At 41.6% G+C, this 139,690-nt stretch overlaps 4 protein-coding genes across 6 annotated transcripts; 1 reads left to right on the forward strand and 3 right to left on the reverse strand.

The window, feature by feature from the left end:
- Positions 1-8,853: 8,853 nt before the first annotated feature.
- Positions 8,854-36,604, reverse strand: CPA4 (carboxypeptidase A4). The gene is given in 12 exon segments (XM_027101929.1): positions 8,854-9,091; positions 13,272-13,356; positions 14,464-14,663; positions 16,071-16,162; positions 17,314-17,423; positions 18,189-18,293; positions 19,586-19,687; positions 24,329-24,427; positions 25,677-25,777; positions 25,780-25,810; positions 26,242-26,323; positions 36,486-36,604. Coding segments are annotated over 12 exon segments (1,263 nt in total). The 5' UTR covers positions 36,554-36,604; the 3' UTR covers positions 8,854-8,903.
- Positions 36,605-39,671: 3,067 nt separating this feature from the next.
- CPA2 (carboxypeptidase A2) lies at positions 39,672-61,072 on the reverse strand. The gene is given in 17 exon segments (XM_027101932.1): positions 39,672-39,859; positions 46,161-46,238; positions 47,734-47,740; positions 48,269-48,467; positions 50,038-50,133; positions 51,276-51,302; positions 51,304-51,330; positions 51,332-51,369; positions 53,070-53,168; positions 55,042-55,143; positions 56,864-56,878; positions 56,880-56,951; positions 57,556-57,608; positions 57,611-57,689; positions 58,391-58,478; positions 60,381-60,415; positions 60,417-61,072. Coding segments are annotated over 17 exon segments (1,233 nt in total). The 5' UTR covers positions 60,447-61,072.
- A 1,210-nt stretch (positions 61,073-62,282) lies between these two features.
- SSMEM1 (serine rich single-pass membrane protein 1) lies at positions 62,283-88,257 on the reverse strand. Of its 2 annotated transcripts, none has more exons than XR_003431888.1 (3): positions 88,213-88,256; positions 80,776-80,830; positions 62,283-64,119 (listed from the first exon to the last, which is right to left on the reverse strand). XR_003431888.1 is itself a non-coding variant. In XM_027101930.1 (3 exons), exons 2-3 carry the CDS (start codon positions 80,828-80,830, stop codon positions 78,679-78,681), a joined length of 510 nt encoding a protein of 169 aa, XP_026957731.1. In that variant the 5' UTR covers positions 88,213-88,257; the 3' UTR covers positions 78,414-78,678. The 2 variants fall into 2 exon arrangements, 1 of the variants encoding a protein (XP_026957731.1); XM_027101930.1 differs by lacking the exon at positions 62,283-64,119 and adding an exon at positions 78,414-79,133 and having other exon boundaries at positions 88,213-88,257.
- An 86-nt stretch (positions 88,258-88,343) lies between these two features.
- On the forward strand, positions 88,344-117,220 carry TMEM209 (transmembrane protein 209). 2 transcript variants are annotated; one of them, XM_027101926.1, is made up of 15 exons: positions 88,344-88,420; positions 89,368-89,504; positions 89,648-89,706; positions 90,524-90,655; positions 91,117-91,358; positions 97,200-97,401; positions 101,428-101,603; positions 102,207-102,278; positions 104,652-104,748; positions 107,586-107,711; positions 109,142-109,239; positions 110,494-110,608; positions 110,709-110,806; positions 112,498-112,571; positions 115,457-117,220. In XM_027101926.1, exons 1-15 carry the CDS (start codon positions 88,355-88,357, stop codon positions 115,509-115,511), a joined length of 1,749 nt encoding a protein of 582 aa, XP_026957727.1. In that variant the 5' UTR covers positions 88,344-88,354; the 3' UTR covers positions 115,512-117,220. The 2 variants fall into 2 exon arrangements, with proteins under 2 accessions (XP_026957727.1, XP_026957728.1); XM_027101927.1 differs by lacking the exon at positions 88,344-88,420 and adding an exon at positions 88,448-88,618.
- The last annotated feature ends 22,470 nt before the right edge of the window (positions 117,221-139,690 follow it).

Raw genomic sequence — 139,690 nt, forward strand, 5'->3', positions numbered from 1 at the left:
ATGGTTTTGCAATAGAGTGAGGCCTTACGGTTCCCAGGACCACAGAAATACCTTGGGTGTTGAGATCTTGAGAAATTTGACAGACACTTCAGGGTGTTAAAAAAACAGATTTAGAACACAGGGCCATTAAATCCTAAGCAACGACTTTACTCTGAACCTTACATTGCTCAAATATTGATGATGGTAATAGTTGAGGATGGGTCCACAAATTTGGATCCAAATGTCAGAGAAATAAAAAGTAAAATCCTGATATTAATAGAGCAAACATTCCATCAAGTTTGGGCAACTCAGGGAAAAAAATGATCAATGTGTTATTATTTCTCCTTCTATTGGGAGTAAGGGAAATCATCTCTGGACTGCCTCCTCTCAATCTTTTGGTTTAATTTCTAAAGGTTACGATACTATTGGCCTCTGAGGCCACAGAGCTGTCACCTATATCCCTCCACCACTCTGCAACCCTGGCAAAGAGTAGGAGAGAAACACCCTCTTCCAGGGCCAGTGCTATTCATCATCAGGCCTTCTCCAGCCTAGCAATTTGTCCACTTTCCAGCTTGAACAAATATCTTTCTGGCTACATGAGTCCCTCATTTGTTTTCCTGAGTAAACGGAAGGCTCCTAGACCTGCTGCCAGGCACTACAGAGCCTGGAGGACATAAACATGCCTGTAAGATATTTATCCTATTGATGGCCCTGGGGCAGGAGGGAGAGAGGGAGATCTGGGGACTTCTTCTTTGACATGCCTCCTTAACAAGTTAATACCTGTTCAACCACCAGCTGCCTCTAGAAGTATTTAGAAATACCACTTCACAATGATGATACCACTGGGCCTAACATCTCTGAGTTTTCTAATACAGATTTGCTGAAATGAGAGCAGTTCTTTGCTTTCCCTGACCTCTGTGCTTCTTACATCCATCAGAAAAGAACAATACTATAGCAAGGTACTCAGAGCTGAGGAAGGGAGACTGCCTCAGCCAGTTAGCTAAGTAGATCAGCTGACTCTGCTGCAGGTGTCACCAATTTGTGCTTAGGTATTGTGGACCCAAAATAAATAAAACCTTGGCTCTGCCCTTGAGGGAATTATAAGCCCAAAATCTGGGTTAATGACTTTCTAAGGTTAGGCCAAGTTGTTTAAATACTCAAACAGAATATGTCTACCTCCTTGTTGACAGCAGTGGGCATTTTGTCATCAAGGTTTCAAGAGGCTAAAGTTAAAGATGGGAGTAGGTGGTTCTATAGGTTATCTAATCTCTAAGGGCATGAAGTCCCTAATGGATGGGTATAGTGTCTTTGGTCCATTTCAGATGTTTCTTAATAACTAAAATATTGTCTCTTGATGACAATGTTGGGTGCAGGCACAGGGGGCAGACCCATGGGAACCACACAATGTCCCTCAATTGTGGTCATCATCAGCCAGCAATGGCAGCCAGAGAGGGAGGCCTGGCTCCTGTTTCTTCCCTAAATTCCCTCTCATCACTGCAAACCTAGAAACTCAAAGGTTTCAGGGGTCAGGCAGATAATACAGGGCTGTGAGACCAAAGGAACTGGAGGAACTCTGTGTATTTTAAAAGCATTCAAATTGCTTTCTCAGCAACAATCTCTAGAGCTGGCCTTGAGAATCTGCTTCGCCATTTCCATCTGTCTATGTTTGGACATGTTACTTCACCTCTTTAATTCTTTGACTCCTCATCAGTAAATAGAGATAATAATACCCATCCTGCACATATCCCCAGGTGGTTGTGATAATTTAATTATCCAATATCTATAAAAGCATTTTAAAACTATAAATCATTACAAAAATGCAAGCAACTTAAACAATATCAAGTCTTCCTTATCTCTGAAGGTTTAATTTATGCTCTGTTTCTCTTAGAACTTAGGGACATACATTCCTATCTATTTTACAGAATTCCACTGATAATACTTGTTGGAAAAGGTACTCTTTTTCTGCTGCCCTAACTTGTTGAGAGTATGGTTTATGCGATTGTTAACTTGCTGCCCTACAGCAAATCAATCGACAAATATTTACTAGCTGCTGAGCTCAGCTTTGTAGGAAATACAAAAACTATGAGATTCTCTTTCTGCATTAAAGGAGCAAATTGCCCAGCTGCACCGTGGTACCCATATATTCTAAGGAGGAAAAAACTGCCTATGCTCTCTGGATGCCCCCAGTACACCTGGAGCTTTACTTCAAATACAAGAAACAGCTGGTGTTCATGATTTAAGGCTCAATACAAATAGTAGGGGGAATTTATTTTACAAGCTGTCTAGTTTGGCAAAATTCCAGAACTCATCAAATAGAAAGATAAAGATGATGGTAATAATGATAAAAATTATTCTTCAAATGGCCGTCGTCAAAAAATCTACAAAAAATAAATGCTGGAGGGGGTGTGGAGAAAAGGGAACTCTCTTGCACAGTTGGTGGGAATGTAAATTGATACAGCCACTAGGGAGAACAGTATGGAGGTTCCTTAAAAAACTAAAAATAGAACTACCATATGACCCAGCAATTCCACTACTGGGCATATACCCTGAGAAAACCATAATTCAAAAAGATACACGTACCACAGTGTTCATTGTGGCACTACTTACAATAGCCAGGACATGGAAGCAACCTAAATGTCCATCAACAGATGAATGGATAAAGAAGATGTGGCACATATATATAATGGAATATTACTCAGCCATAAAAAGGAATGAAATTGAGTTATTTGTGATGAGGTAGATGGACTTAGAGTCTGTCATACAGAGTGAAATAAGTCAGAAGGAGAAAAACAAATACCATATGCTAACACACATATATGGAATCTAAAAAATGGTACCGATGAACCTAGTGGCAGGGCAGGAATAAAGACGCAGACATACAAAACGGACTTGAGGACTTGGGGTGGGGGGAAGGGGAAGCTGGGACAAAGGGAGAGAGTAGTAGCATTGACATATATACACTACCAAATGTAAAATAGTTAGCTAGTGGGAAGCTGCTGCATAGCACAAGGAGATCAGCTTGATGCTTTGTGACAACCTAGAGGGGCGGGATAGGGAGGGTGGGAGGAGGCTCAAGAGGCAGGAGATATGGCGATATATATATATACTTATAGCTGATTCACTTTGTTGTACTGCATAAACTACCACAACATTGTAAAGCGATTACACTCCAATAAAGATATAAAAAAAATTTTTTTAAAGATTCTTCACAGCTGTTCTTAAGATAGTGACATAAAAGAAGTGCAATCTACATAGGACCTTCCAAAACTGGAACATACCCTCAACTTCACCCAAAATAGACTTATAGCAGTCAGGGCCTTCCCAGCACCTGTAGAAATCAATGGTGACCCTATACACTTGACATAGTTGTGCTTGGAAGCTGGACCTTTGAAGGTTTCAGGCCAGGTTCCTTTGATTAATCCAGTAAAAGGGCATCAATATTTGTTTAACATAGGAAAGCTCCCAAAGAACCCCAATATTTCAAAACCCAAATGATACTCAAAATGACAACATCCAACTAGTGCTTTTCTGTGAACTGTTGAGATCTTTAAGTCTCAAGATAAGTCTAAAGAAAATAAGGCTTCTATGGGACTTCCTTGGCGGTCCAGTGGCTAAGACTCTGTGCTTGTAATGCAGGGCGCGTGGGTTTGATCCCTGGTTAGGGAACTAAGATCCCACATGCTACGCAGCACGGCCAAAATAAGATAAGGCTTCTAATAAGGGAAAATGCCAATGTCCTCATTCATAAATGAATTTTCACCACTTGGTGAGAATAATAATTCAAGCTAACACATACTGAGTACTTCTGCTTCCAGGTAAGGTGCTGAGGACTTTAATACATTAGCTTACTGAATTCTCTTGATAAGCTATTGTAAATATAGTCACTATTCTCATCTTAAAGATAAGGAAACTAGGGCTCCCAGAGGTTACATCATGGCCCAAGGTCACATGGCTGAGTTGGGCTATTCGGCTGCCCCTCACCACGTGTAATCCAGACAGAAGTGGATGTGGTCTGCCTTTCAGTCCCCAGGTGGCTGCAGTTCAATGAGTGGCTCTGGTTTCAAGTAGGCAGCACATGGATGACAGCTAATCCCATCCACAGCCATGGACAGTATCCCTCACCCTACCAGTTACTTCACAGAAGGTCTTCTTTTTGTCCCCAACAGGACTGGGTGTAAGACCTGGAAATGGCTCAGCAAGCCCACTCCCCAGTACTTCGAAAAAGAGAATCTAAAATACATTTTTCCATCATCAATGGATTATCCCTTTCCATACTATTTAGTGTCCTTAATAGTAGAAAATTCCATGGAGACTGGTTTGATGTGGTATAAGAGCCTTTCGAACTGAAATGTGTTTCAGAAATTTAAGTTGTGTCCATGAATGTTTATGACTTAGATCTTCTCTTTTTCAGTGGGGTCTTCACTTAGAGGACAGGAGATATTATTTGTCTTGGGCAAGAAACCTATTGCTCTTGAGATTTTCCACCTGTAAAATGTGGATAATAACATTTAGCCCACATTTTCCACGTGGTTTTGGGGAGTATAAAAAGAAAGCAAAAAAGAGAGGTAAGAAGACTTTTACAATACAAGCCAGATGCCATCTTCTCTAACATTTCCAATCTAGAGGCCCCACCACCACCCATCACTCTCCTGACAGCAGCCAGTTTCTTTTATTTATAGCAGCTCTCATTACCCAAATTAAAATTTTTAATTTGTTTACTTGAGAACTTCCTGTGTCTCCAACTACAATGAAATTCCATGCAAGAAAGGATTTTGTCTCCTTGTTTGTCATTGCATTGCCAGCACCTAAAACTGCCCCTGGCAGACATTAGACTCTCAATAAATGCATGTTGAATGGTAAAACCTTTTTGTAAAAAAATCTATATCTTTGATAACATTTTTAAAAATGGGATTTCAGGTCCATAGAAATAGATTAAGTATAATCCTTGGTTAATGGCACGACTTCTTTGGTTATTTACTTAGCTGTTGAATTAGGTTTTTTCCCTAAAAAAAAAAAGAAACATAACCTAAAACAAAAGCTAAGGTCCTTCATTTCACCATAGGGCCTTGACCCTTATCTCATCTCCGAGCCTCTCTCCATCTAAGGTAATCATCATTCAGAATCCCAGGTTCTTCATTTCCCTAGAAGTAGAGCCTGAGATGGGATTCTTGCTTAGGTGATTTACTGAGGGAATTCTCAGGAGAAGGGGAGTTTAGGAAGCAGGGAGGGACAGGGGGGAAAAAGCTAAGCAAGGATGCGGAATCTGCTGGAGGCTGGATTCCGAGCTCTCAAGCATACACTGAACCACAGCATTGAATCCACCTTGAAGTAAAAGACTAGCTGTTTGTACCCCGAGTCAGGCAGTCATTGGCTGACATGTGGGAAGGTGATAAAGAGAAAGCAGGTGCATAGCTTCCTAGGTAAGGCAGGCCTCATTTGGCTAAGGACAATTCTCCAGAGAAGGATGGGGCCTTGAGCTGTTGATAGCCAACATTCCTAGCAGCTGGGGATGAGTGCACTTGACTGGGAAAAGGGGTCTGAGCATGCCTACTATACCTTGCTTCCCTTCACCCAACCCTTTTTACTGAGTTATAGCTGATTAACAATATTATATGTTTTAGGTGTACAACAAAGTGATTCATAATTTTTAAAGATTATACTCCATTTATATTATAAAATATTGGCTATATTCCCTGTGCTGCACAATACATTCTCATAGCTCATTTATTTTATACATAGTAGATTGTACCTCTTAATCCCCTACCCCTATCTTGTCCCTTCCTTCTTCCCTCTCCCCACTGTTAACCACTGGTTTGTTCTCTATATCTGAGTCTGTTCTTTTTTGTTATATTCACTAGTTTGTTTTATTTTTCAGATTCCACATATAAGTGATAACATACAGTATTTGTCTTTCTCTGACTTATTTCACTATTGCTTCCCTTTTTTACACAGTTTTATCAAATTTTATGCCTTCCTTATAAGTGTATGTGTATATATAAATTATATATATATTTTTTTCCCAGTTATTTGGAACTTTCTAGAAAGGAAATCACCCTAAATTTTGTTTTGACTGTAGTATAATATTTCTGTATGTGAAAATACCATACTTACTCACCCATTCTCCCACTGGTGGACTTTTAAGTTGTTTTTAGGTTTTTGCTATTACGAACAGTGTTGCTGTGAACATTCTCATTTATGTCTCCTGTTGTATACTACAAGAAGTTCTTGGCTTTATGCCTGGGGTGGAATAGGTGGATCATAAAGTATGAACTTTAGAAGATAATGCCCAACTATTTTCCAAAGTGATTTTACTAATTCACACACCAACCAATAATGTATAAAAGATCCTATTATCTACCTCCTCCCCAACTATTTTTAAATAGATCTTTATTGGAGTATAATTACTTCACAATACTGTGTTAGTTTCTGTTGCACAACAAAGCGAATCAGCCATATACATACACATGTCCCCATATCCCCTCCCTCTTGAGGCTCCCTCCCATCCTCCCTATCCCACCCCTCTAGGTCATTGCAAAGCACCTAGCTGATCTCCCCATGCTTTGCTGCTGCTTCCCACCAGCCAACTACTTTACGTTCGGTAGTGTATGTACGTCGATGCTACTCTCACTTCACCCCAGCTTCACCCTCTCCAACTTTTTGACTTATGTAAATTGAATAAGTATAAAATGGCATTTCATTTTGGTCTTGATTTGTACGTCTTCCATCAGTAATCATCTCTTCCTGTTTTTATCAAAATACTTGTTACCTCTTAAGTGAAATGCTTGCTCATATCTTTTGTCCATTTTTCTATCGGATTATTTGTTCTTTTCTTACTGATCTGTAGGAGTTCTTTGCATCTCCTTCATCTGTTGAGTGTATTATGAATGTTGTGACTATCTTCTCCTAGTTTGCAACTTTTCTCTCTTCATGGTGTCTTTTAATTAATAGCTCTTAATTTTATTATAGTCACAGGTATTCTTTCATGGCTTTTTAATGCCTTGCTAATAAATCTTTCTCTTAAGGAATCTAAAGGACAATCTCAATCTTGGGGGTGAGCAGAGGGGTTCCACAAATAGAGCCAGGTTACAGGCAAGTCACAGAGGCAAGCATTGTCAGGTCTACTGAGGCATTGTCTGGTCTGAGGCAGCCCTGACTAGCCAGCACAAGCGACCAGCTGGCTGGCAGGTGTGTTCTGGTTATAGAATTGGATGTATCATGCTATTAGAGCTGGATACCATTAAAAATTCTAATCATAGACTGTAATTAACTTTCCTTGCTCTGACGCCCCGCTCACTAAACAACCTTCTGATTATAATTTGGCTTCCCATGTATCTTTGCCTACAGGGAGAGAATGTACTGTTCAGGCCGACGTGAGGATCCAATCCACTGAACAGTTACATGCCATGATGTAAATTAATAAATTCGTATTCTGATTTTATCATCTGCCTCATCTGAGCTCTCTAGGCATGAGTCAGCATCCCCAAGTCTAATCAATATGGATACAGAGAATATCAAGCCTCTGAGCTGAAAAACTAAGAACTAGACCTAGGACCAGAGCGAAATCACCAAGGTAACATTACCCTGGAGGCCCCTCGGCCTGATGGAGAAGGCTTTCCTACATGTGATGTGATATGGACAGGGATTAAAACTGACTTTTGACGTTATAAAGAGCTGCATATTCAAAACCACGGCTTGGTTCCATTCAGGTGAAGGCGAAGAATAGAGGATGATCAGGAGACTCATATTGAATATTTATTGGCTTATGAGCACACACCAGATGCTGCACAAATCCTAGGCAGAAGGATAAGATTTACAGTCATGTTCGAAAAAGGCAAATTAAAAAAAAAAAGAATAAAGAAAAAAGGCAGATGGTACATGCTAAGGAGGAATGTAGCAAGAGGAGCCTGACTGATGAATCCTTGCTCCACCTTGGTACTCATGGTCCAGGATGCAAAATAGAAAAAGGCAACTTTAAAGACCACAAACAAAAACCAGGAGAAGGAAACACAAGGTACACCAGAGAACAAATTGTAATGTGCCGGGCAGGGAGATTACCCAGGCCGGCGGAGTGATTTAGGACCAATAGGGTAAGAGAAAGATCTCTGAAGTAAGTTCAAAAGGCAAAGTAGAGGGAAGCCCATTAGGACAGATAGGGATAATTTAGCAATCCTGCTATTAGATCACCACTTCATCCAGGGTTTCTGAGTGAGCAGTACCTATAAAGACACAGACCCCCTTCTGGGATCCCCAGTTACACTGAATGATAAAGAGAAGAATGTGATCAGAACTGTAGTATCTGGGAATTTTTGGCCCAGTGATGAGACGTGATCCTCTACTTTGTATTCAGACTAAGAATAAATAAACAAAAACAGAAAAGGGGGATGACCTATACTGATGACCCTTCGGGATTTATTTTTCAAAGAAAAGTATGTTCAAGAAAGGTGAGATATATTGAAGGAAGTTATGCGTCATCTTCCGAGACCAATCTAAAAGACAAACATTATCTCCCACAGCACTTCCCTTGGGGCCTCCACCAGAGCAAGATCATGGGCGTGGCTAGATTGGATGAGGCTACAGAACCATTTCACATGTCCTTTTATTCTAAAAATGAGGTAGAGACAGGCCACCCAGGAAGGGTTGATCCCAAGTGTGGCCTGCCCACCCAGCTATGTGGAAGGAAAGGCATACAAAGGGCTCAGTGAAACAGCGGGACCAAAATACAGCAGGGTGGCAGAAGTGCTTCTCTAAGCACACCACCAGAATGCACAAACTTCAAGGAAGGGGGCTGGAGAGGGGCTGACCTGTGTTCTCTACAAAGCCAGAGGGCTCTGACTCACATGTGAAGGAATAAGCTCCCTTTAATAGTGGCCTCAGTGTGTGTGTGTACATGTGGATAAATAAATGTAGACAGAGCAGGCTCTCTTCTAGGAGAGGTTGTCCCACACATGCTCCATGATGGTCTTCAGCCCCAGCCAGGTCTCCTCTGCAGTGGGGATGATCTGGCTGGCTGGCAGGAAGAAGCCATAGTGCCCAATATCTCTCAACTCAAAAGTGAATACATACTTGATGCCATTATCATATGCCCAGTCAACACTGCTGCCACTAGCTGGATCTGTTAAGTCAAAAGAGAAAACACCTTTGAAGCCTAGTTCCTTTCAGGGTTAGATGGAAAGGGGCCTGGAGCTCTGCCCACCTGTGGTTCCTTAGGGATCTACAGTTATTTCTGAAAGTCATCAGGCCTACAACATAAACACTGGCCTGATCCCTATGTCTCAGACTGTCCTGCACCATGAGGGTCTTCACTAGTCTCAATCCAAGAGATTTTAAATCCTCATTTCCATCTTGTCACCAACTCACTGTGTAGACTCCTTCAGGTCACTGGAAGCAAATCTTTACAGAGTGTGGTAGGCAGCCTCCAGGATAGCCACAATGATCCTTGTCTCCTGGTATTCACATCCTTGTGTTGTGCCCTCCTACACTGGACAGGGCCAACTTGACCTGTTTTTCAGGAGACTGCAGAAATGAAAGTGTGTGCCCTTCAAAGCTAGGTGATAAATATCATGGCTTCCGCCTTGCTCTCTCTTGGATCACTGGCTCTGGGGAGCCAGCTGTCATGTTGTAAGGACACTCAAGAAGCCCTATAAAGAGGTCTATGTGCTGAAGAACTCAGTGCCAGTAATTATCCCTCACTTGCCAGGCATCTGAGTGAGCCATCTGAGAAGAAGATCCTCCAGCCCCATCAAGCCTCTAGATGACTATAGCCCTGGAAGACACCTTAACTGCAATGTCCTGAGAGTCCCTGAGCCAGAGCCACCCAGATAAGAAGCTCCTGAGTTCCTGACCCACAGAAACTGTGTAAGAAAATTAATGTTTATTGTTTTAAGCTGTTAAATTTTAGGATAGTTTTTTACATCTCAAGAGATAACTGATACACAGAGAGAAAGAAGCACAGCCCTTGGGACTTCTCTTTGCCGAAAGGCAAGAGGCCTGTTTTCCTGCTTCTTCCAGTCAAAACTCTACTAGAGAAGAAACTGGCTAAAAATGCAAAGTGTAGATGATACTGAATACTAAAATAACAATGTAATAGCAGCTATCATTTGTTGAACATCTACCATGAGCCAGTCATCATACTGTAAAGTTTACACTTATGATCTCATTTCATCTTTAAGAGGCCAATGAGGTAGGTATTACTGTCCTTGTTTTTCAGATGAGAAAATCCAGGTTCAGAATGAATAATTTATCTAAGAAAATATAGATGGAAAATGGCAAGGCTGGAATTTAAACCCAATCCATCTGATGACAAAGCCCATGCTTTCTTCAACCGACTTGGGGTCCATTTATTATATAATATATATGTCTACTAAATGAAAATATGGGTCCCTTTGTTTTTCCATTGTTCCTAAAGGTTGTTTCTCATGATACCATTTGTGATTTTCTAGAGATGCTGCTTCTGCTACAATTACATGCTCCCAGAGGTTATGGAACAGGCTCTCCTATACTCTCTGAAATTCTTATGTAATTCCCACAGCCTTTCTCTACACTAAGAAAAATGATGAATTAAAAAAACAGGCAATGGCACCAGAAGTTTCTAGAAGTTATTTACATGGCAAGCTCAAGTATTTCAGAACAGATTTTAAATTCAGGAAGGGGCCAAGAAGACCTCTGCTGAGCAAAGTGATCAGGTTCATGAACTTCACTTTACTTGGGTCCCTGCTAAGTCTACCTACTCTTTTTAAAAAAAAAAAACATATATGGGGGACTTCCCTGGTGGCACAGTGGTTAAGAATCCACCTGCCAATGCAGGGGACATGGGTTTGAGCCCTGGTCCGGGAAGATCCTACATGCCATGGAGCAACTAAGCCCCTGCGCCACAACTACTGAGCCCACATGCATACAGCCCATGCTCCACAACAAGAGAAGTCACCGCAATGAGAAGCCCACGCACTGCAAAAAAGAGTAGCCCCCTCTCGCCGCAACTAGAGAAAGCCCAGGCACAGCAACAAAGACCCAAACACAGCCATAAATAAATAAGTTAATAAATAAATTTACAAAAAAAAAAAGAAAAAACACATATGGGAACATACTAATAACACTGTTGTATATACTGTATTTTTCAATTAACATTTGAAGATTATTCCCTATTAGCACATACAGATCCACCTCACTCATTTAAGGGCTGCATAGTGTTTCACTGTAGTAATGCACCAAACGTGTTTTTATCCAGCACTCTACTGATGAACATTTAGTTGCTTACCAGTCTTTTGTGACTATAAACAATGCTGTCATGAACATCCTTAATACTCACAATCTATCCATGAGCTAAACGACCCCAATGAACTTGTTTCCAGAGGAGGGGAAAGGGTTGCTAGAGGAAGGTGGCCTGAGGAAGGAGACATGAAAACTCTAAAAAGCAGACACAAGAGTTAAAGAAGCAAAACAGGCTGCGCTGTTCAGCAAAAGGATTGAGCAGTCCAGTACAGCACAGAAGGCCTTCAAGATACAACAACTGACATTCAGAAGGCCACTCAGTCATGAAGAACAGAGCTTAAATCTCTTCTACATACTCTGTTTAAGAAGGCAGGAAAGTGTGAAAACCCATTTTAGAATTATTTTCATCTAAAATGATTAATCTAAGGAAAAGTTCAGCACTTGAAGGGACAAATGTCAACTACTTATATAACACATACAATAACCCAGGGAGTTAGAGTGCTTTTATACAAAAATTGATTTCATTTTGGGGAAGAAAGGAGGGCAGACAAAGCCTATAAAAAATACAGAAGATGGGCTCTTGAAAGAGGTAGGAAATATTATGTATCCTGGACAATGCTCAGGAGAGCCTTTCTCCTCTTCTGCTGGAGGAATCTGATGAGTATCTCTTAATTTTGGCACAGCTTATGCTGGGGAGAAGAATGTTTTTGACATGAGAGGAAAAGGCCATTCTTTAAACTGGCATCTGACCCAAAAGCCAGGACCCTGGTGACCCGCAAAGATCTTTTGAGAGGACCTCCTCAGAAGGCTCCTGCCAAGTTCCTTTAGCTCTCTTTGGTGTAGGACTCAGTTCTGACTAATTAGAGGGTGGAGAACCTCTCCTGATGTGTTTGTTCTCTGAGGAGCTCCCATTCAACAACACTAGTAATAATAAACCATGAGTAATTACTGGATTGTTGCTGCAATTAGCAACACAACCACCAGCATCATGCTGAGTGCTTTATGCAGCTTGGTGGCATGTGAAACACAGACAAGAGTGCTGAGATCAGAGTACAGAGGAGGACCCAAGAGGTAGGTTGGAGAATCTTCGCAGAAGCAGAAGACTGAGGGGAACAGCTAGTTGAGGGCGAGGTAGGTAGGACGGGACAGCAAGTTACAGTATGGAAAAGGAAAGAATTATCAACAAGTTTGCAGGGGCTTTGAGGGTGGACCAACTGTTGGAAGACTATTTACAGAAGAGGCACAGGAGGGGAAAAGAAGGGCACTTGCTTGAAAGGAGCTTTGCTCCCCACATTTTTTGTTTCTGTTTCCCATTTATAGCTAGGGCCTTGAAGAATAATCATATCCTTCAATTTGATCTAAAAATTTAAAGATCACGGCTTCCCTGGTGGCGCAGTGGTTGAAAGTCCGCCTGCCGATGCAGGGGACACGGGTTCGTGCCCCGGTCCGGGAAGATCCCACATGCCGCGGATCGGCTGGGTCGGTAAGCCATGGCCGCTGAGCCTGCGCGTCCGGAGACCGTGCTCCGCAACGGCAGAGGCCACAACAGTGAGAGGCCCGCGTACCGCAAAAACAAAACAAACAAATAAAAAAAAATTTAAAGATCAGACTCACAGAATAAGGGAACTGGAAGGATCTCAGCAGGAATAGAGTGAAATGCTCAGATGAAACACTTCAGTGAGAAACTAAAACAAGGGTATTTCCTCCAATTGGGGTTAAGTTGTAGATGATGGGCCTCAAGACCATCTTCAGGTCTGAAGTCTTGGTAGAGTTTTTGTTTTTTCAGCTCAATGCTAATGATTGTCGGGGGAACCCCTCACCTAAGCCTGTTATGCTCAACACGTGTTCATTTTGGACAGGAAGGTGAGGGGTTCCCCTCTACCCACCGTACCACCACCTCAGTTTGATGAAGATGGCCGCACGCGACAGCTACCATCACACAGACTTGACATAAATTCAGCCTATCACTAACAACAAAAAAAGACTACAACATAGGAAGGCTGACTTGCAGCTCTTCTCCCGCTCCATTTCAAGTATCCTCTCAGAGCATTTCCTTATAACCAATAAACTCAGTGAGTACTTACAGACAGTGGTGCAGGTAGGACACACTTGGTACTCAGGGTCCGACAGGGAAGCCAGAGCTTTGGCTACACACCTTGCCACCTCATCCTAGGAGTGGGGAAATCATCAGAGTGAGAAAGAATGGATCCCGAAGCCAGACATTCCTCGGCTGTGCTGTACTGCAGTGGTTTGAAAAATTCCCGACCCCACCCTCAATGTTCCCTCCTGGTCTCCTTCTTTCCCAACCAACCAGAGCAAAGGCCTGACTATGAAGTGAGGGAAATGGTATGGTTCCTCCAACTCCTTCTCTTATCCTCAGTTCTTTACTTCCAGTCTGGGGCAGGGGGTAAGGAGAGAGGTGGAAGAAGACCAGATAAGCATTCTGAAGCATGTATATTATAAACACAAATTGGAGGAACTGTATTCAAGCTCTTCATAGATCTGGAAGGCTGCTCACCAGCCCATTAGAAATCTAATAAAGGCACAACCATCTTCACCTATCCTGAGGGAAGGGAATGTCATGTTCATGAACGTGAGGGAAGGGCAAGTATGTTCAAGAGAAAACCTTCTAAGAGTTAGGTGCTCCCAGAGAGGAGGTGGAGACAGGGATGCCATATATGGATGTGCCCTACACAGAGCACCTCGAGAGCAGAATCTAGTCCACACCTGGCCAGCCCTGGGTGGGGCTGCATCTGCTGGGAGGCGTGTGAGCTAGCTGTGGCCCCGGGCAGAGGGGCACACTCAAGCAGACCAGCGCGGAGAGAGAGGCCTGCAGTCACTCTGTGGATGCCAGCCCTACTCCAGTCAGTTCACCCTAAGTGCCTGCTCACATCCTGGGGTGAGTCATTGCATGTGACCCAGAGCACCCCTAGGCTGTGGCCTAGACCCTACTTAAACTCTACCTTACACCAAGTGAGGAGCACCTCCCCCTTGCCCACCACAATGCTACCCACAGTTCTTGGCAAGCAGTGGGTCTGCAATATGTTTTGGTCGGAAAAACAAGTGAGAAGGAAAGACAGGGTTGGGTTTGGTTCTTGGAACTCACAGCAAACTCAGAAATAAGAGGCATCATCTTCTTCCTATTCCCAGTAGGCCTGATGGCACACTGCAAAGAACAGAGAGAGAATACTGGGGCTTCTTGAAATAAGCCCTGCTCCTGGACTTTGCAGCACCCAGGGGAAAAGCATGCCCAGGGCTGGATGCAGCCCCGCTTACCAGCTCATCAGCATCCGGGGCCTTTTTGACCATGTACCCACATGGATACGTCAGCAGCTGTGCGTAGCTGTGCAGGTCAATGAAGCATGTGAAATTCCCACGTTCCTGGATGAAATCTACCACCAGTTTCACCTCCACTTCTGAACTGGCGTGGGCTCCATGGTATACTTCGGAACAAGGGTTGTCACTGGCTCCCTCTCCTGTGCGGGGTGGCCAAAGCAGAAACCTTAACCCATAGGCTAAGGAAACAAAAATGCAGGGTACTCTACCCAGAGGAGGGGGAGAAGGCATAGGCAGGCCATTACTAGCTTCTCCCTGAGAATCTGGTCCATAGTGTATGTAAATTGCAGGGAGGGTGTGGCAGTGGGGTGCTGGATCTGCCACACATGGGCAGGAAAACTGGTAGAACTCCTCTAAATGGAGAGAGCTGACCTTGTATTGTATCACCAACAGTTGTCATAAATAATTAATATCATACTTGACAGTGAGTTGTCAATTAATAAGTATTCTAGATAATTAATATGAATACCAATTAATAATGAAAATGACTCCATTTATTCTGGTGTCAACTCATTCTCTTGGTTCAGATCTTAATGGCCAAGTGCTGCCAAAGATAATCTATTGTTGTGGCTAAAATCTCTTGATTATTTGACAGGTATTTAGAATTACTGCCTTCTGTATTACCTCACAATATAGGCCCCTAAGGTATCTGGTGTATGTGTGAAACCACCCCTGTTGTAACTTAACTTTGACACCCTCAATTCCCACATTTGTATCAGCTCCTTTCCCACAGTCACATTATTTTTCCCCCAGTGGTTTTTGTGGTATTTCTATGCAAGTAAGAGAATTAAAACCATTACATTAAAACATTACACTAAAAACAAAACATCAGTACAGCTGAATAGTGAAAGAGAACTCTCGGGCTTTGAAATTGAAAAGTGAGTTTAGGTCCTAATTCTTATCAACCATATGCTCTTGAGATTGTCTCTGAGCTTCAATTGTTTCATTTCAGACAAGAAAACTCAGTCTCCAAGTCAGAAGAATAAATAAGATTATACATGGGAAGGTACCTGGCACATAGTTGGCACTATTGTGGGGATGATTTTTAAATAACTGGAACTCAGAACCCAGGACTCCTAATTCTCATTCTCTTTCCATGACATCAAAGGGCTGAGGTTCATATTTACACATCTAAGGGTAAACTGCTGTAGTTTAATCCTCACAATGTGATCTTGCCTGTTGGGGTAACAGTGCTAATTGCTCTCTTCTGAGTTGCCACCAACAGCCCTTCCACCCATCCGGTATTGCCCAGAAGCTGGGATGGCCAGGGTACAAAGCAGGCCCATGAATTTATATATATAAGATAGAATAGTTTTTAAAATAGTAGCATTCTCTCAGGAGGACAGGAATTGTTCCTCCATTCCCTTTCAAAATTACAAATAATAATAGTAAAATGATACATAGAGAGAATAAGGGACTTACCCAAGTTTCTCAATGAACCAGCAATGGAACTAGCCTGGAAACCAGCTCCCTCACTGCCAGCTCAGAGGCCTGTGGACCAGACTACCCAGGGGTAGCAGGATTTAAAAACTGTCTCCCCAACCTACCTGCAAAACTAACACTCCAATTTCTATTTGGATCAGTACCAACGCAGGAGCTTCCAGGATTTAGAGACCGTGTCTTCCTCCATAATCGGTTCGGAAAAATTCACGAAGGAAGGAACAACATTCAGAGATGCGTCAGGGCACAGGAGAGGTGAAGGTTTTCTTTGGGGGACTATGATGGAGATGGCACCATGGATGGGACAAGCTGCCTGCAGCTCTGGAGGCAACTCCAGAGATCTGGAGGATCATCGGGGCTTCAGCCCTCACTAACTGCGGAGTCTCTCATGCCCCAGAGAGAGGAGGTTTAGCCCTTCTGGCCCGGAGAAAAGGACCTCGCCAAAATGCCCTGATGGGACCCAGGCTGACACCATCTGAGTCCACTGAATAACTTTGGGCTTCAGTAAAAGTGGGACAAATGGACATTATGGGCCTCAGTGATCACTGATGTGACAGGAAGTGCACGGCAACTATTTTATCCTTGCCTAAAAAATTAACCTGACTCCAACCAAGCATCTAGATCTGACCACAAGTGAATAGGAAATACAGGAGATGAGGGAATAAATTAAATGGCATAGAACAAAGAAGCCATCAGGCAAATTCAGAATGTGACACATTCTACAGGACAATTTACTTGGTTTCTCCAACAAATGAATGACATTTTAAAAGATATGTTGGGGGGGGCGGGGGTGGTACCACTGTAGAATAAAAAAGCCTGCAGAGCCGTAACAACCAAATGCAGGTACAGACCTTATTTGGATCCTGATTTCAACAAACTTGTCTCAAAAGACAGTTTAAAGATAATTAGGGATATCAGATGATATTAAAGAACTTCCATTAATTTTTTACAGTTGATAGTGGTATATTGTTCGTTGTTTTAATTATCATCAGCTAGAGATGACTACTAAAGAAGTTTGAATGAAGTAACCTTATGTCTGGGATTTGCTTTAAAATACATCAGGAAAAATGTGTGGGAGGGAAAGAAATGAAAAGAAGATTGGTAAAGTGTTGATAATTGTTCAAGATCCATAATAGGGAGTTCATTAGACTATTCTCTCTATGAAAAAAATATTCCCTGGTGACTCTTAGCTCAGAGAATGACTGGAAAATGAGACCCCAAGGAAGCTCCTAACGTGCACATTTTGTGGAAGTTTTCTCTAAGGTCATACAACTATTTAGTTGCAAAGCAAGGAATTCAACAAAAAAGTCTTAACTCCAAACCCAGCCTATTCTGTCAGTATTACTCACTTGAGTTTGTGTGTATACATATCCATCAGGATTGGCCACAGTCAACAAGAAAATATCCATTTTCTCCAAGATGGAGGTGATGGCTGGATCCTTCCCATAATCAGATACAGTCTAAGCAGAGACAACGAGCTTGTCAGCTGTGCCCTGCAGGCTGGGTTGCTAGGTCTAAGTCCATTTATCTTCCCAAGATGCCCAACTCCTAGAACAGCATCCACCCTCTGCAGCCTCCCTGCCACCCTCATAGGTGCAGGGCTCTGCAAAGCCCATGGAGCACTTCAAAACCTGGGGAAACATGGTTGCCTGATGACATCAACCTCAGTGAGTCCTGGGCTGCCTTGTTTATTCATTCCTTCCAGGGGGCGGGAACAGGGGAGGGGAGAGCCGCACATCATAATAGTTATTAGGAATCTGAGCACGCCCCCTCCCCGTGCTAGGGGTAGGGAAGATGGATCCTCCACTTGCACCACCCCTCCACTGGTGCTGGCTTAAAATAGACTTTCCAGAGGGACATGGAGATAGCATGAGGTCCCTGAGGGTCTGGGTGGCCTGAAAGGGACTAAAGGTAAAGCTTACCTGAGCTTTGCTACTGAGAAGACCCTGCTCCCTTCCTGCGGGACTGACTGTGGGTCAGGGTTTTAGGGCCACCTCTGCAGCTCATTAGCTTGCTTGCTGCTATGAATGCACTTTGTCATTTAGCCACAGTGGCCTGACTACGGGGCTCTGATCTTTTGCTTCTCCAATCAGAAAAGGCACCCCCCCAGCCTATCATGTCTGTGCATAGTGCCTTCCTATCTCATCGCCAGGGTCTAGCTGTGTGGGACGCTGCAGGGCAATCCGGGCCCAACAGAATTCTGGGGTAATACAAGGCAACATGACCTTCCTTGCGGTCCAGATCACCGTGGCCTGTGAGATCCACTCCTGGGAATGGATACCTGAATTCAGCCAAATGGTCAGCTGCTGCCTGCCTTCTCCAGTGCTGAACTGTGGAAGGAAAAAGAGGCCAGAAAATGACCCTCCTGCCCGCCTGCATCTCCGCTCACCTCTCCTCTCCTCTTCCCAGCTCGCCCCTATTCATTTAATCAATTTAAGATCATTCAGAGACCAAATGTCTGAGGGCACCATCCCTTTATCGGGCTTCTTCGTGACCAGGGAGCTTAATTTGTTGGCTGGCAGGGCCCAGTTGCAGCACCGCAGCTCCGGGCAGCTTGAGCCACTCCAAGGTTGGAAGCAAATAGGAAGGGGAAACAATTGCTACTGTGAATTATAATGCCCGTGTGATTAGAGATACTATTATGCCTCTTGAAAGACCTCAAATGGTAGCCCAACAGAGAGACACAAAAGTGCATGAACCAGCCTGTTCTACTTGAGGCAATAAATGAAATCAGTTTTAAAATGAGGAAAGGGAGGGTTCACTACAGCTCTTTGTAAACAGCATGAAATGAATTCTGGCTGCTGCTTTTTAGTGTGGGGCCCCCTTGGGTCAGAGCTTGGTGCTAATGAAGCAAGGGTCTCCAGCAGTTGGCAAATAATCTAAATTCATGTAGATAATTTTACAGCAACCAGCTCAATGGCAGGTCTTCTCCCACCGGTAATTTCACCATTGCTATAAACCTGGGCTCCTCAGGGCCTGTATGGATTCAAGGGTTTGACAAATTCTAGGCACCATCACTTGTTCCATGGTTTGTAACTCCAAATTCCTTTTTATTCATTTGGCTGGATTATTTATGTAATTTATGTCACTGCCATAAATTCTCTATTTCTTTTGCCAATATAGACCTGAAATCTGTTAGAAATATCTGGAAATTAGGCTTTATGCAGCCAAGGATCATAGACTGGGCTTAAAACTACATCAACCCTAAAATCAGCTTCCTAGATTGCTTTTCCAATAAGGAAAATAAGCAGAATAGAATTTTTAGGCCCATCCCAATTTGTCTTAATATTTACAGAAGATGGGAATGGAGGGAAAAGACTGTGGCCAATCTGAGAGCTTTCTAGAACACTAACCGCCTCCCATCTCTTCCTGATTCTGCTTTTCAGCCAAAACTTGGAATGCGATGTGCTCCTTCTTACTCCTCCCACATTAGGCAGAAGCAGGGGACCCTCTGTCAGACCAAATTCGAATCCGGGTAGATGTCTCCTCACCTCACCCTCCTCCCTAAAGTCAAGGAGGTCCTATAAAGCTACCTCTTTCAGAGGTGTGAGGGCTGAATCTTGGACACAAGGAACCAGGAACCTGAGTCTAGTCGGGCCCTTCAAAGTGCATGGGGCCTCACCTTCAGTACATATACTGACCGGTTTTCAAATAAATGCCCAATCTTCACCCTGCTTGCCAAGTCAGGAAAATCTCTGGCAATGCTGTCTATCTCATGGTAAATCTGAACTGTGAAAAGGTAAACACAGGAGCATTTAAAAATTTTGTTCAGCTCTGGGTGGGTATATGTGAACTTAATCTTGTTGATCTTAATGATTTTTTACAGTCCCCTAACCTGGGGGTTGTCAATATTATCGGCATGGAATGCTTATTCTTAAGCAACTGCCTAAGAATCCGTTTCTACAGTTTTCTAGAGAAAAACACATTTTATTTGTCCACAAAATTATAGCCCATTAAACTAGAGTAGAGAGACTTGTGCAGATACTGCTCCAACAGTGTGGCCCTTTGCAGTATACTAGGCTCAATAATCAGCAAGGGTCCCATTTAGCCAAGGTTCTTAAAAAGCATTGCTCTCCAAACTTTTTTATCACTTTCTCCATCAGTTAAAAAAAAAATTCAGTTGGGCTTCCCTGGTGGCGCAGTGGTTGAGAATCTGCCTGCTAATGCAGGGGACACGGGTTCGAGCCCTAGTCTGGGAGGATCCCACATGCCGCGGAGCAACTAGGCCCGTGAGCCACAACTACTGATCCTGCGCGTCTGGAGCCTGTGCTGCGCAACAAGAGAGGCCACAATAGTGAGAGAGGCCTGCGCACTGCGATGAAGAGTGGCCCCCGCTTGCCACAACTAGAGAAAGCCCTCACACAGAAACGAAGACCCAACACAGCAAAAATAAATAAAATAAATTAATAAACTCCTACCCCCAACATCTTCTTAAAAAAAAAATTCAGTATGCACCATGAATATATATAATACCACACAAGTATATTATGTACATTATAAAACAAAAAATAGAAACAAAAATTGTTGCATTGCTCAATATCAGAAAAACAAACCCAATGCAAAAATGGGCAGAAGACCTAAATAGACATTTCTCCAAAGAAAATATACAGACTGCCAACAAACACATGAAAGAATGCTCAACATCATTAATTAGAGAAATGCAAATCAAAACTACAATGAGATATCATCTCACACCAGTCAGAATCGCCATTATCTAAAAATCTACAAACAGGGCTTCCCTGGTGGTGCAGTAGTTGGGAGTCCACCTGCCGATGTGGGGGATGCGGGTTCGTGCCCCAGTTCGGGAGGATCCCACATGCCGCGGAGCAGCTGGGCCTGTGAGCCATGGCCGCTGGGCCTGCGCGTCCGGAGCCTGTGCTCCACAACGCAAAAAAAAAAAAAAAAAAAAAAAAATCTACAAACAATAAATGCTGGAGAGGGTGTGGAGAAAAGGGAACCCTCTTGCACTGTTGGTGGGAATGTAAATTGATACAGTCACTATGGAGAACAGTATGGAGGTTCCTTAAAAAACTAAAAATAGAACTACCATACAACCCAGCAAACCCACTACTGGGCATATATCCTGCAAAAACCATAATTCAAAAAGAGTCATGTACCACAATATTCATTGCAGCTCTATTTACAATAGCCAGGACATGGAAGCAACCTAAGTGTCCATCAACAGACGAATGGATAGAGAAGATGTGGCACATGTCTACAATGGAATATTACTCAGCCATAAACAGAAATGAAATTGAGTTATTTGTAGTGAGGTGGATGGGCCTAAAGTCTGTCATACAGAGTGAAGTAAGTCTGAAAGAGAAAAACAAATACCATATGCTAACACATATATATGGAATCTAAAATAACAAAAACAGAAAAGGTCATGAAGAACCTAGGGGCAAGACAGGAATAAAGACACAGACCTACTAGAGAATGGACTTGAGGATACGGGGAGGGGGAAGGGTAAGCTGGGACAAAGTGAGAGAGTGGCATGGACATATATACACTACCAAATGTAAAATAGATAGCTAGTGGGAAGCAGCCACATAGCACAGGGAGATCAGCTCGGTGCTTTGTGACCACCTAGAGGTGGGGGATAGGGAGGGTGGGAGGGAGGGAGACGCAAAAGGGAAGAGATATGGGGATATATGTATATGTATAATTGATTCACTTTGTTATAAAGCAGAAACTAATACACAACTGTAAAGCAATTATACTCCAATAAAAATGTTAAAAAAAAATTGTTGCATTAACAATAAATACAGGACTTCTATGGTGGCGCAGTGGTTAAGAATCTGCCTGCCAATGCAGGGGACACGGGTTCGAGCCCTGGTCTGGGAAGATCCCACATGCCACGGAGCAACTAAGCCCGCGTGCCACAACTACTGAGCCTGCGCTCTAGAGCCCGCAAGCCACAACTGCTGAACCCATGTGCTGCAACTACTGAAGCCCATGCGCCTAGAGCCCGTGCTCCACAGCAAAAGAAGCCACCGCAATGAGAAGCCCGTGCACCACAACAAAGAGTAGCCCCCTCTCGCCGCAACTAGAGAAAGCCCACGTTCAGCAACAAAGACCCAATGCAGCCAAAAATAAATAAATAAATTTATTTTAAAGATAATAATAAATACAAATATATGTAGAAATATAAATAGAAGTTGCAATAGTTTATTTCTCCATCCCAGTGGACCATCTTGCTTATACCCTGCCATACAAGCACCCCACTTTGGAAATGATTCTTCAAAGGCTTTGAGAGGGCACGTGAAGAGCTATATAAATCACGGCTACAAATGCTTCCATTTGCTTTCAGTAAAAAAAAAAAGTTTGATTTAAATGGAGTTCATCCATCTTAGTTGTTCAAACCTTTTGAGGATTGAAATAAGGAAATAAACAAATTTCTGTTTAGACCTTAAAATTGAAAGAAGGAGCTTTACCAAGAACGAAAATGTGTAATCAATATAGAATAAAATCAAGCTTAAAGGATTTATCAGACTTGCAGCCATTATGGCAGATTGAGCAGAAGCAAGAAACTACCTACCAAATATATAGACAAGCCAGATAAAATACAATGAAAATGAGTCCCAGCCAAATTTAAAAGCCAAAAAAAAGGAAAAATTTTGGGTGCCAGAAATTTAGAGGGAACAAGGTAACACAGTAAAGGGCAGAAGATGAAGCCCCAGAACCAGATATCCACTTTAGGCACCGAGAGTTTATAGCAACCAGGAATAGGAGTAGAGGGCAATGGACCCTGCATGGGGCAAGGAGCTGGAACTTGAGAGCTGGGAATTGGTAATTCTGGCCATGAAAAGGGCCTGGAAACTCTACCCACTGACCCTAGAACGTCAGATGCCTGCCCTGAGTCGTGAGAGGAAAGAGAGTCACCCAGGAAAAGTTAAAACACTAAGCTGTGTCCAGATGAGGGGTGCAAATTCACACTGCCAACATCAGGGGAAAACTTACCCACAAAACTAACAACAATAACAGCAACCACAACAATACATACAAACGATCTGAAACTAGAAACCCCGGCAGAGACAAACATGAAATTCCCTTTAGAGACCTAAGAAGGCCCAAGTGATTGTGGAATATGAGCTCTTAAAAGCTGTTTTTAAAAAGAACTGACTATGAACAAGTCAGAAGGGAGATGGTATACCAACCCACAGCAAAAGGCCTTGCAGGGAATGATAGATGGCTGTAAGCCAGATGACAATGATACCTAAAGCCAGAGAACAAAAGTGAGTGGATGGGAAAGTGAGGCTCCTGCAGCAGGCAGGTGAGGGGATGGAGTTTCCAGAATCTGGGGTGACATTTGCTACTGGTTAGCTCAGCTAGGGAGTGCCCCATGTTAATGAGGCTAACATCATGGGTTTGATCCCTGTGTGGGCCCTTAGCTCTGCTTTCGTCCATGGCCCTGGACTGAACTCCTAACTTTATCCAGGTGTTTTGCAGCTGTATGTCATTGGTCACAAGAGGGATCAAGGGGCAGTGCGGCTGGAAGTGTACACATTAAACAAAGCTACTGACAATCCTGGGAAAGAAGGGGAAATATTTGGTCAAGCTTTGAAAAAAACCTCATCTAGAAGAAAAATAATTCAAAGGATATGCCTCATGAAAAGCATGCCAAGGACTCTATCTTTGGATATAAAGAACAACATATATTCAGCTATAGGAAGAATACCAATTTAGATTTGGGGTGTCTTCCTGAGTTAATAGAGAGTTTCCAGACTAAGGAAGAAGACATTGAGGGACCTAAGAAAACTGTATGCTATGTGATTCAGTTCCATTCCAGTCCTTCTTGGTTCCTCAAATTCCAATATCATATTAAATTATTCTGCTCTAAATTTCTCATTTGAAGGGTTGGCTTACCTTGAAAGTCAGTCATCTATATAAGTGATTTCTAACTAAACACAGCACCAAAGCGCATTATGGAATAAATATACGTTATAAGTAGTCATGATAAATGAGTGGAAATATTTGGTTAACCTTGGAAATAATCACTTGTCTATTTGCCTGGGATAAGAAACACTTTAATCTGAGTGAATAAAATACAGGGATTCTGGTGGGGTATAAGAAGGTTGAATTACAAGGACTGGAAATGATTGCAATTATTTCATGGTTTTCTTTGAGGGGTTGCTTAAGAAAAGAACGAAGCACGTGGGAGAAAATGTTCAGTTTGTGTTTCACTATGCTCTTAGGTGTTGGTGGGAGATAAACAAACAAAGAATTAGAAAAGAATTGAAAAATGGATAACTAGTAAGAACCTGCTGTATAAAAAGATTTTAAAAATTCTAAAATTAAAAAAAAAAAAGAAAAGAATTGAAGAGTAGCCAATGACCTTGATCTTAACCTGCTCTGAAATACTTACAGCTTCCAGGGAATGATAGGCTCCATAGTTGAAGTTATTACTGCTCCGTTCTTGACCTTCATTGTACTGCATTTCCTCATCTTCATTATCTAAAAGGGCCTAAAACAGACAGGGCAACATTACAAAGTGATCCTTTGGGGATGGAGCTTCATGCTGTTTCCACCATATCTTGGGACATGTGGTAGCCAAGATGGCAGCACCCTTGGCACACATATCAAGAAGCACAAATGTCAAGGTGTAAAAGGAGGTCTGATTTCTTCCACATATCTATATAATCTTACTTCTTGGAGCCCAATGTACATCACCTCATTCAAAACCTACTTACTTCCTGGAAGCAACATATGTGCTATTTGGTTATTCTATACCACAAATTCTCTAGCCATCAGTCTGCATCTGGTATCCAGTGCCTCTGAAATACCCAGCTTGGGAAACCATTCAGAAACAAAGAAATTCTTACAACCACTCATACTTTGAAGGTTCCTGGCAGATGTCTGTGACATGTGAGGATGATTAATAAGCTCACAGCTGCTCACACCATCAGGAAACTCCTGGGCCAAATCACCAATTAGGCCACAACCCACCTCAGTGAAGGAGAGAACATGAGCCAGACACTGCCCTGCTGTTCAAATACAGCTCATGAGGCTGGTGTCTGGCTTAGGCAGTGATGTTCCCTCTGCTGGGGGCTGCTGGTGACATTCTCCCTTTCTCAAAGGATGCTTTTTTTTGGCCGCACCGCACAGCACACGGGATCTTAGTTCCCCGACCAGGGATCGAACCCATGTCCCCTGCAGTGGAAGTATGGGGTCCTAACCACTGGACCACCAGGGAATTCCCAAAGGATGCTTTTTATGACTGGTCTTCAGCACCTCCCCACCAGGGCCCCACCTTCTACCCACCATACACTCTGTTCTTCCCTCCTGACTTCAAATAAGAAAAGGGAGAGGGACTTAATACTTGTGGGGCATCTATGACATACCTGGCACTGTTAGACATTTTATGTACATTGAGCCACTTAAACTTCTCAATAAATTGTATGAAGTAGGTATAACTATTACCGTTTTACTGATGAAGAAACAGAGTCTCAAGAGGTTAACAGCTTGTCCAAAGTCACACAGCTAGCAGTTAGCAAAATCAGGATTTGGATCCAGATCTGGCTGGTTTCCTAACCCATGTATGCCCTTTCTAGTACAACATGTTCCTCTAACAAGTCACTGCACTTTACTTCCATATACTTCAATGTCTTCATCTTTTAAATGGAGAAGAATAAGACCAGAACTTGAAAATGTCTCAAGTCCACTCTGGCTGCTTGGTCCTATGTGAGACCAGTGAGGGACCTTGGCCTATCCACCTGCAGGTCTTCAACAGTCACCAAGTACTCTAAGCCCTGGGACTTCAGGAAGGATTTGACTGGCTGCAGACTGACAGAAGGGAACACGACATCCACAGGCAATCAAAGGTAGAGGGAGATTTCCAGAAGTTGAGCTGAAGAGAACAGAAGTAAAACCAGGTTAAAGGATAGTTCAGGTAAAAGGCACAATGAGCTCATTCTTCTAGAACAGCTGCCAAAAGCTTTGGTGATCCCTGAGGGGTTGGATTCTGCACAAGGGAAAACTTCGCCATTTCATAATTTTATCTGGTCAGGCCTCCCCAGCAGGCAATACCTGGCAAAGCCCAAGAAGTAATAAGTCAATGCAGACAGAAAGATGGAGCCCATTGCTGAGGCCTCTCATCTCCCTGGACAGCACTGCTGCGATCTACAGCACTTCTCCCCCACCAACCCTCTCAATTGTATAAAGGCATGTTGACTAATACAGGATTATACACAGAAACTCTTCAGGAATAACAATGCCAGTGCTGCAAGAGTCTTCTCCCACTAAAGTTAATTGATACCCAAGAGAAGGAGAACTAGGTACCTTAAAGTTGTCTGAATTCACTAGCTGACTTAGTTTGCTGATCTCATCTCCATTTCTGACATTAATCCTGAAAACTTGGTCCCTGGAGAAAGGAAAAAAAAGTAAAAGATAATGGTGAGCTTTCAGCTGGCAAATAAACCTCAGGCCTACTATCCCAGACATAACTGGGCCGAATGAGAGGAAATGGTCTAGTCTTTGGTTATAATGTATAGCCATTAAAAATAAGACTACGTGGCAAATATGAAAAAGTGCTTATGGTATAACTTTAAGGGAAATATTAAGTGAAAGAGCAGGACACAAAATTGTATGTATGCCATGATTGCAAGTATGGAAAAAGCAGATGCATTGGAAGAAAAACAGACAACGGAAATATAGCAAATGCTGACAGTGCTTATGTTCGGGTCATGGGATTATGGATGACTTACTTTTTTCCCCTCGTATCTGTTTTCTGTAATGTGGTCATATTACTTTATAATGAAAAACATATATATTTTGCAGAAAGGAATGTTCCTGAGTTACACGCAAAGCTAACTCAAGACATAAAGAAGCACTTCTTCACTGTCAGGGTCTAGGACTGAAACTCTGGCTGAATGTCCATGCTGGAAAGAGCTAGAAAAGAGAATAGACCTTCCATCCTTGGAGGGTTAGTTATTTTTCTTCTTAGCAAAGAGGGGAGAGGCTGGGTGCTCTCCCAGGCCCTTCCAGCTCCAGAACCCTATACAAATGCATGGTACTGGGGCTGAACTCGGGATTCATCCTCCCTATGGGGCCCTGATAGGGGCCAGTCCCGAATCCCCCTTTGTTATTTGTCCCGCACTTGTTTCCTATACACCATTTAGCTCCCGCAGCAGCAGCAGGGGTAGAGGCCCCTGAAGTCCTGTGTGTGGGTGGGAGAAGGCCGAGCCTGAAAAGCTGCCTTTGTGCTCTGGGCCGGCTCAGAAAGCCAGGGGAGCCATTAGGCCGTTGCTAGGTGACGGCCCGAATGAATCCACACTCGACGCTGTCACATGCGTCATCCCTTTAACACAAATGAATGCAGGAAAAGCTGCTGGAGAGGGCTGTGGGCTGAAGGACCTGTTGACAGAGAAAATGGTTCTGTCACAGGGAGCTAAACGTGCAGCCACATGTGGCAGATCAGCATCTCCTCATCAGAAAACTGGCTCAATCCGGATGGACTCTCAGAGTTTAACTTTGTTCTGGGAGCTTCTGGGGGATCTCCGTGGGGTCTAGGCTAGCATCAAGGAGGCAAGGTCCACTGCAGAGTTGCTTCTGTTGCAGATGGCAAGTCTGGAGGAAACGCCATTGATGAAGCTTCACTTTCTCCCAGCTCATCCGGTCTCCACAGGGTTCTCGGAGGTGGGCAGCCAACTGCATCCCATGGGAGCTGCTGAGGCCATGGTGGAGAAGCCACTGGCTGGCGGGTCTCAGCTTGAACCCAACAGGCTTGCTAGGTGTTGGACTGCAGCCCTGCAAAGATGGGGAATCAAACCACCATTTCCCTGACACAGGAAAGCAGCCTTGCAAAAGAAACAGGTTGAAAACAGAAGAGAAATCCTTCCTCCTGGCTGAGTACAAGGACCCATCTGCAGAACTCATGCTCTGTCACAACTCACCCTAATACCCCAGAAAAAGAGGCGTCTTAAAAATGGGTGTTCTGGAAAGTGCCTGTGCATTGACATCTCTGTTAGCAAAATGAGGCATCGGTAAAATACAGCACTGACTTGAGTAATCACAAAGAGAAAGAGGAGAGAGAAGGAACAGGAAGAGGAAAAACAAGAGAAACATAAGAATAAGGAGCTCTTAAGAGTATGAAAATCATGTTACACATTCATCCACAGCATGTGTTTTAATTCTCCCAAAGTGATAACTTCACAACAGAACTTTCATACTCCTGGGCACTGTTCATGATAAGGGAACACAGTGAATCTAACTGGCCCAGATGATGATTAAAACCACAGTGCATTTCATCATGTCCTAATTAACCCAGCTCCAAAGGATAAAGACACATCTGCAGCATGCAGAGAGACAGGGCGGAAAGGCTGGTGCAGAATGGAGCCTTTCCCCATCTGTCTCTCCTCCACCTCTCCCTTCTACACATTCTTGGCTCCAGCCTCACTGAAATTCCGAATTCACCATATACTTTGCCCTTCTATGCCTTTGCACATGCTGTTCCCTCTGCCTGGATGTCCAGCCCTTTTCTTTACCTTCCTAGCCAATCTGCCACCCAGGCCTTAGGACCAGTTCCCATCACCCACGAGGTTTTCCCCAACCAGAGCAGACAACCTTGGTGACAGACTTCAGATGGTGCTAAAAGCTGGCAGGGCGTGGGGAGAATCTTATGTTATTCTCATGAACATAAGTCCATCAATATCTAGAAACAGAGAGAACATAAGTGGGTGCCAGGTGAAGGGCAGCCTCTCTCTTGCCCTCACTGTCCTTGTCTCTATTTGGAAAATACCTTCCTGAAAGTGTGGGTGGCAGAACACAACCTATCTCCACCACCTGGAAATCTTTTCACAGACCTTAAGCTCTTTCTGAAGATGGAAGATTGGCCTGGGAAGGGGGACATGTTGGGGTTTGCAGGTTGCCATGTTCACCCCCCCTCCTACTCCACACAGGTACGTGCTCCTAGAGCTCTTCTTAACTCTGGTACTTTCCAATACCCAGGGCTGGCCAGCTGCCACCACGCAATGGCTAGTGATCCACTCTCAGTCACCCTCACATGTGTCCCATGTTCTGGAGAGTCAATAGTCACCTTGGTGCTGAGCGTCTACGTCTCCCCCTTCTACCATGTGGGCAGCCAAGTGGCCTGTTCTTTGTGCCTTTCTCACCTGCATCCCCAGCCAGGCTTAGAAGCCACCACAAGAGATGATTTCACAGAACTCTTAAATGCCAACCAGTTACTGCTGATGTTACAAGTTCTGCAACTTCTTCCTGTTCTATGCTTGCTGTGCACCTTTAGGCATCCTGGTCACCATCCTATCCTTAAGATGAGTGAATCCCAGGACAGAAGACACCAGCAGAGTGAGAGAGACTGGGGAGGTAGGTGAGTTAGATGGAATGAACAGAGACCTGGGGGTGTGGTGGGGGGAGAAACCATCATCTTCATCTCCATCAGCACTGTTCCCCCTCCAACCCAACCTGCATCCTGGCTTCCCAACCACTTGAATGCTCAGAGGCCAGCTTCCCCTTGCTCTAAATGTTCACCAAGCTGGCTGCCTAGGCCGTGCATCCCATGGGAGCTGCTGAGGCCATGGTGGCCTCCACCTTTGCTGGGTTCCCTACTATGAGGCAAGAACAGACTTGGGGGTAAGGATGACACTATTGGTTAAAACCATCTGCAATTTGCTCAGGCACACAGCCCTTTCTGTGCAAGCGCCTATGGTGAGCACTCCAGAGCTCAGCCAAGAAACCTCAACCCAGGCGTCCGCTGCATTATAAGAGAAGTCTGTATCCTGAGAAAGAAAGATTTTTCAGCCATGTGAATAGGAGCAGCGAGAGCCTGAGAGCTCTACGCATCAGCCCACATGGCAGCAAGCGTAGTTATTACACACTTACTGCTGAGCTGCCTGTGGAAAAATCTCCTTCCCTGACCACCTGCTATGCCTAAACCCTCTGAGCTATTTGGCAGTAGAGACCAGGTGTGAACGGAAGTCATCGTTATAAACATTACTCAATCAGGGCTTCCCTGGTGGTGCAGTGGTTGAGAGTCCGCCTGCTGATGCAGGGGATGTGGGTTCATGCCCCAGTCTGAGAAGATCCCACTATGCCGCGGAGCGGCTGGGCCCGTGAGCCATGGCTGCTGGACCTGTGCGTCCGGAGCCTGTGCTCCGCAACAGGTGAGGCCACAACAGTGAGAGGCCCGCGTACCGCAAAAAAAAAAAAAATTACTCAATCACATATAAGTAATTATCTCAATAAACAATTCCAAAGTCCCTTTAGCCAGATAGTATAATGGAGAGTAAACTAACAGATATAGACAGATCAGTGAGATACAGGATTCTATCTGGAGATTAACTTGTGTTATAACAAAAGCATATGGGTTTTGCTCCAACTCCCCTGCTTACCAGCTAAGTGGCCTTGGCCAGGATTCTTAACCTTTTTTTTTTTTTAAATAGATCTTTATTGGAGTATAATTGCTCCACAATTCTGTGTTAGTTTCTGCTGTACAACAGAGTGAATCAGCCATATGCATACACATATCCCCATATCCCCTCCCTCTTGCGTCTCCCTCCCACCCTCCCTATCCCACCCCTCTAGGTGGTCAAAAAGCACCGAGCTGATCTCCCTGTGCTATGCAGCAGCTTCCCACTAGCTAGCTATTTTACATTTGGTAGTGTATATATGTCGCTGCTACTCTCACTTTGCCCCAGCTTCACCCTCCCGCTCTGTGTCCTCAAGTCAATTCTCTATGTCTACATCTTTACTCCTGCCCTGCCCATAGGTTCATCAGTACCATTTTTTTTTTTTTAGATTCCATATATATATATATATGTGTGTTAGCATACGGTATTTGTTTTTCTCTTTCTGACTTACTTCACTCTGTGTGACGGACTCCAGGTCCATCCACCTCACTACAAATAAGTCAATTTCGTTTCTGTTTATGGCTGAGTAATATTCCATTGTATATATGTGCCACATCTTCTTTATCCATTCATCTGTTGATGGGCATTTAGGTTGCTTCCATGTCCTGGCTATTGTAAATAGTGCTGCAATGAACATTGTGGTACATGTCTCTTTTTGAATTATGGTTTTCTCAGGGTAGATGCCCAGTAGTGGGATTGCTGGATCATATGATAGTTTTATTTTTAGTTTTTTAAGGAACCTCCATACTGTTCTCCATAGTGGTTGCATCAATTTACATTCCCACCAACAGTGCAGGAGGGTTCCTTTTTCACCACACCCAATCCAGCATTTATTGTTTCTAGATTTTTTGATAATGGCCATTCTGACCAGTGTGAGGTCATATCTCATTGTAGTTTTGATTTGTATTTCTCTAATAATTAGTGATGTTGAGCATCTTTTCATGTGCCTCTTGCCCATCTGTATGTCTTCTTCGATGAAATGTCTACTTAGTTCTTCTGCCCATTTTTTTACTGGATTATTTTTTTTTTGTATTGAGCACCATGAGCTGTTTGTATATTTTGGAGATTAATCCTTTGTCCGTTGTTTCACTTGCAGGTATCTTCTCCCATTCTGAGGGATGTCTTTTCATCTTGTTTATGCTTTCCTTTGTTGTGAAAAAGCTTTTAAGTTTCATTAGGTCCCATTTGTTTATTTTTGTTTTTATTTTCATTACTCTAGGAGGAGGGTCAAAAAAGATCTTGCCGTGATTTATGTCAAAGAGTATTTTTCCTATGTTTTGCTCTAAGTGTTTTATAGTGTCTGGTCTTATATTTAGGTCTTTATTCCATTTGGAGTTTATTTTTGTGTATGGTGTTAGGTAGTATTCTGATTTCATTCTTCTACATTTAGCTGTCCAGTTTTCCCAGCACCATTTATTGAAGAGGCTGTCTTTTCTCCATTGTGTGTTCTTGCCTCCTTTGTTGTAAATTAGGTGACCATATGTGCATGGGTCTACCTCTGGGCTTTCTATCCTGTTCCATTGATCTATATTTCTGTTTTTGTGCCAGTACCATACTGTCTCGATTACTGTAGCTTTGTAGTAAAGTTTGAAGTTGGGGGGCCTGATTCCTCCAGCTCCATTTTTCTTTCTCAAGATTGCTTTGGCTATTTGGGGTCTTTTGTGTTTCTACATGAGTTGTAAAATTTTTTGTTCTAATTCTGTGAAGAATGTCATTGGTAGCTCGATAGGGATTGCGTTTGAATCTGTAGATTGCTTTGGGTAGTATAATCATTTTCACAATATTGATTCTTCCAATCCAAGAACATGGTATATTTCTCCATCTGTTTATGTCATCTTTGATTTCTTTCATCAGTGTTTTATAGTTTTCTGAGTACAAGTCTTTCACCTCCTTAGGTAGGTTTATTCCTAGGCATTTTATTCTTTTTGTTGTGATGGTAAATGGGATTGTTTCCTCAATTTCTCATTCTGATTTTTTGTTGTAAGTGTATAGGAATGCCAGAGATTTCTGTGTATTAATTTTATATCCTGCAAGCTTACCAAATTCATTGATTAGTTCTAGTAGTTTTCTGGTGGCATCTTTAGGATTCTCTATGTATAGTATCATGTCATCTGAAAACAGTGACAGTTTTACTTCTTCTTTTCCAATTTGTATTCCTTTTCTTTTTCTTCTCTGATTGCCATGGCTAGGACCTCCAAAACTATGTTGAATAATAGTGGCGAGAGTGTACATCCTTGTCTTGTTCCTGATCTTGTGGAAATGCTTTCAGTTTTTCACCATTGAGTATGATGTTTGCTGTGGGTTTGTCGTATATGGCCTTTATCATGTTGAGGTAGGTTCCCTCTATGCCCATTTTCTGGAGAGTTTTTATCATAAATGGGTGTTGAATTTTGTCGAAAGCTTTTTCTGCATCTGTTGAGATGATCATATGGTTTTTATTCCTTAATTTGTTAATATGGTGTATCACATTGATTGATTTGCATATACTGAAGAATCCTTGAATCCCTGGGATAAATCCCACTTGATCATGGTGTATGATCCTTTTAATATGTTGTTGGATTCTGTTTGCTAGTAGTTTTTTCAGGATTTTTGCATCTATGTTCATCAGTGATATCGGTCTATAATTTTCTTTTTTTGTGATATCTTTTTCTGGCTTTGGTATCAGGGTGATGGTGACTTCATAGAATGAATTTGGGAGTGCTCCTTCCTCTGCAATTTTTTGGAAGAGTTTGAGAAGGATCAGTGTTAGCTCTTCTCTAAATGTTTGGTAGAATTCGCCTGTGAAGCCATCTGGTCCTGGACTTTTATTTGTTGGAAGATTTTTAATTACAGTTTCCATTTCATTACTTGTGATAGGTCTGTTTATATTTCCTAATTCTTCCTGGTTCAGTCTTGGAAAATTGTACCTTTCCAAGAATTTGTCCATTTCTTCGTGGTTGTCCATTTTACTGGCATATAGTTGTTTGTAGTAGTCTCTTATAATCCTTTGTGTTTCTGTGGTGTCAGTTGTGATTTCTCCTTTTTCATTTCTAATTTTATTGATTTGCATCCTCTCCCTTTTTTTCCTGACGAGTCTGGCTAAGGGTTTATCAATTTTGTTTATCTTCTCAAAGAACGAGCTTTTAGTTTTATTCATCTTTGTTATTGTTTTCTTCATTTCTTTTTCATTTATTTCTGCTCTGATCTTTATGTCTTTCCTTCTACTGACTTAGGGTTTTCTTTGTTCTTCTTTCTCTACTTGCTTTAGGTGTAGGGTTGGATTGTTTATTTGAGATTTTTCTTGTTTCCTGAGGTGAGATTGAATTGCTATAAACTTCCCTCTTAGAACTGCTTTTGCTGCGTCCCATAGGTTTTGGGTCATTGTGCTTTCATTGTCATTTGTTTCTACGTATTTTTTAATTTCTTCTTTGATTTCTTCAGTGATCTCTTGGTTATTTAGTAGTGCACTGTTTAGCCTCCATGTATTTGTGTTCTTTTCAGTTTTCTTCCTGTAATTGATTTCCAGTCTCATAGCATTGTTGTCAGAAAAGATGCTTGATACGATTTCAATTTTCTTAAATTTTCCGAGGCTTGATTTGTGACCCAAGATGTGATCTATCCTGGAGAATGTTCCATGTGCGCTTGAGAAGAAAGTGTATTCTGCCACTTTCAGGTGAAATATTCTATAAATATCAATTAAATCTATCTGGTCTATTGTGTCATTTAAAGCTTGTGTTTCCTTATTTATTTTCTGTTTGGATGATCTGTCCATTGGTGTAAGTGAGGTGTTAAAGTCCCCTACTATTATTGGGTTACTGTCGATTTCCCCTTTCATGGTTGTTAGCATTTGCCTTATGTATTGAGGTACTCCTATGTTGGGTGCATAAACATTTACAATTGTTACATCTTCTTCTTGGATTGATCCCTTGAACATTTTATAGTGTCCTTCCTTACCTCTTGTAAGGTCTTTATTTTAAGGTCTATTTTATCTGATACAAGTATTGTTACTCCAGCTTTCTTTTGATTTCCATTTGCATGGAGTATCTTTTTCCATCCCTTCACTTTCAGTCTGTATGTATCCCTAGGTCTGAAGTGGGTCTCTTGTAGACAGCATATATATGGGTCTTGTTTTTGTATCCATTCAGCCAGTCTGTGTCCTTTGGTTGTGGCATTTAATCCATTTACATTCAAGGTTATTATTGATATGTATGTTCCTATTACCATTTTCTTAATTGTTTTGGGATTGTTTTTGTGGGTCTTTTTCTTCTCTTGTGTTTCCTGCCTAGAGAAGTTTCTTTAGCTTTTGTTGTAAAGCTGGTTTGGTAGTGCTGAATTCTCTTAGGTTTTGCTTGTCTCAAAAGCTTTTGATTTCTCCATCGAATCTGAATGAGGTCCTTGCTGGGTAGAGTAATCTTGGTTGTAGGTTTTTCTCTTTCATCACTTTAAGTATATCTTGTCAATCCATTCTGGCCTGCAGAGTTTCTGCTGAAATATCAGCTGATAACCTTATGGGGATTCCTTTGTATGTTATTTTTTGCTTTTCCCTTGCTGCTTTTAATATTTTTTCTTTGAATTTAATTTTTGTTAGTTTGATTAATATGTGTCTTGGTGTGTTTCTCCTAGAGTTTATCCTGTATGGGACTCTCTTTACTTCCTGGACTTGGGTGACTATTTCCTTTCCCATTTTAGGGAAGTTTTTCACTTTAATCTCTTCAAATATTTTCTCAGACCCTTTTTTCTTCTTCTTCTGGGACCCCTATAATTTGAATGCTGGTGTGTTTAGTGTTGTCCCAGAGGTCTCTGAGATTGTCTTCAATTCTTTTCATTCTTTTTTCTTTATTCTGCTCCTCAGCAGTTATTTCCACCATTTTGTCTTCCAGCTCACTTATTTGTTCTTCTGCCTCAGTTATTCTGTTATTGATTCCTTCTAGTGTATTTTTCATTTCAGTTACTGTGTTGTTCATCTCTGTTTGTTTGTTCTTAGTTCTTCTAGGTCTTTGTTAAACATTTCTTGTATTTTCTCAATCCGTGCCTCCATTCTATTTCTGAGATTCTGGATCATCCTTACTATCATTACTATGAATTGTTTTTCAGGTAGAGCGCCAATTTCCTCTTCATTTATTTGGTCTTGTAGGATTTTACCTTGCTCCTTCACCTGTGACTTATTCTTTTGCTGTCTCTTTTGTTGTTGTTGTTGAGTGGGATTGTGTTCCTGTCTTACTGGCTGTTTGGCCTCAGGTTTCCAACACTGGAGTTTGTAGGCTGTTGGGTAGAGCTGGGTCTTGATGCCAACATGAGGACCTCTGGGAGACCTCATTCCAATGAATATTCCCTGGGATCTGAGGTTCTCTGTTAGTCCAGTGGTTCAGACTTGGAGCTCCCACTGCAGGAGCTTCGGCCCAACCCCCAGCCATTCGCTTGGGGGTTCCTCCTGTCTTCTTGGGTGTCAAGGTCCCCCACCAGTGTCTGGCAGGTGCCCTAGTTGTGGGGAGAAATGTATTCCGTGTCTTCCCACACTGCCATCTTGACTCCATCCCCCCCAATCTTCTAGTAGGGTACCATACCATCCTTTCACCTTTCCTACCTCCCAAACGTCCTCTCCCTTGCAAACCTCAAGGAATTCTGTGTGGAGCACGTGTGCATGTGTGTGCATACACATGCACACACACACACAGAATGTACAGGTGTATCCTTGCATGTCACTTTTCATAGTTACGGCTAGGCAAGACCTATCAAATCTCCATATGCCAAATGCTGACGAGAAAGCTCCACCAAACCTTAACCATTAACAGAGAAGCTAAGCCAAAAAGCCTATGACCCAGGTTTTCCCTTAAGCATGGCAGAAATTGAAACAATTTCTGGTAATTCTTAGTAATTCATAATATAGGAGTAAGAAAGTAGAAATGCCTGAAACTGACCTTACAAATAAGAACTAGGAAGGAAAAGTATTGGCAGGAATTAGGGAGCTGGGGAGGGACTGTGGAGACCACCTAGTCCTGATATCACAGATAAAGCTGAGCCTGAGAGAGAAGTAATTGACCCAGGATGACACAGGGGCAAAGCTGGGACAGGAGTCCAGCACCGTACCACTTGAGGTATAATCAGCCATTCATTTCCAAATCCATTTGGTTCCCATATCTCTGAACTAACCAAGTAATAGTAAGTCCAAAAGGAACTTACCCAAAAAACTTTTCTTGGCCACAGATGCTGGACCCAATAAGGTCCCCAAAGAACAGTATCCACTTCATGTCCCAAGGGTGTCAGTCATAGAGTGGCTGAGTCAAGCTGTATTTATAAGGAGTCTGAGGCAGTCTCATGTCCTCAAAAATGCTAATATGACTCCCAAGCACCCTTGAAACTCTGACAGTACATCAGATGCCTCTTTCATTCCTTTTGAGTGATAAAAGCCAAGCCTCTTGATTTACAAGGTCAGGAACTTGCTCCTCAGGCTGGAAAAGTCTGTGCTAAGGGTGCTATAATGCTCATCACTTGATATTTAAATAGTGTCTTTTGAGTAAATACGCAAGTCCCATAGTGCTGGATAGAATTTATACTGATAGAGGAGGCCAGATTATAAACCTGAGATGAAGTTACCTCTAGAGTAAAAATAAATAAATAAAGACTATCAAAGAAACCCCAAGCCAACTCCAAGACCACACACTTAACACACTTGACAAGCCCTTCTCTGGTGACAGCAGGTCATGATGAAAGTTTGTGGCTTCTGTTATGAATCTGACACCTAATTCTTATGACTCCACTAAAAAGGCAGAAATATATGAGGTAAGTGGTATAGGAGGAATGTGTTTGTCTGAATAAATTATCAGTTTTCCTTGAAATCTGAGCTAAAGGTAAGGTTTAATGGTATTATTAATAATAAGACTTTCTTGCATTTACTAGATTCTGAGTCTGGTGTCCTTTCCACCAAGTCACAGCAGAACAAATGGAAGACACTCATGATCTCCATGACTTCTTCAAGGATTCTTGAAGGGCCTTTCAGGGCCTTTCAGTCTGTCCTAGGTGCCCCAAATCCCACAAGCCTCTCCCACCCTACTGTCCCCCACCATCTACATACTTTCTGCGCTTTCTCAAGGGGAGTAGATTCAACCAAGGGTCATGGTTGAGAGTGTTAAAGAGATGTTATTCTGACACTTGTTACAACTGTAAGGAAGACTTTATTCAAGATACAATAGGAGAGAGTAATTGTGTTCAACTTCAAATACGTAAAGATACGCAGAGCAAGGGGATCAGTGGATGGCAAACTGTTAAGAGGAGACATCAGGGTAGGGGGGATTCTTGCTTAACTGACCTAACAGATTATTGCTAAAGGCAGGCCAAGGACTTAGACATCAATGGTGGTGGTTGAGGAACTCAATCAGACGTCAAGGATTGGGGGATTACTTAGCAGGATTCTTTGCTAAGACTGACTTAGGGCCCAAGGACAAGGCTAGTAGAAAAGAGAGTTCAGGGAAGCCTGTCCAAGGTTTGGTCAAGAAGAGTTTTTGTCAGGAGTTGTGGAGCTGGGGGCCTCTATTGGGGCTCTTTTGTCCTTCCAACACTGGAAGTGAACTCCTAGGCCCACCTTGGTCTATCACAAAGGCTGGGCTGTACTTCACTATGATAGATTTCAGCTTTGAAATTAGTAAAAAGAGAAGCTGAGACCTGAATCTGCAAGAAATGTGAACTAAAGAATCAAGTACCCAGAATTCTAGACAAGCTGAAATTCACTTCCCACCCTTTTCTCCCAGGGAAAGCCATCAACATGAAGAAAATATAAATCTCTAATGGAAGCCAATGTCTAAAGAGAAATTGTATGGAATCTGAGACCCAGACTTGATGGGGCAGCCTGGAGGAAGGAGCGTCATTGGTTTGCGTCTCCACTAGTTTTTCTGATGCAGCATACCAGAAACAGAAAAGCAGAAGGCAACATGGAACCAGAGGATACAGCACCTAGCATGATACTTAGCACAATGCAGTTGCTTAATTAGTATTTACTGAATAAATAAACACGAAAGTCCCCTTCTAGCTCTAAGATGCTACTCTATTAAGATGAACGAACTGACACATGCCACAACATGGGTGAATCTCGAAAACATTTGCTAAGTGAAATAAGCCAGTCACAAAAGGACAAATACTATATGATTCCATTTATATATGGTACCTAGAACAGGCAAATTCATAGAGACAGAAAGAGCACAGAATTACCATGGGCTAGAAAGAGGGAGAACAGGGACTTATTGCTTAAGGGGTGCAGAGTTTCAGTTTGGGACGGTGGAAAATTTCTGGAGATGGATGGTGATGACTGCACAACATTGTGAATGTACTTAGTGCCACTGAACTGTACACTCAAAATGGTTAAAATCGTTTTATGGTATGTATATTTCACGACAATTTTGTTTTTAATTTTTAAAGGATGTTGGTAGCATTTTGCTTAAAATGGGATTAAAAAGATAAAGGGGTACAGCTCAGTGTTGCTGTGTTTAAGGGCAACATAAATCAAAGATATAATGCTCCTATATCAGGATTAGAAAAAGGAATAATCAGGGGCTTCCCTGGTGGCTCAGTGGTTAAGAAGCCACCTGCCAATGCAGGGGACACGGGTTCGAGCCCTGGTCTGGGAAGATCTCACATGCCGCAGAGCAACTAAGTCTGTGCATCACAACTACTGATGCTGCGCTCTAGAGTCCGTGAGCCACAACTACTGAAGCCTGCACACCTAGAGCCCGTGCTCCACGACAAGAGAAGCCACCTCAATGAGAAGCCCGTGCACCGCAATGAAGAGTAGCCCCTGCTCGCTGCAACTCGAGAAAGCCCACGCGCAGCAACAAAAACCCAATGCAGCCAAAAATAAATAAATAAAATAAATAAGTTTAAGGAAAAAAAATTACAAATCTTTAAAAAAAAAAAGAAAAGAAAAGAAAAAGGAATAATCACAATGCAGGGGCTTCCCTGGTGGTGCAGTGGTTAAGAATCCGCCTGCCAATGCAGGGGACACAGGTTTGAGCCCTGGTCTGGGAAGATCCCACATGCTGCAGAGCAACTAAGCCCATGCAACACAACTACTGAGCCTGTGCTCTAGAGCCTGTGAGCCACAACTACTGAGCCTGCGTGCCACAACTACTGAAGTCCGTGAGCCTAGAGCCCGTGCTCCGTAACAAGAGAAGCCACTGCAATGAGAAGCCCGCGCACCACAACAAAGAGCAGCCCCCACTCACTGCAGCTAGAGAAAGCCCACGCACAGCACCGAAGACCCAATGCAGACAAAATAAACAAATAAATAAATAATAAATTTATTTTTAAAAATAAATAATCACAGCCCAACTTTGCTTCAAACCAAAGAGCTTTTAATGGTGTTTATTCCCAAGAGCCTTAATAGGGGTGGTCTCACACATGCTCCATGACTGTCTTCAAGCCAAACCAGGTCTCTTTCACTGTGGGTAAGATCTGATTGGCCAGCAGAAGGAACTCATATCGATCTGTGTCTCCCAGTTCAAATTCAAATGATTATTTGATTCCAGAGTCATAGGACCAGTCAATGCTTCCTCCACTGGCTTGGTCTGAAGGGCAAATGAGAATAAAGTCTGGTTATACTATTCCCACTGGCCTCTCACAGCTATGTAACCTCTATATTAAGTTCCACCACTATCAAAAATAAGTCAGGCCCCTATCTGCATGGACCTTGAGAACAGGGATAGCTTAGTAGAGGGCCATGCTTATGAAAAAATACAAGATTAATTTGAAAAGCAAAAGGTGTTACTCAAATGGACACTATACTTAGCCTTCCTTTGGTGTTCTTAGGAGCCTCTGGCTTCACCCACCCATTTGGAATCCTGCCTGCTCTCCTACTGGCATCTTCTACAGCTTAGGGAGGCTACACCACTTCCTTCTTCAGTTGGGTGCTAGGTTTAAACATTGTTTCCTCTGGTGGGAGAGAAGGGATTACAAATAGAGGAAGAGATTTGGTCCCTGCTCTCAGGGGACTTTCAGTATAAGGATGGAACAGGCTTTGCTCTGATAACAAATAACATGCCCAGCACCTATATGTGTGAGTAAAACCAACAATGTGCACCTGTGTAATATGTGGCCACTTACATGACAAATGATAAAGGAAGGTAGCATTAGCCTACAAAGACTTCTGACAATCATGACTCAGAAGAGCTAAGCAATAGGTCGGCTCTGAGGCCCATCCGAGGGAGGGCAGGTAGAGGTCAAATGGAGTCACCTAATCCCTAAGAATGGGGCTGAGCAAAGGGGAAGACCAGGGAGGTTATACCAGGGAAAAGTAGGACTAGTGGTTAATATTGGGAATTAACACTATGAACTCGTGTGTCTTGTGTCTTTGCCTTCACCCACAGCAGCAGTAGTAGCACCTGGTAAATAACAAACACCAAATGGCTGCTGATTTGAACTGAATTTTCCTGGGTACCAAAATTACTAACTTATACCTTTGGTGTGGTCACATGACACAGATGATCCCACTAAGAGGTCCACAGTGGACTGGCTTCAGATTGAATCCTGACTCTGCAAATCATTATTTGGGTGACCTAAGACAGTCACTTATCTGAATCCCAAACGTTTCTTCTGTCAAATAAGGATAATACTACTACTTACTTCATAGGGCAGTGAGAATTAAATAGGATAATATAATGCTCATGATTCGATCAATTGTTGAGTGCTTATTAAATGTGTTAGACGTTATGCTAAATTGGTTTATTTAATCCTCACCTGTGTCACAAGTAGATATTAGTATTAGTCCCATTTTACAGATGAGGAAATCTCAGAGAGATTAAGTGAAGGAGATGGGATAATATATGTAGAATAGGCATTCAGTAAATGTCAGTTGTGATTATAATCATCATTATCAATAAATGACTAAGATCCCATCAGAAAAGTTGGACCACATTAAGGATCAGAGGTATCTGGAGGAGAGTAGTTCACCAGGAAACTAACAAGCAACATTTATATAGTGCCTTCGAGTTAGTGAACTCTTTTATTCTACATTCTATCTTTAGAGCTTCTCAACAACCCATTTCATAGATGAAAAAACCAAGGGAACCTGGTTTGAGTGACCGGGCTTGAGTGACCTGCCCAAGGTTACTTGGTTCCAAAGTGATGGAACTATAACTCAAACCCAGACCTCTCTCCCCAAGGTCTGTGTTTTATTTCCCCCTGAGAAAGGCTCAAGTAACAACTTCTGGACCAAACACCTGTTGTGATGCAGCTCCTTATAGACCTTTCCAGATGAGAAACTGCCCAGAAAATGTCTCACCCACCACAGACGTCCAGCCATGTCTTGGGTGGAGCGAAGCAGGTATTCAGCCCAGAGCTGCATACCAATCAGGGGCAAGAGGCAAAAAGTACTTAACTGGGACTCGTTCTTAGAGGCAGTGCTTGTCCAAGCTGGAATGAGGCCAGAATCAAGGATAACAGAGTCAGCTCTGGACAGAGATGCAGCAAGAACTTGATTAACCATTAACGGTCACATTACAAAAGATCAGACAGTAAACCCTATACTTGTCTGACATTTGCTTAATGGAAGTATCTTCAACATCTGTGACTTTACCAAAAAAAACATACTAAATGTAGGCCTTTCAAGGTCTACAGTACTTGTAAATACCTCAGAAAAGGAAGGTGGAAAACTAGATTCCTTGTAATAAAATGGCTGAGACCCCATGTATGTGTCTCAGGGGCAAATGATGCCATTCTGCTGACATTCTGAACTCGAGCCTCCACTCAGAGGTGGCCAACAGGAGAAAACATGTATTCCTCAGCCTCAAGTGGCCATAATGGCCTTCTACCCCACTGTCACCACAGCCCTCCTCCCTGGAGGTTCTCCCACCAAAGGGGAGGACATGGAACACAGTTAAAAAGGTCTGGGCAACTGTAAGATCAGTCTTCCCAGAGAATAGCCTAAAAAATATGTAGATAGAGCTCCAAAGCTGTTCATTACATTTGACTTGAGAATCGCCTAAAAGAAAAAGAAGCTTGTGCCAATATGTTCATAGTAGCACTATTTAGCAAAAAGCTGAAACAATCCAAAGGCCCAATAACTGGGATATAGCAGTATAATTGAATAACAAATACCTAGAGCGGAAATAACATAAAACTATGTAGGAAATGTACAATGGAATACTACTCAGCCATAAAAAAAATGAAATAATGTAATTTGCAGCAACATGGATGGACCTAGAGATTATATACCAAATGAAGTCAGAAAGATATACCATATGATAGCACTTATATGTGGAATCTAAAATATGACACAAATGAATTTATCTATGAAACAGAAACACACTCACAGACATAGAGAACAGACTTGCGGTTGCCAAGGGGGATGGGAGAGGGATGGATTGGGAGTTTGGGATCAGCAGATGCAAACTATTATATAGAGAATGGATAAACAACAGGTACTACTGTATAGCACAGGGAACTATATTCAGTATCCTGTGATAAACCATAATGGAAAAGAATATGAAAAAGAATATGTATATGTATAACTGAATCACTTTGTTATACAGTATAAGTTAATACAACATTGTAAATCGATTATACTTCAATAAAATAAATTTTGGGGCTTCCCTGGTGGTGCAGTGGTTGAAAGTCTGCCTGCCGATGCAGGTGACACGGGTTCGTGCCCCGGTCCAGGAAGATCCCACATGCCGCGGAGCGGTTGGGCCCGTGAGCCATGGCCGCTGAGCCTGCGCGTCCGGAGGCTGTGCTCCGCAACGGGAGAGGCCACAACAGTGAGAGGCCCACGTACCACAAAAAAAAATAAATAAATAAAATAAATTTTTTAAAGAACTATATGGGAAATGATGTTACCTGAAAAAAAGCTAAACGCAGACATTGATTACAACTAGATAAATATATTTGTGTTCAATGACAAAACATTAATGAAATTGAAACTGATAATAAAGTATAATCATTATTAGACTCTTTTTTCTATGAAGTTTTAAAAATACATCATAATAGCAAAAAAGAAAGAGAGAAAGAGAGAAAACCATAATCTGGAAAAAAAGAGAAACTTTCATGCTCTGAAATATTACCAAATCCGTAGTTTTGGGATTTCCATTAAGTGTTCCAGATACGGTGAGTAAACTATTACTCCTCTGCTCTCCAAGACTCCCATTAAGAAAACCATGACTGGGACCTCCCTGGTGACACAGTGGTTAGGAATCCACCTGCCAATGCAGGGGACCCAGTTTTTATCCCTGGTCCAGGAAGACCCCACATGCCGTGGAGCAACTAAGCCCATGCACCACAACTACTGAGCCCACGTGCCACAACTACTGAAGGCTGTGCGTCCTAGAGCCTGTGTTCCACAACAAGAGAAGCCTCCGCAATGAGAAGCCCATGCACTGCAAGGAAGAGTAGCGCCTGCTCACCACAACTAGAGAAAGCCCACATGCAGCAACAAAGACCCAACGCAACCAAAAATAAAATAAATTTTTTTAAAAAATCAAGTATGCTTTAAAAAAAAAAAGAAAAGAAAAGAAAACCATTACTAACAAGTGTGCTCTCCCTCAGATTCCCACCATCACCCTCTTACAGATAGAGCTACGTCAGTGTCCCCAGCATGTCAGCACACTCTCCTCTTGTTCAAGCCTGATCTGCCCACCTCTGCTTATCCCTTTCTTGCCCCTATTCTCCCCCTCTTTGGAACAGCACTGCCTTGGTCATTTCTTCTCTCTCCTATATCTTCCACCTCTCCCTCTCTATTGTTCCTTTTCCCACAGTCAATAAACAAATCTCTTATCTCAAAAACAAAACCCTCCATTCCTCTCTCTCCTTCCCTTCTCATCCATGCTCCTCTGAAGAGTAGTCTACTCACTGGGCCTCCCCTTCTCCCATTCCATGTACTCCTCCAGTAACCCTCACTCTTCTGAAACTGCTCTGGTTACAGTCACCATAAGCTAGTAATGAAAACCCAATGGTAAATGTTCTGTCCTTTTCACATTTGACCTTTTTGTGACCTTTTTGTCATTGTTAACCACTGCCTCCTTCCCAACAATTGCTCCTTCCCTGATTTCTGAAACGCAAGGTTTTTGGCCTCTCTGCCCAGCCCTGCTGCCATGCCCTCCATCATTGCTAACCACTTCTGCTGCTTAACATCTTACTCCCCTCCTCTGTCCAGGGCTTTTCCCACTTCAGATGACCTCCTTGCTCTCCTGTTCCAACCACCTTCCCTGTGTCAACTACCCTTAAATCTCTCTCTCTGCAGAATCCCAGGGGTATACAGCCCAAAGCCTACAGGACATCTCCACTTGAAAACACCACACTTATCTCAACCTCAGTATGTCTAGAGCTGAACTCATCTTTCCAACCCCACCCCTCCTTCACCTTCCTGGATGTCTCCCTCAGTTAATGGCACCATTCAATGACCATCAGTGAGAAACTCTCCACTTCTGATAAACGACAAAAAACTTTTGATTTTACCTTGTAAATGTCTCCCTTCATTCCTCACTGGCACTGCTGTAGTGTGAGCCATCATCTCTCCTCTGAACTCTTCCTGCTCTTCTTGTGGGATGTTCCTACTTCTAGTCCATCATCACCACATCCTCCATGTTGCTGCTAATGTGTTTTATCTAAAACACAATGCCTCAGTGCGCTTGCTGCCCTGCTGAAAATGCTCCAATGGCTTCCAGAATCCTTTGGGTTAAAACCTAAATTCTTTAATATGGCACACAAAAACTTGAACTCCCCCAACTCTTGTTACCACCTTCATTCCTTCTTGTAGTTCACAGAGCCCATCATGCAGTTTCACACATCTGTGCCTTTGCATGTGCTGTTAATGAGCCAGAATGTCCCATTCTTCTTCCCCTTCTCTAGCCTTCAAAATCCTGCCCTCTTCCTAGATGAAATCAAATCCCCCCAACTTTCTAATACTTTTGTACCATGTATAGCCTACTATTGCACATATCATACTAAAGCTTTTCTTCCCATTCATCTCCCATATTAAACAGTGAGTTCTCTGTGGGTTCATTATGTCTCCAGTACTTGGAGACAGGTATATAATCATATACAATGATTAGCACATAATATATGCTCAATAAAAGCGTGTGTTTTAGGCACAGTGGGTGCCTACAAAAGTCATTTGTTTCCAAAGGATCCATGGGCATGGGAGCACTAGGGAACTCCTGGGCATTCAATTGTGGGGTCCTGAGTTTCTGGCTTTGTCCATAACAAAGTGAGGGGATTCCTTTGGAGGACTAAGAATCTGCATGTGGGTGCATTAGGATTTCCAACAGCGCTGCAGTCATTTCTTGTTCTTATCTCGATTTACTATGGGAGAGAGGAGCATCGGGAAGTCTGACAGCAGGCTCCCAAGCTTTATACCTGCCATTGCCATTACTCCTGACATGTCCTCCTCTTTGTTTCCCCAAGCTCTGCATGGACAAATGGCTGCAACAGGGTCTATCCACTGAAACCTCTGGGTCCTCTTAAGAGTTGCACCCATTCTGTCCCCACATACAGTCCATGGGTTTACTTATGGTGTGAGCCTCTCTTAGTCAAGAAATGGGTAATTAATAAAAGTGGTAACTTAGGTCAGAGTCTTGATAAATGCCCATTTTCAGGCAAAGAAATTCCACATAATGAGAGTGAGCCATTAAGGATCAGGACAAGCAGAGCAGAGAACACACAACTCAAATATTTAGGAAGTTCTTTGCTCTAAATACCACATAGTAAGTATATCATGGAGGAGATCTAGCCTTGCCGAAGAAAACTGTGTTAAGTTTGGGTTCCCTGCATTTTTAAGGCCTACCCGTTTCATGTCAGAGCATTTAAAGGCTTTGACCCCAAATCACATGGTGCCTGCTATCTTAGTGGGTCATTTGTAAAAACACGTTAGATACTTACAGATGACTGAGCAGACAGGTCCCATTTTGTACTTGGTGCTGTGCAGGCTTGTCAGAGACTGGGCAGCCTTTTGGGCCACTTCATTTTAGAGTGAGAGAACCAAGGAAAGGTGGATAGATAGTGCTTGTCTCTTGGAAGAACAGATGCCCAGTTGCAGAATGTAGAATGGGACAGTCTGATGAACTGGACTCTGGTTAATTAAGCACAACACCCTTTTTGTTTCAACCATTTTCACTGGGAAGTAAGCACAAGTTCACTTCTGTTGGCTCTGAAAATACAACAGACCCTCGTTGTTTATTTGATCTTTCAGGTTCTTGCAATAAATACACCGGGGTCATTATTTTGCCACCAGCTCTCCTTGTTCAGGAGTGTGGATGGAAATAGGGTGGGAGTAAGGGGCTAAAGAGAATGTGTACTGACTCAAGGATGTATCCAGGAAGTTGGTTTTCTTTTTTAAACTAGATCCCTACATTGGCTTATTTCCCTATGATTGTCTCTTTTTCCAAGAAGTAGAGCTCAGGAAAGTATTTTCCATTATTTGAGGGTTCCAATTTTGACTGATCGAGGCTTTTCTGTCCTTGCTAGGGATAAATGTAAGGTCTTGAACTTGGGTCCAGGAAAACGACTGTACAATTACCAGATGGGGGAAACCTGGCTCAGCAGAATACTCAGAGAGCCTGGGGGTTTCGGCTGTCAATGAGCCCAACATGAGTCAACGGCACGACGCCACTGCCAAAAAACTAATGTGACCCTCAACTGCATAAGCTGGATGAGGGCAGTTACGGTCATGCTCTGCGCTATGCTTGTTAACCCCACAACGCGAGTTTTACATTCACTTCTGGGAGCTGCCCTTGAAGAACACAGACAAATCAAAGCATATTCGTAAAATAGCAACCAGAAGGGTGAGGGAAGTTGGGGACATATTCTGAGGGCTTGAAGGGACGGGGGTACTTAGCAAGGATAAGGAAAAACCTAGGAGAAGCAGGTTACTACCTTCAAGTAATTAATGAATTTGTCTCTCAAAGGGAAATAAACTTACTCTCTGGAGCAAGACGATAAACCAGGGCTGGTATGTGAAAACCATAAGCAGAAGGCTTGAGCTCAAACAATCAAATCTGCCCCAACATGGAAAAGGCTCCCTTGGAGGCAGGGAGCTATCCAATCATAGGCTGGATGACTATATGGTAGAGATTTAAGCACCAGGTTTAGGTAACGTAAGGTTATCTAGAGCTACTAAAAGTACCTTTGATATTCAACTCTGACATTCTCTCTCCCTTGATTCAACCTTCAGTGATAATATTCACCACCAAAACCCTGAAAACTGCCTTACAGGGGCTAAAATGCAACTGATAAGATGAAAGATACACCTGAATTTGAATAATCTATTCCATTTCTGCTAGCTGCTGACAACAATCTAGTTGAAAGTAAACTGACCAAAAGGTCCCATCTCAGGGCTTATCTCTAATATATGGGTTTCAAAAACCAAGCCTAAAAGCCAAATTGGAAATATCTGCACATTCTCTTCAGCTGGGGTAGCACTTGCTCAATTATAAGCAGCCCCCTGAGATGTCACCATCTGACTTAAGGCTGCCACCAGTTTGCTCATTCCTGAAACAGGAAAGACGATGGAGGGTATCAAGTGATACCTTAGGGAAGTGTTTTATGCCCAGCATACACCAGTGCAGCATGATGACGGATCACAGAGCCAAAGACACCAGGAAGGTATAAGGCAAAGAGCTGAGAGGCAGCATTGCTTAGCATAGAGCAACTGACTACAGATCCAAGAGCTTCAGGTCCAAATCCAAGTGATTATTTCCTAAGCAACAGAAAACACATCCTGGGAATTTATAGTCGAATCAGGCTCCTGCTCATCTAGATAAAGGCAACAATAATTTCATGAATTCTATTTCCCAAGGAAATTTAATTTAGGCAAGTCTTTCAAACCTTTGCCTGTGTCACAATCTTCTCAGTGGTTGGACATATTATGTCTCATTCATGTTTGTAACCTGTCACAAGTATCCCCCCATCTCAATACCTATCTTTATGACTGAAACTTATTTGTCCACACCATGGATGTTTGTATCTGAAATGAAGTTTCAGAAACTTACCAGCTCATCAAATTTATGTGACTCGGCACATGTATACCCATAGGGGAACATCAGCAGCTGGGAATAGCTGTGGAAGGTAATGAAGGCCGTGACTTTTCCAGGACTCTTGGTAAAGTCCACTATGGATTTCACTTCAACTTCAGAGTTGGCACTGGGTCTATGGTATGAGTCAGAGCAAGGATTGTTGCTGGCTCCAGGTTGTGATGGGATGCAGAAGATGCCAAGTGAGAACAGTGAGCTTTAAGGAGACAGTGTATGGAGGCAGTTACCATGCATCACTTCAGTTCCTCCTCTGGAAATCAGAGCAAGATTGTCATTGTGTTAGATTGAATTACTACCTAAAGACACAGTCAGGAGACCTAACTCAAGAGATTCTGGACACATCTCTCTTCTTTAAAAACATGGCTCCTCTATATGGCAGAAAGAACTATCAAATTAAATCATCTCCTCTCTGTGGGAGTTGTTGGAAGAAAAGCTAGATTTAATATTATAGATGGAATTCCTGCATTGGGTGGGAGTTCAGCAAGCTCATTTTCTGGGACTTCTTCCAATTCTTAGAGCCCAAGAGTAGACGATTCTATGCATCTGTACTTCTAAGTCACAAAGCCACAAATGCAAGGAACCTCTGATACCCTTTCTGTGGTGAGGAAGTCACAATTACTTTTGACAAAAAGGCTACCTTTGGCCTCATTTTCTCAGCTACTGGAGTTACCCATGACCACTGAAGTGGGCCCACTGTGGCCTGGCCAGGGCTCTGAATGCTAGAGAAACTCTGAAGGGACAGGTAGAGGCTGGGACTCTACAGAGTCTCTAAATGATATGGACAAAATATATATACAACCTATCACCTCATTTGGAGATTATTTAATAAGAACAACAAGCCAGGAAAAATTTTAACTTTGAATTGCTGGACATTGTTCAGTATTTTGGATCTGATGCTTTGATTTTTTTCTTTCCTACACTAAAAAAAAAAAAAAAGAATTTGTAAAAGCGATGAATGAAGTTGCCACTCATCCATATCCTGTCAGTGTATCCTTTCTTGGTTCAATGATTCTCATTAATTCATCTGTCTTTCAAGTCTTTAGTGATTGCCTTCTATGTGCCAGACACTATGCTAGGTGTTAGGAACACTACAGTGGAAAAGACAGTTTCTAATGTTACTGCTATCATACCTAATGAGGAAAAACCAAATACATTTTAACTCTGTGATTAGAGAAACATAAGGGGTTTTAACTGGTGCCTGAAAGCAAAAAGGAGCCCCCCAACCAGCCTGGCACTGGACCCCGAAAAATTAGAGCTGTAAGTCAACAAAGGCAGAGCAGGAAGCAAGTATTTTCTCTTTGAATCTATTTTGAAAATCAATTTCTTAATCTTATTCGTACTTCATTTTAGTTTTCTTTCTCGAAGCATCCATAGATGATGTAATGCTTCTCCTGTGACTAGATCCCAACCCCCTCTAGTGGTTGGTTCAGGGCTTCCTGGCGCTTCCCACCACCACACAAAGTCTTGCTCTGGAAGCTCAGAAGCTGAGCCGGGATACAGCTTATGGGAAAACCAAGATGTGAGACAAAATATATTAAATGCTCCTCAGAGCTCAGTGACAGCACTGTGTGCCTGTGAAGGGAATTTAGTGAAGTGTTTTTCAAATAGGTTTTTAAATAGCTTCAATCCTGAATGGGCTTAGCAGGCTGACAGCACTGCAGAGCCATGCAAATAGCTATCTGGCCAGACAACATCTGACTATCCCTGGGGGAAAGTCCCCATGCTCACCTCCAAAACCCACATCCCAGTTCCGGTTAGGATCAACACCAACACTGAGGCTTCCAGATACCTTGAACTGGGTCTTCTGCCACATACGATTCTTTAAAATCCCAACAGAAAGAAAATACAGAAAAAAAAAAAGACGGTCATTCAGTCCAATGAGAAGTTTCCTTTAGAATTTTGTTAATTTCTCCCAATCCCTCACGGGAAGGCCCTTTTGGAATTGCACTCATTTCCCTTGCCCACAGACTTGACCAGTAGTCCTCACACAGGGTTCTGCTTGGAGCTTCTCAGCCGTCTCACCGAGGCGAGAAGTAAATAAGCCCCCATCTCCTCCAATGAATACCTGCTAAACCATGTTCCGTAGAACCACAGTCCTCTCAAAAGTTAACAATACAATAACAACAAAAAACAAAAATTAAAAAACAAAAAAATAGTGGGGAGAGCCCGAGGGTTCTGTGATAGAATATTTTGGGAAAATAACAGGGTTAAATTGGCTAATTTACTTCAGAATTTCTAAAGGTTTTTTTTAATGCTTTAATGTTTTTTATCAAGCTCCAAGAGAGGGATACAGTGGGCGGTATTTCCCAAACTTGACTGTGGAACCCTTTATTCATAGGGTATCTCATGAGATGAGTACTACTATTTCTACAAGTTCCTTCTGAACACGCGTTGAAAAATGCTATCGTAGTCTGCTGTCTTCAAAAATAAACTTGAAGCTCTGATTCATTCTGAATATACATGGGGTCACAGTTGCCATAATGGTGTTGTGTAATGAGATTTTTAAAGAAAAAAAAACTGCATAACTTGTTTTTGTGATATAACAGAGGATTTCTTCTACAGATTGTAAGTAAAATGCCAGATGCATTGTACTGCCTACCTAAATCCTACAGCAATCTAATTGTCAGCAGGTAACATCAGCCTCCTCTTTTCTATCAATCCTACCATCAAAACACAGGGATAATTGGAACAAATCTACTAGGTGACTCACAGTGAACACTGAACTCTAATAGCCCAGCCTAACAGCTGAAATGGGCTCTGACCAAGGCAATATGGAAAGATATCATGTGTTGGAAAATGAAATGATTGTAAACATCACTATATGCCTCAATTCAGGGCCACTACTGAGAGATGAGGCATTCCATTTAGGGTAAATCAAGAACAGAAAATCACTTTTGTTTTGTTTTGAAGTTCCTACACATCTCCTTAAATTCTTGTTGAAGAGAAAAAGTCCAGGCTTCCTTTGGTTTGAGAGAACACTTAGCCATCAGAGAAGCAGGAAGATGTCCATCATATCCAATCAAAGTGATGGATGGGTCATTTCCATAATCAGAGGCAATCTGAGCAGAGACAACATATATATCAATCTCACACTCCCCTTTCACCAGGGAACAGAGGAGAGAATATTAAGGCAATGTGTTTTTTCCAAACATAAACTAACACTGCTGGTCAGTGAGAGTCTTCCAGGACTACAGTCCAATCTCCTATTAACGTGTTTAATATGCCAGTGTCGATACTTTTATTTCCAATCAGAATAATTTACTTATATTAAATAAAAATCAGGTATCACTTATCCATTATCTCTCAAAAGCAGGATTCTTCCAATTAATTTTAGTGAGGCATTTTGCAATGGTGGGCAACTGTGTTTGTGGCTCAGAGGGATCTATGAACCAAAGAAATCTTTTCAGTTTCCTTAATCACCACACAGGCTATACCTTCTCAAAAGTACTCACGACCAACATCAGATTACTTAATTATGCAGAGACTTCTCTAAAGACCCAGAGAACCAGTTAAATTCCATTTGGGGAATTACATTTCTACTTGTGATCAATTGCAGTAGAGTTGAGGTTTCTGCTGGATTAAAATTTATTCATTTCCTGTGCTCAGCCATCCTAAGGCATTATTATTCAACTGTTAAATATCCATTTCATAATACCCTAAAGGTAACTGCATTTTAATTGAAGGGAAAAATGTATCAGCCGGTAAGCACGTGGTTGCACATGCTTGAATGATCTGATGTGGATTGATTTCCTTTGCTCATGAATTAACATTCTGATTTATAGCACGTCATTTTTGAATTACTTAAGAAATACCAGACTAGGTCACACCCAGAACGGTGTCCTGACTCTAATTCCAATGAACATGTGGAAGAGACATATCGCTACACCCTAACTTTAAGTGAGATTTGGAAATTTTTCAGAACCCAAAAACCCTCAACGAGTTCATTCCACTTTGTATCTGTAGGTCAAAGTAAACTCTTCTAGCCCATTTATATTCTCTATCTAAGCTCCTTTTGTGATTTTATAGATCTCTAGTACATCGTGCCACAGCCCTAGGAGCTCCAGGCAGCAAAGCAATGTTCTCTAATCTGTTCTTATGCTGAAATCTGACTCTTGGTGTCCTTACTTGTCACCCTCTTAATCTCTTTTAGCTCACTATCTTTTCTTTTTAAATTTATTTCATTTATTATTTTTGCCTGCATTGAGTCTTCATTGCTGTGCATGGGCTTTCTCTAGTTGCGGCGAGCAGGGGCTACTCTTCGTTGTAGTGCACGGGCTTCTTATTGCAGTGGCTTCTCTTGTTGCAGAGCATGGGCTCCAGACACGCGGGCTTTAGTAGTTGTGGTACGCAGGCTCAGTAGTTGTGCCTTGCGGGCTCTAGAGCACACGCTCAGTAGTTGTGGTGCGCGGGCTTAGTTGCTCCATGGCATGTGGGATCTTCCCAGGCCAGGGATTGAACCTGTGTCCCTGAACTAGCAGGTGGATTCTTAACGACTGCGCCACCAAGGAAGCCCATAGCTCTCACTATCTTTTAACAGAGCATGCAGTGGCCAGCAGGTTGCGGGAGTACGGAGGTACATGCCAGGGTGCTGGGTGGAGCAATACCAAATTAGGTTTGAATGGGTCTGTTTCCTGACTGTGTGACAAGAGAAGGACTTGGGATGAGAGCGTCAGCCATAGGACCACAGGGATTGCTGTGAGGTTAGGTGGGGCCTGACCCCAGAAAGACAAAATAAATGGGGAATTTGGAGTAAAATGACCTTATTTGCAGTTCACAGTGCAGTAGCTTGTGTAACCTACTCACCGGCATGGATCCCAGCCTCTAGCCAGATAGCCAGCTTGTCTCCTCCCGTGCTGAACTGCAAAACAAGCGTGGAAATGTGAATGGCTCCACCACCACACACCCCTTGTCTGTTCCTCTTTCTGTACTTGATGTGATTGAGAAGGAGGAGGTGTAGACAGTGATGCTGTCAATTAGCTTTTCATTTAACGTAGGGTTTTTTGGTCCCTTTCCTTTAATATAAACTTAAATACAGGCTAACAAGAAGGGCATCATTTGATGTTTGTAAAAAATCATTGCAGATAACGTGATGACATGAAAATATGTTCATCATATGCCATAAATTTTTAAAAATAGATTACCAAATAGTATGATACCATTTTTATTTCTTAAAAGGCTAACTCATGTGTATGTATATATATGTACACACACAGACATAGGAGAAAAAGGGAGGGGGAAAAGAAAAGAGAGGAAAAAATAGACAGATATACAACGAAATGTTAATAGCTATCAATCCCATAGTTGTGAAATTAGTAAAATAGGGATGTTTTTCATTTTTTGTTTCTCTGTTCTCCATTTTTTGCAATGATTGTGTTATTTTTGTAATAAAAATGCTTGTGGTAATCTTCTGAGTCCTTCATAAAAACAGGATGGTAGGGTCTGGAAGTCCTTTCCAGAGTTTAAATTTTATGATCTAAGGGACTCAGTTTTATTTGGAACAGTGGCTTTGCCAATTGAATCAGTAAATGGGGAGGAAAAGATTATTTTTGCACCATCAACTTCTATCTTCCTGCAGCATTCTAAACATCACAGATAAGGTAAATGAGAAATGTAAATCCCTGCTAAAAATTACTTTTCAAGCGTTTTGAGAGTTTTAAAGTGTTTCATGCTTTTTCCTCCAAAGAGCTCACATAGGGAACTTTGGAAAACAAATAACATTCTCAACCACGAACCACCGAAACACCCGGGAGAAGGAAAGTCCAGGAAAATCCAAGGGGGAGGAGAGCCTGGGGTTTCCTGACCCAACTGTAGGAGAAACAGGGAAAAGGAAATCAAAAGAAAAGAAGGTAGTAAATATGAGCAAATGTGCCGCGGTGTCATAAAGTAGGCAAACCACTCCTCCCAGGCCTCCTTCGGGAGAACCGCTCTGGAGAAATCCATCTGTCCCAGTGAGTCCGTTGGTCCTCAGCCATAATGTTTCCAAATTTAGCAGGGAGTTGTGACATTATCTTCCCCCCCCCACCCTTAACAAACTCTTTCTAGGAAATTTGGGGAAATACTTTTCACTCTTTTGCAAGGCAAGGTGAAAAAGCTTGAAATTATCAGCACTAACTGTTGTCAGCGTGTACAGGTTGAAGTAAAACCATAACCTTTTTCCGGCTAGCAAGTAAAAAATGCCTGCGTTTCAGGGCATTTGCCTTTGCCATTTGGTTGCCCATCATTCTGCACACCACAAGAACTGTTTTGGTTTTAAATGAGGCTCCAGCAAGTACGGAACTTTTATCTCTTTTTCTTTTTTTTTTAAACTCTCGGTTTAAAAAAAAAAAGAAAGAAAGAAACGAGTAAAAGAAAAACAAGGCACAGCACGGCTACCTTGATTAATTACAGAATACCTCCCCCTTCCCAGCTCACCCAGGGGCCCGAACCACCTCCCCCTTCCTCTGTTCCTATTGGTGCATACGCCTGTTTCCCTGAGAGCAAATCTATCAAGAGGAGAACATTAATTCACTCCTGCAGACCTGCGTCAGCTCGCGCAATAAAAAGAAGAAGAAAGGGAGGTGGGGGAAGCAGGGAGGTGGATAGTCAAAACCAGCAAGGACTGGTTAGGAGAGGGAAAAAAAAAAAAAAAAAAAGGAACAGCTCTGCAGGCAGAGACTGTACTGACGGCCCGCCTGGGAAGACGGGGATTCTAGAAGCATCGAGAGGAAAAAATCATCACTGCACCTGTGTACCTTGAGCTCGTTCATGGGCCGGTTTTTGAAAGAATAGACAATGTTCATTTTGCTCACTAGACCAGGGTGCTCAGCAACGAGGTTATCCATTTCTCAGGAAATCTGAAATGTTTAAGATGAAGAAATACACATTTGCAAATGAATAATCTGGTGCATCCATTAGTGACTTTTCTCTCTCCTCCATTTCCATTCCCTCAGGGAATGGAGAGGGCCACTCGGCAGATGCTGTGGGACTGGGGACGCTGGAATCAAAGCTAAGAGATGATGAGTCACTGGGCATCCGTAGGGGCTGGGAAAAGGGAAGCCATTTTGTGGCAGCGGAGCCGGCTCTTTCCAGTTTTGTGCTTCAAACAAAATAGCACTGCTTTGGTTGCCCTGTGGCTTGCCTCAAGCCAGCTCTGAGGTGGAACTTCCCCAGCCAGAAAGCATCTTCCCCTCACTAGCAGAGGAACACAAATGGTAGTGCCACCGAAAAAAAAAAAAGGTGATTTAGAAGCAGACGCTGCAAAACGCAGCCGGGTTGGTTCAGGCCGGGGCATCGGGGTGCCTGCCTCAGAGGCACTTCTGCCACAAGCCACTTCGGCTCCTATTTGCAGGGCTGATTGCAATCCTGTACAGCTGGGGCACCCAAACTGTGTCCATTACTGGGATTGAGACATGTCTGGGCATGTCTGGAGAGTGCTCGGCATGAAAACGGCTCCTCCAGCTGTTGCCAGCATTTGGTCTCCGTAGGACGTGTACAGCAATTTGTGAGGCCAGGCAAAGGAGGGAGCGCATCCTGTTTCGGCCACTCCCTTTTCTCCCTCACTCTCTGTACTGGTCCACAGTCCCTACTCTGAAACCCTTTAGGGACCATACATATTTCAAATTAAGATTTGTGTGTGTGTGTGTGTGTGTGTGTGTGTGCAATTTTAAAAAGAAAAATACATTTTACACATGTGGCAGTGCTCCATACTCAAGCACATTAATATTTCTGGCAGTAAAATAAGTGAGTAGCAAGTCAGTTCAGGTCAGATTTTGCCCCTAAATGAGTTTAGTTCGGGTCAGGGTTTGCCACCAAATAAATGCAGGGGGAAAATTGTTTTCTAAGTTCTCTGCATTTTAGAATTGCTGATTTAGGGAATCAGCACCTACCAGACAATCTCCTCTCTGGCTCTTTCCTGCTCCTCCACCTCTCTCCTTAACCCCCAACCCCCATCTCCTCATCCCCTCCCCCACCCTCCCAAATCAGTTAGTGCAAGCAGACACCTGTATCCCCCAAGAAAAGCTATGTGTCACAAAGAGGCAGATGTAGCACTGTCCAGGTGATCCAGGGGAAGGAAGGGGCATTCTTCACACCAACAAAACTCAGGAAAGATAGCAGAGAAATTGCACAAGACTTTGCTGTCATGAGGTCTAGGAGAATTTGGCAGGTTGGGAGACTCCACCGTTGGCTGGAAGTCAGTGGTATCAAGTGTCCCCTGATTCCATCATCAGTGGTAGCCATGAAGCACAGCTCTCAGATGGCTTGTGGGTGGCACAGGTCAGAAATCAGCCAGGGGACCTCGAGGGGAGAGTGTGAGCATTAGAGGCTGTCTTGTGCTCACTTAAGCCACTCCTGAACACTTCTAAATAATGCAGTGGCTGCTGGGATGGGCAGATGGGCTTCAGGTCCTAACTTAAGGCAGTGACACTGATACTGGCTGTGAAATCCTAGGGAAATTTGGAGAAGTTAGGAGATAATATGAGAATAATTTCCATTAAATCACCAAGTGGAAGTATAGGCCTTGTTATCAGGGGAAAGCATGGCCCATTTCTCTGATGTTCATTTTGAAACACCTACCTCTTCCAAGGTATAGATAAGCCTCAAAGTTGAAGTTAACATTCTGTTCTCTGAGTAATATTTCTTCATTCTCCTTGTCCAAGAGAACCTAAGATAAATCAGTCACACCTATGATTAGTTTATAGCAATGCATTTGAATCTACAGTTGTGAGGGAAGTGGATTCAGGCCCCAATCCCAAGCATTCTTCTTTCTGTCCTATAGGCTTTGGGGTCATGCCTTTCCCTTATTCTGGCAGCACCCTGAAAGGGGATGGGGCATTAATGAGACTTCGGGCCAGACAGATGCTGCAAATATAGGATGACAGTCAGTCCTGTGGCTGTGTTATGGCTCATTCTCCCTTTCTGGGAACCCAGGGTCAGAGGTAACCTCCAATTAAAAACTAAATGAGTAACAACTTATATTTGCCTACTTTGACTCACACTCTTCAGTTTGCCCTTTGTATTTCATGCCAGAGACTCTTTTTTGCCCTTTCCATTACATTTTTTTATTACCATATCCACTTGTACCAAATGCAAAAAAGAGAGGGATAGAACCTTCCTACCCACTGCAGGGGTAGTCCAGACTTCAGGAAGGCCCTAGTGGTACCCACAGGTCCCTTCCCTGGCAGAGGGTACCCAAAGATAAAAGAGGATGGACCTTCAGTTCATATGGACCAGCAAGCCTCTGGAAGACTGGGCTGTGGGATAATTACTTGAACATCTTCAATCACAATGGAATAAGCAATTCCCTCGGATTTAAGGAAACTTTGACTGCCTGGATGCTGACAAAGGGAACTCAGACATGGATTGTGTCTCCTGGGATGGTGGGTGATTTCCAGAAATCAAGCTGAAAGGGATAAAAGGCCAAGGCAATGACTGGGTCATTCCAGGGAAATGGACAGCTCAGCGTGGATAGATTTCAAGAAATCAATTCGTTATCTATTTTACCTCAAGCCTCCAAGACTAGAATCGTTGTGGAATCGCTGTGATGTTGCAAGAAGTGTTGTTATATGTCCAAGCATCAGCATATGTGTTATATGGTTTTCCCCCCATATGGTTAAATATTAAAACTGGAAGAAGGTAAAGATTATTTAAAACTATGGCAGTTTTTTTAACAGTTGACATTCAGGTGATCCAAATCATTTCATAACAGAATATTAATACTATAAATTATTTAGGAGGGAAATAATGCATTAAAGTTATTCAATAATTTTTCAAAATAACTTTCACATTTGATTTCTCTTTTCGTTCTTACAAAACATCTGTGAGATAGAAGAATGGTATATTTATCCTCATTATACTGAATGGGAGAGAAGTCAGTATGACATTGGGCAAGTCACCTACCTTCTCTGAGATGCAGAAGGTAGATGACTTGCCCAATGTCATACAGTTGGGACTACAGCCCAGGAGTTCTGGATCCCAGCTCCATGAGTGAGCATTCCATACTTCTCATCAGAGAAGACAAGATACAATCCAAAGTAAGAGATCTTAGTCATCGTGTCTAACTGTGGAGTATTCACTTTGGGAAACAGAAGCCCCCTCCAGGACAGATATCTGAAGATGTTCTTCAGCCTCCAATTCCACCAGAGTTTTTATTTGTTCTTCATTCCTTGGTGTGATCTCAAGAACTTGGTCTCTAAAAAATATTACCCACAGACATGACCTTAAAAACAAAACCTAGACACTGTTTCCTGTTGCTTTCTGCTCCTGTTAGTCTCCGCACATAAGAGGTTAATGCAGCAGTCAGTAATCTCTTTGACAATCAAGAAATTAATAAATAGTATACTGACCCACATCCCCAGAATGAGGAGTTGATAGAATGGCTTCACTTCCCCCAAGGAAATGTTATCTAAATAATAATTAAGAGCTGTACCTAATCCTAGCAGGAACTTTGCCAGTAAAGTTACCTTTCCTTTAGCTAATGATTATCAAGTAACACCTGCTGCTCATAAAGCATCGGCTTTTAAAACTTGTCTGTTCCTGTTTTTCAGAAATAAGTTTTTAAAAGGTAGAATTAATTTGGTGCTTATAAGTGCTCAAAAGAGGAATCAAATTTACATCTGGGTAGACCTAGGGTGTTTTTGTTGTTAACTGAAATGTATCAGAGTTCCATCTCCAAACCCCATTCATGTGGCCCAGACTTGGGGTATTGCTAGGGACAATTGAAACCCAGACAAATCATGGTGTGTGTGTGTATGTGTCTCTCTCTCTACACACACACACGCACACACACAATGAGTAATAAAGGATATCAAGGACTCCTTGGCAGCAAAGAGAAGTTGCAAAACAAGAAACAAATATCCTTTAAAAAAAGTCCAGTAGTAGAGCTGGATTTCTTATAGCCCTTCCTTGGTGACAGAGGTTTTTCCTCTCTCCCTTTCTCTGAGTAGGCTGACTTCCTGAATCACCACCCTGCCCATTTATGCAGTGGGGAAGGGATTGGTACAAAGAGCCATAATAAGGGACCAGAACCCAGACCCTCTGAAATCAAATATCATCCAATTTCCAGTGAACTCCAGTGGAATACATAAGTGATAGAATGTGAGCTCTTCAAGTCTCTTCTGCCTCCCAGTATCCATTGGCCATAGATGGTCTGAAAAATCTTCCATTTGAGTCTCATTCCTTTTGGTTAATGTATAGACTCCCAGGAGTCCTCCTTTAAAATGGGAAGGCACTGGGAAAAGTAATACATTGGGCTAATATTTCCTGGTGTGTGTTCTAAGGAATAACAGCCCTTTGAGTTGTTCAGCATAAATAAATAAATAAATAAATAAATGTGGGGAGGAGTTTGAGGATCAAAAAAAGGATAGTTGCAGCAACCTAGATCCCCTCTTATAGGTTTACAATATACACTAATTTAGTAAAAGTTCCTAGAAATTCTATAGTTTGTTTAACCCTCTGATTCCCAAATTTATTTGATCATCCACTTTTTTGGGCCAAATTTATTTGGCTACTTCATTAGTTCCCTGGAATACTCTTCAAGAAATGCTGTCTAAAGCTCTTCATAGAATCTTGAAACCAAAGTACTTTGGAGCAAAGATGGATCCTACAAAGCCATGAGAGTTGGATTTGGGCTGAAGTCTGCAGCTCTGGTCCTCCCACTTCATGAGGTCCCACTGCCTAGACACTAGATCTGAAGATGGAAGGACTTAAGGTGACATGGAGGATGAAGTCCGGAAAGGTAGGGAGGCGGATGGGAGAGTAACCCAGCACTTACTAAGATGACACAGAGACAATGACCAAACAGCTTTATTTTCACTGATGTCTGTCATCCCCACATTCTGATCATCAGAAGGGAAAAAGATTAAGGACAGAGAGAAATAGGGTGCATGTGCTCCGTTTTCACTTTTTTTTTCCTTTAAATTCATTCATCTCTTTTTTTATCACTCATTCCTATTATTTCCACTACCTCCTCTCCAAATCTAAAAGAACTCTGAAAATGCTGAACGCTTACACTCATTAGTCTGCAACAATGCAGTGAGATATTCTGTGAATCAGGTAAGCAAAATTCAAATAGGCATCAGAAAGCATAACTTACCCCACAGATGTTTCTCCACAGTAGATATGCCCCCAAAAGGACACCAAAAAACAGGATCAATCGCATAGTCAAGGATCTTCCAAGAGTCCAGAATTCAGTGTCACTCCTGAACTTTATTTATAGGGACCACGGCTGAGGCTGACCTGTTGGCAGTCTAAGAACTCAAGTAAATTCCCACATGGTAAAATTCCCACCTGCATGTCAAATTCTCAAGACTGTAGACACCCACCTGTGTGATATCACCAATCCATACATTTTACATTCTTTCAATGAGATAACAAACTTTGATGGAAAGAGAACAAAATTGCTAGAGCATACCAAGGGCAAATCATGCATTTATGATTTAGAACATAAAGTGCCACTAACTCTGACCAGTGACAGAAGCCAGATTAATAGACCTAGAGGTTAAAGTCTTTCCTGGGTCTCTGACAGAAAAGGGGCACAGCATTTATAGTAATTACTCAGGCATCCTGTCTATCACATTCCATTAGTTGCCTCATTTGTTTATTTTTATAATGTTTACCCTGAAACACTGCAATCACTTAGTCCATATCTGCTGTATCTCCCCGTAGATATGACCTGTTCCAGTCCTCACACTATATTAAAACAAAACAGAAGGCCTTTTTTTTTTTTTTTTTGCGATACCCGGGCCTCTCACTGTTGTGGCCTCTCCCGTTGCGGAGCACAGGCTCTGGACGCGCAGGCTCAGCGGCCATGGCTCACGGGCCCAGCCGCTCCGCGGCACGTGGGATCTTCCCGGACCAGGGCACGAACCCGTGTCCCCTGCATCGGCAGGCGGACTCTCAACCACTGCACCACCAGGGAAGCCCACAGAAGGCCTTTTAATATTCAATTTTGAACTGTTTCTAAAGTGATCCATCTGCATTTGTACCAAATTGATGTCCCTGTTTCTGTGCTTTTTCCCAAAATGAAAATGTCTTTCTAATTATGACAATGAAATTGCTTGTTACAGAAAGTTTGGATTAAAAGGAAGTGTTTTATTTAATCACCAATAATTCCTCCACCCAAAGAAAACCATTTGGAGTATATCTTTCCAAACTTCTTTCAATGTTTTAGAGCTTTTTCTTAACAAAGATTAGACCATAACATATATTCTGATTTTTAAACAAAGGTTTTTTTAAACAAAGGCAACCTTTCCTTGTCTATAAACATACATCTACATTGATCTGACTTTGCTCTTCATTGCAAAAGGAGAAGATACACCATTCTATTTTTAGGATTCATATTTTATTATATTTTAGTCTTCACACACACTATATTCAGCCTAGCAAGTATCAACCAACAGACACAAGGAAATTTTCATCTGTCCTCTTGTAACCGAAAGTGGGGTCCAGCTGCTTGCTGCTCAAAAGCCAATAAAGAGGCCAGGTTTATGGAAAGGAAAGTTTGCTGTATTTTGGATGCCTACAACTGTTGGGGGAGTGAGGGAAGGGCAGACATCTGTCCAAAGGCCTACTCCGACAATCAGGGGCAAGAGATTTTATAAGCAGAGAGAGGGGGCTGCATGCAGAAACAGCACAGTCAGCTCTGACCGTCATCTTGAAATTGGTCATGAGGTGGTCTGACCAGCATCATCTTGATTGTTTCAAGTATAGTTGGTCTTCAGTTCCAGAGTCTGTTTGTTCCCATTTCCTTGAGGCCAATTCTTGGAATCGTGGCAGCTTATGTCATGGCTACAGCCTGGTCATCACGTAGTTTAACTTCTTCCACCTGGCGGGGGTTTCAGTATCTATAAGACAGCTCACAGGATAGGGCTCAGGATATTATCTATAGCCCTTGAGAAAGAACTAAAGGTCCTTGACTATGCTTAATGACTAAACTACTATTATTTGGTCTCCTTTGACTATTTTCCTTTGTTTCTGCATGTTCTCACTTCTCTGATTAAACTTATTTTTTGGCTAAAGTTTTTCCACAGACAAAAGGCAGGCAGAGGACCTGGGGGACAAAGACCAAAGGGTCCTGCTCCATTTCACTCAGTGTCAAATTCTTTATCTGCACAGGCTCTAAATCCCTGGGTTAGAATTTTCAAGTACCTACTTTACGGGTGTTTCTGGTTTTTTCATTCTCTTGGGTGTTGGGGAGAAGAAAGAAACCAAGAGGCAGAGACCATAATTCATCCTCATGTCCCCAGCACCTATCAAGTAGACAGTAGTCATATGAATTGAAATTAACATACTTCTGGAGAGGGCCTGTGCACAAAGACCCAACACAGCCAAAAATAAATAAATAAAATAATTTTTTAGAAAAAAGAAAGAAAGAAATTAAGGTACTTGCAGAATCAGTAAAAGCTTCTTGGAAAAGACGGGCAGATAGGATTTGCTGAGGAGAGTATGGATTTCTGGTGGTTTGGAAACATGAGAAAGGTAGAGAACTGGGGGAAAATGGTACACGATAGAGTTGGGAGGGAATTTGCCCCACTTGGGCAGACCTGACCCTGGGCATGGTGGAGAAGGTAGAATATGAAAAGAAGATACGAGAAGGTGATAGAGGGCCTCACAGTTCAAGCAGAAGACTTTACACCTGATGAAAGGAGCAAATGTAGAGCCTCAGAAGGTTTCTGAGCTGGTAAGTGACTGCAGTCTTGAGAATGATGAATCATGCACAACCGATGCTTTAAGCAGGAAGCCAAGCAAGGAGCTTCCTGGAGAAATCCAGATTTTTAAACGACGCATCTGGGCTGGGTGGTGGCTGGGAATGCATGAGAAGGGCTCCAAGAGGCATTTCAGTGGAAGAATCAGAGTCCCTGGTGAGTGACTGGTGCCTGACTGGGCATAGGAGAAGTCAGGAAAAGGGTATATACCAGTAGGTTGGAAAGGAGGGGCAGATAGCCACCTCCACAGCAGCCTCTGAGCATTTCCTCACCCAATTGTCACAGTGTGTGAAGTTCCACTGTAGGAATTTGTTTTATCTCCCTTACAATATGCTTTCAAAGAGGAATTTTTGCTGAGAGTTACTACCCAACGAGTTGAGTTCACTGTAAGTGTTAGGGACATGACAGCTCTCTTCTCTTCCTGAAAAAGATAGTGGGGATGAGCCTAGAGCCACATTGGGGATCCAACTGAAGCTCAGACCCCTTGCTCCTGAACCTCGGGCATTCCAAAAAGGAGTGAGGACTCAAGGATGATGCCTGAGATGAACAAAATGAACATTTCCTGGAATGGATGAAATCAGTAATTTTTTTTAATGAATAGAAGAAGTTGGAGGAGGAGAAAGCACAAGCCTTAGTAGGAAGCTGTAGGGAAAACTCCAGAAATCACTGTTGTTTCTCTCTGCTACTGACAATATAAACAGATGCTTATCAGAAGAGAGTATCATCCTTTCTACCGCCTCATCATTCTGAAAGCTGGATAAAATAAGTTTTTTTAGATAGCTATATCGAGATATATATGACATACAATAAACTGCATATACTTAAAATATGCCATTTGAAAAGCTTTGACATATGTATATACCCATGAAACCATCACCACAATCCACATCATGGACCTATCCATCAACCGCAATAAAATCTGTTTTTGAGACTCACTGAGAAATCTCCAGATGGAAAGAAACCACTGAAGACCCCTTGCTTTGCAGATGAGGAAATGAGGCCCCAAAAGGGGAAGTGACTTACACAAATCCCCAGGAGTGATCAGGGGTAGAGCAGGCATCCTCAGACCCTGGGTCACTGCTCCAACACTCTTGGCTGTCCAGTCATCCAAGGTATTTCCACTCAGTTCTAGGAAAAGACCATTTTAGACCAAACACCTCTTTATCAACCTATCCCTGGGGAATCTGTAATTCAGAAAGAGAAAGATGATAGCTGTCTTTAGAAAAGTGTTCTTGGGACTTCCCTGGTGGCGCAGTGGTTAAGAATCCGTCTGCCAATGCAGGGGACACAGGTTCAAGCCCTGGTCTGGGAAGATCCTACATGCTGAGGAGCAACTAAGCCCATGCATCACAGCTACTGAGCCTGTGCTCTAGAGCCCACGAGCCACAACTACTGAGGCCGTGTGCCACAACTACTAAGCCCATGTGCCACAACTACTGAAGCCCACGCACCTAGAGCCCATGGTCCATGACAAGAGAAGCCACTGCAATGAGAAGGCCACGCACGGCAACAAAGAGTAGCCCCTGCTTGCTGCAACTAAAGAAAGCCCACCCACAGCAATGTAGACCCAACACAGCCATAAATAAATAAATAATTTTTTTAATGATGTATAAGAATACTAAGAATATGTAAAGACATGGAAAGATGTTTACAGAATATTAAGGTGGTTTTTTTTAGAATCCACTTACAAAACAAAACATGCATTCAAAATAATGACTATATAGGAAGGAAATACACCAAAAATTTAAACAAGTGATTTGGCTATACACTTCTGTGTGGTTAACACTAACTTTAATTTTCTTCAATTTGCTTATAATTTACATAAAAATAAAGAAAGAAAAGACCAAACCTCCCTCTAAGGTGGGATGGGAAACCACAGGTCCTGGCATCTTTTCTTATACCTTGGTCCCAACTGGGTTTGGCATCCTTCCTGATGCTGTGCTTTGTAGCCTTGGCTTTCCTTTTGGTCTGTGAGTTCCTGATTTGGGTTCACCTTAATACTTCATTTTCCCACCTACCCATACCTTGGGGCTCCTCAAAGCTCACGACCCTGGTGGTTCTCTGCTGCCCTCACCTGCCACCAGCAATCACCATGTTAATCCAGTGGGACCCAGTTTACACTGGGCCCTGGCCTTCTTCCAAAGACAGCCTCTGTGCTTACTTAGGTCTAAAAGTCCATTACACAAATTCTTGTTTCTATCAAGTCAGTTGGGAAGAACAAATAGAATTCATAGATCATTTGCTGTTTGCAACACCAAGCTCAAAAAACCTCCAGTACAATAACTATTTGTCCTTCCTCAGCTGGAAGATAACCACCCAACACCATATTGTGAAGATCTGTCTTCTCATCCTTCTCTGTCTGCATCAGGTTCCCATTTATGATCACCCCAGCTCAGGTTCCATGAATGGATCCCTCATTTATGGAATACCTACTATGTGACAGGCACTGTTAAGTTGTAGGACTCCAAAGATGAATAAGATTTTATCAGTCAAGAGCTCAATGTCTAGACTAGCACTGTCCAACAGAACTTTCTGCAGTGATGGAAATGTTCTATATCTGCACTGTTTCAAGAATGTAGCCACCAGCCACATGCGGCTATTGACCACTTGAAATATGACTAGTGTGACTGGGGAATTGAATTTTTTTAATTAATTTTAACTCAAATTTAAAAACTGAAGCAGTGTAAAATATTCTTCCTTTAAAAACAATGTAATATTTTGGTAGGACATTTTAACTGTTGAAATTTAGCATCCAAATTGAGATATACTGCAAGTATAAAAATACACACCAGATTTCAAAGACTTAGTATGAAAATTAGAATGTAAAACATGTCATTAATAATTTTTATATTCATTACACGTCAGAATGATAGTATTTTAGATATATTGGGTTAATAAATTATATTATTAAAATTAATTGCACCTGTTTCCTTTTACTTTTTTAAATGTAGTTATTAGATAATTTAAAATGACACATGTGGCTTGCATTAAATTTCTATTGGATAGCACTGATCTAGAGATAAAAAAAGTGATATCTAAATAAATAGTCTTCAACTAAAATACATTATACATTCCTGGAAATGTATACAAAAGTCTAATGCATAAAAGTTAAACAATAGATTTACCTGATATAACAGGGTAGGGTAGTTAATTCTTAAGAGCTAAAATATATTATAAAATTCCTAATTTCAATATGCATTAAATAATAGTCCTTTATTCCAATTGCAAAAATAATTCATGTTGCTCATTAAGAACTGACATATTACAGAAATAACTCAGAAAGTTAAGGTATCCCTAGAGATAATTAACAGTTTGAGCTATATAAAAACATACTGTTATTACTGGTTACTTTTGTAAGTGTGAGATGATACTATATTTGGGCAAGAGCTAAATTATATTCCATGATATGGATATATTATAATTTATTTAACCAATCCCTTGTATATGACATCCAATTTTTCACTATTTCAAAGCATATTATAAGGAACACTCTTATACTGCCTTTGTATACTTTTTACATATTTTTCTGCTTCTAAAATAATATTCTCATAGTAAAAACATTCAAATATTGCTGAAAATTATAGCAAAAATATGACTACCTCTCATGTTGCCCCCTGCCCTGTCCCAATCTGTATCTCTGATGATTATTACCAGTTGGGTATATACATCTTATCAGAAATTTTTTTTCTGTGTATATATTAATCAGCTTATTTTTTTCTTTTCCAAAATTTTAGACAGACTATACATACTGTCGAACTTACTTTTTAACTTAAACATATATTTAGTAAGCAACAAGGATATACTGTATAGCACAGGCAATTATACCCATTATGTTGTAATAACTTATAATGGAGTATAATCTGCAAAAATACTGAATCACTATGCTGTACATATGAAACAAACACAATATTGTAAATCAACTATACTTCAATTAAAAAATGAGAAAAAAACACATAAATTTGCACACACACAAAGGTGAAATCATTATTTTTCTCAACTCATAAGGAATATCAAGGGTTGAAACCTCAGAGCGCAGGCTTGGCCTTTATAAGTCCCTGGGCTTAGTGTCCAATCTAGCCTCAGACACAGGTTCTAAAGGTTTCACTAAAACAAATACTTGCTACATTTACTTTTCCACACTTATTTCTATCATATGTGGAGAAGACCAGGCTCAGGGGAGATGCCATATATGCTCAAACAAAAGATGCAGTGTTGTGGGCTATTTCCCCTGAGAAAATCCAAATCCAAAAAGATGTGTTTTTAATTTTTTGGCTAAGCTCTCATCTATATTCTCTTGATGAAATTGTCAAACGATGGTAACAGGTATGTAATTTTTAAAGCTGTAGAATTTAGTGGTTGCTTCATTTGTATATAAAGTTTACAGAATCAAAAATTTTAAAAAGATGACACTGACATTACTTGCAATTAGAAATTTCCTTTCAAGATCTTCATCAAGATTTTTTTTTAAATGTCAAGAAACTTTTTTTCGAAGAATAAAAAACCTCCTGATTTCCTAAAAAAAATTATTACTTGGGCAAAGGGGGCCAAAAGGTAAAAAGAAAAAAACTATAGTTGATGTAAAAGAGACAGAAATTTTGAATCATATTCAAAATTTAAATTTAATGAATTAAGTAAGTAAAAGAGTGGATTGCTGGGGCAGAGGGTAACTCTTATGTTTAACTTTTTTAGCATCTGCTAAATTGTTTTCCCAAGTGAGTGCCAAACGTTTTTATAGGCGTTTTGGAAAACAAAGAAGTGAAGATAACCCCTCATTCCAAAGAGCTTACAATTTACAGTAGATGGAGAGATGCAATTAACATGTATACATTAAAAGTATAATTATAATATAGCTTATAATTCAGAGCCAAACCATGCAACTCTAAATTAAAAGTGCATCTACACACAGTCATACATTTTTAGAGCTGGAAAGGAAAGGAAATATATATACATTCTATATATATATATAATTTGGACACCTTTCCGTGTCAGTACATATACTTAGGTTACCAATAAATGCTCATTGATAAGAAACTCATTCAACAAATTATGATAGAGCTATACAATGGAATACTATGCAACCATTAAAAAGATATGATATAGGTCTTTATGAACTTACATTGAATGATGTCAAAGTATATTTATAAGCAAAAAAGGCAAGTTGTTGAATAGTGTATATTAATTTTTTTTTTTGGCCGCACCGCATGGCATGTGGGATCTTAGTTCCCTGACCAGGGATCAAACCCTCGCCCCCTGCATTGGAAACCTAGAGTCTTAACCAATGGACCAGCAGGGAAGTCCCAATGTTCCCCTTATCTTTGGTTGGTGTGGATTTGTTCTGTTTAACCAGTTGACAATTAGAAGACGCTAGGATTTTTCTAATTTTTCATCATTTGAAACAATATAAATACTAGGTAAATCTTTGTGTATATCCATGATGATCTCCTTAGAATAAATTCCTAGAAGTAGAATAGTAGGTGAGAGGTTCATATCTGTAAGTTTTTAGATTTGAATTGCTAAATCCTTCTCTTGAAGGCTCTAACAGTGTACACTCTTCCACTAGTGCCCAGGCTTCTGGATTTTATTTGTACTGTGCTTGGAAAAGTCTTCCCTACTTGAGATTAGGATACTTTCTACTAGTGCACTTTTCTAGTACTTTTATGGTTTCCTTGTTTTATCTTTCAATTTTGTTCCATCTGGAATTAATTTTTATATAAGGAATTAGTTCACATCACCTTTCAGATATATTCTTCAGGAATATATTTTCCAGCATTTTATATGTGTTCTTTAATTTTGATCTTTTTTTTTCTACAAATGAGCAGAGTCAACAGGCTTAAGTCCAAATATGTAATTGATGCTAAAATGCACCCCTTCCAGCATGTCTAATGATTTCCAGCTTTGTCTCAAGTGAACTAAATCTATAAAATCTATTCTTCTTATCACTAACATCGACACATTCATTTTTCCATGTATAAATGTCAAGGACTAACTATTCAAATAGATGTACAAACACCAGTGAACAAAGATATTGATGCCATTGAAACTAAACAATACAGTCATCTGAAATGCTCATTCATGAGCTCAAGTACAAAAATCCAAGTTCTGGGGTTTAGGAGTGTCAATGCATAATGTCCAAAAATCCAGTTTTTGAACATCAAACCTAAGAGAGGAAAGATTGGGGGTTCATGATAGCAAGATATGATGGGCTACAACAGGGGTCTCAACTGTGGGAACCAACTTTCCTGGGAGATCCACAGAAAATGTTAGAGGGGTGATCTTTGAGATTGGTCAAATTTTAAATTTTAAATTGAGGAGTAGTTCAACATTTGAAGAGTCCAACATTTGAAGATTTGGTGACTGGTGTTTCAGGCAGAGGAATCAAGTGTGGGAAGGTGGCAAGGCTTGGAAGGGGCTTCTTAAAGTCCTGATACCATCTTTCTCCACCCCTCCCAACTTCCCCTCTTCAAAAGGAGGGAAGGATATGATGCCAGACCTACTGATTGATTATTTGACCTCATTCGCAATAAATGTATTACTCCAACCCTGCATATACATTTTATACCTTCTTATCTTATCTTTAACTGTGTAATAAAAGGCTTTTCCCTCTTTAAAGGAACTTCAGACAAAAGCAAAGCAGGTCAGGAGATTTTACAGATGACAGCCAAATGACCTAATTTAGTCCTTTGTTGGTGTGGTGGCCTGGGGTACCAGGTAGCCTTGGCTTCTCACCCCTAGAATGCCTGTCTTCACCTGCAGAAGGTGATATTCTCCTTTTTGTCAAGGCCTGGACCCTGCCCTCACACAGGCCACCTTCTTCCCCATCTTTCCAGCTACACTCCCAGCCTCTTTCCCTTCCTCAGTCCAAGCTCCCTACCTCCCACCTCCCACCTAGTCCCAATACACCCAAATCACTATAATAAAGTTTTTTTTTCAATATTTAAGAACTTAATCCTACTTCCTCTATTCCCTGAGTCCCAAGACTCAGCACATTTAAAATTAATTAAAAGATTTTAATACCCAGCTTAGCAGCCATCAGTGTATATATCCTTGAACCTCCCACTTAACACAGATGATTTTCTGAAAAGCATGCTGTGTGTTGTATTCTTTTTTTTTTTTTTTTTTTTTGTGGTACGCGGGCCTCTCACTGTTGTGGCCTCTCCCGTTGCGGAGCACAGGCTTGGGACACGCAGGCTCAGCGGCCATGGCTCACGGGCCCAGCCGCTTCGCGGCATGTGGGATCTTCCCGGACTGGGGCACGAACCCATGTCGCCTGCATCGGCAGGCGGACTCTCAACCACTGCGCCACCAGGGAAGCCCTGTGTGTTGTATTCTTTAGGCAGTGCTGGAGCTGTCACAGACCAGCTCACCAGAGCCACTATGCTCATTTCTTCCCAACTCAACGTTCAGTGGTGTCACTTTGTTAATGTGAAATAAGCAACAGTGGGAGTATTTATATCACAGAAATCAGCAAGTGCTACTAAATCAGGGCTTTTAACAATCAGAGCCAATTGTTAAACATTTACCAGCACACCACTGTTTTAAGGATTCTTTTGGTTTCCAGTAATAGAAATTCACTTGAGTTAGCATAAGCAAAAAGGGGAACTTACTATAAGAGCCAACGAGTGAAGTGTCATGATGCCTATGAGAGGGTAAACAGATTGGCCTTAGGAATTAACTGGAACCAGGGACTTGAAAACCATCAGAACTTTCCATTGCATCTCTCTGCCCTTCTTTGCTTCATTCTTTTGTTCTTGTTACAACTTGCTTTCCCTGGTTTCCAAATCTATATGAAGGGAAACGTGAAAACCTACTCTGCTCTAAGTCCAGTCACCTCAGGAGACTGATCTCTTTCCTGGTCCCAATTCCAAATTCTCATGAAGGAACTTTGATTGGAAGAAAGTCCTACTGAAATCAATGACTGGACAGGGTGAAGGGATGGAAACAGGCAGGATCACACTGTAACAACATGCATGAGAATCAGGGAAAAAAAGAGGCTCCTAGAAAAGAAAAGAGATGAGGCAGTCAACCTAAAAAGTCCACAACATTTATAAAGACCTTTTCTCAGCTATTAACAGCTCTCAGCATCACCACCACAGGCTCCATCAAAGGAATACATGTACTTACTTAGTATTTATTTAACGTCTGAGCACCTTATAATAGGCAAAAGGAGCTGCTCTAGAAATTATAGAGGATAAAAGATGATTAAGACTCCATAACGGCTGCAAGTAAAAGAAAAGCCAACTTAAAATGATTAATAAGGGAAATTTTCTTGCCTAACAAAAAGTCCAAAAGTAGGATGATTCCAGAATTTCTTAATTTAGCAGCTCAGGACCGAGACTTTTCCATATTTTCACTTTGATATGTTTAGACTAATGTTCTATGGACACAGGTACCTGTCACAGTTGAAGTCATCAACATCACCCGCCAAATGAAAAGGGACAGTGCAGGTCTTTTTTAAGACTGAAGAGACTTTTCTCAGAATGACCCCATCAGCAAACTTCCCTTTCCAGAATTAGATCACATGCCCATGCACGAACCACTCACTGACAAGGGGAATGGCACCACCCTGGTTGCCTTAGACCGACTGGGACCTAATTCCTATAAGGGAAGGAGAACAGTGGAACAAAATGGGGAGCTGGAACAGAAGGAAAACAATTGATGGAGGCTACCACAGACGCTTGCTGCATCTGAAGGGGTGCAATCAAAGAAAAGAGACAAAAAGACTCTGGCCCTAAGTTGCATTTCTCCAAGCGCTTTTGTCTCATTCAACTCTCTGACCTGCCACGTCACTTTTACTAACCCTGGCTGCAGACCCTTCCACTGGGACCTGGTTTTTATCTCCCTGCTTCCCTCTTTTGGTTTACACTAATTAGTAGCAGAGTTGGCTCCCTGCCTGATGTTCTCACTGCTAAAGCAAGATTTTGAACACATGAAACTTCATAGTGACAGAGAGCCCTAATAAACAAAGACAATTATAGACTACAGGCCCCTGTAATCAGGCAGCTTGAGGGCCTGCCTGTGAAAGAGGCCAAGCTCAGAAGATAAAAGATAAGAACTAGAAAACAGTACTGTCTGGGATTATAACATTTTTGTTTTTGTTTTTAAGTATTTCATGCACTTCCTTTTGTTCACTGAGTGGAGATCTGCAGTGAGAAATGTTATGCAAAAAAGGACAAGTATAATTTTTTTTTTGGAATACGTCTTTTTTTTGCCAGCTTCTCTGGGCCTCTCTAATAACTTCCAGTCTCATACAAAAAAGTTCGGTTTTCTATTTCCATCTGTAGCTTTGTGAAATTTAAAGTGCAACTCTTCTTTACAGTAAAAAGTGCCTATAAATGTACACTTCAGTTGGTATTAGATACTAAAAAAAAGAGGAGGGACATTTTCTCCCTTTTGTCTCCTTCACTACCCCTGCATGTTTGTGCCTGATTTGTATTTCCTCTTACCCTCCAATGCACCTCTGTGGCCATATGTTCCTGACAGATAGAGAATATCCAGGTGGCCTGGTACTTGGAAACTTGTCAGATGTTATTCAAAGCAATAAAGAACACATCATACAAGTCTTTGGTATATTGTTACAGGGAAACCCTGTTTAGAATTCACTAATTGGGAATTTGTGATAATTTGAGGAAGGGCTGGCTGAAGTTAACCTTTGTACTATCTATGGAAAAAAAAAAAGAATTCACTGCAGTTCTGAATAGTGTAAACAAGATTGGAAAGGGAATAATTATCTACTTAAAAGAACCAGTTGTTTTGAAAAGCTTTAGAAGTATCCTTTTACATACAAACAGGGTAATTATGATTTAAACAAAGGCTGGCCTGTTTCTAAGGCTTCTTTGAAATGTCAATTACAAATTATTCTTGTTTTTTCACCAAGGCAAAACCCACCCCTGTGTACCAGGCAACAGTTGGTTAGCTTGCTTTCACTTACTCTATTTGAAAATAATAAATCTAAAGTTCTTTTAAAGTTGTATAATTTAATTCAAGCTTTTCACAAATCTAGACAGTTGGTCCATCCTTTAGTCTCTGAGTGACGATTTACTAATTACTAGCATACAACAATCACGAATGCATAGAGTGACACCTGCCTTCACTAACGTGGTGGAATAGCTGGCGAATACAGAAAATTGACAAAGAAAACTCCTCCAGAGCGGTGGCTCCTATTTTCTATCCTACCTAGTAAGAAACACATTTTGCATTGATTGCAACTCAGTACACACACACTAAAACAAAAACAATACTTACCTTTATTATGTGCGACACTGTTATTTTCTATTCATTTGTTACTAAATGCTTGTCACTACCCACTAAATTGATTGCACAGTCTATTAATGGGTCACTGTTTTGAAAACACTACCCTGGAATCTGTTGGGAGATAGTATTCTTTTGTGAGAGAAAGGGATGGTGGTGGTGTCACCAGCAAAGCCCATTAAAAATTCCCAGGAAATAAAAATAGAATCTGGGTAATAAAGTCTAACCTTTTTTTTTCTTTTCCTTTGTGCTTCGCCTAGTTTCAGTTGCTCATGGCGTACTGCGCGCAGAGGCCTCGCACGCGGCACTGCAGCCCAGAGCTGCTAGTGCAAAATGGCCGCTTGGACACCTCAGCTCGGTGGGCCGTGGGCAGAAGCTCTGTGCACGACACTGCAATTCAAGATGGCGGCAGCAGCAGGCTGTGTGCAGAGGCACTGCGCCCAGCACTGCAATCTGGAGCCTTGAGCACAGCAGCTGTGCCCGCCCCGCAAGATCTCTGCCTCCCTCCCTGCTGACAAGATCCCTACACAGCAGCCCTGCCCAGAGCCTGTTGGGAAGAGTGTGGACTCTAGAGCGAGAGGTCACACCTCCCCATTCTTTGATCAAAGAATAAAACTTTCCTTTCCTTTTGAACCAAACTCAGTCTCATTCTGTTGGCTCCAATGACACCAGGCAGGAGGACCCTTTTGGGGGCCCTAGGCAGGAGGGTCAGTAACAGTGGAAGGAGCTGTAGCTATGTGGTTTTCTTGATGGTGTCCTCCCCCAATTCTCTCAAAACTTTGGCCATCAACCTCACTGCTCTAGTCACTACTGCCTCCTATTCCTCAACATTCAGTACAAAGCTCATTCTTACCTTCACCAACCCTTTCAGCTAAGTTTCCATTTCCCTTCTTTTTTCAAAAGCCCACCCTGAGTTTCTGCCTGATCTACTGATAGTTGTCCAGCCTTACTCACTGCAAATGAGGTAAGATGATGCTAAGGCCTCTCCACTGAACAGTGTCAGCCCTCCCCTGTTTTACTTAACTGCTCCCATCTCTGCTCAGCTTCTGACCCTTGGCTCCATTCTCCATGAACAGTCCTTCTCTAGCCTCTGGACTCGGTTTGGTATTTGGGGTCTGGTCTCTCAAGTTCTTATCTAATCACTGTTCATTAAGAACATGGATAATGTGTTATCATCACGGTAAAAACAAAATCTTTGTGATCAGACAAAACCCAAGACCCAACTCCCCAACTCACCAGCTCTATGACCTTGGGTATATCATTTAATTTCCCTGAGCCTCGGTTTCATCATCCATAAAATTGGATGCAAGCTTGTGAAGGGTAAATTAATCCTTATAAAATGCTTACTTTGGTGTCTGGCATATAGCAAGCACTCTCTAAATGTCACCTATTATCAGTATTATTATTGTTGCTGTTATTGCTACTGGCTTGCCTCTCCTTCCACCAAAACCACACCACCCAATCTTGGAGGGCAGAGGTTCAGAGTGTGAGACTATCTACCATGTAGCTATAGTTTCCAGTTCCCCTATTCCCCAACCCCTCTCCAAACACCTATGTGTATACTCTCATTTTTTGCCACACCCATCTCAGTTAAAACCTTCCCTGGGCTTCCCTGGTGGTGCAGTGGTTAAGAATCCACCTGCCAACGCAGGGGACACAGGTTCGAGCCCTGGTCAAGGAAGCTCCCACATGCCGCAGAGCAACTAAGCCCGTGTGCCACAACTACTGAGCCTGCGCTCTAGAGCCCATGAGCCACAACTACCGAGGCCCGCGCACCTAGAGCCCATGCTCTGCAACGAGAAGCCACTGCAATGAGACACCCGCGCACCGCAACACAGAGTAGCCCCCAGTCGCCGCAACTAGACAAAGCCCGTGTAGCAATGAAGACCCAACACAACCAAAAATAAATAAATGAAATAAATTTTAAAGAGAAAAGAATATATTGTTTTTTTAAAAAAAAAAACTTCCCTGCATCCCATAGTTCCCACCCTCACAGTTCCTGACAAGAGTTGTGAGGCTTGATGTAGGTGGACATTGCTACACAGGTCAGTTCTGACCATTTAGTTGCATGGATGGACCACAGATAGGAAGCAAGCCCAAGAATTCCATGCCTCCCCACAAGCAAGCTACCCAAACAGGTTACAACCTTCTACCATAAAAACCACAGGTGCCCAAGTTTTTCCCATTTAGCAAGGACAGACTGAAGAAGGGACTGTTATGAAGCCCAGGGGCCCCACCTTGACAGCTCACACAGGCTCTGAATACAATGAACACCAAGCCACAACTGATGTTTGCAGCCCTAGTTTCACGAACTATCTTCCACTTCACGTGTTCTGTACCTTGCTCATTAATTCAGTTCCAATGAGCCTGGCCATGCTTTTGCTCCTCATCTTACAATGCCCTTGCCTTATTCCTCTGATTCAGTGTATTTCTTTCTTTGGCTATGGCTGTCCTCCCAGCTGTGTTTGGTCTGTTTTCCGATTAACGTACTTACAAATTACCCTAATTAATCCCTTCATATTTATAGCCCCTGGTTTAACTCATCCATGATTCCTTCTTCCAGTGGACAGCTATCTCCCACCCCCCAACTCTGACCTGTGCTAGCCCCATAGATGAGACCATGAAAAGTAGTAGTCTTTGACATACATGACTTTTCGGATAATAGTTCATTGCTTATATTTTAGATCCACAAGCAACACATTTGGGGCATGGACCCATCGTACTCTGTTATCTAGAATACAGTCATTGTCCTCTTCCTGATGAGATTATATCAGCTTGGATATCACTTATGGCTGTGTGGGAGGTGGCAACTGACTTACCTTGAAATCAGGATTTTTCCATCTTCAGAGAATAATGGCTAAGATCACAGTAATTAAGAGCCCAAACTCTGAAGTCAGATGACTTGGGTCTAAATCCTGCCCCTGCAACTTACTACTATATTTTGAGTTTGTGTTTTTGGCTTTTGGTATTTGGATTTTGTTTTGGTGCTATTTAAATAAACAAGATAACAAGCATCTTGATCATATAAAGTTAGAAAATATCAGAATCATTCACTAAATTTTAGATATTGGCCCCTGCCCTGCTTTCTCTGCCTCTGCTTTCCTCAGCTCCTCCCTTTTGCATTCATGAATCCCTCTGCATATTGATTCAACTGCATTATTTATCTGCCATGTTTTCTGGCCCTGTGCTGGGTCACAGAGATACAGATAAGTCATGGACTCTATCTTTAAGGGTGGAGATATATATATATATATATATATACACAAACAAATACATGCATTAAAATGTTAAGGGTGCTGAGATAGAGAACTTTTCAAGGTACATTGGAGCATAAGGGAGGGCACAGTGAGTTCTGCCTGAGGAGACAAAGTGGAGGAGGGTAAAATCAAGAAGTAAAGGAAGTCTTTGTGGAAAAGGTTGATGCTTGAAGTCGAAACCTGAAGTTGTCCTCTTTTCACTTGCAGCCTCAGACCTGTTCCAATCCTGAGGAAATCTGAATAAGACAGTCTCCACAAATAAGCTGAGAAATGTCACCCCATGTCCTGGATTCTAGCGGCCTAGTTCCAATGGCTGGGACTTCCACATTGCCTCCCGGGTCTCTTTGTTGCCGTTAGTTAAGGAACTTGAAATTATCAGGAGTAACTCCCAAGCCCACAGTCATAGTTCTGTTGTATTTCTCCCAATACCCCATAAAAGGCTCAGTTCTTAGTATTAAGCTGCAGTCTTTATCAATGTAGTATCCAAATTCGTCCCTAACACTTAAACCCTTCTTTGAACTCCAGCACAGAGCCCCTGCTGCTTATCTTGTCCTTGTCAGCCCTCTTCTCTGGGATCTGGGCCTTGTTTGATATCCCACTTGGGGTTCTGCCATCCTCCAGAATAGCCACCCATCTACTAGGCCTGCTTGAATTCCCCACCACTGGGGTCCCCGCCTAACTGGAAAACTCAGCCCCAACTATGTCTGGATTGCGGCTAACTTTCAATAAAGACTCTTTCTTTGACAAATTTGAGTTAGGCTCTTCTGAGCCCTCTTCTCATCCAGATCTCAACCTTGGCGCCCATCCTGTCTTTGGCTGCCCAGTCCAGTTTTAGCAAGAATTCTGCTAAGTAAGTTTAGTGACAGTCCCCCACCCTTGATATCTGAGCACCCTTGACATCTGATCAAGTTCCTCATCCTCTACCTTTGCTGTATAAGTCCTTGGTCTGCCTTTAGCAAGAATCATGCCAGGTCAATTTAGTAGAAATCTCCCTATGCTTGATGGCTCCTCTTAGTAATTTTCCATCCACTGACACCCTTACCCTGCTCCTTGGTTATAAATCCCCACTTGAACTTGCTGTATTTGGAGTTGAGCTTGACTTCTCTCCCCAGTTGCAATAGACTGGACCCCTATTACAAATAGTCTTGAATAAAGTCTTCCTTATCATTTTAACACATGTAAGAATAATTTTTTCTTTAATACTTGTCATGCCCTTTGGACAATAACCACGGACAGCCCATGGCCCAGCTGTCCTTCTGGTCTACTCTAGGAATCCAGTCTCATTCCAGCTCCTCCTCACCAGCCCCAAGCTGACACATGTGCATCAATACAGCTTAGGTAGGGAATTCCCTGGCGGTCCAGTGGTTAGGACTCCACGCTCTCACTGCCGAGGGCCTGGGTTCAATCCCTGATGGGGGAACTAAGATCCCACAACCTCGCAGCCAAAAAAAAAAAAAAAATACAGCTCAGGTAGAGCCACCTGTAAATATGGATCTGGAGAATATGAGCCAATTCTATTCCAACCAACATTACCTAATTCATTCAGTCAATCAGATAATCAAAACATATGAATAAATTTAAATAGTTTCTAAACATAAATATATTTTCAAAGAGGTTCCTTATTTGTATTACAGATATAAACAAAATACATAAGGCATAAAGTATCTGTCTTGGGCTCTTCTGAATAAAAAAAATCACAGTGGATACAGATCTTTGATGCTCCAATGGTGCCATAAACAAATTCACTGGTCTGTTTTTGGACAAAGAATTATCTGAAAATTTTTTTTTTTTTTTGCGGTACGCGGGCCTCTCACTGCCGCAGCCTCTTCCGCCGCAGAGCACAGGCTCCGGACGCGCAGGCCCAGCAGCCATGGCTCACGGGCCCAGCCGCTCCGCGGCATGTGGGATCCTCCCGGACCGGGGCACGAACCCGTGTCCCCTGCATCGGCAGGCGGACTCTCAACCACTGTGCCACCTGGGAAGCCCTATCTGAAATTTTATCTCTTGCATTCCAAGAATGTTTTTGTTGTTAGTAGAGAGACTTTATTGTAAAAGCCTCCTCACCTAGAGCTCTGGTCATTTTTTGTGTTTTATTCATCTCTTTCATTTGGCTTCAAGTAAGGTAAGGACTAGATAAAATTCAAAATTTACTGAATTTTATGTTAATACCAGGTCCAGAATTTCATTCTTGAATATCTCCCTGCATTGGGGTTGTTACCGAAGCGTTTTGAAGGAAATGGCGGGTCAGCCATTCATTGGTTCTCATGGCTTTGCAGTGGAGGCAGGGCCTTTCCCTGATTTGGCAACCTCCCATATTCCTTTGCCTCTGAGCTATTTTTCTCTTCTTAATACTGGCTGGTGATTGGTGGTGTTCACTTTCACTCTCCTTCCAAGAGGAGGCTCCCGAGTTAGATACTTCACTCTCACACTCAGTAGTATCACTGTCAGGTTGTGTCTGATTCACCCGGCTGAATTCAGAATGGTGCCTCGCTCGTCTTTGTTCAAGATATGCATTGACCAAAGCCACTTCTGAGTCAGTTACAAGAGGAAGTTGGTTCTGCTTTGGTTTTGTCATCATTTGCAAAGAATCCCTGGCACCATCTTTGTTTTGCCGCTTATAGGAAGTATCTTTGCTTGCTAACAACAATGAAACAAATCAACAAGTTAGGCACATTGCTGGTTACTATAATCTCATCTTACCTAAAAAGGAAGCCTATCGCGTGGGCTCACTCTTTGCTGCCATTTGCCAAGCCACCACTTTTCCCCACTCATTTGCAAGTGTTGGCAGCTGACTTCATTTTCCAGTACCATACCAAAACTCCTAAAAACCAAAAGGGTCAGATAGATGCTTGACATATTACTTTTGAAGTTTCATGGACACTTGATATAATATCAAGGGAAAAGTCTCCAAACTTTTCCAGAGAAGGACCTTTTTACCTTTGCCTTGACGGCTTAAAGATGCAAGCGTGTATATGAATGTGATTTGGGTAGCAGAAAACTAAAAAGGATCTTCTCTTTATACACTGGTGTGCTGGAGTTGGCTCACACCAGCCAGTTCACAAGAACTGATAAACTTTCAGGAATTTTGCAAGATGGCTGTTGAACATTATTGGTTATTGGTAAAAATTAAATAATTGGTTAAACATTATTGGTTATTGGTAAAAATTAAATTGTATAAACTTATCACTAAATCAATTTGTTACAAATAAATGTAATAAATACTCAAAACTCATCACTTCCTAAATTATTTTACTAGATTTTATTGTGAGGTTTGCTCTTGAAGCTACTATTTATGTCTCTTGTCTCTGGATATCAGAAATACTATGCAATGATGTGCTACTGTGCATCTCTTCCTAACTCCTATGTTCAGTGACATCATGTTGGTAACCTGAAATTAGTTTTGGTGGGAATAAAAATCAACAAGCACTAAGAATCAGGTCTTCACTTATGGTTTTCTTGATTGTCTAGACTTAAAGTAATGGAGAACATGTTACTGACATAGATTACATTTAAAGGTGTCATGCCTATAGCCGCTATATTGTGAATAGCACCCAAAAATGAGGAAATATTCTTCCAGAGTATTCTAAAACTATTATCCAGCTCAACAAAGATGTCATATACATCATTAACAACCAAGTTCAGTTCCAACATACATCTTTCTGTTTCTTTCATCTTACTCCTTAACTTAAAGGAAAGTATCAATAACATGCAAATTAGAACTACACTCGTTCATCTATTGCAGCTATAGGTTGGCTAAGGCTATAATCAAAAAACTATTTTGTGAGAATCAGTGGCCTATATGGAATTTACCATAAAGTGTATTATATGTTTTATTATTTGTAAATTGTCTGATATACATCCTTTATGTTAGCAAAATCTTTTAAATGATATATACACACATTTTTGGAGAGCCAGTTGTTAGACATTTATCAGCACACCACTATTTATAGGTTATTGAAAAAGATGTCATATATAGCTCATAGTTCTGTGGTAACACTAGCAATAAATGTATGTGAAAGGCAAGCTGTGTGACGGGAGAATGCTGAGGAATGAAAAGACAGCTTGAACTCTACCTAACAGTAATTTATAGCCTCTAGCAGCTTTGCTGAAGTAGCTAAGCAGTCCTTCTGCACCAAAGCAAGGTGTTCATCCAGTGGGCCACCACAGGTCTGGGGAGGCTCTATAACACTCTTGGCTATTTACCTCTGTTGTTTGCTTTCCACACACAACACATATTTCTCTCATCATAGTCCAATATCAAATATGCACTGGCTCTCACCTTTACTTAGCGAACTGCTTGTCCCATTGTCTTCATTCTTTTTCTTCTCAGACATCTGTTTCAGAAATATCGATTAGTAATAGTGATCTCAGTTGGTTGTTTTTCCCTCGTATTTACTTGTTAAGAAACACTATTGCCTTGGGCCCTTTGACAATGTCTAATTTTAAACAGTGCAGTTCAATAAATACTTACTGAGTTCCTATTATTTTGATCCTACTTCTGCTGCCCATTAAGAAGACCATGCTTTGATAGCAGGATCTACCAAAATGTTTTGAACCCAGCAAAATGGAACAAAGATTGAGAGAAAATAATACTGATGAGAAGCTATTAGTTACAAAGTTTTCTTATACTAACTGATTTTATAGAGAAATATCATTTAAATGTCATTTAAAAACAGATATGATAGTACTAGGATTAGTTTTAAATTACTTTTTTTAAAATTTTTGGCCATAATGTACAGCTTGTGGGATCTTAATTCCCCGACCAGGGATCAAACCCACGCCCCCTGCAGTGGAAGCACGGAGTCTTAACCACTGGACCGCCAGGGAAGTCCCAGTTTTAAATTACTTTTTAAAGGACATTTTATCAGGTCATGTTATGATAATTCTTTAAGATCTTTATATGAATTCATAGACTTATATCTCCTAAATCCTTCCGAAACTTTCCTCCACAATGCAACCATAATATATTACCTGTGAATATGGCAACTAGAAGAAATTGATTTCTTTGAATAGTTCTAATTCTGCCCCAATATTCCATAAATATATTTGTCCCATTTTTCACGTGTCCCACTTTTTGATGCTGAAAATGGTTTTGCTAAAAGATATGCATACAAAGCAACTCTTTCAAAATATATCAAGTATGTTAGAAATACTCATAACACTTTTGGCACATAATAATTCTGGGAATCTATCACTGGGAAATAAACTCTAAAAGAGAGAAAGTTTTACGTACAGAAATATTTATCCCAATGTAATTAGGGTAATATAAATACAAAATTCAAAAGTCGGCTCAGACTTCCCAGGTGGCGCAGTGGTTAAGAATCCGCCTGCCAATGCAGGGGACAAGGGTTCGATCCCTGGTCTGGGAAGATCCCACATGCTGTGGAGCAACAAAGCCTACGTGCCACAACTACTGAGCCTGCGCCCTAGAGCCCCCAAGCCACAACTACTGAGCCCACGTGCCACAACTACTGAAGCTTTCATGCCTAGAGCCTGTGCTCCACAACAAGAGAAGTCACTGCAATGAGAAGCCCACGCACTGCAACAAAGAGTAGCCCCCACTCACCGCAACTAGAGAAAGCCTACACGCAGCAACGAAGACACAATGCATCCAAAAATAAATAGATTTTTTAAAAAGGAGGCAATAGTTAAATAAATTATGATGTAATCATACAATATATAGTTGTAAAAATTATAATAAAAGTATGTTCTAACATGAGGAAATAAATGTTATAATATTAAGTTAAAAATCAAGATGCAAATTTATATATGCCGTATGATCACAAGTTAGCTAAAAATATGAAAAGAAAAAAGACTAAGGGATGTACGCAAGTGTTAGCAATAGTGGCTTTGAGTGTTGAAACTGATTTTTTTTCCTTCTAATTCTTAAAATTGTCTACAATTAGGGAAAAAATGAATTTATGTAGAAAGTCATACTGCCTCTGGGTTGAAAAGTACCACACTTGGTTATTCATAACTGCAATCTAAGATCTTTGGTCCACTCCTTTCTTAATACCTGATCTCCACAATGGTAGGCAAGTTTCTCTAACGAGGTACCTCTTTGCTTTCTGGGTTACTGAAATCATTCTCTGAAAGCTTTCAGTGAAATCCTCTTTTAAGATACCTGTTTTTTAAAAATGTTTTTGGGTGGCCTTATTTTAAATTTAAAATGTATAGAGATGATTATTAAAATATTAGAAGTTTATGAACCTTAAAAAGTTAACAGTAGTTGATTATTTCTATATAATCTGGAGTGGTTTTTATTTCATTTTTTCTACTTTCCTATAATGTCCACATTTTCTATAATGGGTACTTTTGTAATTCAGGGGGGAAAGTGTTTTAAAACACTTATTAGGTTTATATCTTTTTCATGGAAAGCTTCCATATTTGACTTGATGTCAAATCAAAATGTAATCACAAAATCAAAAGAAAGATTTTACATCAAGCTAAGTGGAATCATATGAACTGTGGTTACCAAAAGCATTTTATTAAGTGTCTTTGTGTGTGACTCAGCTGAGTGAAAACAGCAGAAGTGCCTGCCCTGAAGTGTAGGGTAGGACAGTGGTGAGATCTGGGCTATGGCTCTGCCTTTCTTCCAGTGTGATTTTACCAAGCCACGTAACACCTCCTAAGCTCAGTTTCCACATATGCAAAAAGAAGAGCCTGGACTGGTTTTGTTTGGAAAAATTCCAGCACTAGCTGTCTGAATAAACACTAAAAATATATATAAACTAAATATAGTATATATAATCTCTGAGAGCAAAAGGGTACATGCATCTTAGATAGTGGCAAATCCAGAGGAAATCAGTGTGCTTCATGTTTGAGGGTAATTACCACCACATTTCCATCACGCTTTTACCATTACTTCAAGGTTTGTAAATAAATGTTCATAATTTAGCAGAGAAAATGAAGTTCAAAGTGAAGGAAAAATTCCATCCTTTTTGACTAGCTCTCATGTGGTTCTCAGATTTCAAATCTGGGACCCTTTAGAAGAAGCAGTTGAGTGGATTATAGTTGCCATAAGGGTACAAAGTGAAAGACAAAACCTCTAAGATAATTAAGGTTTTAATCAGCACTGAATAGATATAATTCAACATTTCAACTATGCTATGAAACAAACAAATGATATGGCAGGAAACCTGGGTCTATTCTCCTCTCTGTCATAACCACTCATGTGTCATTGGACAAGTCACTTAATTTCTTTGGGCTTTATCAATAAAAATACAAAGGATAGATACTGATATCTTACTTGCCTACAAGCAGGAGGCTGGACCATAAGCTCTCTTGAGGTCCTTGAAGCTCAGGGCTCTGTGACTCCAAAAGCTGATGCAAGCAAGGGAGCAGAGAAAGAACTTAGACCTCTCAAGGGGGTCTTCATGATGAAATTGCCAAGAATCAATTTCAACTTTTTGTTAATTTTCTAAAGTAGCTTTTCTTGCCAGGCTAGACAAATTCAATGTACTTAGCTAGGGAGTCTAAGACATGTATAAGCTATCACTATTCTAAATATTCTTTTGGCAAGGTATCTATCTTAAGCATTTAGACTTTAGATGAAACTTCTTTTTAGGGGGAGGAGGTGATGAGGGGAAGAGACTTTGATTATTACAATGGAATCCAGCTGGCATAGACATAACAAGCCTCCTCCTCTCCATCTAGAGCTGATAACAGCATTCAGCCTAGCTGACCATTGCCAGCCTAGTGCTCTGGCTGTAATGCTAAATGGTGGTGGTTTTATTTTTTGAGGTTTTTTTTGCGGTACGCGGGCCTCTCACTGTTGCAGCCTCTTCCGTTGCGCAGCACAGGTTCAGGACGCGCAGGCTCAGTGGCCATGGCTCACGGGCCCAGCCGCTCTGCAGCATGTGGGATCTTCCCTTACCAGGGCATGAACCCGTGTCCCCTGCATCGGCAGGCGGACTCTCAACCACTGCGCCACCAGGGAAACCCAGTGGTGGTTTTATTAATCATCAGCCTGGTATTAATGGTCAGCAAGGATTCCACATCAGCAATTTATAAGACCTCAGTTACTCATAATATGTGGGAGCATCACAGCCCTGATTAAGTGGGCTATCTCACTCCTTAGGATGGCATTTTTTCCCCTGGTAGGTGGTCTAGAGTGGTGACTTTAGCTCTGTTTAGTTTAGTTCTGTATCTTTTTCTATGTGGAGAATGTAATGCCTCATTCTAAAAACCCAAAATCCTACAACATGTATCCTATATTATATATGACAACTTCTGTATCTTTGATTAGAATTACACAGCTACAAAAGGAATTTGGAGGTCATTAACCAGTAGGGAAGTTTATCCCAGTATTACTTAGCATTTGGACAAACTGAGAACCACCTAAATATCTCAAAATTGCAGATTTGTTATGGTGCAACCATGACAAAATTATGTAGTCATTAAGAGTGCTGCTATGTAAATATAATTTGAGGAATGATTAGAATATAATATTAAGTTTAAAAAAGCAGGTTATAAAAATATATAAAATATAATGCCAACCATCTAAGATCAAAGACAGACAGATGAAGAGAGATATACTGTGATGCAGAAAAAGAAAAAAACTAGAAGAACATACTCCAAAATGTTAACAGTGGTTATCTCTAGGAAATAGGATTACAGTAGTTTAAATTTTCTTCTTCATCCTTTTCTATATTCTTGGGTTCTCTAGAATGATACTGCATTATTTTTAAAACTAGAAGACAAACTTTTAAAAAGTAGTTTCACCAATGTAAAATAAATTTATTTTATGGAAAATCCCCTAGTATACAGTAAATATATTATTTAAAATGAAAAAGGATATCCTACCCAGAAAGAAGCCCGAGAGAAGAACCAATATAATGGTTGGGAGAAGACCAATAAAATGACAAAATACCAAAGCAGGAAGTTCCCTATTGTCTCACAAGAGTCACCCTTCTGGCATTCATAATCTTGATTTGGAATGGCAAAACTTGTAGGTATGGGGGGAGGATCTACCTCCCAAAATAAAGAAAAAAGGTCTCCCATGATGGCTTCTTGAACATATTCCCCTCAAAGGGATGAAGAAGACTGGGAAGTACTTCACTCCATGTGTACGACAACTTCCTTGGCAACCTATTATGACATATTCTTCAGTAACTATGACAGGAACTGACAAACATTTCTTGGATTACTAAGTTTTTGGAAGATCTGTCTAAATCACTTCTATGAAAGTTTAAGGTATATGCCCCATATCTTAATATGGTGCATTCTGCCATAATCTTTTTTTTTTTTTTTCCTGAAATTTTTATATAAAGTTTTTTCTTTAAATACAGTATTTTAATGTCTTTTTTTTTTTTTTTTTTTTTTTTTTGGCTGTACCACATGGCATGCAGAACTTGCCTGACCAGGGATTGAACCCATGCCCCCTGCATTGGAAGCGCAGACCACCAGGGACCACCAGGGAAGTACTTTAATGTCTTTAAAATCTAAGTCTCTGAGGTGTCCATTCATTTTTTTCAGTCTCTTTGATATATATCATATCATTGTAAATTAACATACAGAGTTCTAATGTATTATTGACTGAATTGTGTTCCCCAAAATGCCTATGTTGAAGCCCCAAGCCCCAATTTGGCTATAACTGGAGACAGGGACTTTAAAGAGGTAATTAAGGTTAAATGAAGTCATAAGGATGGGGACCTAATCCAAAATGACTCTTGTTCTTATGAGAAAAGGAAGAGACATAAGGGATGTGCAAGCACAGGAAAAAAAGGCCATGTGAGGACACAGAGAAAGGGGCCATCTGCAAGCCAAAGGACACAAGGCTCAGGAGAAACCAATCCTGCTGGCACCCTGATCTCAGATTTTCAACCTCTACAACTGTGAAAAAATTTCTGTGGTTTAAGCCACGCAGTCTGTGGTATTTTGCTATGGCAACACTAGCAAACTAACACATAATGCCAACAATACATCTAATTTAGGTAGTAGTCGTGTTCCTTTTTAAGCCTTGAATAAATGCACAGTAATTCATAGATTACATTAAGAGGGAAAACATAGATGTACCTGTTGTGAATTACATCAAACATGCACAATTTCTTCTTATGAAAGAGTCAGACGTGGGTTGGGGAGGAAACTCGTATTCTAACTTTGACTGTACATTTGCACAATTTTCAAGTTAGTTCATCTCTATATCTAAAACTAGAGCAAAACACCATTGCTGCTAAGGCAATCTAAAAAATATAAAAACTCCACTCCAAAAAAATTGGTTACATCTTTAAGAGCACAGCATACCTGCAGATTTTCATTAACATTCAATACCACAAGGAAACTTCATTTTCTTCTATTGGAACTTAGGAGCATTTTAGGAAAAAATTTTGGTCACTGGGACGTACAAGATGTAACAATCCGTTAGCTTATTATGACACGGCATGATGTTTTTATTAGAGGCACACTTTGCATCCCCACGAGCAAGTCTCCAGACCAAGCGCACGCATCCTGGACCATGCCGGTCTGCTTTAGGCCCTCATCGCCTCCTCCAGGAAGCTCGCGGGGATCCAGAGCTGAGCCCGCCGCGACTCCTCGGGGCTCACTGCGCCCCACTTCACCTGCCTTTCTACAGAACCTACCGGCCTCCCCCGGGTTAAGCTCCTCCAAGTGGTAACCAGGGAAGATTTTATTTTCACATCCTCGCGCGGCTCAGCGGCACATTGTGGGCGTTTGTATTTGTTAGATAAAAGCAAACTGTAAGACAGGAATAAAGACGCAGACCAACTGAAGAACGGACTTGAGGATATGGGGAGGGGGAAGGGTGAGCTGTGACAGGAGAGTCATGGACATATGCACACTAACAAACGTAGTAAGGTAGATAGCTAGTGGGAAGCAGCCGCATGGCACAGGGATATCGGCTCGGTGCTTTGTGACAGCCTGGAGGGGTGGGATAGGGAGGGTGGGAGGGAGGGAGACGCAAGAGGGAAGACATATGGGAACATATGTATAACTGATTCACTTTGTTATAAAGCAGAAACTAACACACCATTGTAAAGCAATTATACCCCAATAAAGATGTTAAAAAAAAAAAAAGCAAACTGAACTCCCTGATGAACCTTTTCCTCAGGATTAGAAATTCTTCCAAAGAATATGCAGGAAAAGTAAAGAGTGGGGTTTTTTTTAGAAAAAAACCCCTCAAAACCACTAACAACTTTAACAAAACAATTTGGTTTTTCTTGTTACTGCTGCACCCTCGTTACACGGATATTTTAGAATTTACATCGGGTCAGAACACTTAATTTTTTTTTTTTTTTTTAAACACAGAGGTATGAGAAATGCTTTGTCATTGCTGATGGTGTCTGGACCCATCATCAAGTACTCTGTATCCTACACTTGGCCACCCTGCTTAATAAAATCTGCTTTAAAATGTGTCCATAGGGCTTCCCTGGTGGCGCAGTGGTTGAGAGCCCGCCTGTCGTTGCAGGGGACACGGGTTTGTGCCCTGCTCCGGGAAGATCCCACATGCCGTGGAGTGGCTTGGGCCCCGTGAGCCATGGCCGCTGAGCCTGCGCGTCCGGAGCCTGTGCTCCGCAACGGGAGAGGCCACAGCAGTGAGAGGCCCGCGTACCGAAAACAAAAAAAAATGTGTCCATAAGCGCCCTAAGGAAGCTAAAGTTATATTAATATATAGAAATTCAGCTTCTTATAGTTATTACTTTTTACTGCGGGCTCAGAACCTGGTCTGAATTTTTCCGGCTGAGCTTTCTCCCCTCACCTGAGCTGGCGCCACAAATCCAACGGCTGTTTCCCTGGTAACGCCCCTAGCCCCTGTCCCTCCCCAACTCCCCTCTTCTCGCGAGAAGAAAGAGTCTCGTACTTCCTGTAACTAGCTCCACAAGCCGGTCGCTTTCGCCTTAATGCTTGGCTTCGCGCATGTGCAGTGGAGAGTGGCGCGAGCCAGCCGTTTCCGGGCGAAGAACGCGGTGCGTTTTCGGGGTTATCTTTGTGGTGTTTGGACTCTTGAGTCCACGCGGGCCGTGGGAGTTAACGTGCGTGTGGACCTGCCGAGGGTTCAGCCAAAGGGGAGTGTGGCCAGACCTTCCACTACCCGTGGTGGAAGGGAGGAAAGAAGCCGTAAAGTTTGTGCTCCGAGAGCCAGGGAGGGAAGCTCTCCGCATTGGGTAGTGTTGACTCGGGGGCAGGGTGGCGGGAAGGGTACTGCTCTTACTCTGTGGGAGACGACTCCATGTATCTGGAACAAGTCTTAACACTTGTCTGCAAGAGATGAGGCCTAGGAAAACAGACAGAGGAAATAATAAATCCTAATGTGGACCAAAACTGCGCACTCTCCCCAACTCACCCGTATCCCCTTCACACCATGAGTATTCGCCCTTCTCAAACTTAAATCCCTATATTTTATCAGCAACACGAATCAGAGATCTCTGGCGTGTGTCGGTCGTGTGCAGAGTTGTTAAATAAAGATCATAGGCAGTTAATGACATGCACGAGCATGTGGGAGGAGAGTAATGACATATCTTATTTGGAATACTTTCTCCCAAAACTTGGTATTTTGAATTTCTTATAGCCCTTGGCCTAGTCCTTGTGACATATTCCAAAAACACAACAGGGCGTAATTGCAAGCATAACCACTAACCCTTAAATTACAAAATAAGATATTTTTCTTTATTGGAAGTGTTAAATTATTCTCTGAAGGAAACAGCCAGTTCTCTGTTGATTACAGTGTGGTGCCAATGAAGCTGTAATTTAGGGTTCCCTTTTCATATACTAATATTAAAATTAGAAAAAGTTAGGAAAGACATTTGAAGATGAGGAAAAGTAGATGCAATTTTTAGTTACCTTATAACAAGTTTGATTTCTTAAATGGAGAAGTAGTTTCTTTTAATTAATTCTGCTTTTTGATTTTGAACAGATGCAAGAGGAGCCAAACCCTAGTGCTTCCCTTATTGACAGAACCATCAAGATGAGAAAAGAAACAGAAGCTAGGAAAGTGGTTTTAGCCTGGGGACTCCTAAATGTATCTATGGCTGGAATGATATATACTGAAATGTAAGTTAATTAGCCAAAAAGGGAGGGAAAAGTGAAAATTTAAGAGGCCAATGGTTGGTTCCACAGGTTTTGTGTTTGTTTTAATTTTTGGTGTGGTTTGGTTTTGTTTTGTTACTATTAAAAAGCCTTTTAAATTTTTTCAGGACTGGAAGAATGTGTAGTTTATATTATAATGTGAGATACTGGCCCCTCTGGTATATAGGTAAGTAATTAATTTTCACTGCAATGTAGTTACTCCCAGTGAAAAACTGTGTTCCAGTTTAATTCAGCTTAGTATTCATTCCTTTATTCGACAAATATTTGAGTGCCTGCTGTGTTCCCAAAACTGGGAATACACCAGGAAGGGAACAAGGAATATTCTAGTAGAAGAGACAATCAAATTAATAACACGATTCCAGATAATCAGGAAAAATAAAGTTTGGAGCTGGTAAGATTTGTGTTTGTATTTGTCTCCCTCAATTGCCTTCCCTACTTCTCTACTTTTTCACCTTTCAAGATCAACCCGATTTCTACTCCATTGATGTCTTCCTCAGTTTCCTCATCCTTCCTCTCTGTCTGCTCTTCAGTAGTCCTTGGGTATAAAGGGTCCTTATGGCCATTGAAGTAAATTCCAAAGTCTAATACATACATTAAGCTAAAGTCTGTGATAGGGAAGTGGTGTGGCAAGTGGAAGAGCAAGAGTTTTGGAATCTGCATACCTGAGTTAGAATCATGGCTTCAATAACTAGCTGTGAGCTACTGCAAAAGTCACTTGACTTCTTTACAACTGGTGGTTGATCTTTAAAACAAAGATGAAAATGTTTACTGTAAAAGCTTGTAAAGATTAGTGATAATATTTTGAAACTCACTGGTAAATGCCCTACACATAATAGACATTCATTAAGTGAAGTGGTAACTCTTAGGAATAAGAAGATAGTTTTCAATTTTGTTGTTAATCTGCTAAAGTATGCATGGTTTTGTTTCCCCCCTTTAAATGTTCCACCCCCCTTTTAAAAAATAAATAAATTGTTCTCTTCCAGAGCTTGCCCTTGGATTTCTCTTCAGCCTAAACGCTTTATTTGATTTTTGGAGATATTTCAAGTACACTGTGGCACCAACAAGTCTGGTTGTTAGCCCTGGACAGCAAACACTTTTAGCGTTGAAAACAGCTGGTAAGTGTTTCATATCTTTTGCAAAGGTGGGTGAAAGGTTGGCAATAAATCTTTCTCAATTTAATTTTCTCTTCTCATAGACTCAGCTAGAAGGGACTCCTAAGGCCATCTGGTTCAACTGTATTTAACAGTTCTACAATAAATGGTCTTAAGATCAATGATTATCTTTCCTATTTATATAAATTGAGTAACATTCACAGTCTCATGGAATTTTGTTCCATTGTTTAATTACTGTTAAACTTAAATTACTAACTTTTGCTACATTAAAGCCAATTTCTTATTTTGAACTCTATGGAAATGGTAAACAACCATTTGTGTCCTTTGGTAGTAATACTTTATGTAATTTAACAACCAGGTCACTCTATTACTTGCCCTTTTCCTGAAGGAAAAGATTCAGTTCATTAAATCTGTTTTCATAGAAATTTTATTTATACTTACAATTATTTGTTTGTTCCTTCTAGTTGTACAGACTACTCCTCCACGTGATCTGGCAGCACCCCAAATCCCTCCCTCTCCACCTTCTCCTTCAATTCAGGGTCAGAGTGTATTAAGTTATAGCCCATCTCGCTCACCCAGTACCAGCCCCAAGTTCACCACCAGCTGTATAACTGGATACAGCCCTCAGCTACAAGGTCTGTCATCAGGTGGCAGTGGTTCTTATAGCCCTGGAGTGACCTACTCACCCATCAGTGGTTATAACAAGGTAATGACTCTTTTCTCTTGGCCAATCACATTACCATTTTAGAATTGGGAGGTTTGAATTGAAAATCATCTAGTGAGTCGAAACTCCTTCTTTTATCAATGAAGAAACCCAGGACCAGTGGATAATTGACTTGCCCAAATTGCCCATTTAAGAGCTAAGAACAGAAGCCAGATTTCCTGACAGCAGTTAGAAGTTCTTTATATCACATCTTAAAACAAAAGAAAAGATTTAGCTTTTGAAAAGATAACGAACTGAGGTTCACCATCTAGGATTTTTCTGCAGTCTTTAAAACAAGTTTAAATTATGATGATTTTCTACTCTAGTTTCCTTTACTCATGTTTTCCCTCTTTCTTTGCTTCTTTATGTGAAACTTTTATATATTCTTACAGAATATTAATGCTTTTCATCATACTGCAGTATCTTCTAAGCTAGAAACTGGGATTGTCATGTAACTTGACTCTTGAGTATGAATACTCTCCATAGGATGATTAGAAACCTTCATACCATCTCCCACAGTAAAGTGGACTTTAGTTTTAATTTTTAGGCTTGATAGAAACAAAATTGACAAATTTGAAATGTGACTCCTGCCTGATGCATAAGGCTATAAAATAGACGTTAAAAGAGGGATGGTCACATTTTCAAATACTTTTTTTTGGCCACACCACGTGGCTTGCAGGATCTTACTTCCCTGACCAGGGATTGAACCCGTGTTCCCTGCAGTGGAAGCACGGAGGCCTAACCACTGGACCGCCAGGGAATTCCTGGGATGGTAACATATTCAGATGCTGACACTAGTTAGACTAATATCTCTATAGTTAAATGAGAAATATCTGGAAATGAAATCAACACACCGTCTGCCCTTACCCTTTTACATAATATTCTTTGTAATGAAATTCCATACTACTGGTTACCTAATAATAATTTTGGCAAGTAATGGAATTTAGAAAATTTTGTATAAGTTAAATATTATGAGGGTAATTTATAACCCATAGGTAAATATGACTTTTTAAAATAGTTTTACTTTGTTTTCATGGGAAGAGTACCATATGATCATTACGGAAAGTTAGGAAATTAGTAGAAAAAAATCACTCATCATCCTACCACCCAAACATAATTTCTGTTTAATGCCTACTTAATACTCATCTAGTGGATATACCCTAGTTTACTCTTGAATATTTAAGTTATTTTTATTTCTTAAAAATTATTATTAGTATCTACTAATTAGCTCTGTACATAAAGCTCATAACATTGCTTAATTATCTTGTTTTCTACTATATTATAACCTTGAGCACAAGATTATGTGTTTTTACTCATCTCTGTTTCCTTAGCACAGTGTATGGAATATAGATGCTATATGTGTCTGTTGAATCAAAGTAATACTTTGGAAAAATTAATGAAATTAATAATTATTTTTCTGGAGAAAAAAATGCTAAAATTGATATAGCCACTATGGAGAACAGTATGGAGGTTCCTTAAAAAACTAAAAACAGAACTACCATACGACCCAGCATTCCCACTACTGGGCAAATACCCTGAGAAAACCATAATTCAAAGAGTCATGTACCAAAATGTTCATTGCAGCTCTATTTACAGTAGCCAGGACATGGAAGCAACCTAAGTGTCCATCAACAGATGAATGGATAAAGAAGGTGTGGCACATATATACAATGGAATATTACTGAGGCATAAAAAGGGACAAAACTGAGTTATTTGTAATGAGGTGGATGGACCTAGAGACTGTCATACAGAGTGAAGTAAGTCAGAAAGAGAAAAACAAATACCATATGCTAACACATATATATGGAATCTAAAAAAAAAGAAAAGAAAAAGAAAAAATGGTCAGAAGAACCTAGGGGCAAGATGGGAATAAAGATGCAGACCTACTAGAGAATGGACTTGAGGATACAGGGAGGGGGAAAGGTAAGCTGGGACGAAGAGAGTGGCATGGACGTATATACACTACCAAACGTAAAATAGATAGCTAGTGGGAAGCAGCTGCATAACACAGGGAGATCAGTTTGATGCTTGTGACCACCTAGAGGGGTGGGATAGGGAGGGAGGGAGGGAGATGCAAGAGGGAAGAGATATGGGGACATATGTATATGTATAGCTGATTCACTTTGTTATAAAGCAGAAACTAACACACCATAGTAAAGCTGTTATACTCCAATAAAGATGTTAAAAAAAAAATAAAATGGTAAAATTGACAAAGTAGTAGAAAACCTAAATAAGGAAGAAAATTTTAAAACTATTAATCAAATACATCCACAGAACACATTAGGAACCAGAAGTTTTACCACTGAGTTCTTTTAAATTTTCAAGAAACAATTACTTTTTAAACTTTTGATTATGGAAATTTTCAAACACACACAATAATGAAGGGACAAGTATAGTGAACTCCTGCGTATCTATTACCCATCTTCAACAGTTTTCAACATTTTGCTATTGTATGAACAGATCATTCTGATCCAATAAAACATGTTAGAAGTGTAAGCTCCAGAGTTAGAAAACTGGAGGAGATTGGTTCAAGATGGCAGAGTAGAAGGACATGTGCTCATCTCTTCTTGTGAGAGCACTGAAATCACAACTAACTGCTGAATAACCATCGAAAGGAAGATGCTGGAACTCACCAAAAAAGATACCCCACAATCAAAGACAAAGGAGAAGCCACATTGAGACAGTAGGAGGGGTGCAATCACAATAAAATCAAATCCCATACCCACCAGGTGAGCAACCCAGAAACTGGAGAACAATTATACCACAGAACTTCTCCTACTGGAGTGAAAGTTCTGAGCCCCATGTTAGGGGGTCTGGCAACATGAGTAGGAATCCCCAGAGAATCTGACTTTGAAGGCCAGCAGGATTTGGTTGCAGGACTTCCACAGGACTGGGGGAAACAGAGACTCCACTCTTGGAGGGCACACACAAAGTCTTGTGTGCACCAGGACCCAGGGGAAGGAGCAGTGACCCCATAGGAGACTGAACCAACCTACCCACTAGTGTTGGAGGGTCTCCTGCAGAGGTGGGGGGTGGCTGAGGCTTACAGTGGGGACAGGGGCACTGGCAGCGGCAGTTCTGGGAAGTACTCATTGGCGTGAGCCCTCCTGGGGGCCGCCCCACCATATATCCTGTAGGCTCCAGTGCTGGGTCACCTTGGGCCAAACAACTAACAGGGAGGGAACACAGCCCCACCCATCAACAGACAAGTTTTATTGAGCATGGCCCTGCCCACCAGAGAAAGACCCAGTCCCTCTTAGATAGCCTCATCCACCAGAGGGCAGACAGCAGAAGCAAGAGCTACAGTCTTTCAGCCTGCAGAACGAAAACCACAATCACAGAAAGTTAGACAAAATGAAAAAGCAGAGGATTATGTCCCAGATAAAACCCCAGAAAAACAACTAAATGAAGTGGAAACAGGCAACCCTCCAGAAAAAGAATTCAGAATAATGATAGTGAAGATGATCCAGGATCTCGGAAAAAGAATGGAGGCAAAGATTGAGAAGATGCAAGAAATGTTTCACAAAGACCTAGAAGAACTAAAGAACAAACAGATGAACAATACAATAACTGAAATGAAAAATACACTAGAAGGAATAATAGAATAACTGAGACAGAAGAATGGATAAGTGACCTGGAAGACAGAATGGTGGAAATCACTGCCTTCGAACAGAATAGAGTCAGAAACCTGGAATGGTGTCCTGGTATGATCTTGAGAAGTTACCTAACCTCTTATACCTAAAATTAATACAGTAATAATATTTACCACTTACTGAGAGGGTGAAATAAGGTAATGTAAATGAATCATAAAATATTGTGCCCCTTGAGCAAGATAAAACCAGTTAATGAAACAGTAACCCAAATACAGTCACTATATATAAGGATTTAACATGTTAATTGAAATAAAAGAAAAATCAATGTGGAAGAGGATTAACATTTTTATTTGTAAACAGCATTAAATATTATAAAATTTGTTAATCCTTAATTTATTACAAACTAATATAAATTGATCATGAAACCCCAGTAGAAAAAAAATTGTCAACGTACTGGAGTAAGTAGTTAATATAATACGTAATACTACTGACAAGTAGTTGTATTTTTAAGGTGTTTAACTTAATAAGTATAAGGAAAATGCAAATTAAATATACATTTTTTAGAATTTTATATATCATAAATATTTTTAAATAGTAATGCTGATGGACACATACCAAAATAGGTATTCCTATCTATTCTCTTCTGATAGGAGTATAACTTAGTACAACATTCTCATTTAATAGAATGGAAATGTGTATTAAAAATGTTCATATGCTTTGGTCAAGTCATTTCAGTTCTAGGGATCTCCTAAAGGAAGTCATCAGAAATTAAGCTAAGATTTATGCACAAAGATGCTGATCATAACATTATTCACAGTAACCAAAAATTTTAGACAATCCAAATGTCTAGAATATAAGAATGTAAAAATAAATTATGATAGATTTGTATTACGAAGTATTATATAGCTAGTAAGAATATTTACAAAGGATTTTTATAGAAAAATTCTTGTTAACTTTAAAAAAACAATATAATGCTAAAGGGTATTATCTCAATTATATAAAAACAAAAATATATTAACATATATGTACATTTAAAGAGTTGAAAATACATGAAATGTGAAAAAGGATTATAGTATCTCTAGGTGGTAGAGTTACAAGTATGGCTTATTTTCTTCATGCTTTTCATTTTTTAAAATATACATATAGGGCTTCCCTGGTGGCGCAGTGGTTGAGAGTCCGCCTGCTGATGCAGGGGACACGGGTTCGTGCCCTGGTCCGGGAAGATCCCACATGCCGCAGAGCGGCTGGGCCCGTGAGCCACGGCCACTGGGCCTGCGCGTCCGGAGCCTGTGCTCCGCAATGGGAGAGACCACGGCAGTGAGAGGCCCGCATACCGCAAAAAAATAAAAAATAAAATATACATATATTACTTTTTTGGAAAATAGACTATTTTTAGAACAGTTTCACGTTCACAGCAGAATTAAGAGGAATAGAAAAGAGATTTTCTGTGTACCCCTGCCCCCGGCACAGGCACAGCTTCCCCCACTATCAACATCTTGCTGCAGAGTTGTATGAATAGAAGAGCCTGCACTGACACATCATTATCACCCAGAGTCCATAGTTTACATTAGCATTCACTCTTGGGGGTGTATGGTCAATGTGTCTGGACAAACATATGACATGTATCCACCATTATGGTTTCATACAGAGTAATTTCATTGGCCTAAAAATCCTTTGTGCTCTGCTTATACATCCTCCCCCTACCCCAACCTTTTCCACAATCATACAATATGTAGCCTTTTCAGATTGGCTTCTTTCACTTAGTAATATGCATTTAAGTTTCCTCCACGTCTTTTCATGGCTTGCTAGCTCATTTCCTTTAGTGCTGAATAACATTCCATCATCTGGATGTACCACAGTTTATCCACTGACCTACTGAAGGACATCTTGGTTGCTTCCAAGTTTTGACAGTTACGAATAAAGTTTCTTATAAACGTCTGTGTGCAGGTCTTTGTATGGACATAAATTTTCAGCTTTGGGGGGTAAATGCCAAGGAGGAGGATGTTTGTTATGGTAATAGTACGTTTAGTTTTGTAAGAAACTGCCAAACTGTCTTCCAAAGTGACTGTTTTGCATTCTCACCAGCAATGAATCCAAGTTCCTGTTACTCTACATCCTTGCCAGCATTTGGTGTTGTCAGTGCTCTGGATTTTGGCCATTCTAATTGGTGTGTGCTCTTTGAAAGTCAAAAACCAAAACAAAGAAATTTCAGTTAAAGAAAAATAAAATAAAGTTCTTTTATTTTGTATAGTTGGCCAGCTATAGTCCCTCTCCATCTTCTCCATACCCTACCACTGTTGGACCAGTGGAGAACAGTGGATTGAGATCTCGCTACCGTTCTTCACCCACCGTCTACAACTCCCCTACTGACAAAGAAGACTACATGACAGACCTACGAACCTTGGATACTTTTCTTAGAAGTGAAGAAGAGAAACAGCATAGAGTTAAGCTGGGTACATATATATTTTATTTAGATCTATTGTACGTATTTTTGTGTCATTTTACGTTATCTTCAACCTTTACTTTGATCCCATACATAAATGTTTAAGTCCTTTAGTAATACACCTTGTGTAGCTTAGGAGAGAAATACATTTTGGTTTTGTATTTTGTTCAGTTAGAAGGATTAAGTTCACCAAAATTTAAGATGTAAAATATAGCTGAGTTAACGGAAATCTTGAACCTTTTGTCTACATTACTATTGAAAGCTTTTTCGTGTAAGTTATAATTTGTTTAAAAGTTGAGGTCATAAAACTGTTTTTGATGCGGTCCGCAGCAGAGCTTCGTGAAGTGATAGTTGTCTCCTTTCAGGTAGTCCTTGGGAAGATTGGTGTGGCAGGGAGGCTGGAGAGAGCATGGATTTACTCCAGAAGTGCTGTTGTTTTTGGAACATTTTTTAACTTGTCTCTAGTTTGCCTTGGGAAGCAGTGTTAGCAAATCTTAATCTATTTGGGGTGGATTTGATTATTACAAAGTCTATTATTGAAACCAAGTTAGGCTATTGAGCCGAGTAATGATTTTTCCCCCTCAGGAACTTTCACAGAAAGCACATTAGGTGCTAAAGCATGGCCACAGTGAGGAAGCCAATTATTGGACCATGGCTCTTTGTGTCACTTGAAATCTCTCTATTGATTTTTAATTTAATTTTGCCTGAAAGTGCCACAAATGTCAAAGAAACAAATCAATATTATCTTGTTATTTGTTGATACATGCTTTTTTTTCTTTTTAAATTTTGAAATATTTCAAGGATACCGAAAATTATAGAGTGGAATACAAAGAACCCTATGTACCCTCTACATATTTTTGTCATATCCAGGTATTTTCTGACTTGCATTTTTATTTCTTTGTTGACATATAGGAGTTATTTAGAAATATTGTTTGGAAGTATTATTGGTGATTGGTGTTGCTTTTAATTTCCAAGTGTGTGAAATGAAAGCCTTTGTTATCTGTTTTTTCCTAAGTTAATTGTACTCTGGCTAGAGATTTTGATCTGTACCCTATTAATTTTTTAATATTTTTTTCGGTACATGGGCCTCTCACTGTTGTGGCTTCTCCCGTTGCGGAGCACAGGCTCCGGACGCACAGGCCCAGCAGCCATGGTTCACAGGCCCAGCCGCTCCACGGCACGTGGGATCCTCCTGGACCGGGGCACGAACCCGTGTCCCCTGCAGTGGCAGGCGGGCTCCCAACCACTGCGCCACCAGGAAGCCCCCCCACAGTTTGTTTGTTTTAGCCAGTTTGGACTGATAGTTCTTTCTTCAGTGGTGTCTGAACTGCTGTTTAACTAACTCATTGAGCTCTTTGTCTTCTTTTCTTTTTTCAGTTTTCAGAGTTTCATTTGGTTCTCTTTCAGATATGCCTGATTTAGAGTATCTTGTTTTGTTCTTATATTTTCAATTCTTTTTCCTATCTCAATCACTTTAAACGTGCTTTTTAAAAGTCTCTGTCAAGTAGTTCAGTTATCTAAAGTTCTTGGAGATTACATGCTAACATTTTTTTCTTGTTGACTCATTTGCTTGGAGACATGTTTCCCTGTGATTTATGTAATTTTTGTTTGTTTTTGGTAAGCTCATCTTCAGAAGAATTTTATCTGTGCTTTTTCTGTCCTAGGCAGGCTGGATGGAAGCCTTGTTTCCTGCTAGCAGTTTTATATTTGCCTCTACCGGGTGCCTAAGGAACATCATTGACCCTGAACTAACTTAAGTAATTTTGGAGCTTGGAGGTTCCTGGACCTCACAGGGAGTGTAAACGGGCACTATAAACCCATGTGAAGATAGATCTGTAATTTTTAAATCTCTGGGGGTTTCTTTTTAAACAGCCTAAGAGAGACAAGCTTCCTTATTATTTCCTGGTGTCAGTGGACAGATGTTTTTTCCTTATCCACTGAGAATGTGGCCCTTTGAGGTTCCTGGCTCTATGCAGGGTGCAGGGAATAGAGACAGGAAGAAGGTCTCAGTCCAGCTGTCTACCTCTCCTGGACCTGTATCCACATTTCCAGTTCCCAGGCACTGAAATCAAAGCTGATAGGTTTCCCAAAGCCTACAAAATGCTCCAGAGCAGCCACGGCATCAGCTCACATGCAGGCCACTGGCCACCGTGACTTTCAATTCCCTCTTCATTTTTAGCCAGTGACTCTTCCTCTTACATTATTGCAAGCTCCATTATTCATTTAAATTATATATTTTATTTGATAAGCATATATATATCTGGAGATGTTTCAGGTTACCTGATTTGTTATGTTGCCAGACTTCCAAATCTCTTTGTGCTTTGATTCTTTGGTCTTTGTGGTTCTCCAGCTACAGGTTTTGTGCTATTTTGGTGGTGGTGGTCATTACAGAGAAGCCCTATTGTGTCACTTGCTATATATATTTTCCTTGTACTTTGGCTAATGTACAACAGATATAAAAACATATTTCTGTCATCTGTATAAAACTTCTTTTGTCATCTAAAGCCACACTTTATTGAAATTTTAGTTCAAGTTTTCTCTCAGAAAGCTTGATTATCATTTTCAAAGTTAATAGTCAAAATAATTAATCAAAATAGGATAAACTTTGTGCTCTGTCATGACCATGTCTCTTACCTTCCTTTTTTATTCCCTATTTATTAAATCATTTGTGCTTGTTTAAAACTTCTTTTCTTGACATTAATTCATTCCTCTAAGTCAGTGTTACCAGAAGTCCTACTTGAAATTTTTTTACCCCAAGTGTGGTATTTATTATATGTAATTATTTATTTTCATGTCAGCATGAAACTACTTTCACCAGTGCTACTAGCACAAGACTGGCTAACCTTCAAGGTTTTGATGCTGTGACTTGAAATACTGCCACATATTCCTTTCATGATTTCTCGTCTTTTGTGCCTGTAAACATCACTAGAAAAACAGTTTCATTATTTTACAGTCATTCCTTTTAAAAATTCTGCTAAGATTAAAAAAAACTAGTTTTTATTTGTGACTTTTGTGTGAGGGTATAAAATATTAATTGATACTTTTGATATCAGGTAAACTCTGAAAAAATAAACTCTTCATAAGTATCATATAGTTGTCGTTGAAAATTTGCTCTTTATTCAGGAACTGGGCTAGATGCTCGGGAAAAAAAATACTCCCTGCCCTCAAAGAGCTCAAATTTTATTTGGAAAAAGAAACAGGCCTTAAAGTGTGATAAGTACTGTGGTAGATTCCTCTGTAGTATTAAGTCCCTAAATTTGACTATTTACATTTCCTAAAAGTAAATTTATAAATTTAGAAGTGTAATCAGCAGATGGTCTCTTAATACAAGGCAGGAATTACTACAGACTATAAATAGAACACAGTGTAGTACAGGGAAGAGTGAGTTTAGCTGCTAGCCAAAAGACTAGTTTATTAATAAGAGGCTGTAATTATCCCATTCAGAAAGAGCTTCCAAAAATTCAAGCAAGAACTCCTTAGCCTATTTATTTCCTGAAGAAATTTGTCTTTTGTTTCTCTCTGAATCATTTGAAAGTCTTAGAGAATGAAACAAGCTTAATTTTACAACAAAAATAAACAGACACTTTCAGCCACTTAGAGAGCATATGGCTCTGAAAGTGATACTGCTCAGAAAATGTTCTTTTTAATTTTCCATTTCTCTGAAGAAGAGAGAACGTTGGGAGCAGGGAGGAGAGGAGGCTTTGTCTTTTTTTTTTTTTTTTTTGGCGGTACGCGGGCCTCTCACTGTTGTGGCCTCTCCCGTTGCGGAGCACAGGCTCGGGACGCGCAGGCTCAGCGGCCATGGCTCACGGGCCCAGCTGCTCCACGGCATGTGGGATCTTCCCGGACCGGGGCACAAACCCGTGTCCCCTGCATCGCCAGGCGGACTCTCAACCACTGCACCACCAGGGAAGCCCGAGGCTTTGTCTTTGATTGCCATTGCCATCCAGATTCCTGGATACCCAGAGTTCATATAGCAGCTCCAGATATCAAAATTACTACAACACACTGATAATCTTTAAATTAATCATTGTAGGAAGCCCAGATTCTACTTCGCCTTCCACCAGTCCTACTTTCTGGAACCACAGTCGTTTTATGGGGGATTATGCACAAACTTTAAAGAAGTTTCAGTATCAGCTTGCCTGTAGGTCTCAGGCCCCATGTGCTAACAAAGATGAAGCTGATCTCAGTTCTAAACAAGCTGCAGAGGAGGTAAATGGAAAATAAAAATGACTTGATATTTATGATTTACAGATTGTTAGAAAGTCTTTTCTTCTTCTGGAACTTTTTTTTCTGTAACCTGCACTTCTACTGGCTAGAAACATAAATCTGGCACACATTAAACGGTAGAAAGACTCCTTAAGTTTGTGTACCCAAAACTGAATTATATTGTACGTTTTACTCTTTATGACACATAGTTAACATTACTTTCCTGCCTAAAACATTTTTCTGCACTCATTTATATTGGAAAGATATCTCAGGTATCTACTTGTACTTATTAGCATATACAAGACTCTTGCTCTTGAAATACATTTAGATTAGAACATTTGATATTCTGTAACTTCATCAGTTTAAAAGCAAATAAAGGATTTAAATTTTGTTCTTAAAAGCAAGAAGAATGTTCTTCAAACATATCAATGTAAGGAATTTTAAATATATATGTGTGCATGAATTGCAACTACTGCATATTAATTAGATCAGTATTGATATTCATGAAGTTTTTTCCAAAGTATTCCAAATATTTCTGAGGGTGGGGGAAGGAATGATTGATAACTGGCATTTTATTTGATTGTTCATTTTAAACATTTTTAATAGGTCTGGGCAAGAGTGACTATGAATAGACAACTTCTTGATCATATGGATTCATGGACAGCCAAGTTCAGAAATGTAAGTTCTGACATTACTCTTTGGACAATATTAGTGCCTCTTAATGTACAAAGTATGTTGTTAGAATATCAGTTAGAGATGTTAATTATTAGAATATCAGAATTAAGTATTATTAAAAGTACAATATGTGTGGCACATATATAAGAATACGTTTACCATATTCTATACCATGACGTTTACCATATAGTGTCCGTATTCTTGGGGATTTTTTTTCCTTCTGTATTTAGCAAATCAGTGTATTTTGAGTGGATAAAGGAACAGTGTATTTAGTTGCTAAGATTTTCCCTTTCCCAACATCTCAATTTTACTTTTCAAAGAGCTTTCCTGTCAGTCTGTTATGTGTCTAGAAATGTGAGGGGAGCAAAAATGAGGTCCTTTATGTCAGAAAACTTCAGAGTTAGAGAACATAACATATGCTTGAAGCTACTTCAGAGTATATCAATTTCTTCGATTTTTCTAAAGAAGAACCTTCTAATCTTTGGCCTAGAGGTTGGCAAGGCCAGCTCTTGCATATACAGAGTGAGTTAGTTCCCTGGTTTCAACCCTGCCTCTTTCTGTTGTTCTCTGTAGTACCCATTTGTCCGGATTCCAGGGGGGCGAATTGGCCCCTCCTTCACTGCAGGAAGCCCCTCCACTTAGATTCTGTAGAGGCTGCCGCTTCTTCCACTGTTTGATCCTTCAACACTCATCCACCCACTGTATAGTTTCTAGAAATATGTTGAAATCACTTGTTCTTTTTTATTCTTTTTTTTTTTTGCGGTACGCGGGCCTCTCACTGTTGTGGCCTCTCCCGTTGTGGAGCGCAGGCTCAGCGGCCATGGCTCACGGGCCCAGCTGCTCCGCGGCATGTGGGATCTTCCCAGACTGGGGCACGAACCCTTGTCCCCTGCATCGGCAGGCAGATTCTCAACCACTGCGCCACCAGGGAAGCCCCTTTTTTATTCTTTTACTATAATTTAAATAGGGTATCAAGAAGGAGTGCTGAAAGTAGTAGCCTACTTTCTTGAACCAGAAGCCTGATTGGCTTTTTTGAATAAGAATTCCAGAGCCAGCCCTAGAACTACTCAATCAGGTTTTCTGGGAATGAGGCCTAGATCTCTCTCCTGGAGCTAGTAGATAATTTTGTTGCAGGCTAGGAGTGGCTGGCAAGTAGGATACACTTAATAAATGTTGGAAGAATGAACAAGTGAAATGATGTCCTAGAACTGTACTTTCTTTTATTTCCACTCATAGGCTTATCTAAAAATGTTAATATATTTATAAAGTCTTGGTCAGAAGTATTAGCTTAGAAGAAATACAAACACAGTCCTTTATCTGAATTCCTTAGGCTACAATGTTCTGAAATTTAGGGTTTTTTGTAGTTTTTTTTAAAAAGCAGTATATGCATATACCATATATTTTGTAATACAGTAGCAGGGTCTTGTTAGTACTCAGTAATCAACCACATTAATGTTTCTGCAGCAGAGCATATAAACTGTCACACTAGGTAGGATAAAGTCTAATAATAGCTTCACAGGAATTCAGTTCAGGTCTTGCCAGTATATCAGATTTTCTTGCTAAATAAATTATAAAAACACTTCATTTTCAGAGGCTTTTTAATTCAAAAATTTTATAATGAATTGTATAGACTTGTATTTGATCTGAAGCTTGTTTTCATCCTTCTACTTTATGGTTAAACAGAAGTGTGGAAACAGAAATGGTGGTTGAAGTTGCTGTGAACAAACACAAAACACATAACACAAAAACTAGATGGGGTATTTCCTTGGGCAGTCTTTTCACATCCCAGAATGAGTTTGATATCAGCCATGCAAAGTGGAATTTGAAATTCCTAGTCCTAAAGTGAATATTGTAATATTCACAAACTAGTTTCAAATACAGTAAAATCTGTTTTCCACATGGTTAGGGGATTGAGTGAGCCTGCTGAGAGCTAATCTATGTTATGTTATGTTATGTAATGTTAATCTAAGTTATGTTTAGTTTTAAAAACTATTCTACTAATCACAAACCAGTATAAATGCTACATGTGTAAATGTGTGAATAATTACCCTAGAAATGTAAACTGAAGATGATCCTTTTAGCTAAGTATAATGATCCTAGAAAGAAGAATTTAAAAAAAACTTAACATGTAGCTGAAAGTTTTATATCTTTAAAAAATAGGCATATGTGATTTAAGAATATAACTTTGTCAAGTTATACTCCGTTAGCATATTTACTTATCTCTCTCTAGACTTCAGGTAGCTGCTACTTCCATTCTCTTTCACTATACTCTGTTAATATTCAAGTACAAGACAGCAAAAATAGTTTCATGAAAATAATTATTTGAGAAATGCTTTAAAATTGCGTGTGTAAAATCATTACCTCATTTCTTCCTAGTGGATCAATGAGACAATATTAGTGCCACTTGTACAAGAGATTGAGTCTGTCAGCACACAAATGAGGCGAATGGGTTGTCCAGAGCTGCAAATAGGAGGTATGTGAAAATAGAGCCCAGCGTTTGAGTTCCTTCAGTGAATCTGCCAAGTGGAAAATTTCTTCTTGTAATGGGCTGTTTAACAACACCTTTTGTTATCTTGAGGTGAAGAAAAAAACTAAATGTCTATAATATCACTTTTTAAAAAATATAACAGTTTTATTGAGATATATGCAGTTCACCCATTTAAAGTCTACAATTCAAAGGTTTGGGTTGTGCAAACCATCCCCACAGTCAAGTTTGAATAGTTCATCACCCCAAAAGGAAACCCCATAGACCCGTTTCCAACCACCACCCATCCTCCAGCCCTAGGCAACTACCAGCCTACTTTCTGTCTCATTATATAGGCCTGTTTTGGATATTTCATCTAAATGGGATCATACAATATGTTGTCGTTTGTGACTGGCTTCTCTCACTTAACAATGTTTTCAGGGTTCATCCATGTTGTAGTGTTTATCAGTACTTCATTTCTTTTTATTGCCAAATAATATCCCATTGTTTGGATCTACCACATTTTGTTTACCTGTTCATCATTTGATTGACATTTGGGTTGTTTTCACTTTTTTGGTTATTATGAATAATGCTGCCATGAACACATACATACAAATGTTCATGTGAATATATTTTAATTTCTCTTGGGTATTACCTAGAAGTGGAATTGCTAAGCCATATGGTAAATCCATGTTTAACCTTTTGAGGAATTGCCAGACTGTTTTCTAAAGCAGCTGCACCATTTTACATCCCCACCTACAGTGTATAAGGGCTCCAGTTTCTCACATCCTTGCCAATACTTGTTATTATGTGTCTTTTTCAGTTATCCTAATGCATGTGAAATGGTATCACATTGTATTTTTAGTTTGCATTTCCCTGATGGCTAATGATGTTTAGCATCTTTTCATGTGCTGGTCCATTCATATATCTTCATAAGCAAAATATCTTTTCAGATCCTTTACCCAGTTTTTTTTCCCCTTTACCTATTTTTAAATTGGGTTACTTGTCTCTTTATTATTGAGTTGTAGGTGTTCTTTATATATTCCAGATACAAGTCTCTTATTAGATATTAATTTAAAATTGTACAAAGCATAAAAAATGTGTACAGTGCTAATTTAAAGTCCCCTTTTTTCAATATAAGAAAAATACATTTTTCTTATCTGCTAAAAATAAAATTATTAAGGTTTTGTGTAATATAATTTGCCTAAAGTATATATATACTATAACTTATTTAGTGTTAAATAATTAGGTTTCAAAATAAATAAGGAATATTTTAGTCAATCAGCTTTCTAGAGAATAAATTTCTCTTTGAAATATGTAAGGGCTTTGGATTGCACATTAACACTTTCTACTTGCTTTTGGGTATCTTTTTTTAATCAGTCTTTATTCTCTGGAATAAGTATAGTGTTGTGCATCACTAAAGTACCCACGTGTTGAGTATCCGTATATTTTGTATATAATGTATACAACACTCACATTAACCTTGAAAGCTAGCTTTTAGTGCCACATTTTATGGATCAGACTACTAAGACTCAGAGAGGTTAAGTAACTTGCCCAGTGTCACAGAGCAGTGATTTGAGGCCAGAGCTTTCTGACTCCAAAGTCAGAAGGTTACTTTCTTGGTAATGTTATTTGAACCTATGCTTATCCTTTTTGAGCTTTTTTATAAGCTATAAAAATATGTTATGTTTCACAACATTTTTACCAGTGTGATGTGCTTTTTAAAAAAGAATAACATTGTTTTATCACTGTGAAAGCAACATGCATATGTTCATTGTAGAAAATTTGGAAAGTACAGAAATACACAAAGAATATTACCCATGATTGCGCTTCAGTAGATAACCACAATCAATCGTTTTAAATCACAATCACTTATTCCTTTTGGAGAAAAATACTGTGATACTATATATATCAATGGTAAGTTATACCATAATTTAACAACATTAAAATGTGAAAAGTGTATATTTAGGAGTTGAGCAAATAGTACATATGTATGTATATATTTTTAATTAAATTGGGGTCATACTGTTTTGTTACCTGCTTTTTTCCCTCTACTTTTTCTATTTTGTTAAATATTCTCCAGTACTATTTTTATGGCTAGTTTGTATTTCTTTTTTATGTATGTAATATATTGTATTTAACTGATTTTTATTATTTAAAATTTAGAAGATTTTCCCTTTGCTGTTATTAATAATGCTGTAAGTAAATGTCCTTTTACCTAAATATTTGTGTACATTCATAATTATTTCCTTAGGATAATTTCTTAGGAGTGAAGTTGTAAGTTCAATAGGTATAAATATATTAAGGCTTTTAATATACATAACCCTTCAAAAAGCTTATACCAATTTATATTCTAGCAATAATGTCACATATAAGAAAGCCTTTTTCCCAACATTGGGTATTTACTAGTATGGTTGTACATTTTGAAACTTTTTGTTGGTTTATTCATTTCTTTGGATAGTTGTCTTTCATGAAGTGATGAGCGAAATCACTCATAAAAAGTGTTCACTTGTCACTGGCATAATGGGCAACTTTTAATTCAACCTGATTTTGAAAGCTCTCGTGTCTTTTTATATATACTCCACAAAAATCTTCTATTAGTTGTTTATAGATCTGGCAAAATGGATTTGGCTGTTTTTGGAGTATGCATGTGTTTGTTTAACTCTGGCCACCTTGCCAGAAATGATCAAATATTTTGTAGGTAAAGTAGATAATGCAGCTTGTTAAGATAAACTATCGTTGCTTTCCTTTATTCCTTCAACATCTATTGAAGGAAGAGCATTTGAAGTTTTTTCAAAGATCCACATGAGGAATAATCTGTTTTCTGTGTGTTTTAATTTTAACAGAGGCTAGTATTACTAGCTTGAAGCAGGCTGCTCTGGTCAAAGCTCCACTCATTCCAACTCTAAATACAATCGTGCAGTATCTAGACCTCACGCCAAATCAGGAATACTTGTTTGAAAGGATCAAAGGTAATTATTGATTTGAAGAGGGAAAAAATGAGAGCTTTTTCACTAGTTTGAAATTTTATACAGGTAACATGGAACAAAATTTTTTTTAATTATAAGTATCACTGAAGTGTGATCTTATTTTATAAATATGTATTTAATAATGGCTTTATTAAGGCTTATACTTGAACAACTTTTGAGTTTTATATTCTGTATGCTTAAAAATGGTCAAAATAATGTAGTTAGCCTTGAATACATTAATTACTAATTTTGTTCTAAATAGGGAAACTTAAATATGAGCTAAATGGGCTCACATGAATATTTCACTCATTTTCTATTCTTAAGCTACCAAGAATGGATGCCACAATGACATTCTTTATAATTTCAGCATGCCGATCCTATTTCTTTCGATTTTTATAAGTCATATGTAATACGTTGCTTCTTTATATTTCTGTTATATTCTGATTATTTGGGGGAAATATGATCTTCTGAGGAGACTGACTTGAGACTCAGGAAATTTAGCCTCCCTGGTACTCCCACATACCCTCTTTATGCCTCCCTACATTTATTTGGATAAACTCTGTAAAATGTTCTCATCACTAAAACAAGTTTTAGAAATAGTATTTCACTCTTTAGATTTATCATAAATCTTAATTTGAAAATGTAATGTTGCCCCTTCTCTAGTCTAGGTTTGGACTGAGGTTTAGGAATAAACATTTATCATGACTTATTTAGGAATAAACATTTATCATGACTTACGTACTTATTTATTTATGGCTGCATTAGGTCTTCTTTGCTGCGCGTGGGCTTTCTTTAGTTGTGGCGAGTGGGGGCTACTCTTCGTTGTGGTGCACGGGCTTCTCATTGCAGTGGCTTCTCTTGTTGCGGAGCACGGGGTCTAGGCAAAAGGAATTCAGTAGTTGTGGCTCGTGGGCTCTAGAGCACAGGCTCAGTAGTTGTGGCGCACGGGCTTAGTTGCTCCAAAGCATGTGGGATTTTCCTGGACCAGGGCTCGAACCTGTGTCCCCTGCATTGGCAGGTTGATTCTTAACCACTGAACCACCAGGGAAGTCCCCATGGTGCTATTTAATTTTTTATATCTTGTATTTCTTTGTCTGCATGTTTTGATCAGGTTTTTAGATGTTATACTTTCCTTATTGTAACCCCTTAGCCTTTTTTTTTTTTTTTTTGCGGTATGCGGGCCTCTCACTGTTGTGGCCTCTCCCGTTGCGGAGCACAGGCTTGGGACGCGCAGGCTCAGTGGCCATGGCTCACGGGCCCAGCTGCTCCGCGGCATGTGGGATCTTCCCGGACCGGGGCACGAACCTGTGTCCCCTGCATCGGCAGGCGGACTCTCAACCACTGCGCCACCAGAGAAGCCCCCCCTTAGCCTTTTTTTTTCCCTTCTTTCTTGTATATTCTTAGCTTATTTTATTTTACCTTTGTTGCTACAGAACTTTCCCAAGGAGGCTGTATGAGCTCATTTCGATGGAATAGAGGTGGAGACTTCAAAGGCCGCAAGTGGGATACAGACCTGCCCACTGATTCTGCTGTAAGTCCCCAGTTTTATCAGTTTGACATTTTTGTTATTGGGTTTATTTTTCCATTATAAAAATGAATATTAAAAAGAACTTAGAGGGAATTCCCTGGCAGTCCAGTGGTTGGGACTCAGTGCTGGCTGTCACTGCCATGGGCCCGGGTTCAATCCCCGGTCAGGGAACTAAGATCCTGCAAGCCACACAGTGAGGCCAAACAAGAAAATAAATAAATAAATGAATAAATAAATAAAAATGAAAATAAAATAAATGAAAAGAACTTAGAAACTAAGTAGAAATACAAAATTTTTGTACCAGCATCTTAACCCAACCACTGTTAATATTTTGGTATATTTTCTTCTTTTTTTTTCTTTACTTATATTGTGCTATTTTTAATGTTTTTATCGATACAGATATAATAATCCCATATGTAAAATTATGTCTCCTGCTTTTTTTCACTTTTCAGTGTTATTTGCACTATTACACACTGTCATTTAACTGTTCTCCTATATTGGACCTAAAAGTTTGGGAAACATGTAGTGGGGGAGGGATTTTTGTTTTTCTGTCTTAAATAATACTGCCAGGAGTAACATAATGCATGTTTCTTTCTTATTTAGGATTATGATTTTAAGAAAGGTTCCTAGAGTTAGATTTATGAAATCAAAGAGTATAAAGTTTTTGAGCATTTAAGAGTTTTTCAAAATTATGTTTGTTTTGTTTTTTATAGTGACTGTTATGTGTGAAAATGAAGTTTAAATGCTGATACTCAAATTCAGAATTGAATGTATGTGTATTTTATTTTGATTTTGCTGTTAATTACCTATATGGGTGTGAATGATCCCCTTAACAGAAAACTAGGAATGTCTTGCTCTAATCTTTTCATTTCATAGATTTCATCTTACAGATATAACCACTTGAAAGCATTTTTGCTAATTCTTTCTTTGGAGAAAAACTTAAAAATTGGAGTCATGCGCTTCCCTGGTGGCGCAGTGGTTGAGAGTCCGCCTGCCGATGCAGGGGACACGGGTTCGTGCCCCGGTCCGGGAAGATCCCACATGCCGCGGAGCGGCTGGGCCCGTGAGCCATGGCCGCTGAGCCTGCGCGTCCGGAGCCTGTGCTCCACAACGGGAGAGGCCACAACAGTGAGAGGCCCGCGTACCGCAAAAAAAAAAAAAAAAAATTGGAGTCATTATAAACATGTTTTAAAAGTACCACATACATACTTGATCGATTTTCATGCTGACTTTGAAAAATTGTTTCCTCGTCTTCAGATCATCATGCATGTGTTTTGCACCTACCTTGATTCCAGACTACCTCCACATCCTAAATACCCTGATGGAAAAACATTTACTTCTCAGCACTTTGTTCAGACACCAAATAAACCAGGTATAAACAACCTCTCCTAAAAGGATGAATTGAGCTTTTCACATGAAATACATCTAGTGGTTTGGTTTTGTTTTTTTAATGTAGCATATTTCCTTTACAGACGTGACAAATGAGAATGTTTTCTGCATTTATCAGAGTGCTATCAACCCTCCCCATTATGAGCTAATCTACCAGCGTCATTTCTACAGTCTTCCAAAGGTACTTCTAAATGTAGCAGTTGCTATTACTAATGTCATGGATGACTTGCTTTGTTAATATTTTTAAAATTAGATTCTCTTGTTTATGGAATAGGTAAACTTTTTAAATTAGGGAAAAAATGCTAGTTTTGTATCCCTTTTTTTAAAACTCTAAAAGTAATATGTGCTTAATTTGGAGAATTATGAAGAAAAGGAAGAAAAGTTCATTATTCCATTATTTACAGGAAGCTTTTGTTAACATTTGGTATAATTTTTTTGATAAATTTCATTTTGGTCTTTTTCTGTACTTATTTATGGGTTGAAATCATATTATTTATGTAGTTTTATATCCTTTTTAAAATTAATGTTATAATTTTCCATGCCTTTAAGAATCTTCGTTAAAACACTTTTTAATGGCTATTTTAAAACTTCACAATAAAATTATAACATAATTTATTTAACCACTCCCCTACAGTTAGATATTTTGGATGTTTCTAAGTCTTCATTATCATAAATACCTTTATGCATATAGCTGTCTGCATTTTGGGTAGTTTTTTAGCCTGAAGTCCAAAAATGGAATTCTAGGTTATAGAATATTTTCAAGGCTGTTAAAATATGTTATCAAAAAGATGATTGTACCAGTGTACACTTCTATCCAGGTATTTTACTTTTGATTACAAACATCAGTTCTGTTGATGACCTTTGCAGTTATTTTTGTTACCAGCATCTATACTAAGAAATTTTACATAGACTATAATCATAAATTGTATCCTTCACTTCATCAGATACCCGGAAGAGAATATTTCTTTTTTTTTTTTAAGTTTAATATTTCAACTTTGTAAGTGTAAATATTTTGGGCCATTCAAGTTCCATGCAAATCCTTTTTTTTTTTTTTTAAAGAAACACTGTCTTTAAAAATCATATATCCTAAGATTTTTTAGTAAAAACACTAAATCAGAATAAGCAGGTATAAGTTAATCAGTAAATTGAAAATCTAAATCAGGAGCTATTTCACAGACCAGAAATTACATATAATAGTTTGATTTTAGTGCTGGCAAAATGCTGCCTCATAGTCCCTTGTAGATAAAATAAATTTACATTTAATATGTTACTTACACTGTTAACATATATCATAATGTATTTTGAAGTGTGATTAAAGGTTTTTTAATTCCAACATTGTTGTTTATGCTGTTAATTTGGGGGATAGAGTATTTTTTGTGTGTAGGATACAGGGGTACCAGCTTCAGAATAGCTCCCATCCAGACCTTCATAAATGCTGCTTCCCGTGTATGGGAACTTCCCAATGTGTTTATTTCTGCTCATCTTTCAGGTCTCAACTTAAAAATTTCTCTCTCAGGGAGGCATTGCTTGCCTCACCACTCTGGGTTTAATGCATATGTTCCCATGGCACCCTACACCTTCTTCTTTCTCATAACATTCATCACACTTTATTGTAATTCTGAGTTTCCTGTCTGCCTTTCCTACTAGACCTTAAGCTCCTCAATTACATGGATCCTCTCTGTTTTATTCACCACAGTATTCCCACTTCCTAGCACAAAGTGGGCACTTTGTTTAATGAATGAATGAAAGGCTGAATTACATGGAATTCCGAGTTAGTAGAATATAAATTGATAGGATCGCATTTACCTATCAGGCTGAATGGTTTGGTTTCGTTAGGTTTAAATCTTGCTGTATTTTTTGTCTTTGTTCCAGGGCCGAAATAATATGTTTCATACATTATTAATGTTCCTCTACATCATAAAGACCAAAGAGTCAGGAATGCTTGGGTAAGTACTTATGCTTTAAAAATACAAGTACTTAACTTATATACTGTTTTCCTTATGTTCAGATGCTGCAGAAGGCAGCATCATATACTGAAGATTTGTGGACTGAACAGTAAGAGATATGGCTTCTAGTACTAGCTCAGCCCTGTCACTAACCAGCTCTGCCATCTTGAGCAAGTCCATTACAGTAATTCCTTGGAACCTCCATTTCCCCATTGATAAAAAGGCAATTTGACCACATCATTGGCTTTACAGCTGTGTCCCCCAGAGGAACAACCCTGATATATCAGGCTCTTGCCACTTTAAAATTTAAAAACAAAAACAAAACTGGAGTTCTATTTATTCAAGCTATCCCACTTCAGACACAAAGCCTTCTGCAAAATGTTTACACTTTCAGAGAGACTAAGTCAGCACCAGTTCCATAATATTGTTAATTGGGATGGAAAAATGGTCAGTTGAAATTGTTTACTTTGTTTATTCTAAATACCTAGTAATGAAGCTCACATACTGTTACAATAAACTCAAAATTGCTGTCTTGTTATTTAGATGATTTGAAATTTTAGTCCTTCAAATAATATTTGTAGTAATTTGAAGTAAATGGACCTCAGCTAATGCTGGGTAAATCTGGTAATGCAAGGACTGGAAGTCTGAAAATCTGTGTTCTGGGTCCATCTCTGCCTGCACTGTGTAACCTGAGGTTAAAAAAATGTAAAGGGAAGGGCTGAATAGAAAACATCAGGGGTCTGTTCCAGTTTGGTATGCATGCTTCTTTTCAGTTTTATAGGTGCCCTGTTTTATACAGGTTCTGGAACTCCACTGTCCAATACAGCAGCCGCCAGCCACATGTGGCATTGAGCATTTGAAACATGATTAGTCCAAATTGAGATGGGCTGTCAGTGTAAACTACACAGACTAGAATTTGAAGACCTAGTACCAAAAAAGAAAAAGTAAAATATCTCTAATAATTTTGTATATTGATGACGTTGAAATAATGCGTTGGATATACTGAGTTAAAGAATATTTATGCTACCATGGCTCTTTTTTCTTTATTTTTTTAATTACAAAAATAATGCATGCTCAATATAGAAATATTTAAACAATATAGCAGTGTATAAACTAGACATTGAAAACTCCCCTCTGATCAACTCTCTCTTCTGATCAACTCTCCCTCGAGGTATCCATTGTGTTAACAGTTTCAGGTGTGCATTTTCAGACTCCTTTCTGGGGAAAGTTGATTTTTTTTTAGTTTTCATTTTGTTTAAAAATATATTGTACCCAAACATAGTACTCTGTGACCTGCCTTTTAATCTTATGGTATATCTTGGATATTCTTCTGTGTCAGTAAATACAGACTTTTTTCCTAAATTTTCTAGCAGTATTTAGAAAGATATACATGTATTAGAAAGATGGAATGTGCTATAAATATATTGTTTTGTAATTCTTAACAGTGTTTCTGGAAGACTATTTTGAAGTGAGGAATTAACTTAGAAGTATTTTAAATAAATAATGAATTTTTGGTTTTAATTGAAAATTTATCTTTTCTCTAAAAATCTAAATTGATACTTGATACCTAAGTGATTTGTCATGACAGCATGAAGCTTGTGTTGAGTACCATATATAGTTTGTCATATACATAAAAATGTAAAATCTGTAAAAGTATTGGATTGGCCAAAAAGTTCATTTGGGTTTTCTGTAACATCTTAGTGGGGCAGTAATTTACACAGAGACCCAAAAGAATTGGTATAATATTTAAAGTGCTTATCTTCTCTGAATGAGGAACTTACATGTGGAAAATGAAACATTTTAGACTAAAACTAATCTGTGTTTTATTTATTTGGGATTTTTTTTTTTTAACCAAGGGAAAAGTCTTTGAAATTAACTTAAAATATGATTAATCTTTTTAATACATTTTGGAACAATCAAATGTTAAAAACTGCTGTCCTATACCTTAAAGGAAGGAAATTTCCTTTGCTTAAAGGAAATAAGCAAGTGGCTCAAGTATAGACCATTTGGAATCATGCCCATAACACAGCAGTTTAATACAAATCTATTATCAGTTCAATGCCACATATTTGTGCGGTAGTGGAATGAGATGAAAGTTTTACATCCAAAAGGGAAAAAAACCTAGACAGAATTGACTGCACAGTAATTTGTGTCCTGTTCAGTAAAAGACACCATAAATAAAGTTTAAAACTAAATGACAAACTGAGACAAAGACTTATAATTTCAACATTTAGAGCAAAGCCAAGTTGATATCCATCATGTATAAGGAGCATATACGTTAATTAGAAAAGAAAAATATAAGAAATGGTCAAAGACACGAGAGACTTTCATAGAAGAGTGTCGTGCAGATGGTTAATGACCATGAAAAGATGCTTAGTCTCATATACAATCAAGCCAGAATTAAAACATTTTTTCTATCAAATTGAAATTTATCATTTGCAGTGTTGGTGAGGGTATGGAGAAATGGGAAAATATAGTTGATGAAATGACCTTTTTTGAACAGGTAAAATTCTCTAAGAGGCCTAGCATCTCTAACTCCTCAATTTTTAAAAATTTAATTGACACTTTTACTTAAATCCTACTTGCTAAAATTGTCCTGTTTAACTCTATCTGTTGTAATAATTCTTGAGGTCCACTGAAAAATTAATTTTCAACACTCCATAAGTCCATTTATTCTAAATTTGGGTTTTAAGCACAGTTAAGAAAGTAATTACTGTTTCTGGAATTCACCTGATAAACCATGTGTAACATAACTTATTTCAGAAAAGCACTAAATGTTAATTAAACATGTACCCCTTGTAAAGACTCCTATTTTAGTTATTTGAAAAAAGACCTTAAATGCTGGGCAATCAATTCCACTAAAACTTTTTTTTTTCTCTTTATAGGAGAGTTAATCTTGGTCTATCCGGTGTGAATATTTTGTGGATTTTTGGCGAGTAGTGGGTCATTTAATTCCAAACTTTTGGACTTCATTTGACTGAATCAGAAGTTGAATCTAAGTATCTCTGAGTCACTGCCTCTTCTGAAATAAGATACATATGTGTATGTTACAGACTTTAGATTTAACAAAAAATTAGCTATTATGAAACTTCTTTGTAAAAGTATGCCCTATATCTTCTACACCAAGAAACATTACTTTATCATTTCAGAAAAAAACTGCAATCCTTCAGATTTTTGTTGGCCAAAACAGTGCAGTTCCCCCTTGAGTCCTTCTTCACTGTAACCCCCCCAAATAAGAATCATCTGCCTGATTCCTCCCCACAAAAATTGTTTTTTCAGTTGAGTTATTTAGTATAAATAATTTTTTTTAAAAAGCAAATTGCTTATTTTTTTTAGTGTTTATATTACCCCAGTGTTCAACAAATTAGCCCAAGGCCCATATTTAAAGAAATGAGATAAACTTTTAAGTAATAGTTCATATGCATTTAAAAAATATTATTGGAAGAGGTTTGACGGTATTAATGTTTAAAAAGTCAACTCTTGATGAAGTTCACAGTCTTGAACATGGTTTGAAAGATGCTGCCTGATCTTCCTTCTGCCCCCCCTTGCCCCTGCCTCCACTCCAGTCTTGCCTTGCCCCTCTCCTTCCATGCCCCAGCCACACGGGCCCTCTCTCAGCTCTCATCCCAGGGCCTCCGTGCACTCCCGCTGCCTGAGACACTCCGGCCCCACTCTAGCCAACCCTCCTCAGCACCCTTCTAGGCTCTGCCTAAATGTTGCTTTCCCAAAGAAGCTCTCCCTTCCCCCCACTCCTTCCATTCCCACCTCCCGCAGATCCCCTGACTGTTTTCTCTCTTGGTACCTTTCACCTTTGCTTCATATCACCGAAATCACATAGGCACGTGCATTTCTTTATATGTCTCTCTAAACCTGTGCTGTTCAATACAGCAACACCTGAGGCTGCTAAGCACTTGAAACACGCCTAGTCCAAATTGCGATGCGCCGTAAGTGTAAAATCACACCGGTTTCAAAGACTTGATAGGAATAAAAGACTGTAAACTAAGAAATAAACAACTATAAAAAATAAAAAGTCAACTCTTGGGTTAAATTTAGCTGATAGAATTAAACTATTAGGTCTTAGTTAAGAGGCTGAAGACATCAAGAAAACAATTGCCTTGGTTTTAATAACTCAGTTTCACTGTTCCATAATATTGTATTGAATTCCCTTTAAAATCATATGATATCTGTTTAAATTTTTTAGATATGTTCAAAATATCTGGAAAGTATGAAATAACCAAGTTTGTAAGTTTTGCTTGACTCTCCATCTTTATTATCTTACATGTATATGTAGTATATCTAAGGCTAGTTAGCAATTGCATGCATTTTTTGGGTTGACATGTTACTAGAGACTGCTTTACCTGGAAACAACTAAAACTAGTATTTTCTCAATAACTCCGTGTCATTATTACATATGCAGCTCATTTTGTGTAATTTGTAAATCTTGTTACTGTTTTTTAAAAGTCAGATGTCCAAAGGAAAGGAAGTTTCTATCTTGTAACTGCTTTTGATGTATGTTAAATTTGTTTGTTATGATAAAATACCAATTAAACATGTTAAATATAAGAACATGTAAAAATCGAAGTCTCCTGTTTCAGAAGCTGGTGTGTCTACTTCACAATTACAAATAAAAAATGATGTGTCATTTCTTATATTAAAAAAAGTTTATGTGTCAGAAATGCAATATACAGTAAATATTTCACGTAAAAAGACTAGGGGTACACATTAAAAAGAAAAGATACTTTGTTTGCATACTAAGGGTGGTGTGGGTTACTATACTCTGGGTGGCTTTCATTTATTAACTTGTCTTCACAAATGTTTGAGCCAGCATATACTTACTATAGCTTTTATTAAAAATACTTTGATGAATTAGTTTGAATTCATACTTCAGGAAGACAGTGCACTGCAAACATGGTAAATTTTTTGGTCCTTGTGTTAAAATTAGTAAATATTTCTCACAAGTTTTTATTTTCTTTGCTTGACTCATCCTTGTGGGATCAAATCCACTAATCTTCTAGATTATGTTCACTGTATCACTTATTCTTTTTTTCTCTATGAATATCAGCCTTTTCTTCAGCCAGATTTGTTTAGAGGCATGTTTATAATTTGGTTCCTACTATAACATAAAAATGCTGTGTTGCTTGACTTTCTCAGATATACACTTTAAACTGATATTTAGTGGTGAAGACATGCAGCATGTAGGTGGCACTTCTAAACTCAGTTTTGTGATTATAAATCCTTTGAATGCGGGCATTCCTCGAAGGTCATGCTTTGGTCCTTTGTCTCACTGCTTATGCTTTTCCTTAGAGATCTCATTCATTCTGTGACTTCATTTATCACCTCTGCATTTGATTCCCAGGTTCATCACCAACCATACTGTCTCTCCTGAGCTCTAGTGTTAAATTTCCTGTGACCTGTCAGACATTTCCACTTGGATATCATGCACATTCTCCATGTGTGGAACTGAATTCACATCTGCTGAAACAGCTCCCTCTCTAACATCCCTTTTTCTGTTCATTGTACTACCAGTCGCCCACATTCAAAACTGTGCTGTCATCTTGACTCCTTGAGCTCCCTGGGTCCCCAATCCAATCAGGCAGCAATCTCATCCATTCTTTCTTAACAATGTCTCTTGCAGCTGTCCCTTTCCATTTCTGCTGCCACTATGCTCATTTACACCCTTATCAGCTCACACAGGACTACTACAACAGCCTAATTAATCTCACAGCTTCCTAATTGTTGCCATGCTTCCAGATTTTCCAATTCATCCTGCACACTCTCTTGAAATCTTCCTAAAACACTTGTTTGATCATTTCATTCTCCTGATAAATTCCTTGGCCTGACATTTAAAACCCTTCATAATCTGGCCCCAAGCTAGCCTTATCCACCTGGATCCTTGGCTTCAGCCATTGTAGGCTGCTCCTTGCTGGGCTGTCTGCATGTATCTCCTGCCCATCCTGATCACTCCCTGGGGATGTCCCCTCCCCCTCTACAGTCTACCCTTCCCTTGAGACTTTGCTCTAATTAAACCCGCTATTTTTTGGAGCTGATCCTGACCACTGCAGCTGGCAGTCATTTCTCCCCCCAGGGTGATTAGATCTGTGCCCCTTTTTTGGCACTCAGCCACCATATGAATGAATTCAGAAGTGACTTTTAGTCTCTAAGGATGGGTACTCATAGCCTGTCTCATCCTCATGAAAGACCTGAGTTTTTTACTAGTCTGAGCTGTGCTACTGTTCAGGAAGACTTTGATGATGGCTAAAGCTACCTTTTGGGAAAGGCTTGAGTTCTCGTCAAAGGACACCTTTTGAGCAGCCAGGCGCACTGACTTTCCTTTTGTGTCTAGGCCTAAGGAGGAGGAAACATTCCCAGGCCTGAAGAGCTGCAGCAGGGACATTGCCTAAAACGTGTAGGCATTAGGAAAATACACAACCAATTCCCGGTACTCTTGGGGGTCTTCCTTAGTGACCTGAGGTGAGGCCGTTAAACTTACCAGCAGCACATTGTCCCAGATCTTGCAGGGTCCACTGTGAGGGGCCAGGAGAGGCTAGCTGGCCCACCCTTCCGTCCAGGTGGCTTCAGCGACAGCACTCCCCTGCTTGTAGGTAGGGCCAACAATACCTGAGGATAAGCAACAGAGGGCTGGAATCTCTGGCAAGAAGGCCTTGGGGAAGGATCCTTGCGGGGGTGGGAGGGGCGGTAATCTGCCCACTTAGAGTGAGAGGGGTTTGCACATCAGCACCTGTGCTTCTTAGGCCCCAGTGACATTGCCACATCTCATTGTGTATGCCAGTGGCTTTGTGCTGAGCCTGCTGGATTGTTAGGCATTAGCTCTGAGCCACATCTCTAATTTGACCCCTGAATGGTCATTAGTAATTCCATTTCCACACTGAATGAGCTGCACTGACCTGGGGGACAGGTTATGGATTCTACAGGGGGTGGCACCTCAGTCGGGGTTAGGGAGAAGAGTCCAATACAACACGATGGGTATGAAGAACAGCCTCATGGGTGCCCAGAATTCTGTCCACCTAGGACAACAGTGACCCCAAAGATATTCCCTAGCAAAGTCACATGCAAACAATCCCAGGCACTGCTGTGGATGAAACTAAATCCTTTCATGCCCCCAAAACGAATATTCCACAATCAGTCTGGCTAGACGAGCCACTGGCCTGAATGGGCTGAGACTTCGAAGGACTGAGCTCTGTCACTACTGAGGCAGGGCAATTAACTTTTTACACTGTGATTTCTGGGCATAAGAAAGATACTATTCATACCTCAGAGATCATTGAGAAGCTGAATGAAAATAATGGATGACAGTGCTTTTGGGTAAGGAAAAAATGGCTTTAAAAAGTCTTTCAGAATAACATTAGGATAAAACTAGGAAACGGCCCTTTTTAGCATTGTAAAGCAACTCTGTCATTCCTGGATCATGCTGAGATGTATACAGATCTTCATGCCTTGACACACACCCACCCCAACTGTCCTAGCCCAGCTGTATCTGCCTCTTGCTCCCTCTTTCCTTCCCCCACCCCAGACCTGGCCATTTCCCAATCAGAGACAGTACCACCCTTGTATCTTGAAGGCTGGGCTCTCTGGTCTACCAAGAAAACACTGTCTCCTTCCTTTCCCATTTCTAAACTAGAAGGAAAAAAAATAACAATCCTGAATCAGACTGCTTTCATGAATTGCATCCCATAGGAGGAAAGTCAGAAGGTGGTGATCGGCTCTGTTGGGGGCAAAACTTGTTTTTTCAGGAGCCGCAGCCAGGCATGATTCTTCCTCAAACACATGGTACGTAGACTGGAATCAGGCAACTCTGTGATAGTTTTGGCCCAGAATACAGGCATTAGCTTACTGAGCTCCAACTCCAAAGAAAGGCCCCTTTTGTTCCTAATGGGGAGGGTATCATCCACTGGACAGCGTGAGGAGAAGAGTAGTCCTGCTAACTCGTGAAAGTGAGACTTGACAGAATGAAGTCTGAACTAAAGCCATCAGTCCCAAAACCTGGTGGTTTGAAAAGGTGTTATATGGCTTCCATCTCAAGTTAGCTAACCACCCTTAAGAATAAATTCAGTACAATGCTCTGCTTCCAGTTAAATGTTCTGCATGCATTCTTTAAAGTTTTTTTAATGCCATCTTGAATATTCCTGGAGTTAACTACCTTAAAGCGGTGGTTAGACTCCACTTAGACCAAGTGCCTTGGATAGAACCCGGAGGCAAAGTCCATATCCTAGAATACAGTGTCTCTTAAATAAAACACAGATATTTTTTCTGTGTAGCCAGAGAAATGATCTTTCATTTAAACTACTGTATCTCTCTGAGTAAGTTGCTACTTTCTCCTACCACAACTCTATTTCACATACCCCTCTCCACTCAACCACCCCCAGGCTGGCTTGCCCTCCTGACCCTATCCTGGCAGGTATAATTGTAGGGCCATGCTACAACAAATACCCAAGGAAAACTGCAGCCCTCTCAGATGAACAGAACTGTAAATGATGGAGCTTCTGTTAGACTGTGGCTTCCTTAAGGTCCTTGAGAGCAGGTGCATGTTAGGTGTTCAGTAAATATTTGTTAAATTAATAATTGGGTTAAGCAGACAGAATTCACTTGAAAAGCAATCCTTTTCTTTTTTTGGACTGTAATTTTCGACGAGTGTGCTTTCCATGCTGAAGACCATGGAGAGCTCTCTGGCCGGTGAGTGGAAGCGTGGCAGAGAAGAAAAGAAGCAAGGAACTGGCAACAGGCAGTGGATCTAAACTTGTAGAAGGAAAGGCCAGAGGGCCCGCTCTACGTTTCCATGCATTCCTCTTTGTTGGGCTGTATGAAAATTGATTCAATAGTAAAGAGTGTGTACATGGCTGGTGGAGAAACCCCATCTAGATACATATCTGCCAGTAGTTTCTCAGTAGAATGCAAAATTGGAGGCATCTTGCAATCTCTCAAAGCTGGAGCTGTATTGGGGGTGGATGCAAGGTATGAGGGCTGGGAACACTCTGATCCAGTTATAGGATACCATTATCCTGTTCCCTAACACACCGTACAGTTTCCTCCAAGTTTATGTATAATCGGACTAGAGGATGTGTTTTCCGAGCTGCTTCTATGAAATCTGCTTTCTCTGATGAGGAAACCAAGATAGCTTCAATCTACTAGGCGGTCAGAGTCTGTGCTTCCTGGCCAAGACAATGTATACCCTAGTTATGCACACTTTTAACAAATGTACAAATGCATAAGCATTTACCAAGTGCCAGCTAAGAACTGTGAACAAAAATGCAGTGATGTATCCCCTCAAGGAGCTTACAGTTGAGAAGCAGAGATGAGATTTTAAGACTTTGGGGTAAATGCCCACAAAGAGGCCACACTCCAGGGCTCATGAGGTTGTGGTGAATCTGCCATAGTCCTCCACTGCTGATGGCAGTGCAAATTGGTACAACCCTTTCGGAACACAACATGGGACTGACTATGTGTGTGTTTCAGTCACTCCTGCTGCACAGGTTGCCCCCAAAACAATAATCATTTAGTATCTCTCTCCATGGGTCAGGAATTCAGGTTGGGTACAATGAGGATGACCTCTCTATGCTCCACAATGTGTGGGGGCTGAACGACTGAATAAATTTAAGGCTGTTCATTTCCATGTCTAGTGGTTGATGCTGGCTATTGACTGGGGACCTAACTGGGAATGTGGGCAGAAGGCCCACGTTCAGCCTCCATATGTGGCCTGGGCTTCCTCATAATATAGTGGCTGAATTCCAAGGGCAAGTATCTTGAGAAAGAGGGGGAGGTGGAGACAGAGCATATTACCTTTTATAACCTGGGCTTGAAAGTACCATGTTTCTTCCACTGCATTCTGTTGATCAAGACAGCTACAAAGAATTGACCAGTTTCAAAGGGAGAGAACATAGATCCCACCTCTCAATGGAGGGATGTCCCACATCACAGCACGTGGGATGGGACATATATTGATGTGGGCATTTTTGAAAAATATAATCTGCCACAATGTGAAAAGCCCACCAAAATGTTAATTTTTATATTAATATTTTATATAAAATATTAATGCTCTTTTAATACTCCTTGGCTAGGAAAATATTCATTAGGAAAAACATTATGTCTAAGGATGTTTATTATGTGCATTTGTTCATTTATGTATCCATCCATCCAATAAATATTGATTGAAGTGTTTGCTAGGTGCTAGGAATATAGAGAAGGCTTAAGATATCCTTTTTTCTCTCAAATACCTTCTAGTCTATCATAGCTAGACTATAACAAAACCCATCAAGTGTTCAGTGATAGATGGTCTAATAAATTATAGTACATCAACCCTGTGAGATACATCCTTGAATGAGATACTTATAGACTTATTTTGACCTCTTTTAAAAACTCCTACAACTTTGAAAAGACTGTGGAAAGATGGGGGAAATGTTGGGTGGAAGTAAAAACAAATCAAAGTTGTATGTCTACTATGATAACAGTTATGTAAAAATATGCATGAAGATCTCCAAGGACTAAAAAAACTATCAAATGTGAACTCACTTGTTGAAATAGGAATATAGATTGTTTTTCCATTTTCAACTCTTTTCTCAATGCTGTATTCCTTTTACAGTTGAAAAGGTCCAGAAAGAAAAGTGATGCAAATAGGATTTTATAGGTTAAAGGACAGAAAGCTCTGCTGAGACGTAGAGAATGGACTTGAGGACACGGGGAGGGGGAAGGGTAAGCTGGGACAAAGTGAGAGAGTGGCGTGGACTTATATATAAATGTAAAATAGACAGCCAAATGTAAAATAGATAGCTAGTGGGAAGCAGCCGCATAGCACAGGGAGATCAGCTCCGTGCTTTGTGACCACCTAGAGGGGTGGGATAGGGAGGGTGGGAGGGAGACGCAAGAGGGAGGGGATATGGGGATACATGTATGTGTATAGCTGATTTACTTCCTTATAAAACAGAAACTAACACACCACTGTAGAGCAATTATACTCCAATAAAGATGTTTAAAAAACACAAAAAACCAAAAACTCTGCTGAGCAAGAAGCTGAGGAGAGACTTCATGGGAGAGGTCGCAATCAAATTTCAGTAGGAGGGGAAGCAGCAGGAATCAAGACATGAAGACAGAAGAGGAAGAGCTGTCTTTGGAAAACTGCAAAGAATCCAAACCAAGATGTATTTAGAAGAGCATGGGAAGATGGGACCAGAAGGAAAGGTGGACCTTAGTTACTGGGCTAAGGACTGCAGACTTTATTTGTAGAGACTCTGAAGCTTTTTGAGCAGAGGAAGTCAAAGCAGTACTTAAGGAAGATGACCGACCACAGTCCTGAAGATGGACAGAAGCTGGAGCAGCTGCAGGCACGGAGACCTGTGAGAAGGCTGCTGCAGTAATCCAGGGCCTGGACTGCAGAGGTGGCAGAAAAGACTGGAGAGCATTTGTAGAAGAAAACTGGTCATAACTTGGTAATTTGGTGCACACGACTCCAATGTTTCAGTTTAGGTCATTATGATATGAAGATAGTGGCAGTAACAGAAATAGAGGAAGAGGAACTGGTTTGGAGCAGAAGAGAAATTTTAAACACATTAGGTTTGAGCTGCTCTTGGGACATCCAGATGGAGATGACAACAGATAGTTGGAAATAAAAGTCTGAATCGTCTAAGAGATCCCCACTTTTGGCAAAACAATTTGACTGTATCCCTCTTCCCTGAATGTTCTTCCCCCAGCTATCTGTAATGGGTCCTTCCTGTCTTCACCAAGCTCTCTGCTCAAACATCACCTCCTCGGACCCTTTCATGCTACCCTTAAAGTGGCACCTCTGTCACTCACCATCCCCCATCCCCCACCTGCTCAGTTCTTCTTCATTGCCCATGCCTGAGATTTTACTTATTACCTGCTCTCCTCACCAGCATCCCCTTTAGAGATGGGATGCTAGCCTCATCTTCCTGTTTGAAGAACTAAACATTAAAGGGTACCTATGTGTCAATTCACTCTTAAATAAATCTCTACTGTGAAATGATAACAATAGCATATGTTTTTCTGACTCCATCAGATCCTAGTCTAAAGGCTTAAAACTCTTCTGCCATGTTATAGACCAAAATACAACTCAGAAGAAAGGACACACACCAGTGGGGTGGTGGCAGACACTTCCAGGTACATCCCACCGGCCAGCAATTAATCACAAGGACACATCTAGCTGCATAGGAACCTGGGAAAAGTTGTTTTTGGGGTCATGGCCAGCTAATAACCCTAATACTACAGAAGAAGCAGAGAATGGATATTAGGCAACAGCGGTAGTATTTCCCTGCAGGAGATGTCTGAATCAATCTGCAGAGCCCTGGATGTGCTTGACTCCAAGAACAGTAACTGTGCATACAGAACTCCTAGTCCCCTTGAACAATTTAACTTTCGCCAAGTGCTTCCATAACTGGCTCACCTTCTCCCCCTTCCCCAGGCACTGAAAATGAGGAAATGTTCAACATTTCTGTATTCCAGATGCCAAAATTCTATAGCGCAAAACACTGCAGACATGTCCATGCTGCTTCTCCTTGACCAACATCCTAAGTACCTGCGGCCGGCACCAGCTTCACATCTTCAGGACCCAGTGCAAAATGAAGGCCGTCGGCAGCGGCCTCTCTCCCATCTCGGGCCCTGGAGTTATTCAAGCACCAGCTCCTCCCTGGATCCAGGAGGTCACCCGGCGGCCACGCGCCAGATGTTAGCCCTCCCACAGCTGTGCCAATGGCTCCCGAGGACGAGGGAGTTTTTCACACCCTGTGCTGGTCACTGATGCTTGCCCCTCGCCTGCCAGAAGCTTCTCTGCCCTAGCTGGGGGGTGGCGCGGACAGGCGTCCAGGAGGAGGAGGCCGCTCGGCTCCGGCCCTGGGCCGGGCGAGGGCCAGGCTTGCCGACCTCTGTCCCCCGCCCGACCCCGCACAAGGCCGTCAGTGTCCTCTCCCTCCTCCCATACCTCCGCGGAGGTATGGACACTTCAGAGGCTCAGGGCCTCGCTGCTTTCGCCTTCCGATCACTTTCCTTACCCGCCTCCATCTTCTCCGTCTGCAAAATGAGACCAGTACCTCTCGGCGCTGAGGTAAGAGGCTCTCTCACGGCAGAGCTGGGGAGGGAACAATAGCCGGGACCTTCGCCCCACCTCGAAGCCCGGTGAGGCGGTGACGCATTTTCTCTCTAAGGGCAAGAGCGAACTGAACTAGCGTCGTCCTGACGCCGCCCTGCGTCGACGCCGCCCTGCGTCACCCCCGCCCTGCGTCACCGCCGCCCTGCGTCACCGCGTGGGCGGCCAACTCACCCTACCTTGCGTCACAGATTAGAGGCGCGGGACAGGGGTGAATGGCCCCTGGTATATTTTCCGGGTGTGCCTGCGCGTGTGTGTGGTATTTTGTGTGGTGGGTGTGGTGTATGTGGGTGGGTGTGGTGTGTATTTTGTGTGGTGTGTGTGGGTGTGTGTGGTGTATGTGGGCGTGTGTGTGGTGTGTGGTGGGTGTGGGCTTGTGTATTTTGTGTGGTGGGTGTGGTGTATGTGGGTATATGTAGGTGTGTGTGGTGTGTGGTGGGTGTGGGTGGTGTGTGGTATGTGGGGGGGTGTGTGGTGGGTGTGGGTGCGTGTGGTGTGTGGTGTATGTGGGGGTGTGTGGTGTGTGGTGGGTGTGGGTGTGTGTGGTGTATGTGGGGGTGTGTGTGGTATTTTGTGTGGTGGGTGTGGTGTATGTGGGTGGGTGTGGTGTGTATTTTGTGTGGTGTGTGTGGGTGTGTGTGGTGTATGTGGGCGTGTGTGTGGTGTGTGGTGGGTGTGGGCTTGTGTATTTTGTGTGGTGGGTGTGGTGTATGTGGGTATATGTGGGTGTGTGTGGTGTGTGGTGGGTGTGGGTGGTGTGTGGTATGTGGGGGGTTGTGTGGTGGGTGTGGGTGCGTGTGGTGTGTGGTGTATGTGGGGGTGTGTGGTGTGTGGTGGGTGTGGGTGTGTGTGGTGTATGTGGGGGTGTGTGTGGTATGTGGTGGGTGTGGGTGTGTGGTGTGTTGTGTATGTGGGGGTGTGGTGTGTGGTGTATGTGGGGGTGTGTGGTGGGTGTGGGTGTGTGTGGTGTGTATTTTGTGTGGTGTGTGTGGGTGTGTGGTGTGGTGTGTGACTTGTCTGTTATGTGGCGTGTGTGGCTTGTGTGCGGTGGCGGGGGGGCAGCACTGGGGGTGAAGGCGCTGCATGCAGAGGAGGTTTGAACAGAGGACAGGCCCTTAATGTTTCCTTCCAGAGGCTGTTATAGGGAAGGGCCTCGGTTTGAGTTCCTAAAAGAGTGATTCTCAAAGTGTGGTTCACAGTGGATCCTACAGCTGACCCCCAATTTTCTGAAGCAGAACCTCTAGGGTTGAGGCCTCATAATATGCACTTTTTCACCAGGCCTCAAATAGTCCTTTCAGGCCCCTCAAGCCTAAAAGCCGCTGATCCGGCCAGGAGGGGGCGCAGAACCCCAGCCTGCAGGCGACGCTGATGCGCAGGTTTCGTCCACGCCTGCGGGGCGCTGGCAGGTGTGGCCCATCCTTAGCATGGTAGCAAACAGCTCCCTGGGTCTCGGTCATTCCCTGCGCACAAATGTTCTTCAACTTTTTAAAAAGTCCTTCCGACTAGCCCCCTCGGCCCCATCTTTTGAAACCTCCTGGTTTCGTAAGTATGTACTGCCCCTGGTTTGGTTTTGTTCTCAGGCCCTTTGGTGGGTAGATTTGTGTTTCTTGACCTAAATTAGAATCTCCTTGAAAGCAGATGCGTTTCTGTCTCTTTTGTTTCTTTTTTGCTCCCTGGGGTCTAATGTGGGGTTCTGTACACAGCTGGTGCTAAAAACCGTTTGTAAAATAAAATGGTGACAATGTAGAGAGGGTAGGAGAGACTAAGAGGCCGGTGGGAGTTACTGGGGCTTGGCAGGCACCTCTCCGCAAAGCCCTCTTCCCTGCAGCTGCCTCCTCAGCACCCTGGCCTGGCCGGCCCTCCCTCACCCCCTTCATTAGCTGAATGTGGGGATGAGGCAACTCTTGGCAGACGTAGAGCAGATGTGGGTGCAGCTGGGACAGCGCAGCAGGTGGCCGTCCTTATCCAGCATCCTCTCGGTGGAGAGCCGGGTTGGGTGGGCTCAGGCCCTTCCAGCCCAGCAGGACTGCGAGTGCCCCGCCGCTGGTGGGCTGCTTGAAGCTCTTCTGCAGGGAGCAGGACCTGAAGCTGCACCCCACCGTTAGTCCCCAGGCAGCAGGATCTGGGGGAGGGCGCAGCACATCCTCAGTGCCCCCCTCCACGATTATATGCCAAGCAGCCCGGGGGGTGGAACAGGAGGAATTCCGGGCTTTCAGGGTCAAGTGTCTTGACAGGCCTCTTATCCTCCCACTCCCCAAGCTGAGTCAAATTTTAATTGAAGCCTGTGAAGCGCAAAGTCCTACAGAAACTATTCTGAGAGTTTTCTGGAAAATAGAGACTGACAACACTCCCTGCAGGGAAGAAGATGAAAGTAATTCACGGCTCACCAAGCCCTCTGGGCCACGAGCCCCAGGGCACCCAGCAGAAGGCTTCTCCATCTCTGTCCTACCCCAGTCCTCTCCCAATCCTGATCTCATTAAAAGGAAACCGAAAGGGCAATATTACTTGGCTTCCATCTGGCCTCTTGAGATTTAAGGACTTTAATCAGTAGAACTGTTAAGGAATAAAATAACTCTACAATAACAAGAAAGCTGCCAGCTGGCCCTTCCAGTGACCTTGCCAGAGTGCATGGGAAATGGATCGCACCATCTGGGCTTTACTTCCCTCCGGGGGAAGAGTGAGTGATTGCAACACTTTAGGATCCAAGTTTACCCAAATTAAGAAAAGCTGTGCCCGGAAACAGCTTATATCTAAAGTATCATCTGCTTCCTGCATCCCACTGCCTTCACCCCAACCCAGCCCTCCTCTGTGCCCTATTCCAGGTCCACAGTTCCAACATGGCATCTTCGGGAAGGGTTAACAGCACCACAGAAAGCTCCCAGGGAAGAAATGTGGAAAAGACTTTAAAAGCAGGAAATAAATGACACTGGTTGAAGAGACAAGAAAAGGTGTGGAATTCTTCCCTCAAGTCCAAGTCTAGGATTTCCCAGTCCTCCTCCGGAGGCCATCCTGCTCTCACTGGGGGAACTTACACCTAAATCTGTGAAGGAAAGCCAGAGCAAGCAAACTGCCCAGTGGTGACCGTGGAGGAGGGAGGAGTACTGGCGGTTCATGCTGACCTTCCCTTCTTCGAGGAGACATTGAGAGGAAGCCTGAGTTTCTAGACTGGGAGGCAGCCCGTAAATTCCCACACACCCCTCTCTGGCAATGGCTGACTAACCCCACCTGATGAGTCCCTGGGAAAAAGAGGCTAAGAGAGCAGGAAGACTCCTCAGGAGGCAGGACTGAAAACTGGGGCTGAGGCTCGGGCTCAGCTCTCTGAAGCGCCACCGTGAGGAAGGGGCTGGGCTCTTCCCCAAAAGGGCTGTAGCAGATGAGGCCGTTCGGGGTAAATCTCCCCACTGAAGGACACACTGCAGCCTTGAGCCACTTGGCCAGCTCCCCCTCTCACCTCGCTGCCCCTCAGACTCCTTTCCACAACCTGTGGAAGCTTTGTCCCCCTTTGGCGGGTAGGACACCACAAGCAGGCCCCAGAGGTCGTCGGCGTCTTGGCCACGGGTGCCCTTTCTGAAGGAAGTGGCCATCCGTCATCCTCCCAGGGAGCACCCTGGGCTACAAAGGTTAGGGTGGCCAGACCATGGTGGGAAGAAGTGGTGGTGAAGAAGAAGTCGCTTCCTGAAGCACGAGAAGCAGACCCTGGAGAGAGATCCTCATGAGGTCAGCAAGGGCTTGCGGTGGGAATAGGGGCTGGTGAATGGCACCTGGGTGGCTGGTATGGCTCCCAAGGCTGGGACCAGAGCTCCTCCCAGGCTGTAAAGTGTAACATCGATCACCCAGTAAGTATCGAATCAGACACCTACTGACGTTCTGGCACTTGGCAGGTCACTCTGTTTTTCTTCTCGTGCTTGATCCTCACAACCTTCTGAGGGCAGTTTTTCTCATTTTAGAGAGGAGGGAAGGAAGGTGCAGCAGATCACATTCTAAATAGAATCACTGAGACTCAAAGCTATGTATTGTTTAAAGCTCATGTAACTAAACCTCCTGGCCTGGCCAGCTGAGTCCAGGTGCTCACAGGGCATCAGAGCCCACTCGCTCGCTGCCTTGTCCCGGGGCAGGCTCTCCCCAGACGGAAGTCACACGGCCCCAGGCTCAGAGCCACCAACCCCAGTAAAGAGAAGCTGAGTCTTTTTTTTTTAAATCCTTTAAGTGAAAGTATAGAGAATATTCATATCTACTACTCAGATTTGTCTTATATCTACTACTCAGCCCTGAGCTGGTGTTTAAAAAAAAGGGGTTTTTTTAAAGAAAAAAATTAGAAATAGATAAACTGTAGTATATCCAGACAGTGGAATATTATTCAGCACTTAAATGAACTGTCAAACCATGAAAAGACGTGGAGGAAACTAAGTGAAAGAAGCCAGTCTGAAAAGGCCACATACTGCATGATCCCAACTATGACATTCTGGAAAAGGTACAACCATGTAGACAGTAAAAAGATGAGTGGTTGCCAGGAGTCGAGGGGAGGAGAGATGAAAAGGCAAAGCACAGAGGATTTTTAGGACAGTGAAATTCTTCTGTATGATACCATAATGGTAGATACAGGTCATTAAACATTTGTCCAAAGTGTGAACCCTAATGAAAAGTAGACTCTGCCTACTTATGATGTGTCATCCATTGCAACAGATGTACCCCTCTGGTGGGGGATGCGGACAGTAGGAAGCTGTGCCTGTGTGGGAGCCGGGGGTACATGGAAACGCTGTCTGCCTGCCTCTCAATTTTGCTATGAACCTTAAACTGCTCTAAAAGAGACAATCTTGTAAAAAACAAAAAGTACAGGAACATTAAGAACAGTAACACCCAAGTCTCCATGATGCCCCACAGAAATAGTTTCACAGGTCAGTCATAACAATGTACCTCAAACCACGTGGCTTAAACAACAGAAATATATTGTCCCACAGCTCTGGAGGCTAAACATTCGAGATCAGGGTGTTGAGTGGGTTCCATGCCTCTCTCCTAGCTCTGGTGGTTGGCTGGCAATCTTTGGTGTTCCTTAGCTTGCAGATGTATCGCCCTGATTTCTGCGTTCAGGTTCACATGCCGTTCTCTGTGTGTCCGTTGTGTGTGTTCAAATTTTCCCTTTTTATAAGCACACTAGTCACATTGGGTTAAGTAGGACCCATCCTAATGACCTCATATTAGTTTACCTCTGTAAAGGCCCTATCTCTGAATAAGGTCACCTTCTGAGGTACTAGAGGTTAGGACTGCAACATATCTTTTTTTCAGGAACACAGTGCAACCGGTAATGTCTGCTGGGGACATAGCCTTGCCCCAGCATGTGGCAGCTGATTGAGTGCTACGTTGCTACGGAACCATTCAGACTGTTTATAACCAGCCACGGCCGAGTTGATTTTATTCCATTTCGGAATCTCACAGGTAATTTCACAAATGGACTACAACTCACCCCTGGCTTTCCCATCAGAGCAGCCTGTCAACCCGCAGCGTGGCAAGACACATTTTCCAGGTGTCACAGGACAGTTCAACACGTGGCAGGTCAGCAGGCACTCGGCAGGTACAGACAAGTCTCCACCAGTCACATCCAAAGGGTCTCAGGGAGACCTGGGCACTCCCAGAGCTTTTCTCTTTCTTATTTGTCTCTGTGCCACAGAACCCATGCCAGACATTCCACCAGCGAGAATTTTCTCAAGATCTGGTGCCCAAAACATACTTAACTGTCTGACACAGTCATTTTTGTACCTTTTAGAGTCCCTTTTCGCACTGCTGACTCCAAGAAAGCTAATTAATTATTTTATACACCACTAATAAATTGACAAAGTGATTAATCTGATAATCCTTTTTATGAAATTACCTCTGAAATGCTAACTTCTCATCTTCTGAAACTCACTGTGTAAAGTACTCTGAAGATTACATTGTACCAGATTTTGGCTCTGTAAATCTTAATGGCAGGGTTTTTTTTTTTGCCCAAAGCAATAAAAGCTGTCCTGAATTTATCAGGTCAATCAGGAAAGAGGCAGGCAGCAGAAAATTGAAGGTGACTCACACTGCAAGTGGGGTTTGACTGACATTGTTCGAACCTGCTGTTGCCAGTTAGCTACAGGGGACTTTGCATCAGTGAGCGGTACAGTGGTAGCCTCATGAAGCAGAGGGGCATGTGGAGCTTGCAGTTGCAGGTGTCAGGGCTCCCTGCCTGAGAGAAGAACTAGTGTGGTTCTGAGTGGTCCCTCCCCCCACCCCTTCCACCGCCTTTCCTGCATCTTCTCTCAGTACACCCACTGAGTCTCTTGGTGGTAGAGACCTCCCAGCGTGTCCCATTTGGGCTCAAAGCCCACAGAGAGCTGCTTCATGGCTGCCCACCCTGAGCAATCCCCAGAAGTCCTTGGCATGGGGTAGGGGCAGGGAGCGCACCTCGGCTATCGCCCTCCACTACACTTTACTCCACCCAGTGGGCAGGCTCCTGGACTCCAGTCTCAGGCTCTACCCGTGCTGTCATCGCTGTCCCACAGAAGGAATCTTAAAGCCTGCAGAGGCTACCAGGTCTGGTAGAAATAGCAGAGTCCATCTTCATTCTTTTTTCTAACAGCTAGTTTTCTTTCTTTTTCTTTTTAATAGTAAGTCCTGTGCATCCCAAGTGTGCCTTACCAAGAGAGTGTTAGGTCACTTTGCCAGCATCTTCTTAAGCTGCATGCAGAACACCTTTTACTTGTTTTGAGAACAGGTGAAAGACAAAACCTATTGAACCCATGGCCTCATTTATCCATTCACCAGCCCAACCATCCATCCGTCTCTCCACGCCTCCACCCATCCATCCACCCATCCATCCATCCATCCATTCAGCAGTGTATATTGAGCAACCTACTGTGTGTCAGGCTCTGTTCTAGGCTCTGGGGTAAAACAGAACAAGAACACGGCAGGGATGATTCCTGCCCTCATGACACTTCCATTCTAATAGAGAAGTTGGACAATAAATAGGATAAATACTAAATGAGATGGTGTTCCATGCTTTGGGAAGAGGATAGGGACTTCTAGTCGGGGTGGCAGTCTACAATTGTAAATAGAGGGGTCAGGGAAGGCTGGGTTGCCTCACTCACCTCACTCTATCCCTGGCTCTGCCTCATGGAGAAGATGACATTTGAATAAAGAACAGAAGGAGGTGAGAGATTGAGCCCTGTGGATGCTGGAGGAAGAGACTTCCAGGCAGAAGGAACAGCCAGTGCCAAGGCCCTGACACAGGAGCATGACTGACTGGTCAAGGAACAGCGAGGCAGTGCTGTGGCCGGAAGAGGGTGGCGGGAGTTGAGGTCAAAGAAGTTTGGTATCCACGGGCCATGGAAAGAGCTGAGTAAACTTGACACTTCTGGGTGCTCTGAAAGGGAAGAGAGCATCTCTGTGCCTTGTTCCTGTGCTCCCCTGGCGTTCCCTTGTACCCCAGTTCTGACCTGAAGGTGTCTATCCCCCAGGCAGACCACAGCCTGAGGGCCCAGGCTAAGAGAAGGGTGTGGGCTGGAGAGCATGTGGGTGAGCATTTCCTGGGCTCTGAAACCCCACTGCCAGGATTCTCTACACGGCCTGGGGAAACTGAAGTTAGAGGGCACCTCCCTCCAGCTTCCCCTGTACTGTCACTGCAGCCGCTTCTCCTCTGAGCAGGTTCCTTCTGCTTCGCTGGGGCAGGAAGTTTACCACCTACAAGTTCCCTCTGTTCCAGATTTTCTCCCATCCCTGCGCACACAGGTGAGATAAACGAGAGAAGGGCCCTTCCCAGGAGCTGCTGGGCCGATTCCTCTGGTGGAAAGAGTTTCTGATGAATCTAACATGAAGCCTTGAAACCAGAAGCGGTTCATGATGCCCTCACGTTGCTCCTGAGGGAAGACCGCAGTGCGAAAGAGGGCTCCAGTCAGCGGCTGGAGAGTGGCACGGTGAAAAAGAGACAGTCATTGTCCTCTGGAGGGCTGAGGGGGACACTCCTCTGTGACCCTACACCCAAAATCCTGTGTGGAAGTTAGTCTATTTCATCACACTCACCCCTTCAGCAAAAGGATGACTTTTCCATAGTCATGATGCCACATTGAGGTGTCAGCCTTCCAGGGGTCTAAAGGAGGTACAGGAAGAGCCCAGGAGGCCTCTGAGGGGAGCACAGAAGGGACAGCGGTGTCCCCTAGCTCACCCGCAGTTGTTTGTTTCAGACAAACCCTGTCTTTGGGCCTGGGGCTCTGAATCTAATCTGTGACTGCCCCTCCGCTGACCTGCCCCACGAAAAAATTTTCTGGAAAGGGACAGCCAGGTGTGAGTTTGGGGAGGCTCTGAGAGCTCTGGCATCTCTGTTTTTTGCTTCCTGGGTGTGAGGATGAGTGACAGATCGATAGATGTCACAATAGCACTTTGGTGTGTCCCCAGCCCTCTGGCTCATCTGCCACTCCACCGCGAGTGCGTGACTCCTGCCTCCTCTCCTCCCCTCCTCCAGGCCCACATCATGTTCCAGAACAACCCCCCACCGTTTGCGTGGGGAGCGGCCTTACTCCCTGTTGCTTTTCTAATGAGCCTTTTCTTTCTCCTGAAGCCACACTCACACACCCGAGAGCGCCATATCGACTGCCCTCTGGGTTGCCATGGAAACAGAACATTCTTCCCTCCTCCCTCTTCTCTGTTTACCTTGGTCAGGGACTGCGGCAAAAACCAGCCTGTCGCGGAAGGAGAGGGAGGACGGAAAGCCAGCCGCTCTAAACCAGATCATTCCGGTTCAGAGTGGTGCCCCCGCCCCTTTCCAATCCTGAGAGCCGCTCCGGTAGGCGTGGTGGGCTGCACTGGGAGGCTCTGGGCCCTGGGGCGGGCAGGGTCCGGGGCTCCTCTCTCCGGCCTACCCTCCTCTTCCCTGCGGGGCTGGGTGATAGTAAAGTCTTTGCGGTGCTGGCCCAGGTTGCTGGGCCTAAGCCCAGAGCTGGGCAGTTGTTCACTGCACAAGAGCGCCCTGCTGGGGGTGAGGAGGAATGAGAGCTGAAATCCAGCCGTGCCCGCTGCCCCGGCCCAAAGCATCCTCACCCTGCCTGGACCGCTGCCATGTCCTCCTAAGAGTCCTGCTTCCTCTTGCACCTTCCCTGCGGCAGCCAGAAGCATCCTTTTGTGTTCTCCCTGCCTTAAAGTTTTCCACTGCTCTTAAAATAAAAGCTAAACTATCTGCCCAGCTCGTCATGATCTGCCTGGCCTGCCTCTCCTTTCTCGCCTCCAGTACCTCTTCTTCCGGGTTCCCCTTTCTCCTTCCTTCTAGAAGACTCCAGGAGGTGGGTTTGGTCTGTTACCATAACATTCTTCCTCATGGCGCTTTCTAGCTCTTCCTGCTCATTCACTGGGTTCTTAAAATGGCTTTATCTAACTTTTCTATGTAAAACGTAAAATAGTATTCACATTAGCCCCCCACCCCGACCCGGACCCAGATGCAAGCTCCCTGAAGGCAGGGCCATATTCCCTGCTGCATCCCCAGCACCCGGCACTGCGCTCGGCACGTAGTAGGTGCTCAGTTAGGAACCGACCCAGAGGTAGTGAGCGCCGGACCCCCTCCACCACCACCACTTCTTTCCGGGTCCAGCCGGCTGGCGGTTGCCCGCTCCGGGAGGAGCTCCGCCGGCTCCATCCCCGCTAGGGGGAGGCAGGGGAGCCACCGGGACGGCTCTTCGCGACGCTTGAGTGCAGCACCAGGTAATCTTGCTGCGGACGGAGAAACTCGACTCTCGACTGCCCCGCCGTGTGTCCAAGGCCCAACCGGGCAAAAGCCGGGGCGGCGGGGGTCTCACTGCAGGAGTGGAGGTGGCGCGTCGGGGATCCGGCGTCCCTGAAGCTGTCACCCCAGCGCACCCCGAAGTCCTGACAGCAGGGCCCTTCCCTGCCCCAGCCCAGGGCTTCATTGCCCGGAACAGCCCACCCCCGGGCGGCTAGGGTGGGCGGATGTGGTTCTCCAGACGCCCTTCGATAAGGGTTCTTTCGGTAACGACTTGCTGCCTGCAGCCAGGCCCCGCCCGGCGGGTGGCAGTTATTACAGAAAACCTGTCGGAATTGCAGGCAGGGCGCCCCTTTTCTGGGCTTTGCGGTTCAGGCTAGCTCTCGTGGCAAATCCTCTGACTTGGCTTGTCTTGGCTTCGCAATCTGTGAATGGGGTAAGGCTTCCCCATCCTTTGAATTACCCAATCATTTACAGCCAGACTTGGTCAGAAGGGACCCAGATTTACGGTATCCTGAAGAACTAAATTGAAAGAGCTGTGAAATTCTGCTTTATAAAGGGGAAAAAAGGAAAACAAACAAACAAAAACCAAGAACACACTTGAAAAAACAGCAGCCCCTGCTGCAGCTCTTCTTACCTTCCAACCTGTCTTACAACTGTTAGCTCTTTTGTCTTTCTCTGGATACCTTTACATCTCTAATTAATGTGTTTCCTGGTTATTTGAGACATTCTGTATTTTTCCTTCCTGGTATGGAAGATGAGGATTTATCTCACTTCCATCACTCCACCTCTCCTGTCTCATCCTCTCATATTTAGTTTCTTTATTGGTTATTTTTATAATTTTAGTAAGTAAAAGTACTTCACCTTTATTTCTTATTCCTTCAACTCCAGAGAGCAACCTAATAATGCTTACTATGTGCCAAACATCGTTCTGAGCACTTTACATGTATCTGCTCATTTAAGGCACACAATAATGTCAAGAGACAGGTTATTGTTATTAGCCCCATTTTAGGGAAAAGAAAACTAAGGCCATTTTACTATCATTACTAGTGGTTTTCCAAGGGGGAGAGGAGGAGAATGTGGGTGGCCAGTCTGCCATCTTCACACTGAGTTCTAACAGAGCAAGTTTTGGGAAGCACTTATTCTGACCTTTGCTCTAGTTCCCTGTTGGGCAATGAAGTGTGACAGTGACAAGTGAGGCAGGGAGGTCTCCTGGTCATCTCAGCCAGTACCAGACAGTTAGCTCAGCTGTGGGACAAGGATTCCCAAATGTTGTAAACCAGCTAAATTGTAATCAACTGAGGAGTATGTTAAAATAACCCACCTACAAGAACAGAATCCTTGGGATTTGGGCCCGGGAATCTGTTTTTAACAAGCAGGCCTCGTGCTTGGAAACCAGTGGGTCATAGGTGAGTCTGGCAGCTGGCCTTGTTCTATTCCATACTCCATTTTCAGCACTCTTCCTCGGAGCCTGCAATGAGCAAGTGGGTACCCTTTACTGTGTCACTCACTAAGGAACTACCTGGCTTTTGCAGTAGACCTCCTATCAAAGTAGGATCAACGATTTTAATATGAAGATCAAGGTGAAGAGCTAATGCAAGTCCAGTCCTAGTGTGGATTCTCACGTATGATGTTCACCATTATGCTCCAGGCCTTTGGTCATAATCACAGAATGTTAGATCTGAAAGGGACCTTGGAGATTATCTAGCCAAACTCCTCACTTGACAGATGAGTAAACCAAGGCCCAAAGGAAAGCAAATTGCATACAGAACTATTATGGACTGAGCCAAGAGCCAAGCCCTGGTCTCCCAATTCTCCAGGATGTCTTTTTCTAGAACTGTACTGTCTAGGTAGCCACTAGCCACGTGTGACTATTTACATTTAAATAAATTTAAATCAAAAATTTTAAAAAAAAAGTTTTTTTTAGATTTGTTTTATTTTTTTATTTTATTTCTGGCTGCATTGCGTCTTTGTTGCTGCGCGCGGGCTTTCTCTAGTTGTGGCGAGCAGGGGCTACTCTTTGTTGTGGTGCGTGGGCTTCTTATTGCAGTGGCTTCTCTTGTTGCGGAGCACGGGCTCTAGGCACACAGGCTTCAGTAGTTGCAGCACGTGGGCTCAGTAGTTGTGGCTCGCGGGCTCTAGAGTGCAGGCTCAGTAGTTGTGGTGCACGGGCTTAGTTGCTCCGCGGCATGTGGGATCTTCCCGGACCAGGGCTCGAACCCGTGTCCCCTGCATTGGCAGGCAGATTCTCAACCACTGCGCCACCAGGGATGCCCTAAATCAAATTTAAAATTTAGTTTCTCAGTCACAAAAACCACATTTGAAGTGCTCAAGAGCCAGCAGCTAGTGGCTACTACATATTGGACAGTGCAAACACAGAACATTTCCATCATCATGGAAAATTCTATAGTCTAGGGCTGGTCTGGAACCTGGGCCTTTCATCTGAAGGTAGTATGGGAACTGGATAGTTTTATCAATGTCTTCTCCCCTCAAACAATTACTGCAGAAGAGTAACTCAAGAGAATGTGGTTGTACTATTCAGTTAACAGTAGTTTAGTGATAGCATTTTGACAAACTAGAATTTTATGCATGAAACTGGCAGAACAAACCCACCCGAACCAACTAAGCCACTGAAAACTCCTCCTAAGCTACAATGGGTCTCATCTAAGAACCAAATCAGATACTAACACGAGTTCATTTTGAAGCTCTGGCTGGTTTAAAAGGTGTAAGGTCCATTTCTTATTCCTGGGAGGTCTGAGGGGAGTATACTTTTGAAGAGACAGGAAAAATAAACCAAAGGAAATAAAATTGCTCTGCATAATAACTGTAAAATGTTAACTGTAAGGTGGGCTGGGAAGGTTTATGAATTAATTAAGGGGCAGAAATTATATCTTTTCCTCCTTGTGGATTTATAATATCTAAGATTATTCATCCCGGGAAGGTGTATTTGATCCAAAAGTTTGTCAATGGAAACACTGGAAAACGAAAGGTGCATGTGCAATTCTGGATGGGAGACCTTAAAAGTGACCAGACTTGCGAGTGTCCACCCTACTTCACACTTAAAGAGACATGAAGAAAAGTACTACTGGGAGAGGGGATCTCATTAGAAGTGAAACTACACAAAGCAGAGGTCTTGGAGAAGGAAGCATCTGGAAGACCAGTTCCAGAACTAGGAACTGTGGTTTCATTCCCAAAGGACCTTGGCGAAGGGCTCAGATCCTCCTGGGGCTTTTCCCTTGAATCATACAGATAGTCGTGACTCTGTATGTAAAGGTTCACATTCTTTCTCTGAATTCCCTGTAGCTCCTCCAACCCTTCAGAAGTCTTGATACATCCATATAAACTTGTGTGGAGGTGGTCTGGGGAATATATGGGAGGGGGCAGTAAAAGGGAGTATGCCTTGCCCCACAGTTACTCCCTTGCTGATGTCCTGGAGGGAGCCACGTTGCGTTGAGTGGATTACGTGTGTCCAGGAGTTGCAGAGGGGGAGCAGAGAGAAGGCGCCCACAGTGGGTGGGTGTGAAAGGTAGACGACACAGAGAGAAAACTGGACCCTGTGGGGTGGTAAAGGGAGTGGCGGAGGTAGGTTGGACTGACGCTTGGGTCATAGAGGTGAGCTCACATACACAAGTTACTGTCAGACAATCAAGGTGGCCTTGAACCAAATAGATCTGGATAAGATTTATTGATCAGATTGTTTTAGAAAACCAACAGCAAAACACTGACAAGATACATAAATACAGACTGGACATTTTAGGGTAAATTCACTATATTTCCTACCTGCTTGTAGGAAACCAGGTAAGGTGGGAAAAGCTGTCCTGATCATATGGCATGCACACCAGACTGCAAAAGGACTTCCACACTATTTAACAGGACTGTGGCAAACAGCTTTAAAGTAAGGCAAGCATCGTGTGTGGCCTAAGCATACCCTGTACCAAGAGCCAAGCCCAGGCTCGCCTCAGAGACTGCATGTGAGTGAGGTTTCCCTTTCTTGCCTAGTTCTTCCAGAAATATCCTCATTGGCAGGTGCCTTTACAGGGAGATGCCTGGCGCTGTCCCTGCTCAGACTCTGTGTACAAGGAAGTGGCTTTAGAGAAAATCAGTGTGTTTCTGATGCCTCCTTTGTATTCTAAATGTGCAACTAGTAAAACAGCAATTACTACAGCTTGGTGAAACTGCCTCTGACTCACCCTGTACAGTGACTAAGCAGGGCCTTTTAAAAACTTCTAAAAAGTGAAAAAAATAAAAGATAAAAACATGAAAGTTATGTTAAAAAGATGGTACCAC

Source organism: Aethalodelphis obliquidens, unplaced genomic scaffold (genome assembly GCF_003676395.1).
Source record: "Aethalodelphis obliquidens isolate GAN/ISIS:26980383/991018 unplaced genomic scaffold, ASM367639v1 scaffold5, whole genome shotgun sequence".
Classification (NCBI taxonomy): domain Eukaryota; kingdom Metazoa; phylum Chordata; class Mammalia; order Artiodactyla; family Delphinidae; genus Aethalodelphis; species Aethalodelphis obliquidens.

What these genes read in the sequence shown, in the direction of transcription:
- SSMEM1 (XM_027101930.1), bottom strand. Translation starts at nt 80,830, where the DNA reads ATGTCTGAGAAGAAAAAGAATGAAGACAATGGGACAAGCAGTTCGCTA. An exon ending in AAGCAGTTCGCTAAGTAAAG is followed by an intron (nt 79,134 to 80,775) that starts GTGAGAGCCAGT and finishes CATTGTTGTTAG; the next exon opens with CAAGCAAAGATACTTCCTAT.
- TMEM209 (XM_027101926.1), top strand. Translation starts at nt 88,355, where the DNA reads ATGCTTGGCTTCGCGCATGTGCAGTGGAGAGTGGCGCGAGCCAGCCGT. An exon ending in ACCTGCCCACTGATTCTGCT is followed by an intron (nt 109,240 to 110,493) that starts GTAAGTCCCCAG and finishes CCTCGTCTTCAG; the next exon opens with ATCATCATGCATGTGTTTTG. An exon ending in AAAGAGTCAGGAATGCTTGG is followed by an intron (nt 112,572 to 115,456) that starts GTAAGTACTTAT and finishes TTCTCTTTATAG; the next exon opens with GAGAGTTAATCTTGGTCTAT.